The 144,179-nt window shown below is 37.9% G+C and overlaps 1 pseudogene; it reads left to right on the top strand.

The window, feature by feature from the left end:
• Positions 1-30,438: 30,438 nt before the first annotated feature.
• LOC101102199 (BRISC complex subunit Abraxas 2-like) lies at positions 30,439-80,932 on the top strand (annotated as a pseudogene).
• Positions 80,933-144,179: the final 63,247 nt, after the last annotated feature.

Genomic DNA, 144,179 nt, shown 5'->3' with positions numbered 1-144,179 from the left:
ATGGCACTGTTAGAGTTAAATTTGCCATTTTTTCCAGAATAATATGTTTACAGCTTAATATAATTGCTTAATATAATCACAAAATGTCAGACACGACTGAGCAACTGAACTGAACCGAACTGACAATTGCTTTTAAAGAACTGGTTGTTTTTTGTGGGTATAGCCCATGGACAGGGAAGCATGGTGTGCTGCAGTCCATGGGGTTGCAAAGAGTAAGACAGGAATGAACGAATGAACTGATAGCACGTAGGCCTTAGTTCTTGCAGATAAATTTATTTCAAAAAATCACTTGTTTGCTTGTCTTTTCCTCCATATTTCAAAAAGCAAGGAATGTCACTTGTTATCTCTACTTCGGGTAACTGAAGCAATTTCTGGCCCATGAATATGCTCAGATAACATTGTGTGATGGTACCAAACAAAGATATTTCCAATAGCGGTTTTATCAACAGCAAGAACATTTAGAAAAACAAAAGGAACAAAAAATTGGAGACTAAAGTTTTAAGAGAATTTGGTTATCAGGAAAAACAAAGCCTGACAACTCCATTTTTAATTAAACTGGAAATGTAAAATAAAGTAACAGTGACAGAGGGTAACACGGCAATTCTTTTGTTTTCTTTATACAGCAGTGAGTAGTTTTTGAAGATCCACTCAAGTATGATATAGGCTTCATTTTGGATTAATTATTTGAGCAGCTTCTGCCAAATTTGCATATATATTTAAACTCTAGGAAATCATTTTTCCATGTGTCAAAACTTTCTAAACTTGAGAGGACAGTAATAATAGAAATAAATTCAAACCATTGAGGAGAACTCTTTTATAAGAAAAAATGTAGTCAAGAGTGGGAAGTTGATGATACTATATATGAGAAGGTGTCTTCAACATAATTATTCAAATGGAAAAAGAGTTTATTAAATTTTTGTTGAAAATTTTCACTTGAAGATCTCAGTGGTAAGTATTGTCGGGATGATGTTTTAATCTATTAGGCTGTGCATGATGCTAAGTTGCTTCAGTCATGCCAGATTCTTCATGACCCTTTGGACTCTAGCTGGCCAGACTCCTCTGCCCAAGGGATTATCCTGGCAAGAATACTGGAGTGGGTTGACAGTTCCTCCTCCAGGGGATCTTCCTGACCCAGGGATCGAACCTGTGTCTCTTATGTCTCCTGCATTGGCAGGCAGGTTTTTACCACCAGCGCCACCTGGGAAGCCCCAGTCTATTATTAGGCTGCAATTCAATTCAATGATCAAAGTATATTTGCATCTCTAAATTGGAACAGGTAATTTTCACTTTCAGATTTTTATCTGTAGTATATATATAAAGATGTAACATGGAACATCTGAAAGGTAAATATATTTTGAGGGAGTGGTGACATATTTTTTCTACAAAAAACTTTGCCATTTTACAAAACAGTTGACTCTTTTAGAAGGTATTTGTATGTTCATGAAGGCATCATTGCCTATTATGTAATTGTATTATAAATATTTCAGATGAGAAACATGCAGAAAGAATATATTGCTCAAGTTCACAAGAGTAGTAAATGGCAAAGATTTGAATTGTGGCATCTGGCTTACACCCAAAATACCTTTTTTTCCTGTTAAAAACACTCTGAATATTATTTACATTAAAAAAAAAGAAAAACTAAAATTCAGTTTGATGACCAGCATACCAACCCCAGTCTACCTTTCCTTGATTCTCCTCAAAGGTTACAACTTTTCAGTTGGATGCATATTCTTCCAGGTCTTTTGCTTTGCATTTGCATATATACATATGTACTCCTAGGAATACATAGTCTCTTATACTTTATAACTTTAATATGTAAGTGAGGTAACACTGTTTTGTCCTTTTGAAACAATTTTTAACTCAACCATATGTCTAAGAGACACTTCCATGTTAACATATTTAGTTCTACCTCTTCCTTCCAAAATGATACATACCATCGTGCAATATGACCATATATCTTCTTTTATTTTAATCGTTTCTTTCTTAATCCACAATAAGATTATTTTCATTTGGGGAAGGAAGGATGCATATGTAACAACTTGATTTCCATTATATTTCTCTATGATGTTAGAGTGCCACCACAAAAATTTGAATCATAGCTATATTTGAGCTAGAAAGCTGATCTTGTGGAAAAACTCAGGGCAAATTGTTAGAACTAGGTTTTCTTCTTTTGAAGCAATATATTTATAACACTGTGTCTCAATGTTCTTATCTGTAACTGGGTACTGATAGTACCTGCTTGGCTGTTTGTCTATATCTATAGTTTTATTTTCAAAAGTATAAACTATTTTATAAATAATAAGTGATAATATTATTAAATCAGTTCAACATGCACTTATTGATATTTGTTGTGTTAGAGATACTGATATAGACATTCTAGAAAGTAAAATAAATGCCTTTTTAAAGAGCATGTGATATAGCAAAAGTAAAAGGTGCAAATATAAAAATTATGAAAAGGAGTATGTGATCTGAGTTGTAGGAAAGAGGCCAAGTTCAACTGAATGATAAGAGGAAAAGCACTTCAAGTAAAGGGTCTGTGAGATGCTTCTTGAGAGGGATAAAATACATAGTAGAAATCTGAGAGACACATTAGTTGGAGTATAGGAGGAAGAGAGGAACAAATTGTCCCCAATTCCCTCTTATGTAAAATGGGACTTTGATGCTTTGTTCAGATTGGTGTTCTAGAGCTAGTGAGTGTTTTAGTTATGAGACATTTTCAAGAGCATTATTAAGATATCTAAAAGCCCTTGCTTAGTGTCAGAATTGTATTGGAAAATCAAACATGCAATCATAATAAAGTGTCACTTTAAGGAATATTCAGATAAACAAAAGTCAGTTCTGATTCAGAGCTCCAGTAATGTGAGGCATGCCAAAATGCACAATATAGAAATTCTGGAAGATGGATGAGAGCCAGGGCCTGCAAAGACCAGAATTCTGCATTAGGTGTCTCTTTATAGGATGTTTAGATATCACCATAAAAGGAGGAATTTTAAGAGGAATGAGAACATATCAAGCAAAAGCTGTGAATTGGAAAAAATTCAGATATTGTCCTTAGGCAGGGAGCATGATTTGGGATGTGTTTTGGGGTGATGGATGATGGAGAAAGACAGAAGATGGTACAGAGGGTGAAGACATTAGCAATGTTGATTAGAGCACATTATGACTTTGAATGCTAAAGTAAGGCTCCAATTTTAATGACATATGGTGAAGCATTAAAGCTGTTATTCCAAGGAGTAACACATCCTTAAATCTCTATCTTTAAAAGATAAATCTTGCAGGACTGTGAGTAGATTACAGGAGGGGCAACTGGAGAAATAGTTATGGGAATATCTTAATAAACCCAGAAGCAGTTCTATGGTCTTAGGTAGGAATAGTGGAGTGGAAAAAGAGGACTGGACATATTTGAAAGATACTATAGAAATTGACTTGAGATGATTTTTCAGCTGACTTTATATGAATGTGAGGGAAAGAAAAGAGTTAAAGTCACTAGTAAGATCCATGGTGCTCAGAGGGAGAATCACAACAACAGAGTAGGAGGACATGGATCTCACCTTCCTGCCCACCCCCCCCCCCTCAAACCAGCACTTCAAAATTATATCTACAAGTGGAGTAATTCTCACAGAAAACTACTGGAAACTGGCATAAGAACTCCTACACAGCCTAAGGCTGCAAGAAAGATCCCCATATAATTGGGTAGGATGGAAAGAACAGCATTGGGTTAGGACCTGTGCACCTGGGAGGGGACTAAGAAAAAAGGGAGAGTGCACAGGCAGACACTTGTTCTGGGGAGTGAGTGGGTTGAGCCACAGACTGAGTGTCCCAGTCCTGGGGTCCTTCACAAAGGAGACAGGGTCTCCTTGGCTGCTTGGAGAACTGTGGGGACAACTAGAAAGCCTGGAGAGGCCTAGGCTTCACTTATGAAAAATGTGTGGGTGCTGGCTTGCCATCAGACAGGGCAGAGAGAGGTCTGCTCTAGTGACTGCTGCCTCACTGTGCCCCCAATCTGAGCTGAGCAAACACCCTGGCCCCATTTGCTTTACACCACAGTTTGGCACTGGATCTAATGACCTGGGGGCCTGCAATGTGGTCCAGGAGAAGTGGAGGTGGCCAACGTTGGTGCTTACTCAAAAAAAAGACACAGAAGCAACTCAGACTTATAATGACAGTACAGCCACTTGAACTCATGTGACCAGCACACTGCAACCCCCTAGTCCTGGCCAAACAAATGCTTCATCCCCATTGACCCCATGCCACAATTTTGCACTAGGTTTGGAAGGACAATAACAGTGGAAAGGAGGAGATCTTGAGCCATGGCTGAGCGTAGCCACATAGGCAACAAATTGAACCTATGTAAGGACACAAGCCCAAGGAAAAACACACACTTAAAGAGAACAGAGCCAGCTTGAGCCCAATCTTCATGGCATCCACTCCAGCAACTCGGGATAAGATCCCAAACCCTCACAGGGCAGCGAGTCCCACTAAGCAGAGAGGAACTCCCACTTGCATCTTGTGTAGACTGTAGCTCCTTCAATGTTAGCCACACTCCCTATCAAGGAGATAGTGGCCAGCCCACCCTGAGGAAAAATGTTGTTGGCATCCACATCAAACACAGCCCTCACATGAAAGACACTGGGCACACACAGTCTACATAGGGACTGGTGGTGTTCAGTTGCACGGTCATGTATGACTTTTTGCGATCTCATGGGATGTAGCATGCCAGGCTTCCCTGCCCCTCGCTATCTCCCAAAGTTTACCCAAGTTCATGTCCATTGATGCTCCCACATAAAAACACCCCTTAAATACCACAACAGATAACTGTTTCATCTAAATTCATAGAGAAATAAAAAGTTAAATAAAATGAAATTTTAGGGGATGGTCCTAAGATGGCAGAGGAATAGGACAGGGAGACCACTTTCTCCCCCACAAATTCTTCAAAAGATCGTTTGGATGCTGAGCAACTTCCACAGAAGAACTGAACACTGGCGGAGGACACCAGACACTCAGAAAGGCAGCCCATTCTCTTTGAAAGGAGGTAGGACAAAATATAAAAGACAAAAAGAGAGACAAGAGCTAGGAATGGAGACCCGTCCTGGGGCAGGGGGTGGGGGGGTCATGAAGGAGGATATGTTTCCAAAGAGCAGGAAACCCTCTCACTGATGGGTCTGTGGGGAGTTTAGGAATCCCAGAGGGCAACATAACTGGGAGGGAAAAAAAAAAAAAAACACACAGCAACTCCCAGTGGAGAAATAGCCCAGAAGCTTACATCTGCCACAAGCAAGCAGGGGCTGAACAAGGAGGAACAGGCTGCATTGCTCAGAGTAAGGACTGGACCTGAATGCCCTGAGAACAATCTGAGGGAGCTAATGTGAGATAGCAACCCAAACTGTGGGATAGCCAGAGAGAGAAAAAAAGAGAGAGAGAGAGAGAGAACTTTCCCGTGAAAAGCTCTAAGCTAAGGTGCAGCCTGGCCCACTCACAGAACAAAGGATTGAGCCAACGCCAAAGGAAAGCCAGCCAGCTGGGACTGGCCCCTTCCCCCGCCAGAGGCAGAGAGGCAGGCGGGCGACAGCCACAGCTGGAAGGCAAGGGGCAATCTCGGCCCCAGAGATGTTATCCTCCACCAAACTGTGAGCAGGTTCCCAGTTGCTAACCAAGTCTTCCTGGGATCCTGGATGGTTGACATCTGCCAGGAGGGTTGTAGCCTGAGATCAGCTCACAGAGGAAATGCATGGCACACTTGAGATGGCACTCTCGCAGCACACCTGGGAAACTGAGTGGCTGGGACCAGGGAGGTGATTAAGATGCATGGTCCATCTGGGACAGTGTGCTCGCCAAGCACCTGGTCACCTGAGCAGCTTAGACCTGGGAAGTGCACAAAATGCAAGGCCTGCTTTCAACACCACCCCTGCAGAGCAATCTGGAGCCTGAGCAGTATAGAGTGGGAAAGCACATGCTGCCAGGAGCTGGGGCAATCCCAGTATGGTCCATACACTGCAAGCACTCCCCACACAAGCCAGTGATATTTGTTTGCAGTGTTCCTCCGTCCCCATAACACAACTGAGCAAGTGGGCCTAAATAACTGGCTACCTTTGCCCCTTTGTGTCAGGGCAGAAATTAGACACTGAAGAGACTTGCAAACAGAGTAAGCTAAAATAAACAAGGAAGAGGGTACTGTTCTGGAAGTGACAGGTACAACAGATTAAAACCCTATAGTTAACATTGACTAAGCATTGCAGATGGTGATTGCAGCCATGAAATTAAAAGATGTTTACTCCTTGGAAGGAAACTTATGACCAACCTAGATAGCATATTCAAAAGCAGAGACATTACTTTGTCAACAAAGGTCCGTCTAGTCAAGGCTATGGTTTTCCAGTGGTCATGTATGGATGTGAGAGTTGGACTGTGAAGAAAGCTGAGCACCGAAGAACTGATGCTTTTGAACTGTGGTGTTGAAGAAGACTCTTGAGAGTCCCTTCGACTGTAAAGAGATCCAACTAGTCCATCCTAAAGGAGATCAGTCCTGGGTGTTCATTGGAAGGACTGATGCTGAAGCTGAAACTCCAGTACTTTGGCCACCTCATGTGAAGAGTTGATTCATTGGAAAAGACCCTGATTCTGGGAGGGATTGGGGGCAGGAGGAGAAGGGGATGACAGAGGATGAGATGGTTGGATGGCATCACCAACTCGATGCACATGAGTTTGGGTGAACTCCGGGAGTTGGTGATGGACAGGGAGGCCTGGCATGCTGCGATTTATGCGTTCGCAAAGAGTCGGACATGACTGAGTGACTGAACTGAACTGAAGCATTGGAAGGGGCCTGTAGACCTTGAGAAGAAGTATAAGCTGGAACAAGGAACTATCTGAAACTGAACTGATCCCACATTGCCCTCAACAGCTTCAGATAAATTTCTAGATAAACTTTTACTATTATCATTTTAATTAAAAAAATTTTAAGTTCTTTATTACTCCTTTAATTTTCACTTTTATAACCTACTATTACCTTGAAAAAAAGAGACACTATTTTTAAAGCAAATTTCATATACATATATTTTATAATTTTTGTGATTGATTTTGATTTGTATTTTTAATACTGTAGTTTTGGGAGTTTAACTTCTACATTAGATTTTTAATCTTTGCTTTGTGGCATTTATTATCCACTTTGTACCTTTAAGAATCTAATCTTTAGTACCCATTTTTACTTAGGGGTGCAATTACTGACTCGATTGCTGTCTCCCCTTTTGACTTTACCTTTTCTCCCCCAAGTATCTCCATCTCCTTCCTCCCCCTTCTCCTCTCTACTTACCTCTGTGAATCTCTCTGGGTGTTCTGGGCTGTGGAGAACATTTAGGGAACTGATTACTGGCTAGATTGGTCTCTCCCTTTTTGATTCCCCCTCTTTTCCTCCTAGTCACCTCTATCTCCCTCCTCCCTCTTCTCTTCTCTATATAACTCCGTGAACCTCTCTGGATGTTCCAGATTGCAGAGAGCACTTAGGGAATTGATTACTGGCTAGATTTCCCCCCTTCCCCTTTTGAGTCCCTCTCTTCTCCTCTTGATCCCCTCTACCTCCCTCCTCCTTCTTCTCTTATCCATGTAACTCTGTGAAACTCCCTGAGTGCCCCTCATTGTGGATAATCATTTCACCATCAACCTAGATGTTTTATCATTGGTGCTGTATGGATGGAGAAGTCTTGAGGCTACTGAAAGCCAGAGGCAGGAGGCTTAAAGTCGAAGCGAGAACATCAGAAAACTCCTGACTGCAGGAACATTAATCAACAAGAGCTCATCCAAAAGCCTCACTACCTATACTGAAACCAAGCTCCACCCAAGAGCCAACAAGTTCCAGAGCAAGAAAACCCACACTAATTCTCCAGCAATGCAGAAACACGGTCCTGAGCATTAAAATACAGGCTGCCCAAAGTCACACCAAACCCACAGACACCCCAAAACTCACTATTGCACACTTCATTGCACTCCAGAGAGAAGAGATCCAGCTCCACCCAACAGGACACAGACACAAGCTTCTCTAACCAGGAAACCTTGACAAGCCACCTATCCAACCCCACCCACAAGTAGCAACCTCCATAATAAAGAGGAACCACAAACTTCCAACCTACAGAAAGGGCACCCCAAAACACAGCAATCTAAAAAAAATGAAAAGGCAGAGTAATATTCAGCAGGTAAAAGAGCATGATAAACGGCCACCAAACCAAGCAAAAGAGGAGGAGATATAGAGTTTACCTGAAAAAGAATTTAGAATAATGATAGTAAAGATGATCCAAAATCTTGAAAACAAAATGGAGTCACAGATAAATAGACTAGAGATAATGATTGAAAAGATGTAAGAAATGTTTAACAAGGACCTAGAAGAAATAAAGAAGAGTCAATCAATAATGAATAATGCAATAACTGGAGTCAAAAGCACTCTGGAGGGAACCAACAGTAGAATAACTGAGGCAGAAGACAGGATAAGTGAGGTGGAAGATAGAATGGTGGAAATAAATGAAGCAGAAAGGAAAAAAGAAAAAAAGAATGAAAAGAAATGAGGACAATCTCAGAGATCTCTGGGACAATGTTAAACACCCCAACATTTGAATCATAGGAGTCCCAGAAGAAGACAAAAAGAAAAAGCATGAGAAAATACTTAAGGAGATAATAGCTGAAAATGGGGAAGGAAATAGTCATCCAAGTCCAAGAAACCCAGAGAGTCCTAAACAGGATAAACTCAAGGCAAAACACCCCAAGACACATATTAATCAAATTAATGAAGATCAAACACAAAGAGCAAATATAAAACCTGCAAGAGAAAAGCAACAAATAACATACAAGGGGATTCCCATAAGGATAACAACTGATCTCTTCAGGCCAGAAGGGTATGGCAGGACATACTAAAAGTGATAAAACTGAAAAACTTACAACCCAGATTACTGTACCCAGCAAGAATCTCATTCAAATATGAAGGAGAAATCAAAGCTTTACAAACAAGCAAAAGCTGACAGAATTCAGAACCACCAAACCAGCTCTTCAACAAATGCTTGAGGATCTTCTCTAGAAAAGAAACACAGAAAATGTTTATAAACTCAAACCCAAAACAACAAAGTAAATGGTAATGGGAATGGGATCATACTTATCAATACTTACATTAAATGTAAATGAGTTGAATGCCTCAACCAAAAGAAAAAGTCTGGCTGAATGGATATAAAAACAAGATCCTTATATATGTTGTCTACAAGAGACCCACCTAAAAACAAGGGACAAATGCAGACTGAAAGTGAAGGGCTGGAAAAGATATTTCATGCAAATGGAGAGCAAAAGAAAGCAGGAGTAGCAATACTCATGTCAGATAAAACAGACTTTGAAATAAAGGCCATGAAAAGAAGGACACTACATAATGATCAGAGGATCAATTCAAGAAGAAGATATAACAATTATAGATATATATGCACCCAACCTAGGAGCACCACAATTTGTAAGGCAAATGCTAACAAGTATGAAAGGGGAAATTAACAGTAACACATTAATAGTGGGAGACTTTAATACCCCACTCACAGCTATGGATAGATCAACCAAACAGAAAATTAGCAAGAAAACACAAACTTTAAATGATACAATGGATCAGTTAGACCTGGTTGATATCTATAGGACATTTCATTCCAAAACAATGCATTTCACCTTTTCCTCAAAGGTACACGGAACATTCTCCAGGATAGATCACATCCTGGGCCATAAATACAGCCTTGGTAAATTCAAAAAAGTCAAAATCATTTCAAGCATGTTTTCTGATCACAATGCCATTAAGATTAGACATAAACTACAGGGAAAAAAAGCTATTAAAAATACAAACATATAGAAGCTAAACAAGACGCTTCTGAGTAACCAACAAATCACAGAAGAAATCAAAATATGGATTGTAACACATGAAAATGGAAATACAACAACCCAAAGCCTATGAGATTCAGTAAAAGCAGCGCTAAGGGGAAGGTTCATAGCAATGCAAGTTTACCTCAAGAAACAAGAGAAAAATCAAATAAATAACATAACTTTACACTTAGCAACTAGAAAAAGAAGAAATTAAGAACCCCAGCGTTAGTAGAAGGAAAGAAATCATAAAAATTAGGGCAGAAATAAATGAAAAAGGAACAAAGGAGACAATAGTAAAAATCAACAAAGCTAAACAATGAATCTTTAAGAAGATATATAAAAGAGACAAATCATTGGCCAGACTCATCAAGAAGAAGAGAGAGAAGAATCAAATCAACAAAATCAGAAGTGAAAATGGGAAAATCACAACAGACAACACAGAAATACAAAGAAATAATAAGAGACTACTATCAGCATCTATATGACAATAAATGGACAACTTGGAAGAAATGGACGAATTCTTAGAAAAGTTTAACCTTCCAAAACTGAACAGGGAAGAAATAGATCTTGATGGACCTATCACATGCACAAAATTGAAACTGTAATAAAAAATTTTTCAACAAAGAAAATTCCAAGACCAGATGGCTTCACACGTGAATCCTACCAAAAATTTAGAGAAGAGCTAACACCTATTCTATTCAAACTCTTCCAGAAATTTGCACAGGAAGGTAAACTTCCAAACTCATTCTATGAGGCCACCATCACCCTAATACCAAAACCAGACAAAGATGCCACAAAAAAGAAAACTACAGGCCAATATCACTGATGAACATAGATGGAAAAATCCTTAACAAAATTCTAGCAAACAGAATCCATCACATATTAAAATGATCATAGGGATTCAAGGATTCTTCAATATTTGCAAATCAAGTGTGATACCCCACATTAACAAATTGAAAGATAAAAACCATATGATTATCTCAATAGATGCAGAGAAAGCCTTTGAAAAAATTCAACATCCATTTATGATAAAAACCCTCCAGAAAGCAGGCATAGAAGGAACATACCTCAACATAATAAAAGCCATATATGATAAACCCACAGCAAACATTATCCTCAATGGTGAAAAATTGAAAACATTTCCCTAAAGTCAGGAAAAAGACAATGGTGCCTACTCTCACCACTACTGTTCAACACAATTTTGGAAGTTTTAGACATAGCAATCAGAGAAGTAAAAGGAATAAAAGGAATCCAGGTTAGAAAAGAAGTAAAACTCTCACTGTTTGCAGATGACATGATCCTCTACATAGGAAGCCCTAAAGACACCACCAGAAAATTACTAGAGCTAGTCAATGAATACAGTAAAGTTGCAGGATATAAAATTAACATACAGAAATCCCTTGCATTCCTATATACTAACAATGAGAAAACAGAAAGAGAAGTTAAGGAAAAAATTACATTCACCATTGCAACGAGAAGAATAAAATACTTAGGAATAAATCTACCTAAAGAAACGCTGGAAGGAAGAAACACAAGCTGGAATCAAGATTGCCAGTAGAAATATCAATACCTCAGATATGCAGATGACACCACCCTTATGGCAGAAGTGAAGAGGAGCTAAAAAGCCTCTTGGTGAAAGTCAAAGAGGAGAGCGAAAAAGTTGGCCTAAAGCTCAACGTTCAGAAAACGAAGATCATGGCATCCGGTCCCATCACTTCATGGGAAATAGATGGGGAAAGAGTGGAAACAGTGTCAGACTTTATTTTGGGGGGCTCCAAAATCACTGCAGATGGTGACTGCAGCCATGAAATTAAAAGACACTTACTCCTTGGAAGAAAAGTTATGACCAACCTAGATAGCATATTCAAAAGCAGAGACATTACTTCGCCAACTAAGGTCCGTCTAGTCAAGGCTATGGTTTTTCCAGTGGTCATGTATGGATGTGAGAGTTGGACTGTGAGGAAGGCTGAGTGCTAAAGAATTGATGGTTTTGAACTGTGGTGTTGGAGAAGACTCTTGAGAGTTCCTTGGACTGCAAGGAGATCCAACCAGTCCATTCTGAAGGAGATCAACCCTTGATTTCTTTGGAATGAATGTTGCTAAAGCTGAAACTCCAGTACTTTGGCCACATCATGTGAAGAGTTGACTCATTGGAAAAAAACTCTGATGCTGGGAAGGATTGGGGGCAGGAGGAGAAGGGAACAACAGAGGATGAGATGGATGGATGGCATCGCTGACTCGATGGACGTGAGTCTGAGTGAACTCCAGGAGATGGTGATGAACAGGGAGGCCTGGCGTGCTGTGATTCATGGGGTCGCAGGGAGTCAGACACGACAGAGTGACTGAACTAAACTGAACTGAACTGAGAACAAATAATTTCACAGTTTGTATGAAAATATAAAAAACCTTGACTAGCCAATGCAATCTTGAGACAGAAGAGTGGAACTGGAAAAATCAACCTGCCTGATTTCAGACTATACTACAAAGCTACAGTAATCAAGACAGTATGATACTGACACAAAGACAGAAATGTAGATCAATGGAACAAAATAGAAAGCCCACAGATAAATCTACACACCTGTGGACACTTTATCTTTGACAAAGGAGGCAAAAATATACAATGGAGAAAAGACAATCTCTTAAACAAGTGGTGCTGGGAAAACTGGTTAACCACTTGTTAAAGAATGAAACTAGATCACTTTCTAACACCATACACAAAAATAAACTCAAAATGGATTAAAGACCTAAAGGTAAGACCAGAAACTATAAAACTACTAGAGGAAAACATAGGCAAAACACTCTCTGACATAAATCACAGCAGGATCCTTTTTGACCCTCCTCCCAGAGTAATGGAAATTAAAGCAAAAAAAAAAAAAAAAAAAAAGAGAGAGAGAGAGAGAGCTAATTAAACTTAAAAGCTTTTGCACAACAAATGAAACTATAAACTATAAACTATAAGCAAGGTGAAAAGACAGCCTTCAGAACTGGAGAAAATAATAGAAAATGTATCAACTGACAAAGAATTAATCTCAAAAATATACAAGCAGCTCATGCAGCTCAATTCCAGAAAAATAAGTGATGCAATCAAAAAATGGGCCAAAGAACTAAACAAACATTTCTCCAAAGAAGACATATGGGTGGCTAACAAACACATGAAAAGATGTTCAACATCACTCATTATCAGAGAAATGCAAATCAAACCACAATGAGGTACCATCTCACACCCGTCAGAATGGCTGCTATCAAAAAGTCCGCTGTTGCTGCTGCTGCTGCTGCTGCTGCTGCTGCTGCTGCTGCTGCTGCTGCTGCTAAGTCACTTCAGTTGTGTCTGCCTCTGTGCGACCCCACAGATGGCAGCCCATCAGGCTCCACCATCCCTGGGATTCTCCAGGCAAAAACACTGGAGTGGGTTTCCATTTCCTTCTCCAATGCATGAAAGTGAAAAGCGAAAGTGAAGTTGCTCAGTAGTGTCTGACCCTCAGCGACCCCATGGACTGCAGCCCACCAGATCCCTCCATCCATGGGATTTGCCAGGCAAGAGTACTGGAGTGGGGTGCCACTGCCTCCTCCATCAAAAAGTCTACAAACAGTAAATGCTGGAGAGGGTGCAGATGAAAGGCAACCCTCTTACACTGTTGGTAGGAATGCAAACTAGTACAGCCACTATGGAGAACAGTGTGGAGATTCCTTAAAAAACTGGAAATAGAACTGCCATATGACCCAGAAATCCCACTTCTGGGCATACACACCAAGGAAACCATAATTGAAAGAGGCATGTGTACCTCAATGTTCATCGCAGCACTGTTTACAATAGCTAGGACATGGAAGCAACCTAGATGTCCATCAGCAGATGAATCGATAAGAAAGCTGTGGTACATATACACAGTGAAATATTACTCAGCTATTAAAAAAGAATGCATTTGAATCAGTTCTAAGGCGGTGGATGAGACTGGAGCCTCTTATACAGAGTGAAGTAAGCCAGAAAGAAAAACACCAATACAGCATACTAATGCATATATATGCTTCTAGAAATATGATAACGATGACCCTATATGTGAAACAGTAAAAGAGACACAGAGGTAAAGAACAGACTTTTGGATTCTGTGGGAGAATGTGAGGGTGGGATGATTTGAGAGAAGAGCATTGAATCATGTATATTTCATATGTGAAATAGATCACCAGTCCAAGTTTGATACATGAGACAGGGCACTCAGGGCTGGTGCACTGGGATGACCCTGAGGGATGGGATGGGAAGGGAGGTGGAAAGGGGGTTCAGCATGGTGGACACATGTACACACAAGGCTGATTTGTGTCGATGTATAACGAAAGTCACTACAATATTGTAAAGTAATTAGCCTCAAATTAAAATAATTAATTAAAAAAAAAGGTAGAAGAATTACAGCCAATTGAAAGACCAAGAGAAGACGTTGTGGGGGGGGGGGGGAAGCAATGAAACAGAGATAATTAGTCTATGTGACAATGAATTTAAAAAGCTGGTAATAAAAAATTCTAACTGAACTAATAAAGAGAATTGAACTAAGCATGGATCATTTTAATAAGGAACTAGAAACTATTAAAAAAAAGACCTAATTAAAAATAGACTATTTCTGAGATAAAAGCACTCTAGGAACAAGGAAAGCAGATTAAATGACAAAGAGGAATGCATAAGTGATCCTGAAGATAGAATTTTTTTAAAAAAATCACCCAGTCAGAACAGCAAAAAGAAAGACAAATGAAAAGAAAAAAATCAAAAGCAACATATGAGATCTCCAGGATATATTCAGCGTTTCAACATCCACAATATATGGTTTCCAGCAGGAGAAGAGAGAAGGGGGTTGAAAATGTATTTGAACACATTATGGCTAAAAAATTCCCAAACCAAAAGAATGAAACAGATATCCGGGAATAGGAAACATAGAAGCTCCCAAACAAGAAGAACTCAAATAGATCCATACCAGATATATAATTAAATTTAAGAAGATAATGGTTAAAAAAAAAAAAGAATTCTAAAACCAAGAAGAGATAGACAAAGAGTCAAATACAAGGGAACCACTATAAGGCTATAAGCTGATTTCTCTGAAGAAATATTACAAGCCGGAAAAGAGTGGCATGATATATTCAAAGTCCTGAAAGGGAAAACCTTGCAATTTAGGATACTCTCCCCAACAGGATCATCATTCAGAACAGAAAGAGAGATAAAGAATTTCTCAAACAAGTAAATTAAAATAATTCAGCAGTCCTAAACTTATCCTAAAAGACATGTTGAAAGGTCTTCTCTAAATGGAAAAGAAGAATTTATAGGAAAGGAAAAATCTCAACAGAAAAGGCAAATATATACTAAGAATTGAAGGTCATTTGAATAAGCCAATAAGTAGAATAAAAACAAACAAAAAATTATAAAATCACCTACCTATAGCATATTAAAAAACAGAGACATCACTTTGCTGACAAAGGTCCATATAGTCAAAGCTATGGTTTTTCCAGTAGTCATGTATGGATGTGAGAGTTGGATCATGAAGAAAGCTGAGTGCTAAAGAATTGATGCTTTTGAACTGTGGTGTTGGAGAAGACTCTTAACTGTCCCTTGGACTACAAGGAGATCAAAACAATCAATCCTAAGGGAAATTAACCCTGAATATTCATTGAAAGGACTGATGCTGAAGCTGCAACTCTAACCCTTTGGCCACCTGATGCAAAGAACCAACTCTTTGGAAAAGACCCTGATGCTGGGAAAAGGCCCTGAGGCCAGGAGGAGAAGGAGGCAACAGAGGATGAGATGATTGGATGGCATCACTGACTCAGTGGACATGAGTTTGAGCAAACTTTGGGAGATAGTTAAGGACAGGGAAATTTGGCATGCTGCAGTCCATGGGGCAGCAAAGACCTGAACACAATTGAGTGACTGAACAGCAACAACAAATAACTATGATAAACAGTAAAGTGATAAGTATGAGGATGTAAAGTAAGTATAATATCAAAAACACAAAATGTGGATGAAGAGAGTAAAAACATAGAGTTTTCAGACTGTGTTTAAACTTAAATGGTTATCATCTATTTAAAGCAAGTGGATATGATTCTGGGTCAATATATATGAATGCCATGGTAATCACAAGCCAAAAACAGTTTGATAGATACACAAAAACCAAAAAGAAAGGAGCTCAACAATACTACAAAGAAACTCATCAAACCACAGTGGTAGAAACAAAGAGAAGAAATAAAGAAATAAGAACTACAAAAACAACAGGAAAATTAGGAATAAAATGGCAATAAGCAATACTTATTAATAATTTAAATGTCAATGGGCTAAATGTTATAATCAAAAGACCTAGAGTGGCTGATTAAATTAAAAAAAAAAAAGACCTCTCAATATACTGCCTATAAGAGACTGACTCATTTTGAGGCAAGAAACATGCACAGACTAAAATCAGAAGGGTGAAAATAGATATTTCACATGGACAAAATCAATAAAGCAAGGGTAGAAATATTCATATCATACAAAATAGACTTTAAAACAAAAGTTATCATGAAAAATAGGGAAGCACATTATATAATGATAAAAACATCAATACATGAAAAGTATATTACATTTATTGACGTATATACACTCCATGGAGGAGCCGCTAAATATATAAAACAAGTATTAACAGGCATAAAGGAAGAAACTGATAATGCTACAGTCATAGTAGGAGAGTTTAATACTCCACTGACATCAAAGAAGATATCATCTGGACAGAAAATCAATAAAGAAACAGGTTTTAAATGACACAATACATTGCTGGACTTAATTGAACAATATACCAGTTGGACTTAATTGCTGACCTCTTAGAGAAAAAGCCAAATGAACTTTTGGGTCAACCCGATATCTACTGGACATTACATCTAAGAAAAGGAGAGTCCCCTGGGCTTCCCAGGTGGCTCAGTGGTAAAGAATTTCCCTGCTAATGTAGGGGATGCAGGAGAGGCAGGTTCAGTCTCCTGGATTAGGAAGATCCTCTGGAGGAGAAAATGGCAACCCACTCCAGTATTCTTGCCTGGAAAATCACATGGACAGAGGAGCCCATCAGGCTACAGTCCATAGGGTTGCAAAGAGTTGTACATGACTTAGCAACTGAGCCTGCAGAGTAAGTCTCTTACATACAAACCTTCAAACTGTGAACTTTCGAAGAGGTGACTATGCATTTGCATGTGGAATCATATTAGCCCACATGTCTGGTATACTTTGTCACATGTGTGCATCCTCTACAGGTGGCTGTGCTTTTGTGTACTTTACTGTAGTATTTTTCTGTACAATATGAAGAGCTTACTCATGAAGACCTGATGGGATTGGAGGCCCAGAGAAAGGATGAAGAGAGACAAAAGGAAGAAGAAGAAACAGAAGAACTAAGAGATTCATGATGCAGGAAATGGCAAGGGAATTTCCTTTATTTGAAGAGCACTGTTAGTTTTGAGTCCCAGGACCTGAATGCAGTATGGTACACAAAGGTTGCAGCAGCCGTTCAGAATACTACCAAGACATCACTGGATCATTTTTTTTTGAAGAGGGTAGGTAGAATTGAATTCAGCAAAGGGCTGGAACCAGTGCCGTCAACATCAGGCATAAGTGAAATTGCAGCTTGCTCTCTATCTCCTATTGCCAATGATCCTTCAGCTCTGCCATCTCCCTCTTCCTCTCCCTCCTCCAACTAGTAACTCTTCTTGCCTGTTCACTCAGGGCCAACCTGTACGCCAGCTGTTGTGTTGTGCTACTGTACTTTTCAAGTTACTGTATTATAACATTTAACATGTATACTCTTGCTTGTTTTTGCGTTTTATTTGTGTGAAAGTATTATACAGTGTAATACTTATATAGCTGATTGAACAAATTATACTCACAAACGTGCTCTTGGAACAGAACTTGTTCATATGTAGGGGACGTACTGTACATTCTTTTCAAGTTTATATGGAATGTTCTCCACCACATAATAGGTCATAAAGCAAGCCTCAACAAATTTAAAAGGATAATGATATCAAGCATCTTTTTCAACCACAGTTGTATGAAACTAGAAACAAAACAGGAAGAGAACAAACACATGGAGATTGAACAACATGCTATTAAAAACATGATCATCAAAGGGTCAATGATTGACTCAAAGAGGAAATCAGAAACTACCTTGACACAAATGAAAATGGAAACACAGCTTCCCCAAATTTATGGGATGTAGCAAAAGCAGTCCTAGAAGGAAGTTCAAAGGGAAAAAAGCCTTCTTCGAGAAACAAGAAAAACTTCAAATAAGTAACCTAATCTACCACATAAAAAGGAGACGACAGGAATACAGAGAACTATACAAAAAGTTCTTCATGACCCAGATAACCATTGTGAAGTAGTCACTCATCTAAAGCCTGATATCCTGGTGTCTGAAGTCAAATGGGCCCAGGAAGTATCACTACGAACAAGGCTAGAGGAGGTGATGGAATTCCAGTTGAGCTATTTCAAATCTTGAAAAATGATGTTGTTAAAGTGCTGCATTCAATATGTCAGCAAATTTGCAAAACTCAGAAATGGCCACAGGACTGGGAAAAGTCAATTTTCATTACAATCCCAAAGAAAGCCTGTATCAAAGAATTTACAAACTACCTTGCAGTGTTCATTTCTCATAATAGAAAGGTTATGTTAAAAATCCTTCAAGGTTTGCTTCAGCATTATGTGAACCTAGAACTTCTAGATGTACAAGTTGGATTTAGAAAAAGTAGAGGAACCAGAGATCAAATTGCCAACATTTATTGGATCCTAGAGGAAGCAAGGGAATTCCAGAAAAACATCTGCTTCATTGACTACACTAAGGCCTTTGACAGTGTGGATCACAACAAACTGTAGAAAATTCTTAAAAAGATGGGAATACCAGATCATCTTACCTGTCTCCTGAGAAATCTGTATGCGGGTTAAAAATTGACAGTTAAAACCTTACATGAAACAGCTGACTGGTTCAAAATTGGGAAAAGAGTACAACAAGGCTGTATATTGTCACCCTGTGTATTTAACTTATATGCAGACTACATCATGTGAAAAGCTGGGCTCAATGAATCAGAAGCTGAAATTAAGATTTCCAGGAGAAATATCAACAACTTCAGATATGCAGATGATACCACTTTAATGGCAAAAAACTAAAAGGAAATAAAAAGCCTCTTGATGAAGATGAAAGAGGTGAGTGAAAAAACGCTTAAAACTCAACATTCAAAAAAACTAAGATCACGGGATCTGGTCCCATCACTTCATGGTAAATAAAAGGGGAAAAACTGGAAACAATGATAGGTTTTATTTTCTTGGGCATCAAAATCACTGTGGATGGTGACTGCAGCCATGAAATTAAAAGATGCTTGCATCTTGGAAGGAAAGCTATGACAAACCTAGACAGCATGTTAAAAAACAGACATCACTTTGCTGACAAAGATCCATCTAGTCAAAGCTGTGGTTTTTGCAGTAATCATGTATGGATGTGAGAGTTGGACCATAAAGAAGGCTGAGTGCCAAAGAACTGATGTTTTCAAACTCTGATGCTGGAGAAGACTCTTGAGAGTCTCTTGGACTGCAAGGAGATAAGTCAGTCTTAAAGGAAATCAATCCTGAATATTCATTGGAGGAACTGATGGTGAAGCTGAAGTTTCAATATTTTGACCACCTGATGTGAAGAGCTGACTCACTGGAAAAGACCCTGATGCTGGAAAAGATTGAAGGCAAAAGGAGAAGAGAGCAGCAGAGGATGAGATGGTTAGATGGCATCATGGACTCAATGGACATGAATCTCAGCAAACTCAGGGAGATAGTGAAGGACAGTGAAGCCTGGTGTGCTACAGTCAATCAGGTTGCAAAGAGTTGGACAGGACTTAACAACTGAACAACAAAAGAATTAGGAAACAAAACAAAACAACAAAGTGCAAAGTTATCAGGAAGAAAGAAATAACAACTATAGTGCAACTACTAATTAGCTATGCGTAAGGCACTGTGCCTACACACACACACACACACACACATAATTTAGTTCTTACAAAAAAACAACACTTCACATCTGTTTTAGCCAGAAGGAAACTGACACACAGAGAAATTATGGTCAAATTCCTAGGCTCATGTTCTTTGGTTTGTTTGTTTGGTTTTTATTGTTGATTTACAATATTGTGTTAGTTTCTGGTATACAGCAAAATGATTTATTATGTTTTTTCAGATTATTTTCCATTATATGTTATTATAAGTTATTGAACACAGTTCCCTATACTAGATAGTAGGACCTTATTGTTTATTTTATATACAGTAGTTTGTATCTGCTAATCCCAAACTCCTAAGTTTTACTACCTTCCTCCCCTTGCTCTCTGGTAAACATAAGTTTATTTTCTGTGTCTATGTTTCTGCTTTGTAAATAAGCTATTTTGTATCGTATTTTCTTAACCATGATTTAATCAGTGCCTTCTAAAGACATAAGTTAATGCTGAACCTTTATTCAGGAAGGAATTAAATGTTTGTGGAATATTTTCATATACAATTATTTAAACAGACTTTTCTTTCAAGACTTCGGTACTAGAGCCAGATGAATATGCACACATATTCATGTATGTGTATGTAATATACATGAATGAAACTTTTATATCTATGCATATTCTTATGTCTCAACATGTTTTCCAAGTATCATAGTCATTAAAGTTTCATGAATATGATAAAATATATCTTAAAATCAATGAAGTACTAAAAAGAGACTAACTGACAATCTTTCTAGTTTATTGTTCCCTTTATGCATGAAACACTTTATGTCAGCTTTTTCAAAGAAAGGAAAAACTAACAATAATGTAATTTCCTAAATTCTCTTCAGTATTTGAAAATGAAAACCCAGTTCCAGATAATGAATTTGAGCATGGTGAGATTTAAATTCTATCCAAATAAGTTACATTAACTCACAGTTATTTATTCTAATAAAGGAGAGGGGTCCCTGGATAATTGAAATCCATAGATAATTGCTAAAACTGCATTTAGCAATATTTCTCAACCTCAACCCATACCAAATTTTTTGTTGGCCTTATAATCATGTAACAAAACTTTCTCATTTAAATTTCACTTCCTTTCTCTTTTCTTCTCACTTCAGTGGGAATAGAAATGCCTAAACTTAATAAAGAGCAGAAGGCAAAAGGCACCTGTCTTCTCTCTAGGGGCAGGTCAGAGAATGGATGCCAAGAACATTTCTGGTATTTAAAACAGTGGTTAAACCAAAACCTTTTAAATGTAGTTAGTGGAGTAATTTTGAAAATTTTATGGAAAAAAAAAAGAAATTTACCTTTAACTGGTTTTGTATTATCATTAGAGGCTAATCTTTATAAAACTTGAATCTTGAAAAAAATAGTTTCATACTGGTCTAACATAGGTTTTTATCAGGCAAAATGGTCCTGTGAACAGAATAGCATGTACATCAACTGTCATCGATTATTCAGTAAATTTCTTAACATACTAACATCTCAATGTAGGTCTAAGAGGGTAATGAAACCTGTGGCAAATTGGCAAATGGATATTATGCTTTGTTCAGCCATTTAAGAGTTGCAAGATATGTTGCAATACTGTCTGTTTGGCATTGTGTTATCGTCACATCAAGATTTAATTAAATCATGCAATAAATATTTATTCAAGTACCTATTCTGTTCCCAGAAGTAGACTGATGAATGAGAAAGTTCTTGCCTACCTCTTCCCAGCTTGATGTATGTTTGACCCTATGTCAAACAGATAACTAAAGGATACTAATACTTGAGGTCAAAGTGGACTTCCTGAGAAATGATCTCTAAAGTCAATCAGGAAATACTTTGCTTAAAATCAATTTGTGTTGATATCAACACAAATGTGTTATTACTCAAAATTGCTTATATCCATTTTGTTTGTCTATTTTTTGGCCACACTGAGTTTCTTTAAATGAAAACTTAGACATCTTAACAGTACAAAATCAGAGAGTAGTGATCTCCTTTTATTGAAATATGGTGGGTGGAGAGGGAATACTGGGTCCTTTCCTCTTCAGCTTTTCATCCTTCTTTGTGTACATTTCTCCCTAGTAGATGTGTAGGTTGGCGGTAAAACAGTCCTAAGGTAAACACCTACTTGATCATCAGAACTAGGCCAGGTAGGATTTGCCTCTAATTTTGTTTTATTTCCATTTCATGTGTTTTGTTACTCATTTTAATCTCCTAAGTTTTGGTGAATTTATAATAAATCCATGGATGCCTGATGCTCCAATTCTGTTGACACTACCATCTGGGCAAGGAGTTGATCTCTGTGTCTAGTGGGATGCTGTATTAATTAATTGATTCATTCATTCAACTAATCAGCATTATTGAACATGTATATATGTCCCAGGCATTATGCAAAATATAGGGATTATAGAGACAAATAAGACAATCATATTTTAATGACTTCTATAAAGTATAATTTTAATACTGAATATCATCTCATTTTAAGTGTACAATTCAGTGACTTTTAGTAAATTTACAGAGAATTCAATTTGAGAACATTTTTATCACCCCAAAAGGTCCCTTGTGTGTATTTGCAATCTCCTTTCCCTCCCTTGACCTCAGGCAGACATTAATTTCTTTGTATCTAAAGATTTGCCTTCTCTGAACATCTCATAAAAATAAATCAGGTAATGTATAGTATTTTGTATTTGATTTCTTTCATTTACCATAATGTTTTTGAGGTTCATCCACCTTGAATCATGGATCAACAGTTTTTTCCTATTTATTGCCGAATAGTATTTTATCATATGACTATGACACATTGTGTTTATCCATTAGAAAATTCTTATTTTGTTGCACAAAATAAGCTAGAGATTTTAATATATTGTCTATAATAGAATTTACTGCATATTTTCTTATGATAGAAAGTTACTAAAAGTCATATTTTCCGTTTACATCAGGCTTTGGAGAGGTTGAGACTCTTGTTCTTCTGGGAAAATTTGAGAGAAAAGAAAGCTCTGAAGCTGCAGGCGCCAGCACTGAACTCTTACAAGACCCTGTGATTGACTTGGTTAAAAAAAAAAAAAAAAAGCATGCATGATTAGAAGATCTCGTTACTACTGATGATAGCTTTGCACAGCTGGCTCAAATATTAACAATACTGACAGGCATTCCACTTTATGATTGGCAGCAGGAGGAGCTCCATGGACCTGCTCCATACTGAAAGGTCATGAAATAGATGGATACATATATACATACATATGTACATATATAAGCAGAATGATTTATCTGTTCTGTACATATACATGTACATAAGTATTTAAAGACTCTGTATTTCCATACAAATCTTGAAATTATTTGTTCTAGTTCTGTGAAAAATGTGGCTGGTAGCTTGATAGGGATTGCATTGAATTTGTAAATTGCTTTGGGTAGTATACTCATTTTCACTATATTGATTCTTCCAATCCATGAACATGGTATATTTCTCCATCTATTAGTGTCCTCTTTGATTTCTTTCATCAGTGTTTTATAGTTTTCTATATATAGGTCTTTAGTTTCTTTAGGTAGATATATTCCTAAGTATTTTATTCTTTTCGTTGCAATGGTGAATGGAATTGTTTCCTTTATTTCTTTTTCTACTTTCTCATTATTCGTGTATAGGAATGCAAGGGATTTCTGTGTGTTGATTTTATATCCTGCAACTTTACTATATTCATTGATTAGTTCTAGTAATTTTCTGGTGGAGTCTTTAGGGTTTTCCATGTAGAGGATCATGTCATCTGCAAACAGTGAGAGTTTTACTTCTTCTTTTCCAATTTGGATTCCTTTTATTTCTTTTTCTGCTCTGATTGCTGTGGCCAAAACTTCCAGAACTATGTTGAATAGTAGCGGTGAAAGTGGACACCCTTGTCTTGTTCCTGACTTTAGGGGAAATGCTTTCAATTTTTCACCATTGAGGATAATGTTTGCTGTGGGTTTGTCATAGATAGCTTTTATTATGTTGAGATATGTTCCTTCTATTCCTGCTTTCTGGAGAGTTTTTATCATAAATGGATGTTGAATTTTGTCAACTAATCTCAAAAATATACAAGCAACTTCTGCAGCTCAACTCCAGAAAAATAAACGACCCAATCAAAAAATGGGCCAAAGAACTAAATAGACATTTCTCCAAAGAAGACATACGGATGGCTAACAAACACATGAAAAGATGCTCAACATCACTCATTATTAGAGAAATGCAAATCAAAACCACAATGAGGTACCACTTCACACCAGTCAGAATGGCTGTGATCCAAAAATCTGCAAGCAATAAATGCTGGAGAGGGTGTGGAGAAAAGGGAACCCTCCTACACTGTTGGTGGGAATGCAAACTAGTACAGCCACTATGGAGAACAGTGTGGAGATTCCTTAAAAAATTGCAAATAGAACTACCTTATGACCCAGCAATCCCACTTCTGGGCATACACACCGAGGAAACCAGAATTGAAAGAGACACATGTACCCCAATGTTCATCGCAGCACTGTTTATAATAGCCAGGACATGGAAACAACCTAGATGTCCATCAGCAGATGAATGGATAAGAAAGCTTTGGTACATATACACAATGGAGTATTACTCAGCAGTCAAAAAGAATTCATTTGAATCAGTTCTGATGAGATGGATGAAACTGGAGCCGATTATACAGAGTGAAGTAAGCCAGAAAGAAAAACACCAATACAGTCTACTAACACATATATATGGAATTTAGGAAGATGGCAATGACGACCCTGTATGCAAGACAGGGAAAGAGACACAGATGTGTATAAAGGACTTTTGGACTCAGAGGGAGAGGGAGAGGGTGGGATGATTTGGGAGAATGACATTCTAACATGTATACTATCATGTGAATTGAAAAAAAAAAAAAAAAAAGAAGTATATCTGAAAAAAAAAAAAATAAAGACTCTGGAAATGGTCCTAAGATTTTACAGCAAATAAATAAAGAAACATTTATTTAAGAAAATACTTAAAATTTGATAAATACACTGAGACTGTGTAAGTGAGTCACATCTCATGTCCCTCTTCTGCCCTCATTCACTTACTCCCCACCATCAGCTCAGCTCGACAGAAGCTCCAATTGGGGTAGATGAGACCAAGAAGACAGCACTTCTCTCTTCTAAGCTTTCAATCAAGGGAAACTGTATCTCCTAGGAAGAGTAGCCTATCAGCATTTTCAATTCCCTTCAACTCTGAGTTGGAGAGTCTAAATTATTGGTGAGTGCAATTGAGGAGTCAGAGACTCCACTCATAGGGCAGAAGCTCCACATAGGTATGGCAAGCCCAGGATGTTAGGGCTTTTATCACCTTTACTCTAGCTCACTCAGCAAATGTTCAAAGCTGGGAGAAGCAAGCTGAGAAGAGCAGAGGCTACTGCCACCTCCCATTGTCCAGAGCAGTTGCTCAGGGACAGTCCAGAAAAACAGCACTCCAAAGCTTTCACCAAAGGAATTAATTCAGTAGAAAGTGTGAATAATTTTAATACTAAAAACACTCTCAAAACAATGGAAATTTAGGTGATAAATAATTAAGAGTTTGTTAGCTCTTTGGGATCACCAAACTAAACCATTGGCCAGCTAGTTTACCAGAGACAAGGAGGGATGAGAAAAGCCCTCCTAGAGTCAGAAGAAACTTGGCCTTAAAACTACACCTGCCCATATTTAATTGAGTCAGGCTGTGGAATAGTTTATGTCTGAGGATACTGTCAAAAACAATAGAGAAATCAGTCCATAACTAGCAGAGTCTAAGAGCTGGATGTGGTAACAGTAGAGACAGGCAGCTTGAAATTAGGGAAAGACAGATAACAAGGCCCTGTTAAAACAACCCTGATCTCACAGTGATGTGCATTTACCCAGGGCCATACCTTAGGACCCTGGAGAAGGAAATTACAATCCACTCTAGTGTTCTTGCCTGGAAAATCACATGGAGAGAGGAGCCTGGTGGGCTACAGTCCATGGGGTCGCAAAGAGTCAGACAGGACTGAGTGACTTCACTTATACCTTAGGAGGAGCAATTCGGAGATTTCACACAATGGTATTAATACATTTCATAGAAATATTCTAACCTAGTCACCAAACAAAATAGCCAATAATAATGAAAGCTAGCACTGGAGAGGGGGTTGGAAAGCAAAAGCTAGAGTTGCTGCAATATACTACCTAACATGTCCAGTTGTCAATGACAAAAAAAAAAGATATATGCAAAGAGCAAACAGATATGACCCATACATAGGAAAGAAAGCACACAACAGAAATTTCATGTGAGAGGGGCCAGATATCATATTTAGACAAACAAAGATCCTTCTGGAAAGAATCAGATTCAATCTGGCTGGAATGGAAAGGCTTTCCAGCAGTTCAAGTCTACACATTCCTGTCCAAAGACTTCTGGAAAAGCACTGGAATGACAGTGATGGAAAGACTGGTGTCTGGGGTAGTGAGTAACTACAATGTGTTCTGTGACAGTTAATATTTAAAAATTAAAAAAATATGTATATTTTGTCTTTCAGATATTAACATGTATATACTGGCTCAGATGGTAAAATATCTGCCTGCAATGCAAGAGACCAGTGTTCGATCCCTGTAGAAGGAAATGGCAACCCACTCCAGTAATCTTGCCAGCAGAAGTTCACGGACAGAGGAGCCTGGTGGTCTCTAGTCCATGGGATTGTAAACAGTTGGACACAACTGAGCAACTAACACACATTTTTAATACAGAGCTTCCCAAGTTGCACTAGTGGCAAAGAACCCGCCTGCCAATGCAGGACACAAAAGAGACATGGTTTGATCCCTGAGTTGGGAAGATCCCCTGGGCTAGAAATGGTAACCCACTCCAGTATTCTTGCCTGGAGAATCTCATGGACAATGCAGACTGGCAGACTACACTCCGCACAGTAGCAGAGTCAGACATGACTGAAGCAACTTAGCACACACACAACACACACATTTATATTATAAAAGTATAAAAATAACAAAACAATAAAGCATATTTATGTATAAAAAGTCCATTTAGGTCCAAACTTCAAAAGGCGCTTGCATGCGTGCTCAGTCAACTCCAGTCGTGTCTGACTCTCTGCAACCCTGTGGACTGTAGCCCGCCAGGCTCCTCTGTCCATGGGATTCTCCAGACAAGAATACTGAAGTGGGCTGCCATTCCCTTCCCCACTGGATCTTCCTGATCCAGGAATCCAACCCAAGTCTAATGCATTGCAGGCAAATTCTTTACCATCTGAGCCACCAAAAAAGTGGTGGCTCCAAAAGGAGCCTACTTTATCCTAAATGCTCAATGAAATAATAAATAGAAATATTGTGGGTTGGATTAAATTTCATGATTCAAGAAAATATATTATCTTAAATTCTTGTCTTTATTATTACATATTGAATCCCAGATATGCTTTTCTAATTATATCAAGAATATAAAGCACATTTTGTGTTAATTTCTCACTTAAAACTTTTTTCCTTCCTATCATATTGTTCAAATTAATTTTTCTCAGAACACTACATTAGATATTTACAGAGATACCTGTCATCTTGTGCATTTGACAGATTTTCTGTAAGATACTAATTGTGTGAAGAGACTATTTAATCAAAGAAAAATGTGATGTTCTATATGGTGTCCATTGCTTCATAAAAGCCTCTAGTACTTGAGCTGCCCCTAAGTTTGACTGAGAATACCAGATGTCAACAAATAAACTGATACAAAAGTTTCAAGAACACAAATTAAAAAATAGTTATCAAGTTTTCCACAAGTGAGCAATTCAAAAATTAACTAGAACTATGAAGGCCATTCATTTGGGAATGGAATCATTGTATTCTCAGAGGATCCCATGTGTTGCTGCCAAAGAGACATGTCTTTATGACATTTGCACACAAATAAATGTTTCCGCTATACACCCAGGTTTGATAAAACAGAAGCATAGACAATCTGAAAAACACAACTGGATATTCTTCTGTAGCAAAATTACGTTTATAAAATACAATTGTGCTTTATCTGTTTTTTTCTTTTTTAAATCATGGAGATCTATACCACAAAGGTTAAAGATTTTAAATATTTAGCAAAATGTGCCTTTTAACCTTCTATTTCTCAGAAGGCAATCCAATATATTCAATTCATTAAATTAATCCTTGGTGGCCACAGCAGAGTAAAGTTTCAATTCTTTAGCATGCAAATTATGCTATTAATATGTGGAAATATACAGCACAAAAGTCATTTACTTAACTAAGTGAATTTTGTTCTGAAACCTGCAATGTATTTCATATACAAGCAATAAAGATTAAAAGAAATTTTAAATTTAGTCTAACAGAAAATGCATGACATTAGTTTTGACTTTATGGATAAAAAATTTTAAAAACTGTTTTGGAAATGTTTTGGCGCTTGTCTTTTGGCATAAAATTGGCTTAGACTATGTACTTAGAGCATTTTGTAGATTTAATGGATTTCAAACCTGAGTATAAGACCTTTAAATGATATTTGGGATGTGTTTTTGTTTTCTGTCCATAGATATTTCAAATCATAAACATATATGTAGCTCTAGAGAGTATATTGTTTTTTTTTAAAATAACCTTTTTATTTTAGAATAGTTTTAGGTTCGGAGAATTACTATAAAAAGACTAAAGAGTGTCCTCATATACCGAATCCATAATTTTCCCTATTACTAACAACTTGGATTACTAGATATATTTGTCACTATTTATAAACTGATATTGATATATCATCATCATAATGATTTCATCAATATTATTATTACTACTAACTTAAGTCCATATTTTAGTTAGAATTTTTTTTTTGCTCAAATTATTCCAGCTTTAATCATTGGGAGCTCTTTTAGTTGGCTGTGGGGCTCCTTTTATACAACCCCATCACAATTTTCAACAGTATGTGAACCGTGAACTTCCAGATGTTCAAGCTGGATATAGAAAAGGCAGAGGAACCAGAGATCAAATTGCCAACATCCCTTGGATCATCAAAAAAGCATGAGAATTCCAGAGAAACATCTACTTCTGCTTTATTGACTATGTCAAAGCCTTTGACTGTGTGGATCACAGCAAACTGCGAAAAATTCTTCAAGAGATAGAAATACCAGACCACCTGAACTGCCTCCTGAGAATTCTGTATGCAGGTCAAGAAGCAACAGTTAGAACTGGACACAGAAAAACACACTGATTCCAAATCGGGAAAGGAGGACATCAAGGCTATATATTTCCACCTTGCTTATTTAACTTATATGCAGAGTACATCATGTGAAATGTCAGGCTGGATGAAGCACAAGCTGAAATCAGGATTGCTGGGAGAAAGATCAATCACCTCAGATGTGCAGATGACACCAGCCTTATGGCAGAAAGCGAAGAACTAAAGAGCCTCTTAATGAAAGTGAAAGAGGAGAGTGAAAATGTTGGCTTAAAACTCACATTCAGAAAACTAAGGTCATGACGTCTGGTCCCATCACTTCATGTCAAATAGATGGGGAAACAATGGAAACAGTGAGAGACTTTATTTTTAGGGGCTCCAAAATCACTGCAGATGGTGACTTCAGCCATGAAATTAAAAGATGCTTGCTCCTTGGAAGGAAAGCTATGACCAACCTAGATAGCATATTAAAAATCAGAGACATTACTTTGCCAACAAAGTTCCATCTAGTCAAGGCTATGGTTTTTCCAGTAGTCATGTATGGATGTGAGAGTTGGACTATAAAGAAAGCTGAGTGCCAAAGAGTTGATGCTTTTGAACCATGGTGTCAGAGAAGACTTTCGGTAGTCCCTTGGACTGCAAGGAGATCCAACCAGTTTATCCTAAAGGAAATCAGTCCTGAATGTTCATTGGAAGGACTGAGGCTGAGGCTGAAACTCCAATATTTTGGCCACCTGATGTGAAGAACTGACTCATTGGAAAAGACCCTGATGCTGGGAAAGATTCAAGGCTGGAGGAGAAGGGGATGACAGAGGATGAGATGGTTGGATGGCATTACCAACTTGATGGACATGAGTTTGAGTAAGCTCTAGGAGTTGGTGAAGGATAGGGAGGCCTGGCATGCTGCAGTCCATGGGGTTGCAGTGTCAGACACAACTGAGTGACTGAACTGAACTGATCATTATTTTCTTTTGAGTGCTTGTTTTCTGGCACTAAAGATGCTCTAGGTTCATCTTAAATATTTCCTACCCCATTTCTAGAATCAATGCTTTTTAATGGAGCTCTGATTCTTCTTATAGGAAAATGGTATAAGAAACCAAGATTTGTACATTGAGTGTTTTTATTACTACTGAGTTCTTGTTATTTTTAGGCCCTCTAACCTGACATGGATGTATGTACCTATACTAGCTCTTTTATACATACACATCTACAAATATTTCTCTGTAAATACCTACCTGTGTCTGTATTAACCTAAACATGAATTCATTAGAGTCTCCGACTCTAATCTCTTACCACAAGGATCATTCTAACCTCCTCCCTTTGCTTATCCTCCCACTTAATAGTGAATAAAATTCCTAATGCTTTACCTACAAAAGAAGTAAACATCAAATTCTGTTGTATGGCATTCAAGGTATTCTATAATACGCCATCAACCTATTATTTCAGAAACATTTGCCTCTGCATTTTTCAAAATGAACGTTAAACATATAGCAACTGACTGTGTGAACAAGCCAACATCTCTAACTCAACTTGGAAAGTTCTCTATGGAGCTGGAACTCATCCTTCAAGATGTAAGTAATTTACATATTAACTTACCTAAAAGCTAAAAGGTCATTTGTCAGCTCAGAGCTCTGTGGATCGGCTTTAGGAAATACTGTGATGAACACTTAATTCCACTTATAAATTCACAGTTTAGTGGGATAAGCAGAGAAGGAAACAGTTGCAATGGATAAATATTTCATCAGAGGTTAATATAAAATCTTCCCTTGTCCCTATGATTGAAATAATTTCATCATTCCCCTTTGCTTATACTAATTTAATTTATTTTAATTTATTTTGCAGTATGATGTACTATTTTCATAATGTATCAATATGATACATTAGTTTCAGTGTTATAACATTTATGAATACAGATAAAAAACTTATTTACCTCTTTATTTCTAGCATAATGTTTTGACCAGGTAACACCTCAAAGATTTACAAAATAAAACTTTAGAATTTTACTAGTATATAATGGTGCTTCTTGAAATAATCTTTCTATTACAAAGAATGTGAAAAATTTTTGAAGCTTTTACATTTAAGACTATTTGGTATAGCTTGTAAGTAGGTGTTTTATGTCTTGTGTTTCATAACTCCTTTTAATTAAAGATTATGTGTTATTATGGCAGCATCATTAAACTTTCTTTAAAGGAAAATATGAAATTATATGGAATAATAGCTCAAAAGTAAACTGCTTCTAAAGGATAATTATAAAATCTAAATATACTTGGTAAATATTTATCATTCTTCAACATTTTAGTATACCTAAAAACAATAAAAGGTATAATTTGATATGAATACAAAAGAAACTAAGAAAAAAAAGTCCTTTGGTTAGAAGTGAGGAGATATTATTTATATAAATTATGGTAATGGTTGAATATTTAAAGAGTTATTTAAAAGCACATTGAATTACTGATTTTAAGATACCATTAACATGGCTAGATACAGACCAATGAAGACTACAAAACGGTTTACTAGGTATGCTTCATTTGCTTCAGTTTTCTTCTCAAAAGAGTAAAACCCAGTTGTCTGCTTTGTATTGATTAAGGAGAGTAAATTTCCTGTCAAATGTTAAATATGTCTATATAAATTAACTCTTCCTATAAGATAATATTTAGAAAAGTTTACAAGGAACCAAACTTCTATCTTCAGAATGACAGTGAGCGAGGCAGTTTCTTGACTGAAAATGTTTATAATCTAAACATCAAATGCATGTGATATTTTTATAGAATGAGAAGAGTAGCTTTTTCATTCATTTATTTACTCAGCATATCTATTATATATAAGGCATGCTGTTTTGTGAGAATAAGTATATAAAGATGGTACCTCATCCTTCTCTTTCTCTCTCCTTTGCTCTCTTCGCTTCATTTGTTCAGAAAACACACAATGTAATATTTGTTCCAGAATTTTATCTGGATATTTTCTTCATCTTTCCATTTTTATTTTGATGGTTGAAAGAACCTTGTGTAATACCTGTCTGTTTCACCTAGAATATTCTCTCCGGAGTGAAGGAGCTTACAGCTAAGGCTGCCAAGATGCTTGCAGATGCATTCCTTCCATTTCCCCAGTTAAAGGTGTGCCCCTTCCTGTGAAGCAGCCTGCATCCAGCATCTGTTTGTTGTGGGCACAACAAGTCCTAGACCCTGTGCTTCAATATGGGAAAACTGAAGTGCCACCTCAGCTCCTGAGGTCTCCATGGAATTGTCTGAGGGCCTCTGGTGGGTTTGGAACTGGACCAGACCATCTATCCAGTGTACTTCCTCTTAAAGATTAGAGGTTGGTATCTGAATCATTTTCTTCTCAGCTGGGCCTTCATGTCTTATGCTAATTTTCTTACATTATACCCAGAAAATTAAATTCTATATTCCAAGAAATTTGGGGTTAATTAACCTCTGTTTAAAACAAAGACAAAAATGAATAACACATGCAAAAGCTTTCTCCAAAGCCATGGGCACTCACTGTCTTGTATCTGTTATTCAAGAAGTCACATGAATTATTCTTGCCAAAGCAAAAATGGTAATATCAAGGAGACTTATGTCTGTGTTAGGTCTAGAGGGTTTGATCTCTTTAAATACCAGACTTTTGCTAACAGCACTAACAAAATGTTAGATGGCCACCTAAGCAGACAGTCTTTAACACATGTATTAACTTTTATCAGTGAGAAAGGAAAGACAAAATAAATATGTGTTCAAAGGTAGATTAATCATTATTTGTTGTGATGTCAGATTAATCCATTCAAAAAGATAATCCATACTAATAACTTGTTTCATTTAGTTTTTTAATTATTTAATATATTTTCAGTTTCATTTTCACCCCATGTTTATTACAAACTCTCTTATATCTTGATTATACTAATATATGCATATACACATGCCTATATTAAACATATATTCTTTTCCTTAAGCAGGATATGATAAAGACAAAGTAAATGGTGGTGAGTTTGTGGTAGAAATAAAAATGTTAGAACATTAGAACACTGGCTATATATGATGGATATAATGATGGCTAGGAAGTGAAGTCAGAGTTTAAATATTTTCCCATGAAATACACAGATTGGTTGTCTGCATTTGATAAATATATTTTTATAATTGCTCAAATCATATTTCAAACTGCCTCTATGAATACAGCCTCCCTGGAATATTTTAAATCTTTCAGTGTGTTTATTAGGTGCATATATTATAAAGTGTGAAATGATTATTTAATGAACTTTCTCTTCTGCTTCAGCTCCTACAATGACACACCCACCCACAAAACTATATTGAAATGAGAGCAATGTGTCATAAATAGAACGTTCCAAAAGACTATGATACAGTATAATTTTAAAACTTTAAATTGCTAGCAGATGATGAATGAGGTTCTAGATCTAAAAAAAAGACTTTAGCTGCTGTTTTCTTGGATTTCAATGTGTAGACTGTCTGATAGAGAATGTGGTGTTTCAGAAGTCCAGAGCTGCTGCATATAGCAGTGAGAATAAGATGGGAGGTGGTAGGAGATTCATAACCGCTGCATGGAGGGAGGTGAATTTCATTTACAAAATGGAAGTTTCTGACAAAAGGACAGGAACTATAAAATCTAATCACTACAGTGAAACTCAAAAGTTGCTGTTTGAGATATGCTAAAATCAAAGATCCAGTAAGGAAAGGCAGAGAGGTATACCACTGTGTGAAAGAGAGAGATGCCACTTACTAATAGCTACTAGTAGCTAGAGTTTGGCAGAATGTATTAGAAGAAGAAAAATCTCAATAATGCAGTCAAAGGTCACTGATTATTGTCTCTACCTCTATCCTCTAAATTTTTTACAGAAGTGGGGATTTCAAGGGATAAAAAGAAATGTATAGGTGTTGGGACTTCCCTGGTTGTCCAGTGGTTGAAGGTTGGCCTTGCTATTGATGAGGGTTCAATTCCTGGTCAGGAAACTAGGATTCCATTCACCATGGAGCATCTAAGCCTGCCTGCCACCACTGGAGAGTTGTGTGCCACAATGAAAGATCCTGCATGATTCAACAAAGATTCCAAGTGCTGCAACTGAGACCGAATGCAGTCAAATAAATAAATAAATAGAAGAAAAGAACATATCAGTTAAAAAACAGAAATATATGGAGATAATTCTGAAGGTAGCCACTGGAGTGCACCTGAAGGCTGCACTCAGGTGTTTAAATGGCCTATTGGTAGGAAGAGAATGTTGAATAGAAGGCATCTTGCCTGTGCTTTGTTAATGACAGGGCTGCTGATTGTCTTTAAATGGTCCACTCCCTGTTCTTTGTTGCTTTCGCAGAAAGATTAATTATCACCAAAGAATAAGGGGTGAGTTTGAGGATGGAAGGTGCATATAAAATGGATAATCTACTTAATTCTATTAAATCTCTTATACTCTGTGTTTTGTTTGTTCCCCAAGCAAAACAAAACCAAATTCTCCAGGATAAAGAAGATATGATATGCATATACACAATGGGATACTACCAAATCATAAAAAATAGTTAAATTTTGCTATTTGCAGCAACATGGATACTCTTGGAGGGCATTATTCTAAGTGAAATAAGTCGGAGAAAGACAAATACTCTATGCTATCTCTTATAACTGGAATCTAAGCAATACAACAAACTAGTAAATATAACAAAAATGAAACAGAATCACATATATTCAGAGGAAATTGGGGGTTATCAGTGGGGGAGGAGGAGCAACGTAGAGGTGCGGGAGTAAGAGGTACAAACTATTGAGTATAAGGTTACAGGGATGTATAGTACAAATGGGGTATATAATCACTATTTTATAATAACTGTAAAGGGAGCAAACCCTTAAAAATTGTATAACAATATATATAGAGGAGAAATAAGTAAATAAAGATAAATGAAAGAAAAGCCAAATATTTCAAGTTTACATAATAGTGTCCAAAGCCAAACAATGACCAAGACCTATTTTAGTTCAGAATAGTTAATGAGTTGAGTTTTCACCCTAGCTACTTTTGGCTTCCTCTAGAAAATAATTTTTTTAAAAAACATTAAGGATATAAAACTGAAGATATAAATTCAGACTGGAATCGTTCTCACTAATAAATTTCTTCGATTAGATTGTGTCCTTGCTGACTTTCTTACTGGACTTGGAGAATTGGATGTAGAGTAGAAAGAAAATTGCTATTGAAATAAAACTGCAAATTTCTGTTATAACAACATGAAGTATACTGTAGTCCAGAATTATCTTTTAATTGTCTTTTGACAAACAAATATTGTACATTTGTTACCTGCCAAGCAATGTGTTAGTTGCTCAGGATTAAAATGTAAATACGACACTACTTCCTGCCTTCAATCTGCTTATAACAGAGCTGTCAAGTCAAGCACCTGTACAACAGCTCAGTAAATAAGGTCTAGGGTCCCTGTTACACTGGTAATATTGTGAACCTGACTGCAAAGATGAGCCAAAGAAACCTATAATTTTTTTCAAGCCATGGCTCTTGAAAATGATGAATATATATTCTGGGAAGGGAAGGATGCTGTCCATTAGAAGCTTGAAGATCAGGCAGAAATAGACAAGATGAATAAGATAGGGACTTTCAATTTGACAGTATAATTTCATTATTTGAATGGGAGTGAATTCCAAGATTATTGGAAATACCTATATACTATACTACCAAACAAAATAATAAACTTTTTTTTTGAATTATATGATATTTGGTGCTATTCATACTTAATGCTCCTCTCCACTAAAATAAAGACTGCATGTTGAGTACTAGAAGACTTGCTTTCCATTTCCCTTCTGTCAGTGTGATTAAAAGGTGAACACATATTATTTAGCCCCAGGCAACATCTTGCGCAGGATCTCTGGCATTCAGTAGGGAATTACTTTGCAGTTAATAAACCACTGAAAACATTTCTAGCCAAGCCAAATATTTTATCAAATTCATTTTCTTCTTTTAAAATATATGCTTATTACTTTTGGCACATGAGGGAAATGCCAATTTTAAAAAAGTCATTTAAAGTTAAAAATGGTTTGTAATCAAATATGGTTGGAGGGTGGAGGGATGGTAAAGAGCAAAGCATTAAAACAGCCCTATCCTGAGCAGACTCATGAGCAAAACTTCTCACTGCTAAGTCCTCCCATGAGAGCCGGAATAAGCAGATGGCTTTGAATTTTACTTAGAAAGTTTGAGTATGTATTTTTAAGAAATGGAACACTGATAATACTGATTGCAGAGAGTAATCAGAAATAGAGTAACTTGCTATTTTCTTTTTCCCAATGTGAATATTTTTGTTGTTTTCCATTGTAGAGGTACCTCATGCTAATTGCAAAAATCCAAACAAGTATGAAAAGAAAACTAGCTCCAGGCATTCAACTATGAACATTTGGATATGATTTACTCTACTGTGGCCACCTTGACCTCCTGATCCTCCCAGAACACTCCACAAACTGCCAAACCTCAGGCTTTTTCATTTGAAATTCCTTCTGCGTAGGATTCTATTCCCTGGAAATCTAATTTTTCTCTTGAGACCATAACCACTCTAACTGATCTACCATCTTTCTCTATTCTTCTTATGCACTTTTCTTCATAGCATTCATTCCCACTGAGAGATCTTGCATGATTTGCCAAAGTCCGTAGGGCAGGCAAGCAGCAGATTTGGGATTCCTTTAGGCTACCTGGCTGCAGGGAGGGTACTTATAACCACTATATAGTGCTGGCGTCTCTATTAGATGCTCAATAAATATGTCTGGAGGAAATTTAATATATTTCCAGACACACTTCTATAGACATATAGTTTCATTAATGGGAGCACAGGAAATATCTTACATTCTCACCTCTTAAAATATGTAAAAGTTAACAAATTTCTATGCCTATGTGTGAATATCTCTCTGTATATCTAGATCTTTATCTATCTATATACATCACAATTACTTTAACCAGTCCATTATTGTTGGATACTCAAGTGGTCTTCACAATTTCACAAGACTGTTTTAAATACTCATCTGATTATTTTCTTAGTGTTAATTTCTATATATGAGATCGCTGAATTAAAAGGTAGTCATATTTTGAAGGTATTTTAATTACTTTATAGATTTATGTCCAGGAATTCTGAACTGACTTAAACATTTACCAATAGGGCCTGAGAGAGCTTGTTGTGTCCTGACTCTTGGCTTTGACTTGCCCCTATAGCCAGCACTTGCTAGTTATAAGTGGGCAGCAGGGTAGTCAGGCCTTGAGCCCTTCAGTGATACTGCTTGAGTAAAATTCCAGTCTTATCATATCTTTGTTTTCTTAGCTATATAATTTTGGACAAGCTATTTAAACTCTTTATTCTACTTAAAACTTTTAAATATTATACATATGTATATATGTATGCATTTATCTAGTACCTTTATTATGCATGATATATGCTTCTGTTTCTTCAATTTCTTATGATATTTGTTTTCCATATACTTTTCCTTTTCTTTTTCTTTAGTGGTAGGAGCTGTTTTGTATTTTAGTTTTTCTAATGATCAAATTTATCAAATGTCATGATTTCTGCCTAAGTATGAAAATTGTAACTCATAAGGATATTGGCTTTTTATTATTGTATTTTTCCCACCATTTTTGGACTATCCATATTTCTTGGAAATCTAGCCTTTGCTCATAAATATATTCTAGTATAACTTTAAAAAATAATGCTGGAGAAGTGTTCGCTATTTATGAGAAAATCAAGGGTTAAACAAATATGTGAAAGAAAGAGTGGACGATATCTCCCTTTACCAATGCTAAGATTAATTGCTATTAATGACTTTTTGTGTATCCTTTGCACTTATCTGCATATGCAAATTATATCCATTGTTCTGCAACTTGCTCCTTACTTAATGTATAGAATCCTTCCTCATAGCACATTGAGATATCACTTTTTCTTTTAACTGCTTATATAGATTTCTATAATATGAAAATATTAAAGTGTATTTAACTACTCTTGGGCGAGAAAACCCTAGGTGGACTCTAGTTTTTGCTACACACTGCCACAATTTTTTACATATGTCCTTGCACATGTGTGCCGATATTCGCAGAAGATAGCTACTAGAATAATCATCTCATCACTCTAAGGATATGCACTTTTAACAGTTTTGTAAAATGTGTCAAATTGCCCCCAATTTGCACTCTATCCATAGTTAAAATCAAGTTCATTGTTTACTCTTAAGTAAATGTTAGTTACTTATGGTTTGATTTTCAATCTAACATAGATAGCTTATTTTTCTTATTTTGAATATGATAGAAATTTCTTTTTATCCTTTGACATCCCAGATTACATGAAGGTTTGTCCTAGATATGTCTCTAAGGGAAAGTTTTCTATGTTAACTATTTGATATTTTATCTTCTTCCATTATTTCTATTCTTTGTTTGTAGAATACTTACATTGCTTGTGAAATTTCTATTATTACAGATATTGAACCTTTCAGATCTACCCTCTATGTGTTTAAATTTTCTGTATAGTTTAATGTTAGTTTTATTTTGTACTATATTGTGGAAACAAATGGGCTTCCCAGGTGGCTCAGTGGTAAAGAATCCATCTGCCCGTGTAGTAGACACAGGAAATGGGGGTTCAAACCCTGGGTCACAAAGATCTTCTAGAGGAAGAAATGACAATCCACTCCAGTATTCTTCCCCAGAAAATCCCATGAACAGAGGAGCCTGGCAGGCTATAGTCCATAGTGTAAGAGTCTGACATGATTGAGTAACTGAGCATGCATGTAGAAAAAAGTAAATATTTCTTCTAGATTACTAATTCCATTTTAAGTATTATTTGTTCTTCAAGAAGCCATTCTTTATGTAGAGATCTGAAATTATTTTAGTAATCAAGTTTTTAACTTTCAAAACCTAAAATCACATCTCTCTGTGTATCGGTTGCTGTTAGTTTTCTGCCATTCCATCCTCTCTGCCAGCAAAATATGGGATGGAAATATGGTCAGCTTAGAACAATAATAAAAAGAAAAGTTTTTATCTTCCAGTCTCCCTTGCAGCTATGTGGTGTTCTGTTAAATGTTTAATGATCAGCTCTGTGAAAGTAAAAAGAGCTTTTTTGTAACCTTTGCTTATTCCATGGTAAAATTACCCAAGGAATCCCACTAATTCTCTGGCTGCAAAACCTATCCTTGAGCTTTATCAAGAAATATGTTCTACATTATTTCAAGAGTTAATTTCACAGCATTTGCTGAGAACAAACATCACAGCCAAGCATCTGGAAGATGGTGCTTGACTTGGATGAACAACCTGCTGACTACTCTTCGGCTTACTCGCACTCCATCCTGTAGTGGGGGATCTAGACCTTGGGTTCAGGTTTTCTAAAGGCAATTTTATTTTTTGTATTTGCTTGATGAAATTTTTCTTTCTTGCTTGCTTTCTTTTTTTGGTGCTCTAAGGTTTTGTTATAAACCCAATGCAGTTTCCTAAAATTTTCACAGTTTTTCTCAGAGCTGCTTAGAAAAAGGCCCCTTTGTTTTCCATTGAGACTATGGATTATTTAATACTTATATTTTTTCTATCATTAAAATTTGTCTTTTTGTAGAGAAGAGGGATATATTTCCTATACGGAACTAGAATCAGGAGAATTTTAAGAGTCAGACAGTGACATTTTAAAAAAAGTAAAATGCTGAATGGAATTTCATGAATGAAGTATTCAAGGAAAAAGACAGTAAAGTTATAAGTTTACTGTGAGACTACTTTGTAAGCTTTTTAGTACTTAAAAAAACTTAAGATTATATACTTGGTGAACACTTTACATGCCATTAATATTTGAGAATACCCTGTATTTCATAATATTTTAAACTGCTTGCCCATTTTGGAATTTGGGGCTGTTTATATTTCTGTTAATTGTTGTTTTATTTTTAAACAATATTATAATAAATATCGTTTTAACTAAAACTTTATTTGCATATAAGGCTAATACCTTAGTATAATCTTGAAGAAAGGAAATCAGACCATGAAATTCTACATGTCAAATAAATACTGGTTTAAATAACTAAATTAATTAGGTAGTAGTATTTCAGATAGAGATGCTAAATGAAAAAGAATTGAATAAACTCTAAGAATCATCTAGGAGTTTACAGATGTGGTTTTAATTTTAGCTCCACTGTTTACTAGTTGTGTGAACTTGGGGATACCATCTAAACTGTGCATACCTCAATTACCATTTGTGTAAAATGGAGGGTGTAATGTCTTGCTCATGGGATTGCTGTTAAACGAAATGTTGTATGCAAATCACTCTGTGCTTGGCAAATAGTGATTCATCATTCACATTCAGGTATACAAACTACACACTGAGGTTGTATGGTACACACCTATGTTGTCATATATGTGAACTCTGGCCAAAACTAAATGCTTGCTCTTTTTACTGATATGTTGTCAATATGGATACCAAAGGTTTTTAAAATTATTTTTATTGGTATCTGAGTTAAAACATGCAGTCAATTATCTCAGTCTTTAAGCTACAGTTCAAATTAATTTATAAATTTATAAATCAAATTAATTTATAAATTTATAAATCAAGTTAATTTATAATTTGATTGAAATTTATCTTTAATTTTTTAAGAACAATCTTTGTTTTATGGTAACTGACCTTGTGCATGCTTGCTCAGCATTTTTTCAATGGAAATTTTGTATCTTCAGAAAAGTTATTGTAATTGTTTCCCCCACTCTTCCAGGCTTCTCCAGATTGTTTAAGAGGGTGAGGTTAACTTTGTAGGTAATTATGCATTTTATGGAGATTATGTGAAAAAATGTACTTTTTTGGGAAAAAAACATTAATGTGTGGTAACACTTGAGATGGACAAGGGCATTTATACCAACACAAATTCATATTATTATAGTGATAGAATAGAAAAAGTAATGAAGCTATCACCTAGTTCTGAGGCAAACATTGACTACCTACCATATAGCAAGGTTTACTCTAGGGGCTGGTAAACATCCAATCCCTAATCTTCTGGATCTTACATCTAAGAAAAGGGATAACAAGAGTAACCGAAAAACTTTCCAGACCCAAATGACTCCATTTCTTATTGAAGTCATGTGTGAAAATTAAATTCTTCTACTCATCAATTGGCTTCCCAGGTGGCTCAGTGGTAAAGAATCTGCCTGCCAATGAAGGAGACTTGGGTTTGATTCCTGGGTTCGAAAGATTCCCTGAGAAAGGAAATGGCAACCCACTCCAGTATTCTTGCTGTCCTATGGACAGAGTAGCCTGGCAGACTACAGTCCACAGAGTTGCAAAAAGTCAGACAAAATTTAGCAACTGAACAACAACTCGTCAATTAGAAGGCAATCAAATTAATGGCATGTTTAAACACTTACAAAAAGAAACCGGATAGTAAATATTCTTGCCCATTATCTACATGTGAGAAATAAATCACAAGCTTCTCCTTCTTTATATATTAATATATATTTCAGTGCTTAAAGGAACAGGCTTTATTTATTAGAACAGCACTGCTACTGTATTGCTTTCTACTGAAGTCTTTAGCATTCCTTAATCTGCAAAATGACTGAACTAGAATTCTTACTTTTCCCTGAATATTATCCATATCACAGGGGAAAATCACTGTTTTCTGGCAATGGAGCAGAATATTTGAAATGTTTCACATTTATAAATAAATAAAATTTATATTATATATTAAGTATAATGAATATTATGTATTAATATATAAAAATAAATTTGTATGTTTCCATACTCTGTGATCATGCTGCTGCTGCTGCTGATAATTCACTTCAGTCATGTCTGACTCTGTGCGACCCCATAGATGGCAGCCCACCAGGCTCTCCCATCCCTGGGATTCTCCAGGCAAGAACATTGGAGTGGGTTGCCATTTCCTTCTCCAATGCATGAAAGTGAAAAGTGAAAGTGAAGTCACTCAGTCGTGCCCGACTCTTAGCGACCCCATGGACTACAGCCTACCAGGCTCCTCCATCCATGGCATTTGCCAGGCAAAAGTACTGGAGTGAGTTGCCATTGATAACCCATTAAAATCTCTTTAGCTATCTTACATTTTAGGCCTCAACTCCCTATTAAAATTTTTGTCATATCATTTAAAGCTCAAAGATTGATCTCAGTGAGAGAAAACATCTGCCAAGTCATTTAATTCTAGTACGATCTTACCATAAAGGTGCATGGACATGGTAGTCTTTGAGTACAGCCTAAAATCGAATTGACCTTTCACGCAAATTAATTTCACTATTGGCACATATTGAACTTGCCGTAAGTTAAAGCCTTTCAGAGTTTCTTCACATGTGTTGCTATCAAGTCAAGTCTCTGTAATGATCTACCCGGCTCCTGTCCCCATCATATGCCAGTCTTGAGGACCTGAGTGAGAGCCACTAGTAAACTTTAAGAATGCTATAATTGGGGCTTGGCAATTTAGCATTTAACAATCCGTGGTTTTGTTGGCTGATATTGTCACTAGTTTTTTGTTGTTGTTGTTGTTGCTTGATTGTTTTGCTTTGCTCTTTAAAGTTTGTCCCAGAGGGATTAATATTAACAGCTGGCATCATCTCTTGTTGCTCCAAGTCCTGAGACCTCCATCTTCATTCCTTGTCTCAGGTCTTGCTCTTAAAACCCCATTTGTGTCTAATCAATAAAGTCCTGTTTCTTCCCTCTACCTCCTCAGCTGTCTGATCTTCTCCACAGAGATATCAATCTTGACATGTAAGCATACATCTCAGACATGTTGTTAACACATTTAGGTTTACTTTGGTCTCCTTACCTTAGTTGCCCTTAAATATACACTTCACTTTAATCCTATTTCTAATGCCTTTTTTTTTTTCAAAGGGCAAGCTTATTGGGGTATAATTTGTGCAGTGGACAGGCTGTAACTTGGTACTCAGTGATCTACTTCCAGATATTCATGTTTTTGTGTAATCTTCCCTCACTTGTGAGCTAGATGTAGCAACTTGCTTCTAATGAATAGAATATGGTATAAGTAGGTGGCTCAGACGGTAAGGAATCTGCTTGCACTGCAGGAGACCCAGGTTCGAACCCTGGTTCAGGAAGATCCCCTGGAGAAGGGAAGGATAACCCACTCCAGTATTCTTGCTTGGAGAATTTCATGGACAGAGGCTACAGTCCTTGGGGTCACATAGAGTCAGCCATTATTGAGTGACTAACACTTTCACTTCAACAGGAAGTCATTACCAAGGTTAGACTGAAAAACACTGTGGCTTCTGTCTTGTCTTGAACTGATCTCTCCGTCTCTTGTGTACTCACGTTATGGAACCAGCTTTCATGCTGTGAGCTACTCTATGGAGAAACCCCCTTACAAGGAACTGAGGGAGGCTTCTAGTCAATAAGCAGTGAGGAATGGGATACTGCCAACAGCTATCTGAGTGGGCTTGGAAGTGGATCCTATCTCTACCTTGAGAACCTTGAGATGACTGTACCAGCTCAGAAGTTATCATGCAACATTGTGAGAGAGACTCTGAGCTGGAGTTACCTGAGTTTGCATTTCGGACCCACAGAAATTGTGAGATAATGTTTTTGTTTTAAGCCACTAAGTTCTAGGATGCTTTGTTAGAGAGTAATAGATGACTGGTATAGTTTTTTTACAGTATAGCCCATTCACCTTTTTAGGTATACAGTTCTTTGAGTTTTGGCAAATGTGTACAGCTTTGTGCCCTCAGCACAATCAAGACACAGAACATTTCCATCAACCTCACCCTGAATAGTTCTCTCTTGATACTTTCTAATCGATCCTTTCCTTTCCCTCACCCCTGGCAAACACGGATCTGTTTCCAGTCCCTCTGATTTTGCCTTTTCCAGAATGTCATATAAATGGAATCATGTAGTATGTAGCCTTTTGTATCTGCTTTCTTACACTTCATATATAATGTATTTGAGATTCATCCAAGTTGTTGAATGCAGCAGTAAATTCCTTTTAATCATTGAGTATTTTCCATTTTAGGGCTTCCCCAGGTAAAGAATCCATCTAAAATGCAGGAGCTGCAGGAGACGCAGGTTTGACCCCTGGGTCAGGAAGATCTCCTGGAGAAGGGAATGGCAACTAACTCCAGTATTCTTGCCTGGAGAATCTCACGGACAGAGAAGGCTGGTGGGCTACAGTCCATAGGGTTGCAAAGAGTTGGACACAACTGAAGTGACAACATGCACGTGTGCATTCCATTCTATGTATAGCACACACACATGCATTCCATTCTATGTATAGCACACACACATGCATTCCATTCTATGTATATGCCACAAAAGTGTGCATGCTGTCTTGCCCCACTCTTTGTGACTTCATGGACTTGGCCCACCGGGCTCCTCGCTCCGTGGGATTTCCCAGGCAAAAATACTGGATTGGGTTGGTATTCCTTTCTCCAGATCTTCTTGACCCAGGAATTGAACCCACATCTCCTTTGTTGACAAGTGCAGTTATTTATCTATTATCAGAAGATGAGCATTTGGGATACTTATGTGATTATAATAAAGCCACTCTAAATGTTTATAAACTTTTTTTGGGGGTGGGCTTATACTTTTCCTATTTGGTTAAACACCAAAGGTGGAATTTATATGGTTTCATGGTAAGTATAGGTTTAACTGTATAAGAAACTAGCAAACTGTTGTGAAAAGTGGCTGCATTTTTTGTCCTTATCATTAATGTGTTAAGAGTTCCAGCTGATTTGCAGCTTCAATCGAGACTTGTTGTTAGCAGGGTTGTTTGTTTGTTTGTTTGTTTGTTTGTTTGTTTTTTGCCATTTTATTATATTTGTAGAGGTATTTCATTGTGATTTTAATTTTCATTCTAATGATTTATGATATTGAGCATATTTTCATGGGTTAATTTTTCATCCATATGTCCTCTTTCGTGAAGTGTTTTTATGAATGCTTTGCTCAATTTTTATAAGTTGAAATGAGAGATCAAAGAAAATATCCTTGACTTGTCCCTGGTCTTAGTGAGAAACATGTTTACTTTAATGATAATTATGACAATAGCTGTTAAGTTTTTTTTGTACATGCTATTAATCAGCTTAAGGAAGTTCCCTTTAATTTTTAGATAACTAAAATCTTTTCCATATAATTAGTGAATGCTGAATATCATTAACTGGTTTTCTGCATCCTTTGAAATGATCATATGCTTTTTCTTCTTTAGTCTGCTATTAATAATATGGTGATTTAAACTGATTTTCAAATGCTGACCCAAACGTGGATTCTTGGAATGAACCCCACATGGTCATGGTGGATTTGATGGATTCAGTTTGCTAATAATTTGGGGGGGGGTACTATTGAATTTATGTTTATGAAGGATACTGATCTATAGTTTTTTTTAAATATTTTTGTCCACTTTTCATATTAGTTTAAACTGATGAGTTGAAACTCACAAAATGAGTTGGAAAGTATTCTTCCCTCTTCTGTTTTCTAAAAGAATTTGTGTAGAATTGGTATTGTTCTTATGAGTATAGATATTGTCAGCGATACATGAAGACTTTTTCTGATATTCTGCTTTCAGTCAAATGAGTCTTTGAGAAGTTATTTTTTCCTCTATAAATGCTATTTCTTTCTTTTTGCTCCGTTCCTAGTATATATTAAAAAAATGTAGCCTCTCTCTGACTTCTCTGTAAGAAATCGTCAGTGTACTATCCTAACAATCCTCTAACCACAAGGATTTAACCTTAGATTTGTGATACACACATGAACACCCACAAACTTCTTGTTAAGTATTGCCATTCCCCTTTCTATAAAACATATTTACTTGAAGCATCTCCTTCTAGTAACATGTTTGTTGTCAACTCCATAGCACCAAACTATGTTACCATGTAAAAACTATATTTGCATACTTGTGTTAAAAAGTTAAGCCCCCGAATTTTTACTTACTCTTTGTGCAATGACATAAATATAGTTTAGGCTTAGTTAGAGTTAACTTATTGAGTCAGAACTCTGTGCCAGGCATTGTGCTAGGTGATGAAGATAAGACAATAATGATAGCCATATTTTCTGCTCTTATGGAACTACAGGCAAGTGGGAAAAAAATGGAGTTAAGTAATTCCAATTTGGCTTAGATAATCTCTACATTTTTTTAAATACTAAGAATATTGGAAACTTTCTTTATTTTGATTCTCTCTCTCATCAGTTTTCTTATTTAAATTTAATTTGCTTACAGGTGAAAAAATGGATGCTTTTCTTCCTCCTCTTTGAATTTCAATTAAATTTTTTGATTGGTCATTGAAAATTCATCAAATACATTCCATCTCATTTAGGATCCATGATGTTGTTGGCAAATGTGGCATAGAAGTAAAGCCGTCTTTTTTAGTGGCTTCTACATTGTTGAATCTTAAAAGTCTCAGACACAGTTCATTTTCACATTTAGGGAAGCATATGTACCTTTTGCTTATGCCAGCAGCTCTAAACAGCAGCATTTTATCTCTCTTTCAGTCATTATGTCCTTTCTTTCATTTATTGGCGCAAACATGAGTTTTCGTGTTCTAAATGAGAGGATCTGAATTCTTCTTTCTTGAGCAATATTACTTAGCATTGCTTTAACTTGAAAAAGTGCACAATTCCTTTTCAAAGATTTTATTGAAATATAGTCGATTTACAATACTGTGTTAATTTGTTAACTTCTGCTGTACAGCAGAGAAACTCAATTATGCCTATTTATTCTTTTTCATTTTCTTTTCCATTATGGTTTATCACAAGATATCAAATGTAGTTCCCTGTGTTATACAGTGGGACCTTATGCTTATCCATCCTATACACAATAGTTTGCATCTGCTAATCTCAAACTCTGGATCCTTCCCTGCCCCATCCCTGCTTGGCAACAACAAGCCTGTTGTCTATATCTGTGATCTATTTCTGTTTCACACATAGGTTCATTTGTGTCCTATTTTAGTTTCTGCATATTAATGATATCATATATTTCTCTTTCTCTTTCTCACTTCCTCCACTTTAAGCTCTAAGTCCATCCATGTAGCTGCAAATATCATTGTTTCATTCTTTTTAATGGCTGAGTAATATTTCACATGATTCTTTTTGACATTTTACACAATCCAACTCATGCTCCTTGGTTTCTTAAAACTGGACTTTATTTCATTACAAACATTGACAATTTTGTTTTAAAAATGTTTAGTGCTTTTATTATAAACTAATACCCATAATGTAAGATAGATGGCAGAAAACTTTATGCAGTTGAAAAATAGTCCTTTCTCACAACTACTTTTTAGTGGAGTACTTATAGAAATTAAAAATGTTTAACAAAAAAGAAAACAACATATATACATGGATATACACACATACATGTATACCTACACACAGACACATAATCAAGTTTTCAGACTTTCAGTAATAGATATCATAGGGCAGTGATCACTGAAGAAGGGAAGTAAATGAGATTATACAATTGCCCTAGCAAACTGACTAGAGCATTTCCAGGCCTCAGCCTGGGAAGGAGACCATATTCAGAGACCGGTGGTCATCCTGAGTGAGGAGATATTGCTGAGAATTCAAGGAGGAAAAGGCAGGCAACATGTGCAGGGAAGATAATAGAGAGAAGAGAACCTTCCAGAGAAAATTTAGGAAAACCTGATAGTTTTCCCATGAGTCTGCTTCTGAGTACTTAGAGCACAAGAGTGAGAAAAGAGCCCCAGGAAAAGAACTGGACACAGAATGCCTAGGGCTAACATGAGACTAGACCCATCAGTCATTCATCACATGACCCAACAGTCAGTGGCAAACTGCATAGTACACGGGCCTGAGGAGTACTTAGGTGGTGCTGTTTCATTAGCGAGATAAGACTAAAGACTACTTTAGTCCAACCTAACAAATCTTGAAAGCTAGCTTTGAAAGGACCAACCTATTTCAAAATAACTGTATCTTAGAACACAGCTCAAGTATGTATCAGTTTAGTTCAGTTCAGTCGCTCAGTCATGTCCGACTCTTTGCGACCCCATGAATCGCAGCACGCCAGGCCTCCCTGTCCATCACCAACTCCCGGAGTTCACTCAGACTTACGTCCATCGAGTCCATGATGCCATCCAGCCATCTCATCCTCGGTCATCCCCTTCTCCTCCTGCCCCCAATCTCTCCCAGCATCAGAGTCTTTTCCAATGAGTCAACTCTTCTCATGAGGTGGCCAAAGTACTGGAGCTTCAGCTTTAGCATCATTCCTTCCAAAGAAATCTCAGGGTTGATCTCCTTCAGAATGGACTGGTTGGATCTCCTTGCAGTCCAAGGGACTCTCAAGAGTCTTCTCCAACACCACAGTTCAAAAGCATCAATTCTTCGGCGCTCAGCCTTCTTCACAGTCCAACTCTCACATCCATACATGACCACAGGAAAAACCATAGCCTTGACTAGGTGGACCTTAGTCAGCAAAGTAATGTCTCTGCTTTTGAATATACTATCTAGGTTGGTCATAACTTTTCTTCCAAGGAGTAAGCGTCTTTTAATTTCATGGCTGCAGTCACCATCTGCAGTGATTTTGGAGCCCCCCAAAATAAGTCTGATGCTGTTTCCACTGTTTCCCCATCTATTTCCCATGAAGTATGTATACAGGAATACATTTTTTTTCTTGAGTATAGAATTCCACTTCTAAAGCTTGATAGAAAAGGGGCCCAGAACAAAGGGATGAATTATAATTGGTTTAAATAAATCGTAGAAATTCAGTTTCCAATTTCCAAGCCTTCTTGTGTCTAAGGTTGGCAATTAAACTAATTCTAGCTAATAATGTATAAGGGGAAGTGGACTGTGAAAAAGGCAGTTTTTCCCTGATAAAAGTTTTTTCTCTTTTTGTTCTCTGATAAAAGACAAGATTTGAATCATAAGTTTTTTCAAAATTGTTTCCTGACTTTGAATATTCTAATGATATCTGACACTATGGTAGCTATGTTGAAACCATGAACTGATGAAAACACTCCCAACTTTTGAAAATTTATTTATTCAATAATATTTGGTCTATGGAAAAGAGGAAAATTGAGTTGTCATTCATTGCAATGGGAATCCTATAAATGAACATATTTTCAATGGTAGGTGAAGAGTTTAGTTTTAGACAGTTTAAACATGTCTAGTGAAGCAGTGGGAAATATTAGACCTGGTGAGAGAGCCACTCATTTGAGAAGAATGTAAAAAGTATGAAATAAATACTTATCTAAGAATATGAGAGTTTGAAAAGGTTAGGGAAATTCAGGATTATTTGAAAACACTAAGAGGCATTTGACCTTGGGGGTCATGAATTTACATGAATATGATTATAATGAATGGTAATGGTTAAGGTTAAGGTTAATGAAGATGGAAGTCGGAAACTGAAGAAAATGGATGGTCATTGAAAAAGTAGATTCAAAGCTTTAAATTCCCATGGAAGTGAGACACTAAGATAGAGTAATAAGAGATTATTTTCAGTGGAGTAAATGCCTGAAATTGAGTTTATGAATGGGATGTGATTATTAGTAATATACAAATCTAAGGAATAAACCATGGGATCAAGTGGCTGAAGTAGGATAGAAGATGAAATTTTTGAAGCATAGGAGGTCAAGGAACTGAAAGGCCAAGAGACTGGAAGAATTATGTGAATGGAGAATTAAATTACTAAGAATTATGATGAATGACAGGAGGCAGTGACAAAACCATCCCAAAGAAAAAGAAATGCAAGAAGGCAAAATGGTTGTCTGAGGAGGCTTTACAAATAGCTGAGGAAAGAAGAGAAGTGAGAGGTAAAGGCGAAAGGGAAAGATATACCCAACTGAATGCAGAGTTCCAGAGAACAGCAAGGAGAGATAAGAAGGCCTTTTTAAATGAACAATGCAAGTAAACAAAGGAAAACAATAGAATGGGAAAGACTAGAGATCTCTTCAAGAAAACTTTAGATGCCAAAGGAACATTTCATGCAAGGATGGGCATGATGAAGGACAGAAATAGTAAGGGTCTAACAGAAGCAGAGGAGATTAAGAAGAGATGGCAAGAATACACAGAAGAACTGCACAAGAAAGGTCTTAATGACCCAGATAACCACAGTGGTGTGGTCACTCACCTAGAGCTAGTCAAGTGGGCCTTAAGAAGCATTAATACAGACAAAATTAATGGAGGTGATGGAATTTCAACTGAGCTGTTTAAAATCCTGAAAGATGATACTGTTAAAGAACTGCACTGAATATGTCAGCAAATTAGGAAAACTCAGCAGTGGCCACAGGGCTGGAAAATGTGTTTTCATTCTAATCCCAAAAAAGGGCAATGCCAAGGAATGTTCAAACTACTGTATAATTGTGCTCATTTCACATGCTAGCAAGGTTATGCTCAAAATCCTCCAAGTTAGGCTTTATCAGGACATGAACTGAGAACTTCCAGATGTACAAGTTGGGTTTCAAAGAGGCAAAGGAATCAGAGATCAAATTGCCAACATTTGTTTGACCATGGAGAAAGCAAGAGAGTTCTAGAAAAATATCTACTGCTTTTTTAACCACATGAAAGCCTTTGACTGTTTGGATCAAACAAACTCGAAAATTCTTAAAGAGATGAGAATACCAGATCACCTTACCTTTCCCCTGAGAAACCTGTATGTGGGTAAAGAAACAACAATTAGAACCAGACATGGAACAATTGATTGGTTCAAATGGAAAAGAAGTATAACAAGGCAGTTTACTGTCATCCTGCTTATTTAACTTCTATGCAGAGTGAGTGCATGCTAAGTTGCTTTAGTCATGTCTGACTCTTTGCAACCCTATGGACTGTAGCCTTCCAGGCTCCTCTGTCCATGGGATTCTTCAGGCAAGAATATTGGAGTGGGTTGCCAGGCCTTCTTACAGGGGATTTTTCCCACCCAGGGATTGAACACAGGTCTCTTGCATTTTCTGCATTGCAGGCAGATTCTTTACCACTGAACCACTGGGAAGCCCCTCTATGTAGAGTACATTTTGTGAAATGCTGGGCTGGATGAATTACAAGCTGGAACCAAGATTGCCAGGAAAAATATCAGCAACCTCAGATAAGCAGATGATACCACTCTAATGGCAGGAAATGAAAAGAAACTAAAGAGTCTCTTGATGAGGGTGAAAGAGGAGAGTGAAAAGGCTGGCTTAAAACTCAACATTCAAAAAACTAAGATCATGGCATCTAGTCCCATCACTTCATGACAAATACAAGGAGAAAAAGAAGAAACAGTAACAGATTTGATTATCTTGGGCTCCAAAATCAATTCAGATGGTGAATGCAGCCATGAAATTAACAGACTCTTGCTCCTTGGACTTCCAATGGACTTCCCCTCGTGGCTCAGACAGTAAAGTATCTGCCTATAATGCAGGAGACCCGGGTTCAATCCCTGAGTTGGGAAGATCTCCTGGAGAAGAAAATGACAACTCACTCCAGTATTCATGTTTGGAAAATCCCATGGACAGAGGAACCTGATAGGCTATAGTCCATGGGGGTCACAAAGAGTTGGACACGACTGAGTGACTTCACTTTCACTTTGCTCCTTGGAAGGAAAGTTGTGACAAACCTAGACAGCATATCAAAAAGCAGAGACATCACTTTACCAACAAAGATCCATAATCAAAGCTATGTTTTTTTCCAGTAGGCATGTACAGATTGAGAGCTGGACCATAAAGAAGGCTGAGTGCCAAAGAATTGATGATTTCAGACTGTGATGTTAGAGAAGACTCTTGAGAGTCACTTGGACTGCAAGATCAAACTAGTCAATCTTAAAGGAAATCAACCCTTAATACTCTTTGGAAGGATTGTTGCTGAAGCTGAACCTCCAATACTTTGGCTGCCTGATGGGAAGAGCTGGCTCATTGGAAAAGACCCTGATGCTGAGAAACACTGAAGGCAAGAGGAGAAGGAGGTGGCAGAGGATGAAATGGTTGCATAGCATCACTGACTCAATGAACATGAATTTGAGCAAGCTCAAGGACATAGTGGAGAACAGAGGAGCCTGGCATGCCACAGTCCATGGAGTCTCAAAGAGTTGGACAGCACTCAGCAAGTGAACAACAGCATGATGAATGACATTGGAGAGAGTGATCATGATTCAGGACCTGTGGATGATGGCAATCTGGAGAGGATGCTAGTGGTGTAGTTTAATGGCATATGCTTTAAAGCTGGGAGATTTAAAGAAGAAGGAAGGCAATGGTCATGATTCACTAATGAACAGCAGGGAGGGCATCTGACACTCAGGTTCAAAGTGTGAGGAGCATGGGAGAAATGGAATCAGTACTAACAAGTGAGTGCAAAGAAAGCAGTCTTCCAAGGAGAGCAGATAAGGATTCAAACAACCAAAGGAAGGAAACGTTTTAAGGAGTTAAAGTAATTTAAGGATTTTGATGATAATGATTTGATGATTTTGAAATGCACAAAGCAGAGTGCAAGGATAAGTAGAGAAGGGATAGGAAATGAAAAGTGAAAGTGAAGTCGTTCAGTCGTGTCTGACTCTTTGAGACTCCATGGACTGTAGCCTACCCGGTCCCTAGGATTTTCCAAGCGATAGGAAATAGTGTTGTATTAATCTGAAAATGGAGGAGTAGATTCATGGATTTAAAGCAGCCAGTCACTGCTGAGTTGTTGACCTATGTGCCTCTAGTCCCCATTTGAAGTGACATTATTTGTTTAAGCCTCTGATATTTGGATTTTTTGTTTCTTTTAAGCAAACTGATCCTAATATGGCACATATTGGTTGTTTTTTTTTTTTTTTTTTTTTTTAGCAGGAGTTTGATTTAATCCAATATACTTTTTAAAAGAACATTCTTGTGCTCACTGGAGAATGGAATACATGATGGCCAAGATGGAGGCAAAATTACAAATGGCCAATATTTCATAAAAAAGATGCTTAAACTGACTTTTCATTTTTATTGACTGCTTGTGCTGTTTTTTTTTTTAAATGTCATTTGCTTGGTGTGTTACTTTCCTAGGGTTGCTGTAACAAATTACCAACTCTTCGTAGCTTAAAACAACAAATTTATTCTCACACAGCTCTGGAGGCCAGAAACCTGAAATAAAGTGCTGGCAGAGTCATGGTCCCTCTGCAACTTCTGAATCCTTTCCTGTCTCTTCTAGCTTCTGTTATCTCTGGAATGGTTTGTGACAACACTAACTATAATCTCTGCTCCTTCTTTAATGCCCTTCTAATCTGTGCATCTGTGAGTCCCATGGTTCCTTGTTTTCTGAAAACACTAGATATTGGATTAGGCCCCAAGTCAACTTATACTTCTTCATTATATTCTTTATTATTTTTACTGGACTAATTATCTTTCTTACTATTGTTTTATATATTCTTTAAAAATGTACATGTGCTACAAATGTTTTTTAAAGTAGTCTTTATACCCTGCTTAAAAAAATAGCCACTGGAAATTGTTAATTTTTAATAAGTAATGGTCTTTCTTTTTAAAATTTATAGCAGTGAGTTACATATAAAAATGTTTATCGTTCCAAGATTATCTTTCAACCCACCCATTTTAATCAATCATCTTTTTAAAAAATATTTAAAGAATTGATTTGTTATTATTTCAGAATTTGATTGGGATCTTAATTACATTGTCTTCCTTCATGCCCTTTATTAGCAAAGAAATCAACTTGCGTTTTCTATCCAGTAATCAATGCCTGCTTCAGGCCAGAAAGATGCAGAATCAGGGCCTTTCATCACCTGCTCTGGGCCCCTAATGTTCTTTCTTTCTGGTTATCAGGAAGAGCTAAGTTATTTATGATATATTCTCAAGAGCGTCTGAATAAGTAGACTGGGAAATTTCTAGCTTATTCCTTCCAGTCTGAATCAGAGGCTTCTCCTGGGAGATTCAGCTCTTGCAAATTTAACTTTTCCAAGTGTGTATGGAGACAGTCATGAAATAGGTGCACTCTTGAGGGATTTAGAGGAGGAAATAGCCTTGAGCGGAGGGGCAGGGCATGGAGTATAGAGCAGAAGAAACCCCAAGTCTCAATGCTCAGGAGAAAAGTGTTAGTGAATAGAGCATTCTTGAACCAATATGAATCAAGGAGTTGTTACTGTTTGCTCATAGATTTTTTTTTTTTAAGAAAGGACTTTCAGTGTTATGGTTGGTAGCAAGCTTCCTTTAGTGGTCATAAATCTCTCCCAAATGCTAAGAACCTGTTCAAATTTGGCCAGCCTGCTGAGTAAAAAGGTCATCTTCTTGCCTAACAGCAGATTCTGTAGTTTTTACCACACAATTCCCTTTATGGTCATAATTGTCCCTTGCAAAAATATAGTGCTACAGCCGAACTCATAAAACTGCCGCCTCTGGAATAAACAGGAAAGGGCACATTCTCATTTCAAAACAACAAATGAACCAATAGAGTTTAGCTTCCATTTAAAATGGAAAGCAGTACTCCACTAACAATGCAATAGTTTTGATAGACTGCCCATTTGACCTTTTAGTGCATAGATGAATCTGTTTGCTTTTGTTTGGTTGGGTGTATCTTTTAGATTATAGAATCAGATGTGATTCTCATATATATTTACATTTCCTGTAGGGCAGCAATGCTGTATTTTTGGTTAATCCAGGACTCAACACAGTTTTAAGTGTAAGGAGGAGCTTAATAATACATGTGTTTTCAGCATTTTCTGTACTGAAAAGAAGCAAAAAAAAAAAGAAAAATAAACAGTGACTGGTGAAGAATGGGTGCAACCTCAGCCTAAAAGAGAATTTAAAGTGACCTTCATGCTTTGAAGTTAGCAAGAACATGATGTGTGGAAAAAGAAAGGAGAAACAGCAAAAATCCACATATGTAAAACTACTTCTAAATCAGACAGAGCTTTAGTGGGGTATTAAGCAGAAAAATTGACCAGAGCCCTCTTTTTTGATGGGCAAGTGGTAGCTTTTACATTGTGGGTTATGCAAAAGGAAATAAAAATTTTGAGAGGCAGGTTAACTGGGCAAATAGCCTTCCTTCCAACGGAACCTGATCTCTAGGGGAAAGAGCATATCATAGGTATGTTACTACAGGGAGAGAGGCCATTTATTGTTGTTTAGTCACTGAGTCATGTTTGACTCTTTGCAACCCCACGGACTGTGGCTCACCAGGCTCTTGTGTCCATGGGATTTCCCAGGCAAGAATACTGGAGTTGGGCTGCCATTTCCTTTTCCAGCGATTCTGCCTGACCCAGGGATTGAACCTGAGTCTCCTGTATGAACTACCTGGGTAGCTACCTCACTGAGAAATTAGATCACATGAAAAATATAAGATGCTATTTAGCTTTTGAGTTTTAAACCCTGTGGCCCAGCTGTACTTTGTTTTTTAACTGGCTCTGATGTGTAGGTGTTGAGAGCTCTTGAGTCTGGATTCAAAACAATATCCTTAAATCTATTCATGTGAACCAGTTACTTGTTATCTCTTGTTAGTTACTCATTTTTGGATGGCGGGGGTAGGGGGTGGTGGTAGTGGGGGGCACTTCCCTAGCGGCTTAGCTGTTAAGAATCCACCTGCCAAGACTCTGTCTTAAAAAGCCTTTCATAATCTGTCATTTGTGTCCTAATCTGGGCTTTTCTCAGCCTGCATCTTCAGCTGTTCTAGAATCTCCTTGCTATTTTCTACCTCCTTTCAACTCACTCACACTTACTCACACTAGTTTCTCTTTCCCTGATACACTCTCCTGATCTTCTCATGGCTGGTTCCTTTCTGTCATTCTGATTTCAGACAGACCACACATCAAAAGCAGCTTCCTGTTCACTTCTATAATATAAAGCTATTGTAATTTTAAATTTTAAGACTTCATGCTACTTGACATTTTCTTGTTAGTTTGTTTACTTGAATGTATTTATCATTTATTTTCCCACTCCATTTTGGTAGAAAGTAAAATATCCTAAAAGCTAGACTGAAGTTTGTCTTGTTGTTGGTTACCTCTTCCCTCCCCAGATCTCTTGTAATCACAAGCTTTCAGTAGATAACTTTTGAATGAATGAATAAGAGCATAGCAAGTAGCTTGAAGTGACTGTGGATTGGCAGGGCAGGCAATAATTGAACTTAAGCTCAAATCTAACAGAATAAATATTTGAAGGTAGTTGGCTAGAGTTCAAAATGCATTAATGATAGCAGGATGTAAAGCAGGATATTTTGATAGGGCCATTTTGATGCTCTAGTTTTTGGAGGTTTTTTTTTTTTTTTTTTTTTTTTGATGTGTTTGCATCAAAATGGTTCTGGCAAAATAGATGGAACAATGACAACTATATCAAATGACAAATATCCAGAGGCTTTTCTTCTGTTACGGCTGCAAGAAACGTGCCTGGATTTTCTCTTTTTCCTTTCTCTATTTTGTTGTGGTGATCAGATAATGATAATTATCTCCCATTAGAGACATATTGCCAACATCTCTATTTCCAGTAGAGAGGAATTGGAGGACAGGAGAAGTGTGATTGATTTATGTAAAAAACAAGAACATTTATTCCAAGGGCAAGGAGTCAGAGAAAGTGGGCTGGTGATCTGAGAGAGAAAGGAGGTTTAAGGAGTAGCAGCTGTCTGACAAAGAGGATTTGGGGGGCATCAGATGGGTAAACAGTACAGATTAGGATTTGAAGGGTTTTGTGTGATATGCCTCACCTCCTTCACTGCCTCTATTGGAGTTAGATTTGTTTCTTTAGATGTGACAAGGCCAAGATGAGCCTCTAATCTGTTTTAAAACACAGACTCATTTGGGCTACATAAGTTGTTTGTTTTTATTAGTTCGTCAAGCTGCAACACATATCTCTGATCCTGACTTCTTTTTTAACCTCCATTTCTGACACTCAATGAGCATTACTTTTTTACAACAAGAAGACAACCAATACGAGGAAAGTAGTTTAGGAGTTTAACATCTGATATTCTTGTTATTATAAAAACATTTAACAAAATGCGATATATGAAGGCCGTTATTATTAAGAGAAATAATAGAAACATCACTGAGAATTTTCTGTGCAATTTGATGCAGAGATAAGTGATCATATTATGACCCAACTCTCTGTCTTATTTCCCCATTAATCACCTTTCTCAAATAAATATTTTCAATGAAATAGCATTGGCCTGTTGCCTGAAAAAAATGCACAACCTAAAAGTTGAGAGTTATGTTTTATTTGGGGGACAACACTGAGGACTTAAGCCTGGGACACAGCACCTCAGATAACTCTGAGAGGCTGCTCCAAGGAGGCAAGTGGGAGACCCAAGATGTATAGGAGATTTGCAACAATAACCAGGTAGTCGGAACAGTGATTATTGTCACTTAAGGAAAACCAGATATCTCAACTTAGTGAATGAAGTGTTTTGCTATGTATTGGAAGATACAAGAGTCTGGGCTCACTGAAATCATTCCTTTGATCTGCACCTCATCTATTTGGGGGCAGTATCCTGTGTTTTCTCATCTTGAGTCTCCTTAAGGGTACACTCTCAGGGTGACTGCAGCAGCTGACTGCTAAATGGAGGGAATATCCTGCCTCCATGCTGTGGTCCCTCAGGGCTCACTAGGTCCCTCACTGGGCAGCTATAATGTGATGGCTTGATGGTTGTAGCATCATTGTTTACTTGTACGGCAGGCAATAGTTTTCATTGACAGGCCAAATCAGGAAGCTTACCAAAAACAATTTCCTGTATGTAGAGGAAAAGTATCATTATTAAGCTGGCTATTTATTCTGTTTCCATTATGAAGTGCTGTTTTTAAGTGAGAAATCAAAGGCTAAGAGATAGTCCATATAAGGTATATATTACTATGGAGAGAATAAGCAAACAGTTTATTTTGATTTATGGTTTTCCTGAGGGGGGAGAAATATAGTGACATGACTCCTGACTATATGTAGTTTGTCTGCTAAGTGTTTCTTGCAAATCATTTCATTCTTCAGCCCATTTCCTTCCACACCCACCCTGGCCTCTGCATTATTCCATTCTCATACTCATACCTTGCGTTGACCATAAAGTGGTGAGATGGACTGAGGCTGAAGGATAAGGTAAAAAAATAAATGTTTTCCAGAATCAAATAGTTGAATGTTGGTATTTTCACTTATTTATCTCTAAATAACTCCCATCAAAACACTCAGTTAAAATGGTCTTGTTGGAAAAACTTTGATATGAATAAATAGCTGTAACATAGTAGTCTCTCAAAAATACCGTGTTCCCAGGGGAACGGCTTGGAAAGGTTAGTAAAGAATCAGGATTAGATTTTAAAGATACATTTGTGTTAGACTCTGGAGGGTTGAGTGGAAAATTTGTGCATTTGGCCTTGATTTAGTAAAGCATAGGAAACTAGAAAAATTTCCTTTCAATTCAAGAGTGATAGGAATAAGGTGGCCTTTTAATTGCTGTATTTAGTGGATTGAAGTCCAAAGTCAGTTTCTCGGGTATTGAAAACCTTACTTCAAAAAGTGAGAATAAATAATACAGCATTTCTGTAGTCACATAAATTTGGGAAATGCTGAGTTAAATGAAGAGAAGAATATATCTAAGCTACAGGGCTTCCAGAGCCTTCAGAGACAGTTGATATTCCACATAAATATCCCAGACGAGGAGGTAGACAGTGTTTCTTTGACTTGAAGAATCAGAGATGTGAGCACACACTACAGAATGCAAATGATTTTGAGGGTAAACAGACTGGAAGCAGAGGGAATGGTAAATGGGTTATTCAGATACTCCAGGGGGGAGCTGATCATACTGTACCTTAAACACGGGAGAGTGATAGATTAGGAAAGAAATCTTCAATGCTGTGGTCTATAAGAAGTATTCCAAAAAGTTGGTATAAAAAAGACATTGTTCAGATATCAATTATTCTTATCTTGATACAAGTCTACATGTCTACATTCTTATTTTTTATTAACCAATATTTCTACCAATTGAACATATTTCTCCTGGTGGCTCAGATGGTAAAGCGTCTGCCTCCAATGTGGGAGACCCGGGTTCGATCCCCTGGAGAAGGAAATGGCAATCCACTCCAGGACTATTGCCTGGAAAATCCCATGGACAGAGGAGCCTGGTGGGCTACAGCCCATGGGGTCGCAAAGAGTCGGACACGACTGAGCAACTTCACTTCACCTCATTTATAATTAAAGTGGTATGTGCTTTAATGGATTACAGCTTGCTCTGCCTACTCTCTGACTATATGATTGATCTATTTCATGCCTCAGTCTCTCAAGTTCTAACATACCAGCTTCATTTTTGAATTCTCCTTTTCATCACCTGAAAATACTGAAAACCTTTAGGGAAAGAGAGGGTGAGAAGAATAGAAAGAGCAGCATGGAAACATACACATTCAGTTCAGTTCAGTCGCTCAGTCGTGTCCGACTCTTTGCGACTCCATGAATCGCAGCACGCCAGGCCTCCCTGTTCATCACCAACTCCCGGAGTTCACTCAGACTCACGTCCATCGAGTCCGTGATGCCATCCAGCCATCTCATCCTCGGTCGTCCCCTTCTCCTCCTGCCCCCAATCCCTCCCAGCATCAGAGTCTTTTCCAATGAGTCAACTCTTCACATGAGGTGGCCAAAGTACTGAAGCTTCAGCTTTAGCATCAAGCCTTCCAAAGAAATTCCAGGGTTGATCTCCTTCAGAATGGACTGGTTGGATCTCCTTGCAGTCCAAGGAACTCTCAAGAGTCTTCTCCAACACCACAGTTCAAAAGCATCAATTCTTCGGTGCTCAGCCTTCTTCACAGTCCAACTCTCACATCCATACCTGACCTCAGGAAATACCATAGCCTTGACTAGATGGACCTTAGTCAGCAAAGTAATGTCTCTGCTTTTGAATATACTGTCTAGGTTGGTCCTAACTTTTCTTCCAAGGAGTAAGCATCTTTTAATTTCATGGCTGCAGTCACCATCTGCAGTGATTTTGGAGCCCCCAAAAATAAAGTCTGACACTGTTTCCACTCTTTCCCCATTTATTTCCCATGAAGTGATGGGACCAGATGCCATGATCATTTTCTGAATGTTGAGCTTTAAGCCAACATTTTTGCTCTCCTCTTTGACTTTAATCAAGAGGCTTTTAGTTCCTCTTCACTTTCTGCCATAAGGGTGGTGTCATCTGCATATCTGAGGTTATTGCTATTTCTCCCTGCAATCTTGATTCCAGCTTGTGTTTCTTCCAGCCCAGCATTTCTCATGATGTACTCTGCAGATAAGTTAAATAAGGAGGGTGACAATATACAGCCTTGACGTACTCCTTTTCCTATTTGGAACCAGTCTGTTGTTCCATGTCCATTCTAACTCTTGCTTCCTGACCTGCATACAGATTTCTCAAGAGGCAGGTTAGGTGGTCTGGCATTCCCATCTCTTTCAGAATTTTCTACAGTTTATTGTGATCCACACAGTCAAAGGCTTTGGCATAGTCAATCAAGCAGAAATAGATGTTTTTCTGGAACTCTCTTGCTTTTTTGATGATCCAGCAGATGTTGGCAATTTGATCTCTGGTTCCTCTGCCTTTTCTAAAACCACCTTGAACATCTGGAAGGTCACGGTTCATGTATTGCTGAAGCCTGGCTTGGAGAATTTTGAGCATTACTTTACTAGCGTGTGAGATGAGTGCAACTAGGCAGTAGTTTGAGCATTCTCTGGCACTGCCTTTCTTTGGGATTGGAATGAAAACTGACCTTTTCCAGTCCTGTGGCCACTGCTCAGTTTTCCAAATTTGCTGGTATATTGAGTGCAGCACTTTCACAGCATCATCTTTCAGGATTTGAAACAGCTCAACTGGAATTCCATCACCTCCACTAGCTTTGTTCATAGTGATGCTTTCTAAGGCCCACTTGACTTCACGTTCCAGGATGTCTGGCTCTAGATGAGTGATCACATCATCATGATTATCTGGGTCGTGAAGATATTTTTTGTACATCACCTTATGTAAAATAGATAGCTAGTGGGAATTTGTTGTATGATGCAGGGAGCTCAAATTGGTCTTCTGTGGCAACCTAGAGGGGTGGGATAGAGTGGGAGGTGAAAGGAAAGTTCAAGAAGGAGGAGACATATGTCTACCTGTGGCTGATTCATGTTGATGTATGGCAGAAACCAGCACAATATTGTAAAGCAATTATCCTCCAATTAAAAATGAATTAATAAAAACCTCTCCCTATTACCTTAATTGCTGCTAATCTCTGTCAACTCTTCATCTCTTCTGACTTCCATTCAAATTCTATTTCCAAAGTTATTTTCGTAAAGAAAGTTTAATAGCATCACCTCTATTCTGTGCTTGGAAATACTGATCTTCCCTGTTGCCTAAAGGATAGAGCCAGTGTCTAAGTGGGGGTTATTTGGTCCAGACCAAACTCCACTCTTGCCATTCCTTCCTTACTGGGCTGAGGCTGTTCCCTGATACAATACAAGCATTAAATCTCTGTATCCTTGAAACATCTTGTCTCCTGCGCCTGAACTGTCCTCTCTCTTCTCTATTTGCCAAAAGCTCACTCATTCTTTAAAGTTTTTGCAACCTCTTTGAAATCAGTTTTGAAGATATATATATATACACACACACACATATATGTATATATCTGTCCTGTCACTATTCCTCACATACTTCAATGTCACCATTTATACAGATAAAGAAAAACAGTTTAGGCTTACCTTTGTTTCCTCTATTGAAGTCAGGTTTCTCTTCATGAGTAAGCATTTCCCCTAATTTTCTAGTGAATTTGTTGGTCTGGAGATGTCCCAAGACTTTCTAAAGGTTGAAATAAAAGATTCCCATTGGTTCCTCCTTTGTCCTCTTATTTGTCAAAATACACACACCACTTAGTTAAATTTAATTCCATTTTTGGCCTATTTTACCTCTCTATAAAACAACTAAAAACTGCTTATTTCATGATGAATATTTACCACATAATTTACTAATTTTCAACTCTGTAGCAGCAAACCGGTTCCAAGGTCACTTTCCAAGTCTTTTCAAAACCTGAGATGGCGATGTGCCAATGGATTGGTACACTGTCCAATCCTAATGAAAGATTAAACATTTCAGCCAGCAATTCCAGTGTCCTCTGACTGCTTTGAAAACATTTGGTTGGATGCCATCTGTTCTTGGTGATTTATTTATGTCTTGTTTGTCAATTTTTTCTAAAGCATCCTCTTGACTTATTTACTTATTGATCCATTCCTCTGGCCTATGCACTATGAAAGTCAATACGAACGTAAAACAGCTAACCTGTGCCCAGCACAGTGCTGGGTAATGTGAGAAATACAAAACATTGGAGAAATACAAAACCTCTGAGGGGTGCCCCTGTCTCTAGGAGCTTGTCTCTTGCTGGGGTATTAATAAAAAGCAGAAACCACCACCACCACGACAAAATGGAGAATGTGCAACTCACATGACCCAGGTGCTATTAGTTGTGGGTACCGAATACATTAAGCTCCAGATTTTAATGTCTGTCTAGTTCCTTCTAGCGGCCCTCTTCAGTTCTCTACCGAGCTCTTCCATTGCTCTGGAATTTCTGAAACTTTTCTTAAGAAAAGTCTACTACTCATATTCTTTTCTGTTAGAATTCTCTTGAGTATTTATCACCCGAAAATGTTCTGAAAGAGATTTCACCATTGCCACTGCTGTCAGTAGTACTGAAATTTTTGCCTCTCTGTCAGGCATAGCCGACACTACTGATACTTTTTGTCTGCTCTACACTCTGGCTTGACGCTGCCACTTTGGTAGAAAAATGGGAAGGATTTTGCCCTTCCTGAATCTCTGTTCCCTAAGCCCTGATGTGGCTAATTGAGCATCTGGTTTTTCACTGTTGTGCTAAGTCACTCAGCCGGGTCCAACTCTTTGCGACTCCATGGACCATAGGTATGCAGCTACAGGGAGGAGAGGCCGATTTTGTTGTTGTTTAGTCGCTCAGTCATGTCTGACTCTTTGCAACCCCATGGACTGTAGCTCCCCAGGTTCCTTTGTCCACGGGATTCTCCAGGCAAGAATACTGGAATAGGTTCCCATACCCTCCTCCAGGGGATCTTCCCAACCCAAGGATCGAACCTGCTTTTCTTACCTCTCCTGCATTGTCAGGTAGGTTGTTTACCACTAGTGGCACACTGCGCTTTGTCAAAATAACCCCTTGTCTTCTGCCTCGCACCTATTTTTTTAGACCTTGAGGTGGCTGGATAATTGACTTCTTTTTCTATTTTCTCTACTTGGTATCATCTGCCTCTGGTCACCCTCTTTCTTCCTCTTGCAACCCCGAAATAAAATTTGTCATTTGTATAGATTTATGCAAAGAAATGCTGGGAGCTATCATTGGTCCTACACATCCCATCTTTATTTGCTACCAACCAAATAAATCCATGGTGCGTCTTAATTAATTCTCACAGCAACCCTACAGGGTGGGCACTATTATTTATATTTTACAGCAGAGTGTACTAAAGTTTAAAGAAAACTAGCTCAAGGGTATACAACTAGTAAGATTCCATTACCCGAAAATGTTGGCAGCCTATTCCATGAGTGGGAAACTGCAGCAGTTTGATTACTTTGATTTGCATTCCTCTTTTACATACATAAAAAAGTAATATCTTGATTACTAGGAGACCAAAAAAGTGGATTTAAGATATGATAGAACTTTAAGTTAAATTCACGTTGATCAATTGGTCTCTCCTCCGAAATCTTTTTTTTTTTTTTAATCTATAATATAACCCTCTAAGTCAAATTTGAAATAATAAACAATAAGGCTGCTGCTCAAATCAGGCACTACATGTTTCAGAACTTGTCATGTCTCAGTTTCTGATTGGCAATCGAATCGCAGCCAAGTACTTATTAGACTGTTAGGCTCCCTTCCAGCACAGTCTTCAATTATTTTTGTTATTGTACAGCAAAGTACATTTGTTTGATGAAGTAGGGCTGATTTGCTTATTGTATGTCTCTGCATTGCCATTAATCTCTCCAATTCTGCAATTCGTGTTGGTTTTGTAGTTATTAGTGTGAATTCATGAGAGCGTGCTTTATTATTAGTGCAATCTCCTAGCAGTACCTAACCCTTTGGAATAACGCAGAAAACATGACAAACTCCCTGTCTTGCCCTGAGGTCTTTACAGGCTGGGTATGTATGGCTACATTGCAGCACATAGACAGCATGGGTGCTAACGCTTTAACTTATGGAGCTAAAGAGCAAATAGAAATGTATGAACTTTCTTAGTCATTGAAACCATCATCTCTTCCTTCTTTTCATCCCTGTGGCTTAAATGGGGTTTACAAATGTATATTTATGTGTTTATGGATTCTCAATTCTTCGTTTTAGTCCTTTGGCATTTTGGTAGTGTATTTATTCCATGATGACAGTGGATGCAGGCTCAGTTTTACTGTAAGACTTTAATTGAAGAGCCTCTTGAGTCTTTTATCAAAATGATCCCTGTTAGGTGACTCACATGAACTCTCCAGCTTATAATTAAATACTGATTAAAAAAGGTTATGATGTCTCTTTGGAAGATCCTAAGTTCAGAAGTTTTTATTCTTTGACTTTGGGAATAACCCGTCTTTTCCATTCACTGGACTTCCCTAGGCAGCTTCACATAGTACTTGATTTAGGGCAGATCTGACCTTTCTTGACTACTACTTAAATAAAAAAGGAAGCAAGGAATTACAAAGGTTTTCTATTGAATTTTTCTTCTTCTTAGTAGTACACTATTTCCATAGGACAGTAGAACTCTTGCTTCCATAGGACAGTAGAACTCATTTACTCTTGAAAATGTAAATTTAACACAGGATACAAGGATTCACACACGGTGTATAAAATTGTAGCATGTGAACAATATTAAAGTGGCAAGATCATTGGAAATAATTTTTTGGACAGAATTGAAGCATTTTCTAAAGAATGGATTTTAAAAAGAGGAATAATGAGGGAAATGAAATGCTCTTCAAAGGAAGATAGTAGTAATCAAATTATTAGTGTTTTTGTACATGGAAGTGCCTTCATATTTAATCTTTCTGAAAAGTTTGGCTCCATTCTTTTCAGATAAATATCTTGAAGTAAGGGAAACATATTTTTGGTTAATATCTCTTGTCCTTTATTGACTGATCATTTATGATCATGTGTATTTTTGGTATTGACTATTAAAACCTTTTCAGATGCCAGTGGGAATGACCATTTCTCCATTTTTTGATTCAGGATTCTCATAGTCAATATTGTGCAGAGATGCCCTGGGAGGTGAAGTATATGAATAATGATGTTTTATGACTGCAATTATTCCCAGGTTGATTATTCATTACTCATAGTGAGAAATCTGAGTGAAATTTAAATTCTCTTCCTATAGTTAAATGTTACTGTCAATTTAGTATTATAAATTTCTGCCAGATATAAAGTAATCATGCTTCATTTCCAATATTGAATTGTCTTTGAATGAGTGATCATATTTCTTTACCAAGCCTTTTGTGTTAATTACTAATATTTTCAGTCTTGTAGAGTACCATAAATCTTACTTGTTAAGTGAAAATCATGGTTAGTTCTGAATCATTAAATGAAAACTGATGACTGAATCTTACTCAACTTATGATAGTATCTTTCTAAATTCCATGTTTGCTCCAGTCTGCATTAAACCAGATGTATTTATACACTTGCTTCACATTTGTGTTTTAGCTTTTATCCTGGTTTATTTTTCCCTAATAGTTCTGTGTTTGTACCTTGAACTCTTCCAAAAGGTTTTAAAGCAGCTTCCTATTGGGTTCACTATGGCTTGGATAGCTCCGATTACGTTTCAAATCTTTATTCATAGGAAAATCCCAATACCTTGATTTTTATTTTCTTCTCAAAACACCTTTAATAGTTTTTTATTTTGTTTGTTTTCTATAACAAATCATGTTCACATGTTTGGCCAAAAACATTAAACAGTGGTTATATAAGACATTCATTGCAAACACAAGGGAACGTTTTAGTTGCATGTACCCTTTTTCTTGATTTTTTTTTCTATTATAAGTAAATAAGGCTCTGATGTTTATCCTTATACATATTTTGGAGTATATTTCTGCTTATTTCCCTGAGATAAATATTTAGAGGCTATATCACCAGGGAAACATTCTTACTTGGGCAAATTTTTATCTTTGCCTAACTGTGATTTGTTATTCTATATATGTGTATGTGTGTGTGTGTGTGTGTGTGTATGTTTCCATATGTTGACTGAACACTGATGTTTCTTCAACTATGAATTGCCTGTTTATTAATTTCCTTTGCCTATATGTCAATTGGAGTTTTAATATTATTGATTGGTAAGAGACATTAATAAATTTGTGATGTTAGTCCCTTGAAATATTCTTATATACACATCTTATTTGCTCAACTCTAATAATCTTTCTTTGTAATTCATTTCTTTTCAACCAATTAATTAATTAGTACTGTCAAATTAATATGTATCCATAATTTCTTTTAGTTTTTTCGCTTTTCCCTATTTACTGCTTTAATAAATTTGTAATTTGTTTCTCAAGAAATTGATCTATTGCACCCACACTCTTGCTTTCACCATTGGTCTCTTACTTAGTATGCAATTAGAGTTATCTTTTAGAAAGTTTGATTAATGTATCCTCTTGCTTATAATGCTCATTTTCCTCTTTCTCCATCACTTGCAGCTTTTCTGCTCTGACTCCAGCTGGTCCCCCACACAAATCAGAGGTGCCACAGTGTAATATATAGAATGATGGCCTACAGAAGATGCCCATGCCCTAGGCTCTGAAACATGTGAATAGGTTACACTACTTGGCAAAAAGGACTTGGAAGATGAAATTAAGGTCATGGCCTTAAGGTAAGGAGACTACTTTGAATTATCTATGTGGATCTGATTACATGGGCCCTTAAAAGTAAAAGAGGAAAGCAAAGGAGTCAGAGAAATGTGATTGAAAGAATAGGCAGGAGACATTTGAGGTATGAGAGGGACTTTGCTCTGTGAAGTTCAATTTGACATTGAAGGAGGGATATCATGAGACAGAGACTTGTTGATCTTTAGAAGCTGGAAATAGTTAGCTGACAACCAGCAAGGAAATGGAAACCTCAGTCTGGCAACCACAAGGAACTGAGTTCTGCCAGCAACATGAATGAGCAAGGAAATGGGTTCTCCCCTAAATACAAACGAACATAAGCTTGCCAAACTTTAATTTTAGCTCAGTGAGACCCATGCTAGACAATAAGTTTTTGGTGATTTGTTATAGAAGCAATAAGAAATTAATAAGCAAGGCCTTATAGACTTTGATATTGGGCATATCTGATTCAAATCCTGACTCAATCCCTTAATAAGCTGAGTAACTGCAGAGCTATGTTTACCACCTACTTCATGAGGTTGTTGTGAACCAGAAGGTAGGTCAGATAATGATTAAGTTCAATTCAGTCACTCAGTTGTGTCTGACTCTTTGCGACTCCATGGACTGCAGCACTTCAGGCCTTGCTGTCTATCACCAACTCCCGGAGTTTACTCAAACTCATGTCCATTGAGTCAGTGATGCCATCCTACCATCTCATCCTCTGTTATCCCCTTCTCCTTCCACCTTCAATCTTTCCCAGCATCAGGGCCTTTTCAAATGAGTCAGCTCTTCTAGAAGTAATAATGATGACAATAATATGAATAATACTTTAATAATATAATACTATAGATACATATACATATTTTAAAAATAATGATTGTAGGCAACATTTATTGAATGTTTACTATGAGCCAGATAATTTTCTAAGCACTTAATAGGTATTATTTTTTTTAATCCTTAAAATGTATCAGTTATATGATATTATTATAATCCACCAACATTTTTTTCTTTCTTTTTTTTTTTTTTTTAGCTTTTCATTTGGATTGGTCTATAGCCAATTAACAATGTTGTGATCGTTTCAGGTGAACAGTGAAGGGACTCAGCCATACATATACACGTATCCATTCTCCCCCAAACTCCCCCCCCCCATCCAGGCTCACACAATATTGAGCAGAGTTCCATGTGTTACACAATAGGTCCTTCCTTGTTGGTTATCCATTTTAAATAAAGAAGCGTGTACATGCCCATCCCCAAATCCATAACTATTCTTTCCCCCCATCTTTCCGCTCAGTAACCATAACAGAACTTTTTTCTTACACATGAATGACAGTTATTTAGAAAAAGAGAAACAGACAGAAAGTCAGAGAGAATAACTAACTTGCCTGAGCTCACACATCGTGTTAGAGTCTTGGAGCCATTACACTAAACCTAGAAACATGAACCGGAACCTGCCTATTTAATCATCTTGCTGCTGCTCTTGTCTAGTCACTAAGTTGTGTCCCACTCTTTGCGACTATAGTCCACCAGACTCCTCTGTCCATGGGATTTCCCAGGCAAGAATACTGGAGTGGGTTGTTATTTCCTTATTGTTATTGTTGTTTCTATATTAACCATTATGTGACAACTGCTCAATTATCATTGTTTTTGTTCTTACTACTATATTATTATTATTATCATTCCAACATCAATCACAAGTCCACAGATAATACAAAATAGTAATGGGAAGACTTACACATGGAGTTTTGACTTTGAACAAAGATTATCTTTCAGTCTGCTTTACAGTTTGATCAAAGGGCCAGTTCAGCTAACCAGAGCCTGTAGACCTTGTGTGAATGTATGCTAAATTGCTTCAGTTGTGTTCAACTCTATGTAACTCCATGAACTGTAGCCTGCCAGGCTTCTCTGTCCTTGGGATTCTCTAGGCAAGAACACTGGAGTGAGTGGCCATTTCCTTCTCCAGGGTTAGACCTGGTGTGGGTGTTGGCAATTCATCCTGGAGTCATGTGTTCTGCTGTTATGTATCAGCAGTTATTACATTTATCTGTGAGTTCTGAATAGTTTATTTAATTTCCACATTCTGGTTGCATAACTGATCTATCTAATAATATACTCCTTTTAAAGTCACAAATTAAGTTAGGTCAATAATTATTATAACTATAAAAATATGAGATAGATCATTCAAATGTGAGGCTTTATATCAACATAAACTTTTTTTTAAGAGCCCATTAGGAAAAGGACAGATAAATGAATTGTTGGATTTTTCACTTATATCCAGAGGCTCTATGTGTTTTGTTCATCAGCGTAGTTGCTTTTATAACACGCTTTTATAGCAGGTTTTCACAGCCTTTGACCATGGGACTATGGCTGACAAAGCAGAAGTGTGTGAGAAGGGAGACAGTGAGATACAATGACCAGCTGTTCAATATTATGACACCACTGAAATGAATAAATCCACCCTCCTGTGGGAGACAAAAAATACCTTGCTCTACAGCAGGGATGTGTGCAGAGAAGAAATAGTCTGAGTGCTATGAATGTGATGACAAAGAGAGGGCTGAAAGCCACAAATGAATTCTCAGCCAGAGAAGACCCTTGCCCCCAACTAAGTAAATGCTGTATCAGCCTGGCCTTCAGCATCCCACAGATGGGGCCTGCATTTCACTTACTGAAAGGGGAGCAATCACACTTCTCCCCCTGACAAAAAGGAGAATTGGGAGGCCTGGAGGGGTGAGGGCAAGGAAGATTGTTCCAGTCAATCCTGGAAGTTCAGTTAATCTAAGCCAAAGGAAGTCACTTTAATCACTTCTATGATCTTCCTCACCTTACTCAGTACACTTCCGGCTTTTCAATTAGTATTTCATTTCTTTGGCAAATGACTCACTATACTTTTGCTGTTCTGTGAACCCATGTCCTTCTCCTCCAGTTGATCTTCCCGCATCTCCCTAGTCTCCTGTATTGCAATTAGCGTTTCATTTCTCTGGCAAATAATTCATTATGCTTATGATTTGCTTTTACGGTAGTCACTTATTATCAGTCTTGGGTCATGGTAACTCAGCAGAAATTCCAGCTGAGAGATTCCAGCATGCTCCTAATCAGCCTCCTGGCTTAACTTTACCAACTCATTCTTCACCCAGATACCAGTGAGATGGCTCACAAGAGCAAGTCTGACTGTAATCATATTGCTTGTCCGCAAGTCAAAATTCAACTCAGAATCAAAGTCTCCTAATATTTACTGTGAGGAGAAATTTCACATTCTTCAACACATCCTCAGAAGTCTTTATGCCCAGGGTACCTCTTTCTTAGGGCTTCCCAGGTGGCTCACTGGTAAAGAATTCACCTGCCAATGCAGGAGGCACACGTTCAATCCTTGGGTTGGGAAGATCCACTGGAAAAGGAAATGACAACCCACTCTGGTATTATTGCTTGAAAAATCCAATGGACAGAGGAACCTGGCAGGCTACAGTCCATAGGGTCATGAGGAGTTGGACATAACTGAGTGGCTAAGTAATAACAACAGAATGGATTTAAATGACTTAGACCGTGTTTTTGTAATGCCTTAAACCTTCCTCGTTTAATATTCAGCAATGATGAATAGCATCTGGCTATTTTCTGTCTCCCTTGGTAGACCGCTAGTTCTCTGAGAATATGGACCATCTCTTGTGCCCATCACAGTGCCTGGCACACTGGACAATGAGCATCTCTTTGTGTTAAATATTTCTGTTAACCTGGTACACTCTCACCACCCAATGTTGGTAAAGCATTTGGGTTGACCAGTTAAATTAAATCCACAAGATAAAAATTCCAAAGTTATACTCTATGAGGTTCCAAATTGCCTTGGTACTGTATATCAAATAATTAGAATAATTAAAAAATCATTTTTTTTCTGCAGTTCATTTTCCAATTTATCATCTATATGTCTACATGAGCAGGAGCTGCAAAACTATGCAGGCTGGTAGAAATTGTTGCCATCATGTCACATAATTACTTTTTCATAAGCTAAAAGTGTATCTTTCCTTAATAAGCTGAATGATAATTCTTATATGGGTATATGCATCTATCTATCTGTGTTGATGGTGATTTCATATGCATTGTGTTATATATTCCTCATAATACCACCTTGAGGTAAATACTACAATTTTTATTATCTCTATTTTATAGATGACACAGCAGCACTCAATGTACTTAATGTTTAGCCTGAGTCACCAGACAGTGAGTGACAAACCGGAACCATCCGGTTCACAAAGTGGAGTCTAGTTTATTTTCAATTCTGAGTTACTTTGAGACTCCTTGAGTTCAAAATGTAAACCAATTCATACTGTAAACTTCATATGAGGGCTTCCCTGATAGCTTAGTGGTAAAGAATCTGCCTGCCAATGCAAGAGACACAGGTTTGATACTTGGGTCGGGAAGATCACCTGGAGAAGAGAATGGCAACCCCCTCAAGTATTCTTGCCTGGAGAATTCCAGGGACAGAGGAGCCTGGCAAGCTGCAGTTCATGGGGTCACAAGAGTAAGACATGACTTAGTGACTAAACAACAAAACCCCATACAAACAAAACCCATATATGTTTTCTTCACAACTGTGTTGCCCATCACTGGGCTCGACAGAGAGCAGGTACTTAATAATTATTTGTTAAGTGAATGAATGAACCTATAATGGGAATTCTTTTCATTACCTTTTCATTGCCTTTCAAGGATTTTGTATTTGCACATGGCAAATAGAGAAGAGATGACAGCTTCTAAAGCAGCTGATATGAAAAGGGATGAAGGATATTGAAGTGACTAGACAGACTAGGCGATGAATCTTGACTCTGCTATTTATTAGTTGTGTATTTTGGATCATTATTTGAATTATAAATCCCATTCCTATCATCAGGGTTTTCCATCATCTGGCCTGAACATAAAGACAGCATTACTTGCTTCATAGGGTTTTTATGGGAGGTAAATGAAATAATGTATAAAAAGCATCTACCACAGAGTCTAGCATTTAGTAGATGCTAGATAAATATTAGTAGCTCTCTTTCTGCTGTGAAGGAACCATGTTAATTCATAGCCATTTAGGTCAGCAAGGGAGTCAATCATTTAAGATTTTTTTATCCCTAAATAGTCATTACATATTTATAATTCCAGACTGCTTGATTTACATGTACCCCTCTTAGCTGTTTCTAAGCAGTTTCAAGCTTTTGAATACCCTCGGAGTTTATCTCATTCTGCTATATAGGTTGAAGATAAATTTTGAAATCAAACCAATATAACTCAGCAATCTTTCAGGCTAGTGGATTTAGTTGTGAGGTTTAGCCAGGAAAAATAACAACCATAGTAAAATGTTTTGTAAATCCATACCTGATTGGAGAGAGGATATTAGACGTTAAGCTCTTGATTTTAATATATCTAAGCATTAAGCTACCTTTTGTATTTTGCTTGGTATGCTAATCCACAGAGAAAGCATTACAGAAATTATTTCACGAAGTCCTCTCTAAATAATTCTTTTAACCTTATGAGTGCTGAAATGTACAGTCTTGCCATACATTCTAGCTACTTAAGGATTCAGAAAACAACATTAGTTTTGCTTTTAGACAAAAATTATTCTAGGCATGACTTGTGTCTAGGGAGTTAAGAAAACAGTGATACCGTTTTTTGATTCCTTTACATTGATATATTGTTAGTGAAATTAACTTACAGTTCATTTGTTCCTTTTCTTAAAATACATTAAAAAAATAAGTTGAAAAAAATATCTTCTTAGCCATTTCTACAGCTGATTATTGCTGCTTGTTAAGTTTGGGCAACTCCTTTTCCAGTGAAAATGTGTGTGGATTTCTGAAGCAATGCACAATCTACATCAACTGTTTTTGTAACTTTTTGCATGAGACTGACCTTGGTTTGTATAGTAGCTCTAATTCATTAGCTAAGTGATTTTAACCAATGAATCTCAATTTTTCCACTAGTCAAAAGCAGTTATTACTGTTTATCTAACCAGTTTGTTGTGTGGATGAAATAATATAGGTAGATCTCTTTATATGGAACAGAAACTCTATAAACATTAATCCCTTAAGTATTCTTTAACCATTTTCATGCCACTGATGGTTTCATGTCTAGTGATAATACCACTTTGCATATGTATCACTTTCCAATTTTGCCAAGCACTCTCTCACCCAATCCTTTTATCCTCGTAACACATCTGAGAGACCCCTTCTGTTTGGAAGATGAAAACATTTATTAAATTTTCAACTTCTTAGATGTAAAGGATGATGTCTTCTGCTCTTTTCTTTGCTCTTCAAGCTTAGCCCAGAACTTGGCATACTTTTGGGGCTGTATAAATATTTGTTGCACAGAACTGATTGATGTGAAGAATAGTAATTTGTCCAAGGTCACACTCAAGGTTTTGATGGCAGGATAAGGACAGGGTTCCTTTGACTTTTGGATTTTTCCATTAGACAAGTGGTGAGCAACGCTTGGATTTTTTTTTTCCAACAGGGTCAATTCAGGGAAAATCAAAATATTTATGTGTCACAAATTTCCAATTAAAATGAAAATAGCTTTATTGAGTCTCAAGGAAAAATATATTCCTTCTACTTAGATTACTCACTTTGCAGTACAAAAGTGCCAATGAGAAATATTAGCACTCCTTTTTCACCACTAAAATGTTAATATCTGGGCATATTTGAGAAGGAGCCACCCAGAGGCTGCTTTCCAATCTTTTATCCTTTTTATTTGCAGAGCACTTTAGAGTTCCCAAAGTGCTTTCATAGGCATTATCTAATTACATTTTTGAAACAATCCCAGAAAGAGGTATTATTACCAACCACACTCTACAAGGGTGCAATAAAGTTGTGAGGAGGGGGAATGACTTGCCTAAGGTCATAGAGTAACTGTATAAACAAGGTATTGCCTCCCATACCCTTTATCCTGAGGACTTGCCCCCTTTGCCTATACTGGGTACTAGGAGTTGAGACAAGATAGATTCCCCAACCTAAAACAAAACAAAGCATAAAACACAAAAATCTGGGCATGTCTGTCTCAGTTCTGCTCATGAGGCTTTTTTATTAATCTAGCTCAGTACAGGAGCCTAAGAATGAACCAATCAAAAAAAAAATTATTGACATGAAAGTTTTCTGCTCTAAAATCTTTGCTTTGTATGGGCAGAAAGGCTACAGTGAGAATTATACTATGAGCGACAAACTGAAGTGTGGTCTGTAAGCTGCTCTGCATGACCTAGTTGGATGATTGATGCCACCAGGTCAGAGTTCTGTTCTGGTTTATGGAATGCCAGTGATCTGGTACTGTCTTGACTTAAAATATCTAGAAATGATCAATTTTGTTATAATCTGCACATATGATGAGGCTTTAGAAATTTCTTTTACTTAATATGCATGTACTGATCTTTCCTTCCCACATTTATAAATCTTATTTTTTCATATACTCCTCATTGGATTTTACTTACTTTCAAGTGGAGATTGCAGTAAAGCAAGCTTCTTTAACCAGGTTGTCCACTGTGGGTAAGTGAACAGAGGTTTTTTACCCCCACAATTCCTCTTCAAGGAGTTTTCCAATCAGTTACATATTTGTATGAAGTGCCAAGCCAGGAAAGTATGAGGCAAGAGTGGGAATGGGGTGGGAGAGGAGGTGGCATGGCTTTCTGATGCGGTTCCTGTCTCTCTTCATTCAGTCTTACCCCCACTGGTCTCCTCTATTTACTTTCTATGGTTTCTTATTTGTCACTATCACCTCTACATGAGCTAAGAATAAATTTGGAGATTTTTTTTTAAGTTATTTTTCCTCTTTTGAGTCTACATCTGCTTCCTTTCTCATTTATATTTCACAGTTCAGTGTTGTAAGTGACATCATTTTCCAAATTCATTAAAAATGACAGGGATGTCTGCAGTTGTGATACTGATAAGATCTTTTGCAAGGAGAAGCAACATTTGCAGAAAGTTTTGTTGACCTCAGACAATTTGCCATTCTTGAAGAAATCCAGAGCTGCTACATATTTGATTTTCTGCTTTCTGACCCAATAGAAATAATCATTGACTTGTTTTAGACTTGGTTGTGTTTGCTAGCTGATTGATGAAGTCCACATTTAGTAGACTTGCTGAGTTTCTCTGTTTTTTCTTTGAATAATCCTGCTGAAAGTGAAATTAGACCCTCTACAACAGATACTGTCTCAGTGGATGAGTGGGTACATTTAATCCATGGTAGGGAAGTCACCTTCAGTCCAGTTCAGTTCAGTTCAGTCACTCAGTCGTGTCCGACTCTTTGTGACACCGTGAACTGTAGCATGCCAGGCCTCCCTGTCCATCACCAGCTCCCGGAGTTTACCCAAACTCATGTCCATTGAGTTGGTGATGCCATCCAACCATCTCATCCTCTGTCATCCCCTTCTCCTGTCCTCAATCTTTCCAAGCATTAGGGTCTTTTCAAATGAGTCAGCTCTTCACATCAGGTGTCCAAAGTATTGGAGTTTCAGCTTCAACATCAGTCCTTCCAATGAACACTCAAGACTGATCTCCTTTAGGATGGACTGATTGGATCTCCTTGCAGTCCAAGGGACTCTCAAGAGTCTTCTCCAACATCACAGTACAAAAGCATCAGTCTTCAATACTCAGCTTGCTTTATAGTCCAACCCTCACATCCATGACTACTGGAAAAGCCATAGCTTTGACTGGACGGACCTTTGTTGACAAAGTAATGTCTCCACTTGGGTATATGCAATTTTTTCTTCTTATATTTTCTTACATCTGCATTTGCAGAATATTGTTTTACACTTTTTAAATAAAGAAAAAAGAACAAGTGCAAAGATAAATCAATGAGTTCACTGAGTTGGAAGTCTTTATAATGTGTAATTTGCAATTGCTTTGTCACTTTTTTGATGTTTATTAGTTTCCATATTTCCAACACACTAATGACCATATAAACAAAAGTTTGTTCAATGTGTTTTTGTTTAATGAGAATCAAAATTTCAAAAACCCATGCTCATGGTCAGAATTTTCCCAAAAGATAATTTGTATGAATAATGAGAAAAGCTTGTGCTTTCTTTCCTCCGTATGGTAATTCAGTTTATTGTCAAAGACAGCATTCAGTCTAATGTTGTTCACGTTTAGCAAATATTTAAAAATCACCTAACTGCTCAAGGCACAATACCCTTAACTCTTAAGATATGATCCTTGTAGTTTTATAGTAGTTCCTTAACTGATTTCCTTTCTCTTTGTCTCTCGATGCTCCTAATCAATCCTCTACATTGACAATTCCTGTATGAAGCCATTTCTGTTTTCTCATGAAAATTATTTCAGCCTCTCTTCATTCATTTATGGCATAACACTTTTTCTTGGTTAATGGCATATGATGCCTGCTATCGTTAGACAATGTATCTGTTACAGACAATGCAGACAATTACTCATGTATGGCAGATACAGACGCAATCTGTTACCCCTATATTCCACACATTTTTAAGATAAGCTATTGAGTATAACAAGCACACAAACAACTGCATAAATCACATATGCAGTTGCATAAATTACATTTCTCAATAAATTTTCACATACTGAACATGTTCATATAACACCTTTCCAGAGCAATAAAAAAAAACCTTCCCAATTCCCAAGTGGGGCCTTTGCTCCCTCCCAGTCACAAGTTCCCTCACTGAAGGTAACACTAGCCCACTTCTCTTCACCATAGATGAGCTTTGGTTTTGTGGCTGGATTCTTTCACTCAGTACCATGTGTGTGAGTACTGGCACTGTTAGCAGTTTATTCATTAGCACTGTTGTTTAACATCACATTTCGTGGATATACTACAATTTATCTATTCATTTTGTTGTTCCTGAAAATTTGCTTTTGCTACTTGTTTGGTTTACTAGCTTGAGCTGTTAGAAAGAGTGCTGCTAACTATATTCTAACATATGGCTTGCAGTAACCATTTATATAAGTACATTTTTGTTCATTCATTTATCCCTACTTTGGGATGTTAAATTGCCAACAGGAAATCAAGAGTTGTGTTGTTGTTGTTTTTTTAAGAAAAATGGGTTTCTGAAAATATTTGAGTTTTGAAGGCAAGTAGAGGGAACTTCTTAAGCTGGTCCACTTTCCAGTTACAAACATTGGGACTTTTATGTCTGTTTCAAGTTCTGTATCCCAGAAGATTAATAGAGAGTATTAATAATTAATAGATAGTATTAATTTTTAAAATTCAGTTCTCACTTTAAAACAAATAAGCAAACAAAATATCCTATAACATCAAAGAAAAATAAAAATCACAAAATTTAAAGGTAATATGAATTCTTAAAGAGAGTCTTTCATATGAATTCCTAGAAAGTTTTATAAAAACAACTCATATCAATGGCTAGTAAACTGAAGCTGGATCTTAACAATGATTCAAGAAAGATGGAAATAATTTCTGTATAAAAATAAAACAGCATTGAGAACATTTAACATAGTGTCATAGAATTAGCCTGAAATAGAAAACAGATTGGAGCAATTTTATTCCACTAGGAAATAGAGAATAAAAATATACTGTGTAAGTAAGAGAAGTCCACAGAGAAAAACACAGAACAAAGAAGGATTAGTAAATAAGCAAAGATGTAATAAATAAAATTTAAAAACCTAGAGCTAGAAGAAATGAATTTTCAATATTGGGAACTAAGAGAAATTTTAAAAAGACCTTGTATGTTCAAAGCAAAATGTACAAATATAAGCTACTACTGAAAGATGTTAACAATTTTAACTTTAATTTTCAATGCTAAACACAATGAAATAACATAACAAACAAATATGGATTTCACAATTTATTTAAATATCCTCTCCTGAATAAAACACTGGGAGATGTAATCTACACTTTTAAATGTGGAATTCCACACTTTGAGCTCAACAATAATGTCTGTTTTCTTTTATATATTTTTTTTAGCATTTTGTTCACTTAAATTCTTGTTTTATTTAAATTGATCATCCTTCAGTCTTATATATAAAAACATACTGTATAGGGTATTCCTAAATATGTCTCCAGAAATTCAAAGACTCATGGAATCACTGATGAAGATGAAGAGTTAAATGATTGATTTTTCAAAGTTATAGGTACTGTTTTGTACCAATAATGGAATATCCACTAAGTGTTGCTATTGTTTTTGAGAAGAAACAATTAGGCTTAATTATACCACATCATCAAGATAGGAGAAAGACTAATAAGAATAAATTAGAATACAGAACATCAAAATTAAAAAAGAACTAGTACTAAAATCTTAACTGGTATAACTGCTGGATCAGAGTAGGATACAAAAGAAAAACAAGTGACAATTAATGGACATTAACTCCAAGATAAAATACAGATATGTTGGAAGAGTCAGAAGGTAAGGGAGAAGCAAGCAGCTATAAAAATGTTCAACTCTTCTTTTTTTGAAGGCTAAATGGAAAAAGAATATCCTAATATTTCAAAACTTGTAATATATTACAAAACAAGTAATTAGGTAATTAAGAAGAAAAGTAAAGTAAGAGCATAAAATAGGATTATAGAAGATAACATCTAAATAACAATTAGAATAACAAATTTGATTGGTTTAAAACCTCTATAAAAATCTGAAGGATCTTAAATTGAGTTGATAACATACACTGAAAATATAAAATGGATTTTTCTGAACTCTACATATAAACACCCTTGGGGACTGCTCCAAGCTCCACATTGAGGTCCCTAGGTCAGTGCCTTCTCTGAGGTCTGCCTTCATCATAAGCTGGGGCCCCAAGCACCAGTCTAGGCTAGGCAGACTCTCATTTGCTTCCTGTTGTCCTTTCTTTCCATAATCAAATTGATCTCCATCATGGACATGACAGCATAAGTAGGATTTGTTAGGAACCATTAAAGGGAGGTCACTATTTCTGGAAATGGACCATTCAAGGAAGGTATAGATCACTCGCCAGACATCCTGATATGTGAAGTTAAGTGGGCCTTAACAAGTATCACTATGAACAAAGCTAGTAGAGGTGATGGAATTCCAGTTGAGCTATTTCAAATCCTAAAAGATGAGGCTGTGAAAGTGCTGCACTCAATATGTCAGCAAATTTGGAAAACTCAGCAGTGGCCACAGGACTGGAAAAGGTCAGTTTTCATTCCAATCCCAAAGAAAAGAAATGCCAAACTAGTTCGCAATTCAAACTACTGCACAATTGCACTCATCTCACATGCCAGCAAACTAATGCTCAAAATTCTCCAAGCCAGGCTTCAACGGTATGTGAACTGTGAAATTCTAAATGTTCAAGCTGGATTTAGAAAAGGTAGAGGAACCAGAGATCAAATTGCCAACATCCGTTGGATAATCGAAAGAGCAGGAGAGTTCCAGAAAAGCATCTACTTCTGCTTTATTGACTATGCCAAAGCCTTTGATTGTGTGAATCACAACAAACTGTGGAAAATCATTCAAGAGATGGGAACACCAGACCATCTTACCTGCCTCCTGAGAAATCTGTATGCAGGTCAAGAAGCAACAGTTAGAACTGAGGACATGGAACAACAGACTGATTCCAAATAGGAAATGGAGTACGTCAAGGCTGTATATTGTCACACTGCTTATTTAACTTATATGCAGAGTACATCATGCAAAATGCTGGGTTGCATGAAGCACAAGCTGGAATCAACATTGCCAGGAGAAATATCAATAACCTCAGGTATGCAGATAACACCACCCTTATGGCAGAAAGCGAAGAAGAACTAAAGAACCACTTGATGAAAGTGAAAGAGGAGAGTGAAAAAGTTGGCTTAAAACTCAACATTCAAAAACTAAGATCATGGCACCCAGTCTCATCACTTCATGACAAATAAATGGGGAAACAATGGAAACAGTGACAGACTTCATTTTGCGGGGCTCCAAAATCACTGTAGATGGTGACTGCAGCCATGAAATTAAAAGATGCTTGCTCCTTGGAAGCAAAGCTATGACCAACCTAGACAGCATATTAAAAAGCTGAGATATTACTTTGCCTATAGAGGTCCATGTAGCCATGTATAGATGTAAGAGTTGGACTATAAAGAAAGCTGAGTGCTGAATAATTGATGCTTTAGAACTGTGGTGTTGGAGAAGACTCTTGAAAGTCCCTTGGACAGCAAGGAGTTCCAACCTGTCAATCCTAAAGGAAATCAGCCCTGATTATTCTTTGGAAGGACTGAAGCTGAAGCTGAAATTCCAATGCTTTGTCCACCTGATGCAAAAAACTGACTTATTGGAAAACACCCTGATGCTGGGAAAGATTGAAGGTGGAGGGAGAATGGGATGACAGAGGATGAGATGGTTGGATGGCATCACTGACTCAATGGGCACGAGTTTGAACAAGCTCTGGGAATTGGTGATGGGCAGGGAAGTCTGGCGTGCTGTAGTCCATGGGGTCACAAAGAGTCAGAGATGACTGAGGGACTGAACTGAACTGATTCAAGAAAGGATTTTTGCTGGACCAGGAAAGACAAGATGAAAGCATTAGCATTGATAACTTACAGATCAACAATACAGAATTTCCGCAAGTAATTGAAACCATTAGCCTGCTTCAGAACTTTTTGGTTTTTATCACTAGGCAAGAGCAAAGTTAATGAAGACAGTTTGCATGATATCCTTAAATATCAGATGAAGAAATTTACTGATGGGTACAGATTCTGGCAGAACATGCAGCAGAAACACTCAGAGAGGAGTTTTTCCACAAGCTGCTCCCCAGCTTTCTCCCCAAGACCAATCTTCTTTTCAGTCTCTTCAGTTTCATCCCCACAGCCATCAATGCCTCTTATGCTTTAAAACAGTTTCTTTACAGACTAAATGAAAAATATAATCAAAGGAAATCCTTTGCTATTCCCAATCTAGGCAGTGTTAGCCAGCATGAGTACAAAGTGCCTTGAGTGACAAATATTAAGTCATGCCAGTTGCTAAAGAACATGGCACTGACTGTGACTTTTTCAACAATGATGGAGTAATGAAAGACATCAGGGTTATCTTAGGTTTATATCACCCTTCACACAGGCAGTGTGTGCAGATGTGGAAAAGAGTGAGTGAGTTGTTGAATTTTATCAGGCAGAAGTGAACAAATTAAGAAAACAAATCACTCAGATGAAATACAAACAAAAGAACAAGAAAGAAGATTGCAGCAGGTGATGCTAAGGAGACAGATGGCATCTGAAAGTTTGGACACCGTGTTTGGTCCTCAGATGCCCAGAATTTGTAGCTGAAGGCAGATGTACGCTAGCAGATACAGAGGCTTGTGATCCTCCTCCCTCTTACTTTGATTTTCACCCATTCAGTCAAACCACGTCCAACCCTTCTCACAGGGAAAGTGTATTTATGCCTTGATCTCAAGCTGTGGGCCCTGCCAATTATGCTTTCACTAATGCCAGACTGAAGTATCCTGGAAGTGGAGCAGGATGAAACTTTGATTAACTCCCACTGGCTCCCCCACACATATAAGGGAATACTCAACATTCGAGGAATTTGCCAATACTGACATGTACCCATGGGGGCTCCAGGAACACTCAGACCTCCCAGATTCAACTAAAGAAGATGAACTCTTCACTCAGCACTGTTTGTTTTTAATTACTTATTCAGAGAATATTTTAAAACATATCCTGGAGGAGAATTGCTTTCTCGGAGCCCTGAACGCTCCCAAGGGGAGAGTCCTTATGCTTAGAACTTGTTGGAACTTCATGTATGTGGGTCCTCAGCTTTCATTCCAGTGTGCAAATGTCAAGGCGCAACCATGAATCAAACTGTCTAATTCTGATGTGGTTCAAGGGTATGTGGCTAACTTTAAACAAAGTAAATTATAAACATAGTTTTTGTTCTTTAAAATAAGTTTGGAATTAGAGAGGAAGCACAAGAAGTCTATAAATGTTCTATAATTATTAATGAAAAACTTACCTTGCACTATGGTACCTTGAAATTTACTTTTTTTTTTTTCAAAAGAAAATGAGTTAAGCAGCAGATTTCAAAGAACTTTCTTTCCATAATAAGTCAAATTCATCTTTACCAGAAGAAAAGTTTTGATAATTCTAAGACTGATTGGGACAAATCAGATGTGCCTTCTCTTGTCTTTATTGGATGTGACTTTGTGACAAAAGAAAGGGCTTTGTTTCAACTTTTTTCCACTAGCCTAGTATTTATTGGCACTTAAAATGAATGCCTTGTAAATAAGGTTGACATGCTAATTACCAGTAAGTAATCATCCAAATAAGGATGTCATCAAATAAATTACTCTACTTTTGGAGGATTACAGTGATTGCTGTGTTGCATTAGCCACTTCATGGTCTCTGTTCTAGAGTCCTAAAGGGAGGACAGACAGCAGTAACTGATGACAGAAAGGAGTTATGTAGCAGACTCAGATTTTACAATGAACAGATTTCAAACACAGTGGATTTACTACACATTTAACTCATTTAGCTTTTCTGAGAAATCTTAGTGTTAATTTTAGTTGTGGAGGAAAGATATTTAATAAACTGTTTGAAAATCTTAATGAATAAAGACTCGTTTTAAATCCGGGAAAAAAATAAACCTATGGCATACAGGTAAAAAAAAGTACTCAGGATCTATATTTTTAACTTCTTAATCCCCCCTCCCCCCAATACAGAGATTGAATCAACATTTTTCATATTGGAGGGAAATAACATAACTTTTAATCTGGGTTATACCTCAACTTAAATTTAGGGAATATTAAACTAAACGCAACTTTCTACCTTGAGTTCATAAAATTAAGAGTGAAAAAAATAAGAAAAAAACTGAATGCTTCACTGAAAATCATAGAAAAGTAAGGATAAACATAAAAGGAAGCAAATTGTTAACAGATATTGTCAGGATATTAGTCAAAGTGAACAAATTTGCATGTAAATATTGATCATATTACCTGAAAAATTGCCTTTACATTACTTTGTAAAGTACAGCTGTGATAACATTGGACAATGTCAGTGTTCATTCTTATGTAGACTTCCAGAATACTTATGGATCTTGTAACTCAGGAGATTTTAGTGGCACAGTAGAAGAAGGGGATGACAGAGGATGAGATGGCTGGATGGCATCACTGACTCAATGGACGTGAGTCTGAGTGAACTCCGGGAGTTGGTGATGGACAGGGAGGCCTGGCGTGCTGCAGTTCATGGGGTCACAAAGAGTTGGACACAACTGAGTGACTGAACTGAACTGAACTGAACTGAGGTCAAATGTATGGCATGAGTTAAAGGTACTGATTTTCTTATAACGTTGAGTGTTTAAACTTACTAATATAGTAGATAATGTTTTCAGAGAAGACTGGTGATGCTCATAGTTGCTATGAATGAAGATTACCAGCATAAGGTTTATACTAGCAAGATTCTATACATTTTATATTATCATATTAATTTTACAAATGTATTTTGAACATAAGAAATCCAACATGAAGTAGAGTCTTCCAAAAGCTGTGTTTTTCTTAGTTTGTGGCAATTGCAGAAATTCTAGGAATATTCATGAAAATGAATATAATAATATAGGAAACACACTAGTAAGAAATTAATTTTATGCATCAAGTTCGTAAGTTATTTTTTGAATGATCGTCATGCTCAGTTTCATCAAGTTCAGAGCATAATTTAGGTATTGGAAGCATCACTTCATATCATCATTTGGTGTTAACATCTACCCTGAGTATTTCACAGGTAACAACTATATTTGACACTGTCATATATACATTTTTTTTGCCTAATTGCATATTGACCTGCCATTCCTCCAGTGCTTTGTTTTAATATGCTCAGATTATATATAAGTCATATCACTCTACCTAAACCACACTGAACTATAGAATTCCAAAATATAAGCTATAAAATTTAATACAATATTTTAAAGTGATGATATGCTTTTAGCTGTCACCTAGGAGGTTGGTTTGACAGGCCATTTGTCATAGAAAGTTTGAAAGCATAGGTACTTTATTCCATTTATGTTTGATTATGTTCTTTACAGTCAAAATATCAAGTTAATTATTTTTGATATGTGTTTTGTTATGTATTTTTTATATCTGTTACTTAAATAATATTTTAACTCCATCTCTGCTAGTAAACATATATTTAGAGTCACTGTTAACTTTTTCCAATATGTTTAAAAACATTTCATGCACTATGTAATCTAGTGAATTAGATTTAACTTTGAATGCCTTTGTCTTAACATTTTTTCATTAAGGCTGATCAAGGTATATTTGGACAAGTAAACCGTATTTTAAGAGGGTAAATATAATCCTATAAATGTAGTAGGATGCAATGAATTTATAGAAAAAAAGTAGGAAAAAATGTTGCCTTTTGAGAATTAAACTAGTAAGATACACATATAAAGAATGTAGTCAGAGGCTTATTGCTGATATTAAGATGGAGAATACTTGAATATTTGCATGAATAAGGAAATAATTTGGATATGTGTTGGGAGGGGAGATATTAGAGTGAATAACTGGTAGCCAAGACCCCCTGGGAAAGGAGCCAGCTATATGTATTTTTAACAAACTTCTCATGCAATTCTTTAGTAAACTTAAATTTTATATGGAATTTGAGTCTGATATTTATATTTTGCTTATTTTTTAATTGTTTTCTTGAATCTTTAGAAAATGTCTTGGAAATGTCTTAGGAAACTTGTCTTCACAGAATTAGCTAGCTAATGTCACTGAGCTTTTTCTTCTACCTGTGTGTTTATGTCTAGTATTAACAAAATTATATATATATTGTAGCTTCTTTTCTTGGATGCTTTGGCTCCTTCAGCTTTCCTGTGGATGCTTTCCTTTTCTTACTTCTCCTTAATGTGGATTTGTATTGTAGAAGGGAGCTCTCATGGGTGAGGTTGAGAGTTCATAGGGTACAAGCTGCTTCAACCCCTCCAATGATCTCACCAGGTACCCCTGGAGTTTACTCACCTGCTATTGTGGAGGAAGCTGCCCCATTTTTAGCTGTTGTTCTCAAATTGTCCTGCTGCATGTTCCAAAGAATATCTATTGGCCATTCGGTGTTCTCTCATTTTCAGGTCAAACACCCCTTTGCTTCTATCAGATGTCACGTCAGTAATATATGTTTCTGTGGTTGTTGTCAATTTGTGTTCCCCTGTGAATATATAGGGCTTCCCCCATAGCTCAGTTGGTAAAGAATCTGCCTGCAATGCGGGAGACCCTGGTTCAATTCCTGGGTCACGAAGATCCACTGGAGAAAGGATGGGCTATCCACTCCAGTATTCTTGGGCTTCCCTTGTGGCTCAGCTGGTAAAGAATATATTGGGGTTTCTAGGGAAAACTAGTAAAGCAGTTTTGTCTTATATGTTCTCTGTGTGGTTTTGATTTTACATTTAGTTTGTCCTTTTGTGTGTGGGAATTCAAGATACAAAACTATGCGTGATATCCTAAATTTACCTTTGTAAAGAGTTCTGCAAGAGATTCTTGTATACCACTACTTCACATTGGAGTATTTTAGCCTAGTACCCACCATCAACTAACCTCAGCCTGTGTTTCTCTTGGTTTCAACATATAGGAGTGAAAATTTGAGTAATTATTAGTGGTAATGGTTTGCTTGTTCTCAAGTCCAATCATGGTCTAATTAGCAATGGTTGGTGACAGGAGCTGATACACATTTTTGTGTAAGACTGAATTTTGAGATCAGTAGAGGAAAAGGAAATGGCTGTTTAACATTTATTATAACTTGCATTCACAGTTTTCTCTGAAATATTAAAACATGTGAATAAAAATATAAGGAATACTTTTTCTCTCATGCTGTCATCTTTGCCTTAACTCATCCTGTGCTCTATCCCTTTGCTGACTGATGCAAGCTTTGTCTTCACATGTCAATCCTGATCTCTCCTAGGAAATTTCCTTGACATCTTCCTTCCCCTCAATCATGAGTGTTTTCTCATTCACCCATCACATTTCACTTTTTTTGTCTTTCTTCAAATAAGACACAAAATTCCTTAGTATAGGAATTGTAATTTCCCTCTCTGTATCTCTATTATCAATACAGTATTTTCCATGTAGAAGGAATGAAGAATAATGAATGAGTAATTTGGAAAAGACCCTGATTCCGGGAAAGATTGAGGGCAGGAGGAAAAAGGAGTGGGAGAGGTTGAGATGGTTAGATAGCATCACGGACTCAATGGATATGAGTTTGAATAAACTCTGGAGATAGTGAAGGACAGGGAAGCCTGGCTTGCTGCAGCTAATGGGGTTGCAAAGAGTCAGACATGACTTAGTGACTGAACAGCAATAACTTATGAATGAATGAATATAAATCATAAATAATTTTACCACTTAATATTTATCATCTGTGATTTAATGGTAGGCTAAATAACATCCCCTCAAAGGTAGCTACTGCCTAATCTCTAGAATCTGCAAATATGTTACCTAGTATGGCAAAAGTGACTTTGGAGATATGATTAAGGATTCTGAGATGGGAAGATGATCCCGGATGATCTGGGTGGGTCCTAAACATAACCACAATGGTCCTTTAAAAAGAAGATGATGGTAAGTAGGAGATGTGATGACAGAAGGAAAAAGTCGGAGTAACATGAGGAAGGAGCCACAACCGAAGGGAAAAGATTTATTTCTGAAGTCTTCAGGAGAAACATAGAAACAGCCCAGATGACTAATTGATTTTAGACTTTGGACCTTCAGGACTGTAAAAAAATAAGTTTCTATTGTTTTATGCCACAGTGGTTTGTGGTGATTCATTACAGAAGCAAGGAGAGACCAATACACTATTATATTTCTCCTGTTGTTTCTGATCAATAACATATATACTTCTAGTTTACTGAATTAAATGATAATTGTTTGGGCTTCCATGATGGCTCAGGAGGTAAAGAATCCACCTGCAATGCAGGAAACACAGGTTAGATTCCTGGGTTGAGACGATCTGTGCAGGAGGGCATGGCAATCACTCCAGTATTTTCGCCTGGAGAATCCCATGGATTGAGTAGCCAGGTGGGCTACTCTCCAAAGGGTTGCAGAGTCAGACATGACTGCATGACTAAGCACGCATGCACAATTGTTTCATATCATGTGAAGAATATATTCTCATTTTACCTATGAGTTTTGGTAAGGTTCATAAAGATAGATTCTAGTCCCATACATATGATAGTCACTACCAGATTTTTTTTTCCTTTGAAATGTTTTTGCCGCAAGCAAGCTTTTATCTTCTTCCTCACTGTTACTTTGTATTTTTAACCTCTGACCTTCAGAGACCCAGGCATCTCCCAGTATACATTAGACCACATAAGGGCACTTAATCATGTAAACAGTGAAATAAATCTCACTGCTAATCTTTTATCTAATGGCAGATTTCTTAGCTGTGAGTTCTTTGATGGTGATGAAAGGAAATACTTTTTATTATTCTGCAAGACACATTCCAACTTGAGAATCTCAATCTGCATTGGTTGTAATTGTAATTAAAAAAAAAAACCTTGTCTTTTTTTATTTTTTTCTGTTTTGATTGCAGATACAGTCTCATTACTTTGGAATACAATGCCACTCCAATTTCACCTTTCTCTTTGGCATACATAATATAAGAAAGAAAATGATGCATCTAATAATATTTTGTCCATGAAAAGGACACTAGTTTTTCCTTTTTGCTTTTGTTATGTTATAAGCTATGTTGGACATAATGGATTACAGTGAAGCCATCTTCACTGTGATTCATCATTCTTGAGGGGTGGGGGCAACATCCACTCTGCTCTTAGTGACTTGTTTCTAAATGACATGACCTTTTGTGACATGTAAAAGGAAGTTTGTTTCCAAGGCTTGAGAATTACATTTACCAAGAAGGCAGAAAATGTACTTGTTGTCAGTGAGTAAATTAAGATGACAAAAAAGAGATGTGGGATTGTTTAGGTTTCATCTCCTTTGTGGGGCTCCCCTGGTGGATCATCAGTAAAGAAACTGCCTGCCAGTGCAGGAGACGTGAGTTTGAGATCTTCCCTGGGTTGGGAAGATTCTCTAGAGGAGGGCATGGCAACGTGATCTAGTATTCTTGCCTGGAAAATCCTATGGACAGAGGAGCCTGGCGGGCTACAGCCCATGGGATCACAAAGAGTTGGATATGGCCGAGTAACTCAACACATACACATGCACACATGCACACACACACACACACACACACACACACACACATGCATCTTTTTTGGAGAAATGGGGAGTTGAATGATTTCTCACATGGTTACATATCCCCAACCCTTTTACCTGTGGAATTACTAAATATCAAAAGCACCTTTGTGGTTTAGAAGATTTCACATTTACAAGAGCAGCCAAATAGAACTGTTTGATTTAAGCCACTAATTCTAGATCCCTGACTTAACTCTGAAAAAAAAGGTTTAGATACAAATCTGGTTTATAAATTATCCAGTTTAAATAATTGATAATTGGCAAGGCAATTAAAACAGCTGGATTAGCTCTTATTTTAATATGTTAATCCTCCAAAATTTAAAATGTTTTGATCATTATACATGATAGACTCAGTCAGGCCCTAATGCCATCAATTGCTGTTATTTTAGCAAGCTTTAAAATTCTTTATATTATTCATTTTTCAATTCTATTAAAGAGTCTTCTTATTAGCTCCATTTTCCTTTTCACACTTTTTGCAAAGTTTAAAATATCAGCAGCTATAAGTTATATACTTAGGACCCCAAAGTGAGTCATTTGCAAGTGAGTCTTTTCACCATAGAGCTCCAAGTTCAGTTCAGTTCAGTGGCTCAGTCGTGTCTGACTCTTTGTGACCCCATGAAACACAGCACGTCAGGGCTCCCTGTCCATCACCAACACCCAGAGTCCACCCAAACCCATGTTCATCGAGTCAATAATGCCATCCAACCATCTCATCCTCTGTCATCCCCTTCTCTTCCTGCCCTCAATCTTTCCCAGCATCAGGGTCTTTTCAAATGAGTCAGCTCTTCATGTCAGGTGGCCAAAGTATTGGAGTTTCCGCCTCAACATTGGTCCTTCCAATGAACACCCAGAACTGATCTCCTTTAGCATGGACTGATTGGATTTCCTTGCAGTCCAAGGAACTCTCAAGAGTCTTCTCCAACACCACTGTTCAAAAGTATCAATTCTTCATTGCTCAGCTTTCTTTACAGCCCAACTCTCACATCCATACATGACTACTGGAAAAACCAAAGCCTTGACTAGACGGACCTTTGCTGGCAAAGTAACGTCTCTGCTTTTAATATGCTATCTAAGTTGGTCGTAACTTTCCTTCCAAGGAGTAAGTGTCTTTTAATTTCATGGCTGCAATTGCCATCTGCAGTGATTTTGGAGCCCCCAAAAATAAAGTTTGACACTGTTTCCACTATTTCCCCATCTATCTGCAATGAAGTGATGGGACTGGATGCCATGATAGTTTTCTGAATGTTGAGCTTTAAGCCAACATTTTCACTCTCTTCTTTCACTTTCATCAACAGGCTCTTTAGCTCTAAAAAGATATCTAAAGTTTAGATTCTGGAAGATTAAGGTTCAGTGATTTTCTTCAAGACAATGAATTGATTCTTCCTATAACTGCACCCCATCTTTGGATAATTTCTCACTGCTTTGTTTTCTGTTAGATTATATTCCTGTTGTCAAAGCAATGCCAACAGTCTTGTGCCTCCAGCTCGCTATTTCATAGAAGGACCAGGAAAGGGGAAAATTAAATAGCTGGGAAGAACTGACTACAATTTACTGAAAAGCTACCTATTCACTCACATATCTTTTGGTATCTGACCTCATTTTTGTAACCCCTTGGGTTTCAACAAAATTTCTTATTAATAGAAACATTGAGATGATTATTATGTTAATCAATTATTATTTTTAAAGAAGAAGTCTGTTCCCCTTAAGATTTCTAGTATACTCCTCTGAATAGATAAAGTATAATTATGCAGTATTTCTGATAAGAGAAATATTTGAGATAGAAACCATGGCCATCCTGATGAGGCTTCCTACAGTTCTACCAAGTTGACCCCTTTATCAGCCCTGTTAGATGTATTTGAGAAAGTACGCATTCAGCTCATTATTTACTCTTTAGGATGTCTTATTATACCCCCAAATTAGACCCACCAGTAGCAGGTGAATTTAACAGATTTAACAAGTTTCTAAATCAGTTTGCATTTATACAAATTGAGTCAAAGCAACCCAAATCCTTTCAAGAAAAACTAAAAATAAAGGAAGCTTTACTTCCTCCACACTCCCAAAAAAAGGGCATGCAAGATTAGAGGAGAAACAAATCTTTTTACTTAAGCTCATTTACATTGGGGCACTGAAAGTGAGGGATTTTATCTCTGGATGGTTAATGATCAAATTATTTTTTTTCATGTGACTATTCTCTCAGCCTTTCTTAATATAGAAAGCTGGATGGTAGAGCTGTTAAGGACTTTGGCTTTGGTACTAAACTCTGCCTGATCCAGGCTCCATCATTGCAATTTGGGCAAACTCCCTCATCTCTGATCCTTTCTGTTTAAAAAAAAAAATGTACCTCATTTGTTTATTGTGAGGATCAAATGACATAGTCCTTATAAAACACCTGGTTCAATGGCAAAAAGCAAGCCCTCAGTATATTAGATATATTTATTATTCATGATATCACAATTCAAGGTCATACACTGGCATTCCAAATCTGTTATCAGAATGTACAGTTTGGTTCAGTCACTCAGTCATGTCCAACTCTTTATGACTCCATGGACTGCAGCACGCCAGGCTTCCCTGTCCATCACCAACTCCCAGAGTTTACTCAAACTCAGTCCATTGAGTCAGTGATGTCATCCAACCATCTCATCCTCTGTTATCCCTTTCTCCTCCTGCCCTCAATCTTTCCGAGCATCAGGGTCTTTTCCAATGAGTCAGTTCTTTGTATCAGGTGGCCAAAGTATTGGAATTTCAGCTTCAACATCAGTTCTTCCAATGAACACTCAGGACTGATTTCCTTTAGGATGGACTGGTTGGATCTCTTTGCAGTCCAAGGGACTCTCAAGAGTCTTTTTTAATGTCATGGCTCCAGTCACCATTTGCAGTGATTTTGGAGCCCAAGAAAATGAAGTCCATCACTGTTTACATTGTTTCCCCATCTATTTGCCATGAGGTGTTGGGCCTGGATGCCATGATCTTAGTTTCCTGAATATTCAGAACAAAAATCCTAATTAGCTAACTCCTGATTCTGTTCTGAGGAGATACAAATTCATGAAATAGGGAAGAGGGAAAAACCACTGAATTTTGGCATTATGAAGACAGGTTGAACTAAGGATTCCTTTGAATCATTAGTCCTTCCCACAATTTTAACATATGACTCAATTTACAAAACTCCAACTTAGAAGAAAACTTTTATGGAGTTAAACTGCTGTGTGGAAGCAGTACACCTCCTTTGAGAATATGTTGATATTACTTTTTTCTCTTGTTTTGACGATGATTGTTGTACCAAGCTGTGGGCAAATCTCCATGAAGAATTCAAGTGGTTTATTGTCATATTTCTGACTCCCATTTTGTCTGTCTTTAAAACAGAATTAACTTTTTGTTCATTCTTCCTTTAAAATGAGAAGGCTGATGGTTTGGAAGAAAATTAACAGAGCAGATTTTCTGAATCAAATGCTATATTTCTTTCAGTGTGAACACTCAGATGTGTGTAGGTAACCAGCTGGGTTGCACAATGTCTCTTAATTTTCCCTGCATCATTCCTTGTGTTTTTAATATAAACATTAATAAAAAGTTCTCACTGATTAAGTCATATTTTCTTAAAAATAAGTATCATATTTTGATGGTTTTTCCCTTTGGAAAAATGTTAATAATATCTGGGTAAGAGGGTCTGAAGATTACATAGTTCCAAGAAATGCATTTAATGTAGTTTATAAAATAAAAGAACAAAGAAAGAAATATAAAATTCTTTTGGAGCTAAATTTTTGAAGAAACTTGAATTGCTTTGTGAATTACTCTGATTAACATAATTTCATAAAGTAAAAGATTTGTGCTTTTTCACCATCTGCTTGCAGCAGGACTTGAAACTGATGTTTTTGACTCTCATTTAAGAATCTTTCCATGGTCTAGTGAAATATACCAAGTCATACATATATACACATTCTGAAAAATTCTCAGAGCTCATGAATTTAATGTTTTACACCTAAATTTCACTTCCTTCTACATTTTCTATGTTCTTGATATTACTACCATTTTGACTATTATTTACTTTTTCCTTATTTAATCCTCACAGTAAAATTTGTGCTAGACATTATTCTCATTTAGAAGATGAGATCAATAAAATTCCAACTGGTAGATAATTTGCCTATGCCAAAGAATGCTCAAACTACCACACAATCATACTCATCTCACACGCTAGTAAAGTAATGCTCAAAATTCTCCAAGCCAGGCTTCAGCAATACGTGAACCATGAACTTCCTGATGTTCAAGCTGGTTTTATTTTTTATTTACTTTTTAAAATGTACATTTATTTATTTTAATTGGAGGTTAATTACTTTACAATATTGTATTGGTTTTGCCATACATCAATATGCATCCACCACAGGTATACACATGTTCCCCATCCTGAACCCCTCTCCCTCCTCCCTCCCTGTACCATCCCTCTGGGTCGTCTCAGTGCACCAGCCCCAAGCATCCAGTATCATGCATTGAACCAGGACTGGCGATCCGTTTCATATATGATATTATGCATGTTTCAATGTCATTCTCCCAAATCATCCCACCCTCGCCCTCTCCCACAGAGTCCAAAATACTGTTCTATACATCTGTGTCTCTTTTGCTGCCTTGCATACAGGGTTATTATTACCATCTTTCTAAATTTCATAAATATGCGTTAGTATACTGTATTGGTGTTTTTCTTTCTGGCTTACTTCACTCTGTATAATTGGCCACCTCATTAGAACGGATTCAAATGTATTCTTTTTAATGGCTGAGTAATACTCCATTGTGTATATGTACCACAGCTTTCTTATCCATTCATCTGCTGATGGACATCTAGGTTGCTTCCATGTCCTGGCTATTATAAACAGTGCTGCGATGAACATTGGGGTACACGTGTCTCTTTCAATGTTGTGTATGCCCAGTGTGTATGCCCAGTAGTGGGATTGCTGGGTCATCAGGCAGTTCTATTTGCAATTTTTTAAGGAATCTCCACACTGTTCTCCATAGTGGCTGTATTAGTTTGCATTCCCACCAACAGTGTAAGAGGGTTCCCTTTTCTCCGCACCCTCTCCAGCATTTATTGCTTGTAGACTTTTGGATCACAGCCATTCTGACTGGTGTGAAATGGTACCTCACTGTGGTTTTGATTTGCATTTCTCTGATAATGAGTGATGTTGAGCATCTTTTCATGTGTTTGTTAGCCATCTGTATGTCTTCTTTGGAGAAATGTCTATTTAGTTCTTTGGCCCATTTTTTGATTGGGTCATTTATTTTTCTGGAATTGAGCTGCAGGAGTTGCTTGTATATTTTTGAGATTAGTTGTTTGTCAGTTGCTTCATTTGCTATTATTTTCTCCCATTCTGAAGGCTGTCTTTTCACCTTGCTTATAGTTTCCTTTGTTGTGCAGAAGCTTTTAAGTTTAATTCGGTCCAAGCTGGTTTTAGAAAAGGCAGAGGAACCAGAGATCAAATTGCCAACATCTGCTGGATCATGGAAAAAGCAAGAGAGTTCCAGAAAAACATCTATTTCTGCTTTATTGACTATGCCAAAGCCTTTGACTGTGTGGATCACAATCAACTGTGGAAAATTCTGAAAGAGATGGGCATACCAGACTACCTGACCTGCCTCCCGAGAAACCTGTATGCAGATCAGGAAGCAACAGTTAGAACTCGACATGGAACAACAGACTGGTTCCAAATAGGGAAAGGGAGTATGTCAAGGCTGTATACTGTCACCCTGCTTATTTAACTTCTGTGCAGAGTACATCGTGAGAAACACTGGGCTGGAAGAAGCACAAGCTGGAATCAAGATTGCCAGGGGAAATATCAATAAGCTCAGATATGCAAATGACACCACCCTTATGGCAGAAAGTGAAGAGGAACTAAAAAGCTTCTTGATGAAAGTGAAAGAGGAGAGTGAAAAAGATGAGCTTAAAGTTGTTGAGCTTAAAGCTCAACATTCAGAAAAAGAAGATCATGTCATCTGGCCCCATCACTTCATGGGAAATAGATGGGGAAACAGTGGAAACAGTGTCAGACTTTATTTTGGGGGGCTCCAAAATCACTGCAGATGGTGACTGCAGCTATGAAATTAAAAGATGCTTATTCCTTGGGAGGAAAGTTATGACCAACCTAGATAGCATGTTGAAAAGCAGAGACATTACTTTGCCAACAAAGGTCTGTCTAGTCAAGGCTATGGTTTTTCCAGTGGTCATGTATGGATGTGATAGTTGGACTGTGAAGAAAGCTGAGCACTGAAAAATTGATGCTTTTGAACTGTGGTGTTGGAGAAGACTCTTGAGTGTCCCTTGGACTGCAAGGAGATCCAACCAGTCCATTCTGAAGAAGATCAGCCCTGGGTGTTCTTTGGAAGGAATGATGCTACAGCTGAAACTCCGGTTCTTTGGCCACCTCATGCGAAGAGTTGACTCATTGGAAAAGACTCTGATGCTGGGAGGGATTGGGGGCAGGAGGAGAAGGGGACGACAGAGGATGAGACGGCTGGATGGCATCACTGACTCGATGGACGTGAGTCTGAGTGAACTTCGGGAGATGGTGATGAACAGGGAGGCCCGGCATATTGCGATTTATGGGGTCGCAAAGAGTCAGACTCGACTGAGGGACTGAAATGAACTGAACTGATATAGCTACTAACTGATGGAGCCAGGCTTCAAACCTTCTAATTATAGTGCAACTTGGTTGCACTGAGTGATACTTAGTTTTGCGACATTTAGTTCATATTGATATCTATGGTTCTGTATGTTGAGAAAACTATTAGTCATGGAAGAGAAAGACAAGACATATAGAACTTTTATCCTCTTGATCTAAAGTATGATGTAGATGAGGTAAGAGAGATCTCAGAGAGTTTTCATGGAGACATTCAAAACATTTTCATATAGGAGATGGCAACTGGGATGAGTCTTGACAAATGATTGTTTACCAGTAACTTGATAGTTTCAGAAAAATTGTCCAAGGCATGAAAAAGTAATGTCCATCATGCTTTCAATGAGTACCACTATGATTTTTAAAAATGTGTGAAGTTCATAAGTTCAGTTCAGTTCAGTCACTCAGTCGTGTCCGACTCTTTGTGACCCCGTGAATCGCGGCACGCCAGGCCTCCTTGTCCATCACCAACTCCCAGAGTTCACTCAGACTCATGCCCATCGAGTCAATGATGCCATCCAGCCCTCTCATCCTCTCTCGTCCCCTTCTCCCCCTGCCCCCAATGCCTCCCAGCATCAGAGTCTTGTACATATTAAATGCTCAATTAATGTTTAGTTATTATTTTCACTTTGAAGTAACATGTGGTTGTAGCCACCAAAAAACAAATAGATGTTTGAAACGCTCAGTTTTCTGTTTCATACAGCCTAACCATCTTAACAGTGATTCTGAAAATAATTTAAAAACAATAACAAGAAACAGTAAGATACATATATGAATACAGTTTTGAAGGATTCTAAGCATTTACATAAAAATTCATTGCCAAAATACAACTACTTTCTGGCATAGTCATCTTGAGTTACTACACATTTTTTATTTTTTTATTACCAAACTGATTGGAATTAATTTTGTTTGCTCTTTTTTCAGTTCTCAGGCATCAACATAATTGATACTGTGTTTCTGCTTCAGTTGATTAGTTTTTCTGTTTATATGCAATTTGGGGTTTGAAGGGAAGCAATGATAAGCAGATTGAATGTCAGTAAGTTTATCAACATACAACTTTCCTGTCTAAATTGAATGTGGAATGTAAAAAATCATTAAAACTCACCTTTGAAACCTACAAATAAACAGTTCAGAAAAAATGTCTAATGAGACAGCAGCAGAATTCTCTAAATACAACTTTAACCACTACAGTCTTTGTTAAAATAAACAAGCCAACTGACACATTTTTCTTTGAAACTATTCAAGTAAAGATAGGTATACTACACCTGCAAAATCCTGATCACAAGAAGTATGTGGAATTCTTGTTTCCTAGTGAGGTGTTTTGTTTTGTTATCTCTCACTCTTTTAATTCTTTGTTGTATAACCTTCCCCAATCTTTTCTTCTATTTTTAACACTCATCCCCAAAACTCTTGAAGCACATAGCATGCCCATATATTCATCTTCTACGTGGTTATTTTTGATGACTTCAAAAATCCACATTGCTGACTATTCAAAATTTTTTCCACTCATTTACTTATCTCCTAAACTCTAATGAAATTTTTAAGCGTTTCATATCTGCAACCCACTATCTTTAAGCTCGTTGTCAAACGACAAATCAAAACAAAGAAAACCCAAACCCAGACCTACCACTTTCAAGATTTGAACCCTGAGTTTTCTTTCTAAGGAATTCAACATGGTGATTATATTAATACTTGCCTTTATATTCCTTATTTCCCTTTATTTTTAAAATATTGTACAGTCATAGGTGTTGAGTGATGCTATAAAAAACTGATTTAAATATGTTAAAAGACTTCACTATGGGAAAAGGGAATAATGGAAATCTCTGTATCATCCACTCAACTTTGCTATGAACCCTATGAAAACTTCCCTAAAAAAACAAGGATCACTTTATATGGTCTAATGTTATACAAGCTCTTTAAAAATGGCTCAGCAATCCCTGTGTACACACACCTATAGCCTCTTAACAGTCTGTTACAGTTTTTTTTTTTTCAAATTATCTCAAGACCCTAAGCTATTTCATTAATTCATAGAAAACATTGTGTATTGTGTCACTGAAAGTTTTAAGACCAGCTGGCAATGTTTCTTCAAACCTCACTTTTCTCCATCTTTCTATGCTTCTTTCTTCCTCCTCTTTCCCTTCTTGTTATTCTTTAGTTGCTAAGTTGTGTTTGATTCTTTGAAACCCCAAGGACTGTAGCCTACCAGGTTCCTATGTCCATGGGATTTCCCTGGCAAGAATATTGGAGTGAGTTGCCATTTCCTCCTTCAGGGAATCTTCGTGACCCAGGGATCAAACCTGCATCTCCTGCATTAGCAGATGGATTCTTTATCGCTGAGCCACTAGGAAAGTCCATTCTTTTCCTTAGTGATCTCAGTAATTCGTGCAGTTTTAGTCTCCCTCATAACAAAATGATCAACATGTTTATATCTCAAACTGTCTTGTCCTCTAGGACATCTGAGATCTAAAGTAAACTCAGTTGGATAGATCACCTCAAACTTTACATTATATATATATATATATATATATATATATATATATATATTTGATATGGGCCACTTCTAAAGTCTTTATCAAATTTGTAAGCAATATTGCCTCTGTTTGTTTTATTTTTTTATTGCAAGGCATGTGGAATCTTAAAGTTCCCCAACCAGGGATCAAACCTGCACCCCTGCATAGGAAGGTGAAGAGTTACCCACTAGACTGCCAGGAAAGTCCCAAACTTTTCAGTTTTTAAGTGCCTCTATCACCATCCTCCCCAACCCTGCTCCTTCTCCTGCCTTGTTTACCTCACCTAATGAAAGGACACAATATGCTCCAAGGCAAGGATCTTCCAGGTCATTTTTGCCTTTTCAGTGTGTCCTAAGTGCTATGTATAGCATCTCACCAAGATGCTATGAGTTTTATGTGAGGAAAACAATGTGGCTTTCTTTAAAAAGCTTTGAAAATTTTTTTTTCCTCAGTCGAGTCATAATATAGATATTCTAGAATAGGATCTAGAAAGTAATCTTAAAATAACCTTTATTTCCAGGTTTTATTAAGGTGCTAAAATATTTCAAGGAAACAACAGCAAAACATTATGTCAATCTTGGTGATGGCTCAGCAATGAAAGGCAGAAGAATGAGACATAACAGTTTTCAGTGCCCTCCGTTGAAAATAGCACCCAGCTCTGAACCTGGATAATCGCCAGTCTATGTCTGACGCAGGATACAGCATGCTTGGGGCTAGTGCATGGGGATGACCCAGAGAGATGTTATGGGGAGGGAGGTGGGAGGGGGGTTCATGTTTGGGAACGCATGTAAGAATTAAAGATTTTAAAATTAAAAAAATAAAAAACTAAAAAAAAAAAAAAAAAGACTTACGTCTCTAGTGAGAACGAGTGAATTATGCTCTCAGGGCTCAATTACACCAGTAATCAATTTCATTTTAATAATGTTATTTGTTCTGATGCCATTTTCAGCCAGCCAACTTCTGATTGTATTTTGGGTTCTTATGTGGTTTCACCTGCGGATTCAGTTAAGACAATTTTTCAGTCTAAAATAATACTTGCATTTTTCACTATAAACTAAAACATTGGCCTTCTGGCTTTATATTATAAGCTTGGTGAATGTTGATACTTTTCAGCAAAATTGGTCATTTTGTTTTTATTGGAATAATATATCTACATAAAATTATTGTATGGCTCCATGAGTTTAGACACTGACAATAACCAGTAACCAGAATTCTGATGAAGAAAAAGAAGTGGTTAGCACCCTAAACCCCACCTAGCCCAAGTAAGGCTATGAACTGCTTACCTGGGTCATTGAAATAGACCTCAAGTAATTTTCATTTCTCTTCATTGCTGCTTTCTAAACTATAATCAAGGAATTTCTCTGCTTAAAGAAACTGTGCTTCCCAATTGCCCAATTTCTAAGGCTCTAGGAAGCCCTTAGAGTAATAAAAGTAAATACTTATCCAGTTCCAAATCCCACTACATCTCTGTCCAAAATAGAAATTGTCTAGGCCTAGAAGTTCATCAGAAAAGCAAAGCAATGGGGATTGGATCAGGATAGACAAACAGGAACTGCCACAAGACCAGCAATGCACTTTGGAATAATCAGAGATGCTTATGTGTGTGTGTGTGTGTGAATATGTATGTATGTATATATATACACACACACACACACACACACACACACACATATCTGGCCCAATTTATATTTTTGAGTGCTTTCTTCCACATCTGACAGCCCATATGCCAGAAAATTATGTCGAGCTCTACTTTCAAAATAGATCCAGAATACAAACACCCCCCAAAGTCTCCACAGTTATCACCTCAGCTACTATCATATCTCACATGGATATTGCAGTAGTCTCCACTCTTCTGTCTTTTAACACCATAGTCAGAGTGATCCTTAAAATTGTGTGAGTCAAATTTCACCTCATTTCTGTTCTAAAAATCTTCCAGTAGCTTTCCATCTCATAGTAAAATCCAAGGCCCTTAAAATAGCTCTCAAGTTGCTAATCAGCAATGTCCAGCACAGTCACCTCCACATGTGGCTACTGAACACTCCAGATGTGGAGTCTAAACTGAGATGTGCTATAAGTAAAAAATATATGCCAGATTCCAAAGACCTACCTGCTACAAAAAAATATAAAATATGTCAATATTTGTAATTGATTGAAGTTAAAATGACAACAGTTTTCATATATTGGATTAAGTAGCATTTTATTAAAATATTAATTTCACATATTCCATTTTTCACTGTACTAAGTAGCTACTGAAAAATTTTTAATTACTTCTGTGACTTATGATATCCATTAGACAGTGCTGCTCAAAACAATCTATGCTTCATTATCTTTCTGACTTGCTACTTCTTTACCTTTCTTACCAAACTGTCTTCCTTGCTTGTCTCCAAACTCATCTCACAAGCTCTTGATAGAAGGCCTTTGTGCTTTAGTTTTCCTTCAGTCTAAAAGGTTCTTTTCCTAACATTTCATGATATCTTCTTCGTTTCCTCTATGTCTTTTCTTTATTACTATCTTTTCAGTGAAAACTTCTGTAACTACTTGATTTAAAACTGAAGTCCGAGGAACTTTGTGTTTCTCTTCTCTGCCTTACTTTCCCCCCAACAGATTTTGTCTTTAACGAACACAGATTTGTCTGATAGAGCAAACCAAGTATTTGAGAATCTTTTAACTCTAGCAAAATTTAGTTTCTGTAGGCCAAAGCACACAAACCAAAGTTTGCAGCAAACTTTACTCAAAGTTAAGACAAATAGAGTTTTGCCAAGAAAATGCACTGGTCATAGCAAACACCCTCTTCCAACAACACGAGAGACTACACATGGACATCACCAGATGGTCAACACCAAAATCAGACTGATTATATTCTTTACAGCCAAAGATGGAGAAGCTCTATACAGTCAACAAAAACGAGACCAGGAGCTGACTGTGGCTCAGATCATGAACTCCTTATTACCAGATTCAGACTCAAATTGAAGAAAATAGGGAAAACCACTAGACCATTCAGGTATGACCTAAATCAAATCCCTTATGATTATATAGTGTAAGTGAGAAATAGATTTAAGGGCATAGATCTGATAGATAGAGCACCTGATGAACTATGGAATGAAGTTCGTGACATTGTACAGGAGACAGGGATCAAGACCATCCCCATGGAAAAGAAATGCAAAAAAGCAAAATGGCTGTCTGGGAAGGCCTTACAAATAGCTGTGAAAAGAAGAGAGGCAAAAAGCAAAGGAGAAAATGAAAGATATAAGCATCTGAATGCAGAGTTCCAAAGAATAGCAAGAAGAGATAAGAAAGCCTTCTTCAGCGATCAATGCAAAGAAATAGAGGAAAACAACAGAATGGGAAAGACTAGAGATCTCTTTAAGAAAATTAGAGATACCAAGGGAACATTTCATGCAAAGATGGGCTCGATAAAGGACAGAAATGGTCTGGACCTAACAGAAGCAGAAGATATTAAGAAGAGGTGGCAAGAATACATGGAAGAACTGTAGAAAAAAGATCTTCACGACCCAGATAGTCATGATGATGTGATTACTAACCTAGAGCCAGACATCTTGGAATGTGAAGTTAAGTGAGCCTTAGAAAGCATCACTACGAACAAAGCTAGTGGAGGTGATGGAATTCCAGTTGAGCTGTTTCAAATCCTGAAAGATGATGCTGTGAAAGTGCTGCCCTCAATATGCCAGCAAATTTGGAAAACTCAGCGGTGGCCACAAGACTGGAAAAGGTCAGTTGTCATTCCAATCCCAAAGAAAGGCAATGCCAAAGAATACTCAAACTACTGCACAGTTGCACTCATCTCACATGCTAGTAAAATAATGCTCAAAATTCTCCAAGCCAGGCTTCAGCAATACGTGAACCATGAACTCCCTGATGTTCTGGCTGGTTTTAGAAAAGGCAGAGGAACCAGATATCAAATTGCCAACATCCGCTGGATCATGGAAAAAGCAAGAGAGTTCCAGAAAAACATCCATTTCTGCTTGATTGACTATGCCAAAGCCTTTGACTGTGTGGATCACAATAAACTGTGGAAAATTCTGAAAGAGATGGGAGTACCAGGCCTCCTGACCTGCCTCTTGAGAAATCTGTATGCAGGTCAGGAAGCAAGAGTTAGAACTGGACATGGAACAACAGACTGGTCCCAAATAGGAAAAGGACTCCGTCAAGGCTGTATATTGTCACCCTCCTTATTTAACTTGTATGCAGAGTACATCATGAGAAATACTGGACTGGAAGAAGCACAAGGTGGAATCAAGATTGCTGGGAGAAATATCAATAACCTCAGATATGCAGATGACACCACCCTTATGGCAGAAAGTGAAGAAGAGCTAAAAGCCTCTTGATGAAATTAAAGAGGAGTGTGAAAAAGTTGGCCTAAAGCTCAACATTCAGAAAACGAAGATCATGGCATCCAGTCCCATCACTTCATGGGAAATAGATGGGAAACAGTGGAAACTGTGTCAGACTTTAATTTTTTGGGCTCCAAAATCACTGCAGATGGTGACTGCAGCCATGAAATTAAAAGACGCTTACTCCTTGGAAGAAAAGTTATGACCAACCTAGACAGCATATTCAAAAGCAGAGACATTACTTTGCCGACTAAGGTCCACCTAGTCAAGGCTATGGTTTTTCCTGTGGTCATGTATGGATGTGAGAGTTGGACTGTGAAGAAGGCTGAGAGCCAAAGAATTGATGCTTTTGAACTGTGGTGTTGGAGAAGACTCTTGAGAGTCCCTTGGACTGCAAGGAGATCCAACCAGTCCATTCTGAAGGAGATCAGCCCTGGGATTTCTTTGGAAGGAATGATGCTAAAGCTGAACCTCCAGTACTTTGGCCACCTCATGCGAAGAGTTGACTCATTGGAAAAGACTCTGATGCTGGGAGGGATTGAGGGCAGGAGGAGAAGGGGACAACCGAGGATGAGATGTTTGGATGGTATCACCGACTCAATGGACATGAGTCTGAGTGAACTCTGGGAGATGGTAATGGACAGGGAGGCCTGGCGTGCTGCGATTCATGGGGTCGCAACGGGTCGGACACGACTGAGCGACTGAAATGAACTGAACTGAACTGAACTGAACTGAACTGAAGACAAATAAACAAATAACAGGGGCTTTAAAATAAGGAGAAGTTCTTTCCAGGACTTCAGAGCATCTGAGTAGAAATGCAGGTGTGACCTGATACTCAGCAGTCAACATGACTGTGCCTTTATATGGAGGAGGAATGATTATGAATAAGAGAAGCCCAGAACTTCATCTCCTGAGAAGGACAACTGCAGGAATGCCATGGTTACACCATCTAAGAGATATCAAACAGGGACACTTACAATGGAGACTGAAATTGAATTCAACCTGGTTTGTTACCAATGGACATGATGAATAGTGGATTACCAAGAGTGAGAAGCATTATCTGACAGAATGGGTTGATTTAGAATGTTAACAATACTAGAGATTTCTGCTCAGTGATCTTGACCTCTCAACACCAGTATGATGATTACTAAGAGACGTAAGGAAGAGAGCATGTCTACCCACTCCAGTATTCTTGTCTGGAGGACTCCATGGACAGAGGAGGCTGGCCGGCTACACTTCCATGGTGTCTCAAAGAGTCAGACACCACTGAAGTGACTTAGCATGCACACACAGGGACCTATGGGGACCATTGTTCTATGATGTATACTTTAATGATTATTATTTTCTTGCCTGTCCAGCATATTACAGGCCAACTGATAATCTGCAGTTTCACCTTATCTCTTAGGTCACTGCATGTGCCCCAGTACAATAGCTGGCTCACCAAATGTCTCGTAGTGGGAGCAGTGGTGACTACTTCTCCACCTTTATTGAAGACTAGAAGGAATTTGCTGCTCTTAGTCATTGTGTCCAAAATCACTCTTTTTATCAGAAAATACGTTTCATGTTTCCCTTGAAAGGGTGGTGTTGGTGACATTGCCCCCAAAGCAGAGCTGGACAGATAAGCCTGGCAGGCTACAGTCCATGGGGTCACAAAGAGTCAGACGTGACTTGACAAATAAACATACAAAAACAGCCGAGAAAGAAAAATCGCTCATCTCTGGTTTAACCATGTGTTCGTGTGATTTCTGTCCACTGCATACAAGCTTCACAAACCAGCAGATGTGGTCATGCTAGCAGTGGGAAGAATAAAGCAGGGGTCTTCCAGATCTATGTAGGGTCATTTTATTGTAAACATTAACAATAGCGCTTTACTAAAAAATGATAAACACAGAGCAGTTGCTAAATCAGGGCATATGCTTACTGTATCCAATTAGTCATTCTCTATAAATACACCCGTGCTACATAACAAAAATGGAGGACACAAAAAATTCCAAATCTAAATAATAATAATCATCAACAGAGACTTTAAAGCACTTTAAGATAAGATAAAATGACCAAACTAATGGGATTGCTCATTATATCCACTGATTACTTTTGTTCCTTCTGGCCCGTATTCAAGAACAAATAAGAGACTCTGGGTCAATCCCTGGGTCAGGAAGATCCCCTGGAGGAGCACATGGTGACCCACACCAATGTTCTTGCCTGGAGAATCCCATGGACAGAGGAGCCTGGGGGCTATGGTTCATATGGTAGCAAAGAGTCAGACATGACTGACGTGACTTAGCACTGGTGCATGCAGGGACAGATAGCTCCAGTCCATATTTGATACTCTCCATATCCAACATGTGCAATGTTATATCTGTTTTCATAGCATCCCTGCCTCCAAGGAATTTGCAATCCAATCATACAAGTAATTTTTACACATGTGAAACAACTTAATGTCAATACAAAGGGCTTTATTTCTCTCTACTGTCAAAAAAATTATCTTTGTCAAAAATGTGCTAAACATGTTTTAATTGATTTATCATATTTTCTCACCTAGATTTTTCTATTTCCTAGATAACTTCTCTTATTCTTTAGAGCACCACACTTTTAAAAAAGAAAAACCACAAACCAAAAATATTTTGTGCATCTAAAGAAAAACTATGATGTGTTAAATATTGCTTTATAGTCTAGAAATGGACAGAAAGATGGAAGCAGAAAGACAAACACAAAATAAAATATAAAGTGCTAAGATGTTGTTAGCTATGTTAAAATCTGGGAGTCACTAGCCTGGAAAAGTATGGGTGGAGTAAGAAGTGACGGTGGACAGCTTACTTAATACTTCTGACTCAGTTTCCACAGGGATATAGTATATGTATATCAAGCTGTTGCTATGAGAATAAAATAATATGATCTACGACTGAACTCGAGCACGTGGAACACCATCTGATCTCTAGGAACCATTCTGTCAATGTACATTTTTATTATTGTACTTATCGCTCATCCATTGGATGGGATTCTTCCCTGATTCTTCACCCTTTTTAACGCATACATTGAACCACTAACTTTTTTCCTTGCTAATATTGTGACCATTAGAAATGATGCTACAGTGTCATAATGAAGGAGAAATTGCTCTTCACAGAGTTTCTGTTTACACAGAATCCCTGCCTCCAAGGAATCTGCAATCCAATCATACAAGTAATATTTACACATGTGAAACAGCTTTATGTCAACACAAAGGGCTTCTATGTACTTACCACAGATGGAATACATGAGAAGAGTGATTTTTTTTTTTCAAGTAGCAATGTTAAGAAGTAGCAAGAGAAGAAGAAAAAGAATATCCTTTACTGAGCATTTGAATGCATGCATGCCAAGTCCCATCAGTTGTGTCTGACTCTTTCCAACCCCCTGGATTATAGCCTACCAGGCTCCTCTATCCATGGAATTCTCCAAGCAGGAATACTGGAGTGGGTTGCCATATCCTCCTCCAGGGGATCTTTCCAACTCAGGGATCAAACCCATGTCTATTGCAGCTCTGCCTTGCAGGTGGATTCTATACTTCTGAGCTACTAGGGAAGCCCTACTGAGCTAAAAGGGAAGCCCTATGTGGCAAACAAAACAAAACAAAACAAAACAAAAACCTCACTTCCCTGGTGGCTTAGACAGGAAAGCATCTGCCTACAATGCGGGAGACCTGGGTTCAATCTCTGGGTTGGGAAGATCTCCTGGAGAAGGAAATGGCAACGCACTCCAGTATTCTTGCCTGGAAAATCCCATAGACGGAGGAGCCTGGTAGGCTACAGTCCATGGGGTTGCAAAGTGTCCAACATGACTGAGCGATTTCACTTCACTTCACTTCACTTCACTTCACTTCACTTCATGTGGCAAAAAAGTGCTAAGTTTTAAAAATGGGTTGACCACTGATAGCACACTGCATAAGAAAGCACTCTGATTTCTCCCATTTTATATATATAGAAACTGAAACTGGAAGGGGTAAAATACCTCACAGTCACACACTGTGAAAAAAAAAAAAAGTGAGCTCAGTTCTGACACCAGACTCCACTTTGCTGTCCGTGATTATACACAGGAGACCTAGCATGATGCTTAGAACACAGAGTATCAAAAAGCTTTTTGGCAGAAGAATGAATGAATGGATGAATACAATGAGAAGTACCAGTTACAAATGCTTTAAGAATTCCAAGACTGGAGAAATTATTTCACTTAATGATGTACTTAACATAGATTTATCAAGCATTTGCTAAAAACCAAGCATAGTAATAAAACCTTGGAATACAAGAGATGAGACATGTTTTCTGTCTTTCATAAATTATACTCAATAAATAAATACTTTGATAAGTGCCATCACAGAAGAATACTGCAAATAATGTGGGAACATAAGTTGGAGAGATTTCTCTTGGCTCTGTTGTGGTGGATAGAGAATGTCTTAGGTGATCAGAAGATGTTCCCCAAGTAGAAGAAAAAAAAAGAAAAATCCTACACAAAGAGAAAGAACTCTCAAAAACTAGGAATTGTGATGAGTGTAAGTACTTCAGGACAATAATCAGCTCTGAGTGATTGGTATGTGAGTAGAGCAGGAAAATGAGAGGCTAAGGTTAACCAGATGTGAAATTGGTCCCCTATAGCTGCAGCCCAGAGGAAACAGGAGTCTTAAGCATAGAAGGGCTGCTTGGAAAGGGAAAGTCAATAAATGGAAAAAGACATAAGGTGTGTGTATTCTAGTTGACTACTTAGTAGATAGAACGAGATTTCATTACCTCTTGCTACTCTAAGTGTGAGCCTTGGCCAGGTGCTGACTCTTTCTAGAGGAAACACTGCTGCCGCTGCTGCTGCTAAGTTGCTCAGTCATGTCCAACTCTGTGTGACCCCAGAGACAGCAGCCCACCAGGCTCCCTGGTCCCTGGGATTCTCTAGGCAAGAACACTGGAGTGGGTTGCCATTTCCTTCTCCAAAGTATGAAAGCAAAATTGAAAGTGAAGTCGCTTAGTCGTGTCCGACTCTTAGTGAGCCCATGGACAGCAATGCACCAGGCTCCTCCATCCATGGGGTTTTCCAGGCAAGAGTACTGGAGTGGGGTGCCACTGCCTTCTCCAAGAGGAAGCACTAGTGTTTCCTTTAACTTAAGATAACAAGTCCCACAGTACAAGGGCCAGGACCCCTCTCCTTGTCAACACGTCCTGCCAAGTCCCTTTGTGCTTCCTCAGAGCTATGGACAATGGGAGAACTGTGGACTCCCCAGTGAACACTCTTTCAGGTGAGATAAATATACTATCTGCATGTGTGCCCTCAAGTCATCAATAGCTGATGAAGTTAGAATGGCAGGTTGGTCATTTAATGACAGATGTTAACTTGGACATTAACATTAATACCAGTGGGAGGTGGAGGGGAGGTTCAAGAGGAAGGAAACATATGCATACCTATGGCTGACTCATGATGTATGGCAGAAACCAACACAACATTGTAAAGCACTTATCCCCCAATTAAAAATAAATAAAATAAAATTAATGGTGGTGGTAGATTTAAAAACAAAAAACACTGATACCAATAACATGGACAGAATTGTGTCCCCCCAAAATGTGTATGTTGAAGCCCTACCCCCAATATGACTGTATCTGGTGAAAAGGTCTTTGAAATATCAAAGAAACTAAAGAGCCAAAGAGTGAAGAGGAACTAAAAAGCCTCTTGATGAAAGTGAAAGAGGAGAGTGAAAAAGTTGGCTTAAAGCTCAACATTCAGAAAACTAAGATTATGGCATCCTGTCCCATCACTTCATGGCTAATAGATGGGGAAACAGTGGAAACAGTGGCTGACTTTATATTTCTGGGCTCCAAAATTACTGCAGATCGTGATTGCAACCATGAAATTAAAAGACACTTACTCCTGGGAAGGAAAGTTATGACCAATCTAGACAGCATGTTAAGAAGCAGAGATATTACTTTATCAACAAAGGTCAGTCTAGTCAAGGCTATGGTTTTTCTAGTAGTCATGTATGGACTTGAGAATTGGACTATAAAGAAAGCTGAGTGCTGAAGAATTAATGCTTTTGAACTGTGGTGTTGGAGAAGACTCTTGAGAGTCCCTTGGACTGCAAGGAGATTCAACCAATCTATCTTGGGTGTTCATTGGAAGGACTGATGTTCAAGCTGAAACTCCAATACTTGATGCAAAGAGTTGACTCATTTGAAAAGACCCTGATGCTGGGAAAGATTAAGGGCGGGAGGAGAAGGGGATGACAGAGGATGAGATGATTGGATGGCATCACTGACTCAATGGACATGAGTTTGGGTGGACTCCCAGTGTTGGTGATGGGCAGGGAGGCCTGGCATGCTGTGGTTCATGGGTCACAGAGTTAGACATGACTGAGTGACTGAACTGAACTGAACTGAGCATGTTCTCTTCTTAAATTTAACTATGTATTCACAACAGTACTGGGCATGGAATTTAAGTATTTGGGTAAACCTTAAAAGATTACTTAGCTTCTTTAATTTTCCTTATTTGTAACATGGATTTATAATAATAATAATCTCACAGAGAAAATGAGGTAAAGATAAAAGTAGATTAGGATAGTGCTTGTTAGCCTATATTATTAATTTTACTATTATTTTACAACCCAGAGTTCAATTAAATAATCATTTCCATCCCATCCCACCCCACTTCCTAAATCCACCTTCTGTTTCTCTGAGTCTATATCTCTGTATATAGTGGAAAAAGTAGTGAAAGTGTTAGTCACACAGTTGTGTCTGACTCTGCAACCCTGTGGACTATTGCTGACCAGGCTCCTCTGTCCATGAAAAAATTTTCCTCTGTCCAACAATATTGAAGTAGGCAGCCATTTAATAGTGGTATCATTTATATAGTTTTTCAAGTCAATGACTAGGGAATCATTCTGAATTTCTCCTTCTCCATTACCTTCTCCATCTTGCTGATCACTAGTCTTGCTGACATTTCTGGAATCCATCCTATATCCATTCTCATAGCCATTGCCTTGATGCAATCGGTTGTCATTTCTCCCTGGGGAAGAAATATATTTTAGTTTACTTCTAAACTAAGTCTTTAGACTTAATTTGATTGAATCTCTTCTCCACATTGCTTTCAGAGTTCTCTTTCTAAAATACCATTGAATTCACTTTCTCTGCTCTAGGTGAATTATTTTTTGACTCATTCCAATGTTGTGGATAGAGTCCCGGCTTGATATACCAGATAAGACCCTCCAGAACCTAATCCTAGCCAATGTTTCTTACCTTCTCTCCAGTAAAATGCCAGTTCTTTATTCTTTTTGACATAATGCTTCTTCTTTCTAAAGTGTCAATTAATCTTCGCCTGGCTAAATACTGTTCTCCCCCTCAATGTCTCTCTAACCATCTGAACTGAGAACATGGACTGTGGCCTGCCAGGCTCCTCTGTCCCTGGGATTCTCCAGGCAAGAATACTGGCGTGGGTTGCCATTTCCTTCTCCAGGAGATCTTCCCCACCCAAAAGTTGAACCCATGTCTCCTATACTGTAGGCAGATTCTTTACTGACTGAGCCACCAGGGAAACCCTTTTGGATATAAAAGAGTCAGTCTGTCAGTTTTGGAGAATCTGGGGCAGATTCCCCAGTTCATTAATATTGATAAAATTCCTTCCAAATAAATTGAGTCCCTAGCCACTCAGAAGATCATTACACAAGATAGAGGATATTAAAGGAGAGTTATGTATAATTCTTTCTTTTCTTTTGACAAAGGAAAAAATATGTTAAAGTGACTGTCATATTATTTACAATATGGCATCTGGCGTAAGAATATTTAATTTTTAATTTAAAATATCCCTTGGAAATATATAATAGCCTCTTACAAGTTTTTAAATAGTTCATGGTGGTAGACTTCAAAATTGTTTGCCAGAATATTAATCTGCTTTCTTTCTTTTGTAGTTTTCTTTCAACTGAATAATATAAAGCATTTAACATACATTGGTTTATTATAAAATCAATTTTGCTTTAAAATAAAAATGTTGTACTGTTTGGTACTAATTGGGATTTTTGACAGTCTCTAAAGACTGGCTTAAAAAAAAAATCACTTCAGAACTTCATCTAAAGGTCCTTCTGTATCAGAGGTCCTGAACCCCCAGGGCATAGACTGCTACCAGGTACATGGTAGTTAGGAACAGGGCTTCACAGCAGGAGGCAGGCAGAAGGCAAACTGTATTTACAGCTGCTCCCCATTGCTCCCATTACTACCTGATCTCCATCTCCTGTCAGATCAGTGGCAGCATTAGATTCTCATAGGAGCTTGAACCCTAACCCTTAAGTCAAGGCGGAATACTCTGAGATTGCCACAAAGTAGAAATAAAGTGTACAATAAATGTAATGTGCTCAAATCATCCACTTCACTTTCACTTTTCACTTTCATGCACTGGAGAAGGAAATGGCAACCCACTCCAGTGTTCTTGCCTGGAGAATCCGAGGGATGGCGGAGCCTGGTGGGCTGCCGTCTATGGGGTCGCACAGAGTCAGACACGACTGAAGCGACTTAGCAGCAGCAGCAGCAAATCATGCCCAAACCATTCTTCCTCTCACCATTCCCTCTGTGCATGGAAAAATTGTCTTCCAGGAAACTGCCCTGATGCTAAAAATGTTGGAGACTGCTGCTCTATATAATTCACTTTGAGAACATGGAGACAGTATTCCTTTTCAAAAAAGTTTAGCCTAGTGTTATCTCTTTATCGGAGAAGAGCTGGGGCAATGAAGGGTCTTGTGACCACCAATAATCTTCTGCTCTTATTTATTGTCCTATAAGGATAAGGATGAACCATCCTATAAGGATGATTAAAATGCATTAAAAATTTCCCCCTTGAACAGTATCATAGTCTATGATTAGTCTTCTTCAGAAGTCCCCTGTGTGAATTAAGTAAAACAAAACCAAAAGCAAAACATGCAAAGTCTGTGAACTGTATACAGTCTGTACACAGAGAGAAGAGGTCATTATCTCTATGCTAATGCAATGGGAATTGCAGATCTTTCAAAGCAGGCTTTGTGATATGGTTTCTTATATAAAAATATGAGCTGATGTTATGTGCTGATGTGATTCTGAATACAAGTCAAGGACCCCACCTTTCTATGAGCCTTTGACCCTGAGGGTTTGTCCCTCCTTGAGGCTTTTGAGAACTCTTAACTTGAAGACATACTTAAAAGGAATAGAAGAGGCAATGGAAAGTTACGTCCACCCTCTGCTTCGTTTCTGGTTTAGATTTATTGTAAAAAGTATTAACTGCTCTGGGAGTAAACCATAGTAAATGCAACCTTGAACTGGGTCTGTCCTTTGAACTGGGGTCAGAGTTTTTGATTAATCAATCAAAAGTAACCAAATCTGCAGTATTTGGAGAATAAGATTTAAAGACTAAATACTGATACATTATTCTAGTTATAAAACCTATTGTTTCAGATCCTTTTCCACTATACACGACCAAATGCCAGAGGAAAAAAGATCCTGGGAGTTTCTCACAAGTTTCCCTTTTATGCTAATTGTACATACACACAAAAATAGAAAATTAATTTGACTCTTTTTCCATAAAAGAGATATATATTAAAAAAGCTATTCAGGACAAAAACCTTGGAACAAAGTTATCATATAACAAACAAAAAATTCAGTTCAGTTCAGTTGCTCAGGCGTGTCCGACTCTTTGCGACCCTATGGACTGCAGCACGCATACTGCCGCACGTATACTGCAGCAAGTCAGGCATACTATAATTAAGTTCATTTGGAAACCAAAGATAGCCTTAATAATTTTAATTTAGAATTATAGCTATGTCATTTCGTTAATGTTTTTAGAGACTATTTCTTAACATATGCCCCCTTGCTTTTCAAGAAAAGGACAAATGTAGGTTAAGGTTCTGGATCAATCACATTTATGAGTAATTTTGCTATTTGTTCAAATGTTTTTAATTGGAAAGTAGTAATTAGCTTACCTTTACTCATGATAAATGCTCATTGTTAGATCTCTAAATGTTCTTTGGTATGATCACATATATAGCTCATAGCTTCTTGGGGAGAAATTACTATAGTTATTCTGAACAATGCCCACTGTCTGTATGCGTGTGTGTGTGTGTGTGTGTGTGTGTGTTTGATTAAATAATGGAGGCTATATATACAGATGGTTTTTGTTTTTGAAAACTCAACTCTCATGAAGTTAACCTGTTTGTGAGAAGGGTATTAAGAAGCTCAGCTCTCTGTGTGGCAGCTGTTAGTCTCACTGCACATTCAGGAGACAGAAGTATTTCCAGCTCACACTAAACATTGCTCTGGCTGAAACAATTTATTGCAAGAAACCTGATCATTCCATTTCTTTTTATTGAATAAGTACAGGATGGTTTTAGACTCCTATGAGGAGAAAGGAATTGGGCTTGTGATTCATATTATTTCTAAATTAAATATTGTATTAGCTTTTGTTTCTACTCAGGCAGAAATCTTAACCTGGTAATCAAAATGTCACTATCATACATAGCTGGGGAAATAGATACTTTTATCTTTGTCAATCATATCAAATGTCTGTACAAGCACTGCTTTGTGGAGAGGCTGGAAAGAGAAGCTAGGTATGGAAGAATCAGAGAGAAGCAAAGTGAGAAAACAGAGAGTGAGCGAGGCAGGATTCTGGGTGCTGGCTAGGATATCTAAAATCTTCTCTTGGCTCAAAAAATAATTTTAACTCACTTGGCATTAGTTTCTTCACCTGTAAAATTGGATTAATTTCAAAGCTCATTCCAGATTTCATTATTTTTTTAATCATTAACATTCATATGTGCTTTTAATCACAGCCTTTTATTTGTAATCCAATCGTCCACTTCAGGAGCTCTTAGTAAATCAATGTGATAATTAATTAAGAGATTTATTCAACAAGCACTTATTGAATGTTTACTATGTGCTGAGCAGTACAGAAGATACAAGGTGTAATAAATGAATCACACCTGCCAGTCCATAAAACTTACTTAAAAAGCCAAAGAGACATGGTTATTACTGAGAAAAGTACTATCTTGGAGACATGAGAATAGTGCTTAGGGTTTCTTTTTGAAGTAAGGATGAGATTGTCTCAGGTGAGGACACATAAGTGCCACAGAGGAAATGACGTTTAAGGTGCATCTGGAAGGATGGGAAGGGGGTGGACGATTCAGGGACTAAGAAGAGTGTGAGAGCAGCATGAGCAAACACATGAGAACAGTCAGGCATGTGCCAGGAAACCACAAAGTCTCCTATTACTTTCATTTCAGTTCAAAGAGCAGCCATGGCTTGCCCTGCATGCGCCGAGAATATACTCAGCCTTGAAAACAGAAAAATGTACCTCTTGGACCTGTAGTCCACTGGGGAGCTGTCTAAACAGATCATTTCTGTGGCAGGTGTTGACTACTATGATGGAGAAGAGTGTGAGATGTTATAAGAGCACAGATATGGAACATCCTACCCAAATCTAGACGAGACAACTTTTGAGCTCTGCCTTTTTGGATGGGTAAAAATTAGCCTTTCAAAGGTGGGACATTTATCTCACAAAAAGGGGACTAGAAGGAACTAAATAAGGAATAGCAATTAGGAAGAGGACTGCCAGGAATTTATTATTGTCACAAACTTAAATTTAGAGCATATAAGACATGAGGCTGAAGAGAAAGAGAAGCCTCACATGTGATAAAATCACATATGGACTTTACACTGTAGGTTGTAACAAAGCTATTGGGAGACTTTAAACTGGAGAATGACTCAGTAGGCTCTTTATCTTAGGGGTGTTGAAGATGACTATGGAGGGCTCAGACCTGAGGTGGAAAGCTCAGTTAGGTGGCTCCTGTAATCAACAAGAGGCAAAGTGAAAGTGAAAGCCGCTCAGTTGTGTCTGACACTTTGTGACCACATGGATTATACAGTCCATGGAATTTTCCAGGCCAGAATACTGGAGTGGGTGGCCTTTCCCTTCTCCAGGAAATCTTCCCAACCCAGGGATGGAACCCAGGTCTCCCACATTGCAGATGGATTCTTTACCAACTGAACCACTAGGGAAGCCCAAGAATACTGGAGTAGGTAGCCTGTCCCTTCTCCAGCAGATCTTCCTGACCCAGGATGTGAACCAGGGTCTCCTGCATTGTAGGCAGATTCTCTACCAGCTGAGCTACCAGGGAAGCCCAATAAGAGGTAATGAAGGCTGCAAATACTAGGTGGAGGAAGATGGGGGAAAAGGGGTAGTTTAACTAGCTAAATGTTTAAAAATAACATCAGGAGATCTTTTTTCAACCAACTGCTTGTGGAATTGTGAGAAAAAGAGCCCCTCCCCACACACATCTTTCCTCTTCTGGGTTGATTGCATCCAGTCTTGTATCTCTTGTCTTTAAATACTACCAATCTGGTGCTGTCCAATAGAATTTTCTGAGCTGATGCAAATTTTCTACACAGATGTCTAATATAATAGCCACTAGGCACATGTGCCAACAGCCCACCAAACACTTGACATGTGGTTAGTGGGATTCATTGAATTTCTTATTTTTTTATAATTCATTTACATTTATTAAGAAATAGCCATATGCGCCTAGTGATTACCATATTGGGCAGCAAAAATGACAATTCCTAAATTTCTGTCTTTAGCTTAGGTATTTCCTTTAAACACAAGGCAATCTCCAACTACCTACTCAGTATCCCCACTTAGATTTCTAATGGACATTAGTTAGCAGTTTAAATCCAACTTCTGCACGGAGAACGGACATGTGGGCTTGGGGTGGGGAGGGGAAGGTGAAACGAATTGGGACAGTAAGACTGACATATATACACTACAATTAGAAAATGGATAATGTATAAGCTGCTTTATAGTGCAAAGAGAGCTCAGCTCTGTGTTTTGTGAGGACCTAGAGGGATGAGATAGGAGGGAAGTGGAGGGAGGTCCAAGAGGGAGTGGATATATGTATATACTTCTAGCTCATTCATGTTGTTTAACAGCAGAAACTGACACAATGTTGTAAAGCAATCATATTCCAATTTAAAAAAAAACTAAATAAAATAAAATAAAATCCAACTTTTGGACTTTCCCCTGAATCCTGCTTCTCCTAACATCTTTTCAAAATCAATAAATGACAACTTGATTTTTGAGTTCTCCTTGGGTTCGTTCATACTCTAATACCCCACATCTTATCAGTGAACCAATCAAAACTTCATCCAGAATCTAACTGATTCTTCCCACCTGCATGACTGTCACGTAGTACACAATAATAATGCCTCTTGTCAGGTTATTGCAATAGCCTCCTGACTAGCCTTCGATCTTTGCATTTTGTGGAAGTATGGGTCATATTGTATTATTCTTTTACTCAGAATTCTTGCTTTATGGTCCCTGAAGTCTGGTCCTACATTTCCTGTCACTTCATCTTCTACTTCTTCCCACCACCACCATGCTCACTCTGCTCTGGTCTCATTGTGTTTCCTTGCAGTTCCCAGGATACCCCAGATTCTGAACATGTTCCCACTGCTAAGCTTTGAACTCACATTCTCTGAGTCTGGGATGCTCCTCTCTAGGATATCTGCATGGCTTGCTTCTTCATCTACTTCATCAGTTCAGTTCAGCCACTCAGTCGTGTCTGACTCTTTGAGACCACAGGAACCACAGCACACCAGGCCTCCCTGTCCATCACCAACTCCCGGAGTTCACCCAAACTCATGTCCATTGAGTCGGTGATACCATCCAACCATCTCATCCTCTGTCATCTCCTTCTCCTCCTGCCCTCAATCTTTCCCAGCATCAGGAACTTTTCCAATGAGTCAGCACTACACATCAGGTGGCCAAAGTATTGGAGTTTCAGTTTCAACATAGGTCCTTCAAAGAATACCCAGGACTGATCTCCTTTAGGATGGACTGGTTGGATCTCCTTGCAGTCCAGGGGACTCTCAAATATCTTCTCCAACACCACACTTCCAAAGCATCAATTCTTCGGCACTCAGCTTTCTTTATAGTCCAACTTTCACATCCATACATGACCACTGGAAAAACCATAGCCTTGATGAGACGGACCTTTGTTGGCAAAGTAATATCTCTGCTTTTCAATATGCTATCTAGGTTGGTCATAACTTTCCTTCCAAGGAGTAAGCATCTTTTAACTTCATGCCTGCAATCACCATCTGCAGTGATTTTGGAGCCCCCCCAAATAAAGTCAGCCACTGTTTCCACTGTTTCCCCATCTATTTTCCACGAAGTGATGAGACCAGATGCCATGATCTTCGTTTTCTGCATGTTGAGCTTTAAGCCAAAGTTTTCACTCTCCTCTTTCACTTTCATCAAGAGTCTCTTTAGTCCTTCTTCACTTTCTGCCATAAGGGTGGTGTCATCTGCATATCTGAGCTTATTGATATTTCTCCCAGCAATCTTGATTCCAGCTTGGGCTTCTTCCAACCCAGCATTTCTCATGATGTACTCTGCATATAAGTTAAATAAGCAGGGTGACAATATACAGCCTTGACATACTCCTTTTCCTATTTGAAACCAGTCTGTTGTTCCATGTCCAGTTCTAACTGTTGCTGCCTGACCTGCTTATAGGTTTATCAAGAGGCAGGTTAGGTGGTCTGGTATGCCCATCTCTTGAAGAATTTTCCACAGTTTATTGTGATCCACACAGTCAAAGGTTTTTGTATAGTCAATCAAGCAGAAATAGATGTTTTTCTGGAACTCTCTTGCTTTTTCCATGATCCAGCAGATGTTGGCAATTTGATCTCTGGTTCCTCTGCCTTTTCTAAAACGAGCTTCTTCATGATCTTGCTTAAATACAGCTTGGCAGTAATGTCTTACCTGACAATTGCATTTAAAATTTCATTTCCTGACACTCTTAATCTACCCCATTCCCTCCCCCACTTCATTGTTCTCCACAGGACTTAGAGTAATCTGGCACAACAAATATTTGGCTTATTTTTCTTCTTGACTTTGGTCCCCCTACCTAGACTGAAAGTCCCCTGAAAAGGTACTTTAATTTATTTTGTTCATTACCACATTCCCAGCACTTAAAATATTGCCAGAAACAGAGTAGGTGCTCAGTATATTTATCAGTTACATAACTAAGTAATTTTCATATTTCAAATTCCTATTGAGTGGGTGTATCACTAGAATAGAGGAAATAGGAGGAACAGACATGGCACATAGTAGGCACTCAATGAATAGTTGTTGACTAGGATTTTTAAATGAGTTAATGACAGTGGCATGATAAGATGAATTCCGTGTGTCAAAAAATAGAATAAGTGTGCTAGAGATCACTCTGAGAATGGGAGGTTTAGAACATCAAAAATAAGGTGAAACTTAATTCTTTAGAGAGCAGAACCATTAAGGATTATTTTGAGTTGCTGGATGATACCTGTGGATTCTGGCCAAGCAATAAACTGTGTTTGTATTCCCTCTGTGACATCCAAATTAATCTCCACTACTGCTGGTCCAGTTCAGGCCCTCATCCTTTTTTATCAGCTGTAATCTCACAACTGATCACTATGTATCCAATTTTTATTCTTCAAATCCATCCTTAGTCTTTCCACATACTGATGTTATAAAATATACATTGGTTCCTGTATCATTGACTTTTTGCCCTACTGACATTCCACGTTTACATATAAACGTGTAGTCCATTGCCTCTGATTCTCTACAGGTAAATAACAGGATATACTGAGAGAAGTTGTTAACATGGAATAAAGACTAGACCCTCATATAAAGAGAGGGACTTCTCTTTTACTTACTAATTTATATGAAAATGGATATTTATTTGTAAGGTTCATTATCTCCAAAAATATGCTAACCTGATTTACTATTCACTAGAAATTCTTCAAGTGTAGGCACTTGTCAAAAGTCACCCATATTCTCTAATGATTTCACTTCATGATGACAAATGCTTGGCATTTGTAGCTGGGCTTTGGGGGATAGGTACAAGGTGTACCATTAGTGCATGTATAATGGGTACCTTTGCCAGCTTCAGTGTCAAGGTGTTTCTAACACAGACCTGTAATTAATGGGAATGCACTTTTGGGGGTGTGTGTCAGTAATTTGGCAATGACAGAAATGTATACCTTGTTTGATGAACCTGAAAGTAAGAGGAGATGGGAGAAAACTTGCTAGAAAACTTATTTCAGTTGACAGTCTACCCTGGGTGACATTAATGAGGCTTTAATATGCTAATATAAATCAAGATACAGCCAGAAGCAAGGCCAGGGCAGGCTGAGAAAACTGGAATAGGCTATATTGGTGTCCCTGGGGCAGAGGATTGGACTGTGAAGAAGGCTGAGCGCCGAAGAATTGATGCTTTTGAACTGTGGTGTTGGAGAAGACTCTTGAGAGTCCCTTGGACTGCAACGAGATCCAACCAGTCCATCCTAAAGGAGATCAACCCTGGGATTTCTTTGGAAGGAATGATGCTAAAGCTGAAGCTCCAGTACTTTGGCCACCTCATGTGAAGAGTTAACTTATTGGAAAAGAGTCTGATGCTGGGAGGGATTGGGGGCAGGAGGAGAAGGGGACGACCGAGGATGAGATGGCTGGATGGCATCACGGACTTGATGGACGTGCGTCTGAGTGAACTCTGGGAGATGGTGATGGACAGGGAGGCCTGGCCTGCTGCGATTAATGGGGTCGCAAAGAGTCGGACACGACTGAGCGACTGAGCTGAACTGAACTGAACTGGGGCAGAGGAAGCAATGATGTTGCTTTCAGCACAGAGAAAATTGCCAACCCCCTTAGACAGTCAGCTAATGAAAAGGGGGAAATCCAGCATCTGCCATCATCACCTAACAAAGCAGACATCTGGGACATAGTGAGGGGAATTCACTAGTGAAACCCCTAGTGGCCTAAGTGAGAAAGCCAGGAGCCATCCTCCTTCTCTCCCTCCCAACATCTAATCATTACTATACTCTGTAACTTTTTGCTTTCAATATTTTTCAAATCTGACCCTCCTCCATTTCTCCTCCAAATGTGTGCTCTTGGCATACGTGAAATGATCTTCTAACTGGTCATTTTGTTTTCAACATTTTCCCCATTGAATCTAACCACTAAAAGGATACCAGATGGACTTAGCTTAAAAATTACTCAGGGGTAACACATTGACTTCAGCATAAAATTAATGGCTAATGTTTAGTATGTGCTTATGTTCCAGGCAAATAATGAGTCTATAAGGTAGGATTACTATCTCCAATTATAGATAAGGAAAATGAGTCACAGAGCAATTAGGTAAATTATCCATAATCTCAAATCTCTTAAAAGAAGTGCTTGGAATTGACTACAGGTAGTTTGTCTCCAGATTCCCTGTTTCTACACACTACGTGACAATCCTGTCAAGGACAGAAAATAGGCCTCTCGTGATCAGGCTTCTGTCTGCCGTTCCTCTTGCTGTGCTAAGTCGCTTCAGTCGTGTCTGACTCTGTGAGACCCCATTAGACGGCAGCCCGCCAGGCTCCCCCGTCCCTGGGATTCATGGCTGCATATCTCCATGTAGGCATTCTAAGTGCCTTCGTGTCGGACTCTTTGTGACCCCATGGAATGTAGCCCACCATGCTTGGCGCATGGGATTCTCCAGGCAGGAATACTGGAGTGGGTTGTCATGCCCTCCTCCAGGGTATCTTCCCAACCCAGGGATGGAACTGGTGTCTCTTATGTCTCCTACATTGGCAGTCACGTTCTTTACCACTTGTGCCACCTAGGAAGCTCCGCATGTCTCCATACCCACCCTAAATCCCCTCTGCCTTCACTGTAATTCCTGGGGCATACAGTGTGTGCCTAACCTACATGTTTTCATGTAAACTGTGATATTGACCTAGGCTCTCTTCTTCCTTTTCCCTTTTCTATCTGATTTATATCTTATGAAGTGTTACTTCTTTGAAGAAGTCTTCATTTTTACATCTCCCTAAAACTGAATTCATAGTAATGTGCGATGTTACTTAAAGTCCTAAATGCCCCCAATCAGACTCAATCAGATAATTGCTTTCTTGAAAAATGTATTTCCGAGCTTCTCTTAGATCCCTAGAGAAAAATCTCTAGAATCCTCACTTTAAACAAACTCTGCAGCTGATGCTTATTCACATTAATGTTTGTGAGAACTATTAGTAGTGATTTTATATTTGACTCTAGAATTAGGCATATGTAAGTCCAACTCTCAGTTTGGTCACTTACTGTAAGACCAGGCATTTGTTATCTAAACTCTGTAAACCAAATTTGTTCAGCTCTAAAACAGAGCTGGGAACAGTGGAGAGCAAAGTGATAAAATGCATGCAAAGTGCTTTGCAAGAGGTTGTGGTACCCAGCAAATTTCAGTAACACTGTGACTTTACTTTCACTTTTCATTTTAATGCATTGGAGAAGGAAATGGCAACCCACTCCAGTGTTCTTGCCTGGAGAATCCAAGGGACGGGGGAGCCTGGTGGGCTGCCGCACAGAGTCGGACACGACTGAAGCAACTCAGCAGCAGCAGCAGCAGCAGCAGCAGCTTGTTGCTACTCTTGTGGTTCTTTGTTCACTTTGCTAGTCTGTCTATGATGGAATCCTTTGCGCTTTTATGCAATATCGTGGAACTTGTGTGTCTCCCACATTTGGACTGAAGAGAAGAGAAAAGTGAATCTCTTTTCTCTCTGTATTCCTCAATACCCAGTGCAGTAATCCACTTGCTGGAAGTTTAATATGTTATTTCAATGCATGAGTAAATAATTTTTGAATGTCCTACTTCTGTTTAAAAACAAAAGAACTTTCTAATCAAAATTTAAAATATAACCATGGGACAGAAGGCATCCAATTCTCTACAAATTAATAAGCCATGCATTTTAGAACATGTTATATTTAATTTAATGACAGCTTTGATATAAGATATATTCACTGATGAAAACTTAGAACTCTATGAAAATATTTGTTCACTTAAAATATATTTAAGGAAAGCCTACTAGGTGCTGAGTAATCTTTATGGTGATGAAGATACAGTAGTTTTATTTATTTTAATATAAATTTATTTATTTTATTTGGAGGTTAATTACTTTACAATATTGTATTGGTTTTGCCATACATCAACATGAATCACCACAGGTATACACATGTTCCCCATCCTGAACCCCCCTCCTACCTTCCTCCCCATACCATCCCTCTGGGTCATCTCAGTGCACCAGCCCCAAGCATCCAGTATCATGCATCGAACCTGGACTGGCGAATCGTTTCATATGTGATATTATGCATGTTTCAATGCCATTCTCCCAAATCATCCCATCATCTCCCTCTCCCACAGAGTCCAAAATACTGTTCTATACATCTGTGTCTCTTTTGCTGTCTCGCATACAGGGTTATCATTACCATCTTTCTAAATTTCATATATATGTGTTAATATACTGTATTGGTGTTTTTCTTTCTGACTTACTTCACTCTGTATAATCGGCTCCAGTTTCATCCACCTCATTAGAACGGATTCAAATGTATTCTTTTTAATGGCTGAGTAATATTCCATTGTGTATATGTACCACAGCTTTCTTATCCATTCATCTGCTGATGGACATCTAGGTTGCTTCCATGTCCTGGCTATTATAAACAGTGCTGTGATGAACATTGGGGTACACATTTTAAAAATATGCAAAAAAAAATCCTGTTCTTATAATGCTTATAGGCTAAAAAAAGTGTTGGGAGGGAGAGAGGGGCAGACAATATCTGTAAAGATATATAGATGAATAAATCACATAGTGTGTTAGTTTTCAATTGCTATGTAACAAATTACTACAAACTTAGTTAGCAACAACACGTACTTATTATCTTGCAGTGTCCATGGGCAGGAGTCTGGGCCTCGCTTAGCTGGGTCCTTTGCAGGGTTACAGTCAAGGTGTTGGCTGCGTTGCATTCCTGTTTAGAGCTTGGGATTCTCTTCTAGGTCCACATGGTTGTTGGCAGAAGACTGTTGCTTGAAGCTGTAGGACTGAAGTCCCTACATCCTTGTTACCTGTCAACAAAAGACCATTCTATGCCCCTAGAGGCTCTTACCATTCCTTAACGTGTGGTCCCTTCACAGCCTCTCACAAACTGGTAGCTTCCTTCTTCAAGGCCATCAGGAGAATTCCTTGTTCCTGTCTGCTGAGGAGTCCTAAATAACATAAGCTACTCAAGGAAGTAACATTCCTTCACCTGTGTATTTTCTATCCACTAGAAGCAAGTCACAGGTCCTGCCTGGATTCAAGGGGTTTAAGGACTTCCCTCGTGGTCTAGTGGTTAAGAATCTGCTTGCCAATGCAGGGACACAGCTTCAATTCCTGTTCCTGCAAGATCCCACACGCCACAGGGCAACTAGGGTCCTATGCCAGAAGTACTGAGCCCACGTGCCTAGAGCCTGTGCTCTGCCACAGCAGAAGCAACCACAGTGAGAAGCCCGAGCACAACTAGAGAGCAGACCACACTTGTCACAGTTAGAGGAAGCTGGCAAGGAGCAACGAGTACCAAGTGCAGCCAAAAATAAGCAAATAGCAAAATTCAAAAAGAAAAAAAGAAACATAAAGAAAAAGAGTAGGGATTTATTCTGGGAATCCTAGGTTCAGTTCAGCTCAGTCGCTCAGTCGTGTCCACCTCTTTGCGACTCCATGAATCACAGCATGCCAGGCCTCCCTGTCCATCACCAACTCCCAGAGTTCACTCAGACTCATGTCCATCCAGTCGGTGATGCCATCCAGCCATCTCATCCTCTGTTGTCCCCTTCTCCTGCCCCCAATCCCTCCCAGCATCAGAGTCTTTTCCAATGAGTCAACTCTTCGCATGAGGTGGCCAAAGTACTGGAGTTTCAGCTTTAGCCTCAGTCCTTCCAATGAACACCCAGGACTGATCTCCTTTAGGATGGACTGGTTAGATCTCCTTGCAGTCCAAGGGACTTAGAGTCTTCTCTAACATCACAGTTCAAAAGCATCAATTCTTCGGTGCTCAGCTTTCTTCACAGTCCAACTCTCACATCCATACATGACCACTGGAAAAACCATAGCCTTGACTAGATGGACCTTTGTTGGCAAAGTAATGTCTCTGCTTTTCAATATGCTATCTAGGTTAGTCATAAATTTCCTTCCAAGGAGTAAGCTTCTTTTAATTTTATGGCTGCAATCACCATCTTCAGTGATTTTGGAGCCCCCCAAAATAAAGTCAGCCACTGTTTCCACTGTTTCCCCATCTATTTCCCATGACGTGATGGGACCGGATGCCATATCTTTGTTTTCTGAATGTTGAGCTTTAAGCCAACTTTTTCACTCTCTTTCCCTTTCATCAAGAGGCTTTTTAGTTCCTCTTCAGTTTGTGCCTTAAGGGTGGTGTCATCTGCATATCTGAGGTTATTGATATTTCTCCTGGCAATCTTGATTCCAGCTTGTGCTTCTTCCAGACCAGCGTTTCTCATGATGTACTCTGCATAGAAGTTAAATCAGCAGGGTGACAATATGCAGCCTCGACGTACTCCTTTTCCTATTTGGAACCAGTCTGTTGTTCCATGTCCAGTTCTAACTCTTGCTTCCTGACCTAGCACTAGTGATAAAGAACCTGCCTGCCAGTGCAGGAGATGTAAGAGATGTGGGTTTGATCCCTGGGTCAGGAAGATACCCTGGAGGAGGATGTAATGTTCTACATGCTATCTAGAGTTAGTACTGCTGTATAATATATCAAAAAGTTGTTAAGAGAGTAGATCCTAAGAGTTCTCATCACATGAGAATTTTTTTCTTTTTATTGTATCCAAATGAGGTGATGGGTATTAGCTAACTTATTGTGGTAATAATTTTACAATACAATCAGACCATCATGCTATACACCTTAAACATATACAGTGTTAATTATGTCTCAATAAAATTAGAAAATAAATGCATAGCACTTTTTATAAAGGGCAGCAATGTATACTTGAATGTGATTCACTGGGGGTCATCTTAGAACTATGCTTACCCACTGCAAAAGCTTCCCTTGTGGCTAAGCTGATAAAGAATCTGCCTGCAATGTGGGAGACCTGGGTTCGATCCCTGGGTTGGGAAGATCCCCTGGAGAAGAGAAGGGCTACCAGTTCCAGTATTCTGACCTGGAGAATTCCATGGATTGTATAGTCCATAGGGTCAAAAGGGTCGGACGTGACTGAACAACTTTCACTCTCATACTGCCCACTACATGTCATGTCATTTGATGATAAATGTTATGGAGAAAAATAAAATGAGGGAGACAAGATCTGTCAAGCTGATTGTGGGGAGCAGGTGTTGCCATGTGAATGAGAGTGGGCTGAGGAGGAAAATTTCTCTTGGTTATTTTGGTGAGTGTATATTTTATGCATCTTTGTAATAGCTTCTAACATGAATGATCAATTAAATGATGTACAGAACTGATTAAATATTGTAGCACTAAGTAAAGCTGAGTTAAAATAATTAGAGTAGTTATATGACAGTCTTCTCAGTCCAGACAAATCTGAGAGCAGAAAAGTAGTGGCTCACACAATAAAATTAATGTTTTAGAAATCAGCCTCACGCAAAAGGAGAAAAGTACAAATGAGAGCTTTTCTCTGTAGGGATTGCCATTCATCAGTTAAGAATGTGGCTTTCTTCTTTTATTACTTGTAATTCATCTCAAAAAGTTCTTTATTCCCAGGAGGAGCCCTGCTTTACTCATTCCTCCTCACTGTGGGATTGGGTCCTTATGAGGTAGTTATTTTTAGTCCACAATTTATACTCCTAATTTCTTTCCTAAGTATTATCTATCATTGGTTAAACCACCAATCTTCACAAAATTTATTTATATCCCAATCAAATGAGAATCTCAAAATTAGCATTAAAAGAGTGAACTTGTCTTCAGAGCAAATTTTCTTTCTAATTGAGACAGGTGAAACCTAGATGTGATAAGAAATGTCTGAGCTGTATGTTTCATGCTAAAAATATCAAAAATGGCCAAAAAGCAGTAATGACACACACGGAAGACTTCCATCTTTGTGTGTGTGTGTGTGTGTGTGTGTGTGTGTGTGTGTGTGTGTGCGTGTGTGTGAGTCTTCCCTGGTGGCTCAGATGGTAAAGTGTCTGCCTGCAATGCAGGAGACCTGGGTTCAATCCCTGGGTTGGGAAGATCCCCTGGAGAAGAAAATGGCAACCCACCCCAGTACTCTTGCCTGGAAAATCCCACAGACAGAGGAGCCTGGTAGGCTACAGTCCATGGGGTCGCAAAGAGTCGGGCATGACTGAGCGACTTCACTTTCACAATGACTATTCTTTCCACTCTTGATATATTTTGTCTTAGACTGTTCAGGCTACTTTACCCAAAATACCATAAATCAGGTGGCTTGGAAACAACATAAATTGATTTATCACTCTTCTGGAGACTAAGGATCTTATATCAAGACACCACCAGACTCACCACCAGTCTTATGAGGACCCACATTCTCATAGAAGGTTGTCTCCTAGTAGAACTTCACAAGGAAGTGGGAGAGCTTTCTTGGGTCTCTCTTATAAGGGCACCAGTTCCATTCATGATCTAATCCCCTTCCAAAGACCTCATCTGCTAATTGGGCTTTAGGTTTTTAGTATATGAATTTGAAGGTATTACAAACATTTAAACCACAGCAGTTTTCTTGTTCTTGGGTCAGGTAGTTGGAGAAGGAAATGGCACCCCAATCCAGTACTCTTGCCTGGAGATTCCCATGGAGGGAGGAACCTGCTAAGCTACAGTCCATGGGGTTGCAAAGAGTCGGACATGACTGAGCGACAAATTACTAACTACTACTGGGTCAGGTAGTACAGATATTTTGATCTCTGTAGGAGGACCCTCCTGGGGATGAAAATGTGGATAAAAGAAGGTGAAACTAAAGCCAGTTAATTTTGCTACCAATTGTCAGTACCAATCAATGGCTAGATCAGGATAAAGACAATCCTAAAAAGGAATTTTTATTTTTATTTTCAAGTTTTAGTTATCTATTGTCTGTTCACATTATAAAAGTTAAATGAAGGGAATATTAATTGTTTTGTACAAATTCTGCGGTATTGCAGTACTCCCATTTCCAATTCAGGAAGCAGTTACAGTGTATGAATTTACACCTTTTCTTCTAAAATGCAACTTGGAAGGGGCATGTTTGATTTAATGGTTAATGTCTGCTTAAGCATGAATTTCTTTGAGGCCTTACGTTTATGTTAAAATTGACATGACTTTTCACATAAATATACTTTCACAAACCAATGCCATTATAAATGATGCACATCTCTATGGAAAAATATTTGCTGACATATTGAGTGGAGCACTTTCATAGCATCATCTTTTAGGATTTGAAATAGCTCAGCTGGAATTCTATCATGTCCACTAGCTTTGCTCATAGTGATGTTTCCTAAGGCCCACTTGACTTCATATTCCACAATGTCTAGAAAAGGTCAGTTTTCATTTCAATCCCAAAGAAAGGCATTGCCAAAGAATGCTCAAACTACTGCACAACTGCACTCATCTCACATGGTAGCAAAGTAATGCTCAAAATTCTCCAAGCCAGGCTTCAACAATACATCAACTGTGAACTTCCAGATGTTCAAGCTGGTTTTAGAAAAGGCAGAGGAATCAGAGATCAAATTGCCAACATCTGCTGGATCATTGAAAAAGCAAAGAATTCCAGAAAAACTTCTATTTCTGCATTATTGACTATGCCAAAGCCTTTGACTGTGTGGATCACAATAAACTGTGGAAAATTCAGAAAGAGATGGGAATACCAGAGAACCTAACCTGCCTCTTGAGAAACTTGTATGCAGGTCAGGAAGCAACAGTTAGAACTGGACATGGAACAACAGACTGGTTCCAAATAGGAAAAGGAGTACGTCAAGGCTGTATATTGTCACCCTGCTTATTTAACTTATATGCAGAGTACATCATGAGAAATGCTGGGCTGGAAGAAGCCCAAGCTGGAATCAAGATTGCCAGGAGAAATAACAATAACCTCAGATATGCAGATGACATCACCCTTATAGCAGAAAGTGAAGAGGAACTAAAAAGCCTCTTGATAAAAGTAAAAGAGGTGAGTGAAAAAGTTGGCTTAAAGCTCAGCATTCAGAAAACTAAGATCATAGCATGTGGTCCCATAACTTCATGACAAATAGATGGGGAAACAGTGATAACAGTGGCTGACTTTATTTGGGAGGGCTCCAAAATCACTGCAGATGGTGATTGCAGAGATGAAATTAAAAGACGCTTACTCCTTGGAAGGAAAGTTATGACCAACCTAGACAGCATATTAAAAAGCAGAGACATTACTTTGCCCACTAAGGTCAGCCTAGTCAAGGCTATGGTTTTTTCAGTAGTCATGTATGGATGTGAGAGTTGGACTGTGAAGAAGGCTGAGCGCTGAAGAATTGATGCTTTTGAACTGTGGTGTTGGAGAAGACTCTTGAGAGTCCCTTGGACTGCAAGGAGATCCAACCAGTCCATCCTAAAGGAGATCAGTCCTGGGTGTTCATTGGAAAGACTGATGTTGAAGCTCTAACTCCAATACTTTGGCTACCTGAGGGGAAGAGCTGACTCATTTGAAAAGACCTTGAAGGATGGTATGGGGAGGGAAGAGGGAGGGGGCTCAGGATGTGGAACATGTGTATACCCGTGGCGGAATCATGTTGATGTGTGGCAAAACAAATACAATATTGTAAAGTAACTCACCTCCAATTAAAATAAATAAATTTATATTTTTAAAAAGAAAGAAAAGAAAAGACCCTGCTGCTGGGAAAGATTGAGGGCAGGAGGAGAAGGAGATGACAGAGGATGAGATGGCTGGATGGCATCACAGACTCAGTGGACATGAGTTTGGTAAACTCTGGGAGTTGGTGATGAACAGGGAGGCCTGGCGTGCTGTGGTTCATGGGGTCACAAAGAGTCGGACATGACTGAGGGACTGAACTGAACTATGGAAAAAAATATTCCTGTGTGTCTAGTCTCCTCTCAGTTCTGTGCTCCAATTCTGGCACTACTGATCAACAAATGTGTGATGTTTTTCCCTACAAAAACAATTCTTAGATTCTTAGGATACCAGCTGAGCGTCCTAAAATTTAACTAAATTCCAAGGCTATCTGCCTAGATATAGTATCAGATCCCACAGGTTAAGGGCTCAGTTCCCCAAGACTACCCCTTCTCTTCAGATGTTAATTCCAAGTCCAGGTCGTCACTTGTGAGTTAGAAATCACAGGTTTCCATGACTCCTTCCAGAGCTTCCATTAATTTGCTAGGGCAGCTCACAGTGGTCAGGAAAATTATTTCCTAGATTACTCATTTATTTTAAAAGGCTATAAGTCGGGAATATCCAGATGGAAGAGATGCATGGAGCAAGGTATGGAGGAAAGGGCACAGGGCTAGGGTTTCCACGGTCTCTGGGAACCACTCTCCCCAAAACCCTATGTGTTCACCAACCCAGAATCTCTCTGAACCCTGTCCATTTAGTTTGTATGGAGGGCTCATTACACAGGTAATTTGATTACATTATTGACCATAGGTGATTTAATTCAATCTCTAGCTTCTCTCTCCACCCTTGAAAATCAGGGGATAAAGCTAAAAATCACAATACTCTAATTTTGATTGGTTCCTCTAGCAACCAGCCCCCATCCTTAACTAGCCTAAGGGCTTTCCAAAAGTCACCTTATTAACATAAATTCAGGTATGGTTGAAAGTGGCTTAGTATGAAGAGCAAAAGACATCTTCATCTCTTTCATCATTTTAGAAATTCAGGAGCTCCATTCCAGACACGGGGACAAAAACCAGATACAAATTTTTTACTGTAAATCACAATGGCACACACATATACACACAAATCAGTAGCTCTAGCAAAGATACTACAGCATAAAGTACAACCAACAGAACAAGTAATGCAGCCTTAGAAGAGCAAGAGTCTTCCCAGGTACCACTTTAATGATCAAATTTTGATAGCAAGTAGACAAACTTAGGTATTTTGGACTAACCTTCTACCTGCCGTTAGTTTTTTATGGGAGTATTTATGTGGTAATGTATTATTATCACTGTGTGTAGACTTAAAAATAAATGTACCAATCATTTGTATGCAGCATGAAAAATTAGATGTGTGAAAGCCTTTACGAGCAGAATTTGTTCAGGTTGTTAATTCTTTCTTTCCCAAGGAGTGAGTTAAAATCTATGAACACAGGTGATTTAGATGGTCGCTGGGTCTACTTTACTCTCTTTCCTTCCCCATTGTCCCCCACCCTTCTTTTCTCTGCTCATCACCTATATCTCACAATATGATCATCACCCTTTGGTTTTATCCCATGAGTTGTATTACCATTTTAATAAATTTTGCTTCTCCAGTTTCTGTTTTGTTCAAACTTTTATTTCATTCATTGGATTCTTCTATTTGCATTTGTCCCGTTTATATCATCACTGAATTGAATTATGTCCTCAGTTATTTCTCTTTACTTCCTCAGTTTTCTTTTCTTCTTTAGTTATTTCTGCTCTGGTTATTTGTTCCAAAAGGAAATTCTGCATTTGGTATTTACTAGTTTCTTACTTTTTTGAGGAAAATATCTTGACACCTTCATGTATTGAGACAGACTCTTACTTAACAAATTGAATTGCAGTTTACAAATCACTTGTCTCTTTTCCTTTCTCATATAAATTTTATGCATTAAAAAAATTCAATATGTGGTAGAGATCTATTAGGAAACTTTACTAAACCTTCTGGATAGATGTGGTATTCATCCATCTACTTAACAAATGTACTATCATGTGCTTTGCTGGATTCATGGAGTTCTGCTGTGAAAAAAATCATAAATAGCCATTTGTTTCATGGAGCTTACAGACTAGTGGAAAAAATAAATATTGGCCAAATCATTGAACAAATAATTATTTGAATACAAATTTATCAAGTGTTTTAGGGAATAAGCCACAACCCTCCTGGACTACTTTGCTCCTCATTCTAAACAGGAAAAAAACTAGCCTAAACCCTCTTTTTTTCTGGCTTTTTTTTTTTTCAAGACATTGTAGCATCTTATAGGTCTTTTTCTTTAACACTTACTACAAATATAATTCAGCCACTAATTGTGCAATTAGTTGAGTAATGGCTCTCTCTCCCCAAAACATAATTTCCAAGGCTGCAGGAACAGCAACAATCATATTCATTAATGACTCCCTAGTGTTTAACAATAAGGCCTTGCACTGAGTAGGTATAATATAGATGTTTGCTGAAGAAATGAATATCATATTCTTTCTCTAAAGCAATCCTGTGGGATATGACTTCAGATTGGCCTTTACTCTCTTGCCTTTTTTGGAACACATTTTGATGTCTGGACACACTGCTTCCTAATGGTATAGCTGAATCTGGGAGGCAGGGTGTTAAATGATACAATTTACGTATTGAGCAAGTATTGTCTACTTATGGAGCTCAAAGCTGGTCTTAGAAGTTATGGTGAATACAAATAAATATAAAACAAAGGATCTTTTTGAAAGTCTCAGCTTGTAGGCTTTGGTTGATTATTCTGTGTTAGGATAGGTTGGAGGTTAAACATTCTGCCCCCTTGCATTTTGGAAATTAAAAAGACATTGATACTGGTTTAAAAGAACATCTTTTGAATTTTCAGACTCAAGATTCCTTTACATTCTTAAAAATTCTTGAGAATATGAAAAGTGTTTTTGCTATACATGTTATATTTATAGACATTTTCTCTGTTAGAAATTAAAACAGAATTGAAATATTAACTCATTAGAAAAACTGAAATAAGTCCATTACATATTAATGGAAATAGTATATTTTTATGAACAATAATTACATTTTCCAAAACAAAATGAAAAGGTGGCATTGTTTAATCTTATTTGCATATCACTTTACTATCTGCTTATCAGTAGACAGTTGAATACTCCTAGAAAAATTAAGAATGAAAACTTTCAGTTTAAGTAAATTAATTTAGAAATGCATGCTGATTAGTTGTTGAGTTTCTTCTCTTATCTAGTGATGCCCAGTTGTCAAACAAAAAGTTGCTGTGATCACTGGACAACTGAAAGGAGCAGGGATGAAGTGAGAAAGTTACATGTTTCACAGTCATATAAATCTACCTCCAAATTTCAGTTTTATGAATTCACTGGCAATATTTACTCAGTTGTTTTACCTCTGAGCCTTAGCTTCCTCATTTGTAAGAGGTTCAGTAATGCTTACATGAAATGTAATTTGATAGAATTAAATGAAATAAAGTATATGGAGTGGCTGGCACATTGTCTGCTTTCAGACTATAGTTAGTTCTTTTTCCTCTTTCTCTCCCCAATCCCCGAATCGTTAAATAATTTAACAGAATTGAAGCATAATAGACATTGTATTTGTAAGTATGGTTAATCATTCTGTGCATTAGACATGTTATTGACATTTATAAAATATTTTGTGTAGTTTCATAATATAAATATTATCAACTAATGTCTGTGAATCTTTGGGAAATGTCAAGGACGCTACTGTGATTACTCTCAAGATGCCTGATATCCAGTTGAAAAGATAAGACTCACAGACTGGAAAACTTAGGAACCTACAAACCTATAAGTACGTGGGAGTACATAGGACAAAGTACAGAGCTTATATCAGAGCTGAGGGATTATGAAACAAGGTGATTTAAACCAAAGGTCAGCCTCCAGAGATTCCATGGAGAATGACCTGAGTATATTAAATGTACATGCCCAGTCCAATATATGCATATTTGATGGGATTTTAGTGGTCTGAATATGGCAGAACATCAGATGAGAACAATTCTGATTTTAATTTCTAGTACTTCCTTTAGGAGTCATGTGACTTTCAGTAATTATGAGTTTAGAGCTTCATTTACTTACCTAATGGAATTATAATAAAAGTTATTATATGCAAAATAGTAATAATAATAATACATGTCTATCAGGTTACTACACAAGATTGCATATTATAGTGAATGAAAGACCTCAGCACTGTGGTAGGCACATAGTAAATACTCAATAAATATTAGATATCATCAGTATTATGTTGTGAGTATATATTCATCTTGGTAAGTGTAGAATGGTAGCCATGTTTCTTGAATCATTCATGGCAATCCTAATTTTGTTTTTAACATTTGTCAGATGATAGTCCAGATATCCCAGTTTTTTGAAACCACTCACTACAATAAGATAGCTGAGAAAATTTCATATCAAATAATGGAGCCACATGATGAATATATTATTTTAATTATCTGAGAAGTTGGTTCTATTTTTTCATTCTGCACTAAGAGGCTTCTGCTGCTGCTCCTAACCCTTGCTTCCTTGGCTGGATGACACTTGCCAGCCAGGAAGGGCATTTACACATTATGCATGAGGGACTGAGTGAGGCCTTTAAGCTCTAGTGTTAATTGCTGCCAACATCTGTCCTTCATCGCCCTGTATTTCTAGCTCTGAAACAAGTCCCAATTTCTGTACATTTTCCTTGATCTTATCCTCCCCTTGAATTTGGCACAGAGCTTCACACCCAAGTAGATATCTTAGCTATTGATCCTACGTATTGCAACATTATTGACTGTCTTAACAGCTGTGTATTTACCTTTGCTTTCTTTTGACCAATCTTCACTTAGACTTCTCTCCTTCCTGAAAGTGAAAAGTGAAAGTGAAGTCGCTCAGTCGTGTCCGACTCTTTGCGACCCCATGGACTATAGCCTACCAGGCTCCTCCATCCGTGGGATTCTCCAGGCAAGAATACTGGAGTGGGTTGCCATTTCCTTTTCCAGGAGACCTTCCCAACACAGGGATCGAACCCAGGTCTCCCGCCTTGCAGGCAGACACTTTACCATCTGAGCCACCAGGGAAGCTCTCATCTTGGCCCACAAGCCTGAGAAAGCACTCAAAGTGGAACCTGTTCCTTATTAGGTCTCCCGGGAACCAGCAAGACACTTCTCCTGTCGTAACCTATTGTCATTTCTTCTTGCTTGTCTGAATTCCTTTGCTAAGATTCTTTTCATTTTTGCTTACCACTCCTTACCTCATGGGGGCTTCCCTGGTGGCTCAGATGGTAAAGAATCTATCTGCCTGCAATGTGGGAGATCCAGGTTGAGTCCCTTGGTCTGGAAGATCCCCTAGAGAAGGGACTGTCTATCCATTCCACTGGAGAATTCCATGGACAGAGGAGTCTGGTAAGCTACAGTCCATGGGCTACAAAGAGTCAGACATGACTGAGAGTAACACACCTTATGTTATAAAAGAACAGTTTTTCTTTGTTGATTTTGAGATGTTTGCAGATTTTTGAGATTGGAATTTAGTCCCTAGAGCAATAGCCTTTCTTCTCAATAAAGGTTCTTCCTGTCTAGGTAGGATTGTCTTTATTTTGGCAAAATCATAGTTCTGCTCTCCTGGGAAATTCCTCAATATTTTGGCTGATTCTTGACAAAAATACCCAGCAACATTTTCTCACAAGTCCTGTTGTCTTGGCCTAACTGGATAAAAGTGAAGTTAATTGGATAAAAGTGACTGGTCGCTCAGTTGTGTCTGACTCTTTGTGACCCCATGGACCCCAGAGGCCTTTCGGGGTCCTCTGTCTCTGGGATTCTCCAAGCAGGAATACTGGAGTGTGTTGCCATTTCCTTCTCCAAGCGACCTTTACCTACCAGAGATCAAACCCAGGTCCCCCTCATTGCAGGCAGACGCTTTACCATGTGAGCCACCAGGGAAATTCCCCATTTTTCCTTGCAGTTCCTAGTTTTGGCTGATTCTTGACAAAAATACCCAGCAACACTTTCTCACAAGTTCTATTGTCTTGGCCCTAACTGGATGGATAAGGGTTATTAGATACAACAATTGTGTTAAATTTGGAACATATTTCCTTTCAGACAAATGAAGATCACCATCCTATGTTAAGCAAAAGTCTAAAAATCTTCCCAAGTTTAAGGGAAAGTATTGTGTGATTCAATATAAAGAACAACTGGTTGAGTATCAGGTGACCTGCAGGAGGAAAAGAAATAACTATTTGGTCAACTCATCATTTCATTTACTCTGCTTAAATGACAATTATGTCAATTGAGTTAAGGCAGGGTTTTGTAGATTAGTTTCCATACTGAATCTAATTAATATGTTGGTTCAAAAGCTTGATATATAGGAATTACTGCTTTGTTTTTCCAGACCTATTGAGGTTATTCAGTTCAGCTCAGTTCAGTTCATTTCACTCAGTCATGACCGACTCTTTGAGACGCCATGGACTGCAGCACCCTAGGCTTCCCTGTTTATCACTAACTCCTGGAGCTTGCTCAAACTCATGTCCATGGAATTGGTGATGCCATCCAACCATGTCATCCTCTGTTGTGCCCTTCTTCTCCCATCTTCCACCTTTCCCAGCATCAGGGTCTTTTCCAATGAGTTGGTTCTTTGCATCAGGTGGCCAGAGTATTAGAGTTTCAGCTTCAACATCAGTCTCTCCAATGAATATTCAGGACTGATTTCCTTTAGGATTGATTGATTGGGTTTCCTTGCAGTCCAAGGGATTCTCGAGAGTCTTCTCCAATACTACAGTTAAAAAGCATCAATTCTTCAGTGCTCAGCTTTCTTCACAGTCCAACTCTCACATCCATACTTGACTACTGGAAAAACCATAGCCTTGACTAGATGGACATCTGTTAGCAAAGAAATGTCTCTACTTTTTAATATGCTGTCTAGGTTAGTCATAACTTTTCTTCCAGGAGCAGGAGTCTTTTAATTTCATGGCTGCAGTCATCATCTGCAGTGATTTTGGAGCCCAAGAAAATAAAGTCTCTCACTGTTGGTTAAGCCATCTATTTGCCATGAAGTGAGGGGACCGGATGACATGATCTTAGTTTTCTGAATGTTGAGTTTTAAGACAATGTTTTTACTCTCCTCTTTCACTTTCATCAAGAGGCTCTTTACTTCCTCTTCACTTTCTGCCATAAGGGTGATGCCATCTGCTTATCTGAGGTTATTGATATTTCTCCCAGCAATCTTGAGTCCAGCTTGTGCTTCATCCAACATGGCATTTTTCATCATGTACTCTTCATATAAGTTAAATAGGTAGGGTGAAAATACACAGTCTTGACTTACTCCCTTCCTGGTTAGGAAGCAGTCCATTGTTCCATGTCTGATTCTAGCTGTTGCTTCTTGCCTGCATACAGATTTCTCAGGAGGCAGGTAAGTTGGTCTGGTATTCACATCTCTTAAAGAATTTTCCACAGTTTGTTGTGATCCACACAGTCAAAGACTTTGGCATAGTCAATAAAGAAGAAGTAGATATTTTTTCTGGAATTCTCCTGCTTTTTCTATGATCCAATGGATATAGGCACTTTTATCTCTTTTTCCTCAACCTTTTCTAAATCTAGCTTGAACATTTGGAAGTTCATGGTTCACATATTGCTTAAGCCTGACTTGGAGAATTTTGAGCATTACTTTGCTAGCATGCGAGATGAGTGCAATTGTGTGGTAGTTTGAATAATCTTTGGCATTGCCTTTCTTTGGGATTGGAATGAAAACTGACGTTTTCCAGTCCTGTGGCCACTGCTGAATTTTCCAAATTTGCCGGCATATTGAGTGCAGCACTTTCATAGCATCGTCTTTTAGGATTTGAAACAGCTCAACTGGAATTCCATCACCTCCTCTAGCATTGTTCATCATGATGCTGCCTAAGGCCCACTTGACTTCGCATTCCAAGATGTCTGTCTCTAGGTGAGTGATCACACCATTGTGGTTATCTGGGTCATGAAGATCTTTTTTTGCTTCTCTTAGGTCCATAACAATTCTGTCCTTTATTGTGTCCATCTTTGCATGAAATATTCCCTTGATATCTCTAATTTTCTTGAGGAGATCACTAGTCTTTCCCCTTCTATTGTTTTCCTCTATTTCTTCGCATTGATTATTTAGAAAGGCTTTCTTATTTCTCCTTGCTATTCTTTGGAACTCTGCATTCAAATGGATATATCTTTCCTTTTCTCATTTGCCTTTTGCTTCTCTTCTTTTCTCAGCTATTTGTAAGGCCTCCTCAGACAACTATTTTGCCTTTCTGCATTTCTTTTTCTTGCGGATGGTCTTGATCACTACCTCCTGTACAATGCCAAGAACCTCTGTCCATAGTTCTTCAGGCACTCTGTCTATCAGATCTAATCCCTTAAGTCTATTTGTCACTTCCACTGTATAATTTTAAGGTATTTGATTTAGGTCATACCTGAATGGTCTAGTGGTTTTCCCTACTTTCTTGAAGTCTGAATTTGACAATAAGGAGTTCATGATCTGAACCACAGTCAGCTCCCAGTCTTGTTCTTGCTGAATGTATAGAGCTTCTCCATCTTTGGCCTCAAAGAATATAATAAATCTGATTTTGATATTGACCATCTGGTGATGTCCATGTAGAAAGTTGTCTCTTGTGTTGTTGGAAGAGGGTATTTGCTATGACCAGAGCACACTCTTGTCAAAACTCTGTTAGCCTTTGACTGGCTTTCTTTTGTACTCCAAGGCCAAACCTGCCTCTTACTCCAGGAATCCCTTGACCTACTTTTGCATTCCAGTCCCCTAAAATGAAAAGGACATTTATTTTAGGTGTTAGTTCTAGAAGGCCTTGTAGGTCTTCAGAGAATCATTTAGTTTCTTTGGCATTAGTGGTTCAGGCATAGATGTGGATTAGTGTAATAGTGAATGGTTTGCTTTGTAAACAAACAGAGATCATTCTGTCCTTTTTGAGACTGCACCCAAGTACTGCATTTCAGACTCTTTTGTTGACTATGATGGCTACTCCATTTCTTCTAAGGGATTCTTGCCCACAGTAGTAGATATAATGGTCATTTGAGTTCAATTCACCCATTTCCATCCATTTTAGTTCAGTGATTCCTAAAATGTTGATGTTCAATCTTGCCATCTCCTGTTTGACCACTTCCAATTTGCAAGATTCATGGACCTAACATCCCAGGTTCCTATCCAATATTGTTCTTCACAGCATTCTACTTTACTTCCATCACCAATCACATCCACAGTTGGGTGTTGTTTTCACTTTGGCTCTGTCTCTTCATTCTTTCTGGAGTTATTTCTCCACTGATCTCCAGTAGCATATTGGGCACCTACCTACCTGGGGAGTCATATTTTAGTGTCCTATCTTTTTGCCTTTTCATACTGTTCATGGGGTTCTCAAGGCAGGGATACTGAAGTGGTTTGCCATTGCCTTCTCCAGTGGACCACATTTTGTCAGAAAGCTCCACCATGACACGTCCATCTTGGGTGGCCGTACAAGGCATGGCTCATAGTTTCATTGAGTTAGACATGGCATGGAGAAGGCAATGACACCCCACTCCAGTACTCTTGCCTGGAAAATCCCATGGACGGAGGAGACTGGTAGGCTGCAGTCCATGGGGTTGCTAAGAGTCTGACACTACTGAGTGACTTCCCTTTCACTTTTCACTTTCATGCATTGGAGAAGGAAATGGCAACCCACTCCAGCGTCCTTGCCTGGAGAATCCCAGGGACGAGGGAGCCTGGTGGGCTGCTGTCTATGGGGTTACACAGAGTCAGACACGACTGAAGTGACTTAGCAGTAGCAGTGGTCCATGTGATCAGTTTGTTTAATTTTCTGTGATTGTGATTTTCATTCTCTCTGTCTTCTGATGGATAAGGATAAGAGGCTTATGGAGGCTTCCTGATGGGAGAGACTGACTGGGTCTTGTTCTGATGGATGGGACATTGCTCAGTAAATCTTTAATCCAATTTTCTGTTGATGGGCGGGGCTGTGTTCCCTCCCTGTATTTGGCCTGAGGACAAACTGTGGTAAGGGCACTGAAGATCAGTCAGTTCAGTTCAGCCACTCAGTTGTGTCTGACTCTGTGACCCCATGGACTGCAGCACACCAGGCCTCCCTGTCCATCACCAATTTCTGGAATTTACTCAACTTCATGTCCATTGAGTCAGTGCTATCATCTCATCCTCTGTCATCCCCTTCTTCTGCCTTCAATCTTTCCAAGCATCAGGGTCTTTTCAAAGGAGTCAGCTCTTTGCATCAGGTGGCCAGAGTATTGGAATTTCAGCTTCAACATCAGTCCTTCCAATGAACATTCAGGACTGATTTCCTTTAGGATTGATGGGTTGGATCTCCTTGTAGTCCAAGGGACTCTCAAGAATCTTCTCCAACACCACAGTTCAAAAGCATCAATTCCTTGTCACTCAGCTTTCTTTATAGTCCAACTCTCACATCCACACATGACTTGGAAAAACCATAGCCTTAACTAGATAGACCTTTGTTGGTAAAGTAATGTCTCTGCTTTTTAACATGCTTTGTAGGTTGATCATAAATTTTCTGCCAAGGAGTAAACATCTTTTTATTTCATGGTTGCAGTCACCATCTGCAGTGATTTTGGAGTCCAAAAAAATAAAGCCTGCCACTGTTTCCACAGTTTCTCCATCTATTTGCCATGAAGTGATGGGACTGTATGCCATGATCTTAGTTTTCTGAATGTTGAGCTTTAAGACAACATTTTCAATCTCCTCTTTCACTTTCATGAAGAGGCTCTATTGTGTCATCTGCATATCTGAGGTTATTGATATATCTCCAGCTTGTGCTTCTTCCAGCACAGCATTTCTCATGATGTACTCTGCATATAAGTTAAATAAGCAGGGTGACAATATACAGCCTTGATGTACTTCTTTCCCTATTTGGAACCAGTCTATTGTTCCATATCCAGTTCTAACTGTTGCTTCCTGACCTGCATACAGATTTCTCAAGAGGCAGGTCAGGTGGTCTGTATTCCCATCTCTTTCAGAATTTTCTGCAGTTTATTGTGATCCACACAGTCAAAGGCTTTGGCATAGTCAATAAAGCAGAAATAGATGTTTTCTGGAACTCTCTTGCTTTTTCCATGATCCAGCAGATGCTGGTAATTTGATCTCTGGTTCCTCTACCTTTTCTAAAACCAACTTGAAGATCTGAAAGTTCACTGTTCATGTATTGTTGAAACCTGGCTTTGAGCATTACTTTACTAGCATGTGAGATGAGTGCAGTTGTGTGGTAATTTGAGCATTCTTTGGCTCTACCTTTCTTTGGGATTGGAATGAAAACTGACCTTTTCCAGTCCTGTGGCCACTGCTGAGTTTTCCAAATTTGCTGACATATTGAGTGCAGCACTTTCACAGCATCATCTTTTAGGATTTGAAAGAGCTCAACTGGAATTGAATCACCTCCACTAGCTTTGTTTGTAGTGATGTTTCCTAAGGCCCACTTGACTTCATACTCCAGGATGTCTGTCTCTAGGCGAGTGATCACACCATCATGATTATCTGGGTCGTGAAGATCTTTTTTGTACAGTTCTTCTGTGTATTCTTGCCACCTTCTCTTTTTTTTACTTTATTTTGCTTTACAATACTGTATTGGTTTTGCCATACATTGACATGAATCAACCTTTTCTTAATATCTTCTGCTTCTGTTCAGATGGTCAACACCAAAATCATATACATTACATTCTTTGCAGTCAAAGATGGAGAAGCTCTATACAGTCAGCAAAAACAAGACTGGGAGCTGACCGTGGCTCAGGCAATAAATTGCTTATTGCCAAATTCAGACTTAAGATGAAGAAAGTAGGGAAAACCTCTAAACCATTCAGGTATGACCTAAATCAAATCCCTAACAATTATACAGTGGAAATGAGAAACAGATTTAAGGGACTAGATATGATAGACAGAGTGCCTGATAAACTATGAAGTTCATGACATTGTACAGGAGATAGGGGGCAAAACTTTACCAAAGAAAAAGAAATGCAGAAAAGCAAAATGGCTGTCTGAGGAAGCCTTGCAATTAGCTGTGAAAAGAAGAGAAGCAAAAAGAAATGGAGAGAAGGAAAGATATACCCATTTGAAAGCAGAGTTCCAAAGAACAGCAAGGAGAGACCAGAAACCATTCCTCAGTCATCAGTGCAAAGAAATGGAGGAAAACAATAGAATGGGAAAGACTAGAGATCTCTTCACGAAAATTAAAGGTACTGAAGATAAAGAACTTTAAAAGGACTTGTGCAGGCACCGTTGTATTCAGTGCCCCTGACCCTGAAGCAGGCCACTGTTGACCCATGGCTCTGCTGGAGACTCATGGACACTCACAGGTAAGTCTGGTTCAGTCTCTTTTGTGAATCCTTTCTCCTGGATCCTGGTGCACACAAAGTTTTGTTTCTTCCACCCAAGAGTCTATTTCTGCAGACCTGTGGAAGTTCTGTAATCAAATCCCACTGGCCTCCAAAGTCAGATTCCCCGGGGGTTCTCAGTCCCTTTGCCAGATCCCCAGGTTGGGAAATCTCTTGCGGGTTCAGGAACTTTCTTAACAGTGTGAGAATTTCTTTGGTATAATTGTTCTGTGGTTTGTGGGTTGTCTGCTCAGCAGCTCTATGGTGGGGCTAAAGGCAACCTCCTCCAAGAAAGCTTATGCCACATGCTGCGTGATACATGTCTGCTGCAGTCTGTGCCCCTTCCCCCATGTCAGGCCACCCAAGCCTCCACAGGAGACCCTCAAACTCTCAAAAGCAGGTCCGACTCAGTTTCTGTGGCGTCTCTGGTTCCTGGTGCACACAAGGTTTTGTTTGAGCAATCTGAGTATCTCTGGTGGGTATGGGTTTTGATTCTAAATGTGATTTTGCCCCTCCCACCGTCTTGCTGGGGTATCTCCTTTTTTTTTTTTTTGGTGAGATCCAGCATTCTTCTAACCATGACTGTTCATCAGCGAGTTGCAATTTTGGAGCGCTTGCAGAACATGAGCACTCATCCTTCTACTCCACCATCTTGTTTATTTTACAAAGTGTAATTTTATAAGTTGTGTTTTACTATCCAACTAATTAGATTATAAGGAAATAATTGACAGTCAAGCTTTGACTCCAATTCTATTAGCAATATTTCCCCAAAATTACATTATCATTTTATATTAGTAAGTTAGATAAAAAAATATTGTCCATTATCTTCACCTCATTACACAGTTAAAGTGAGAGACAAAATAAATTTCTAGAAGAAATAAGCCAGAATACTAATTATAACAATATATGATTTTCATAGTTTTATATCATTGCTTATTAGTATTTAGCTTTCATAGGTCATTAAGATACTCTTTGGATAATTTCAACTTTATGCTTAGAGTCCTTCTTTTTTTTTTTTTTTTGGTATTACCTCCAGAAGGTATTGTTTCATTACCCTTATATCCAGAGCCTTCTGCAAAAGGGACAAAAAACTTGTCCTTTTTGTGCTATCCAATAGCGTAGACCACACAGAAGACTATTAAATTTAAAGCTAAAATTATTAAAATTGAGTAAAATTAAACATTTTATTTCTCCAGGGCCCCAGGCACACTTCAATAGCTCAATAGTCTAGGTAGCCTGTGATTACTGTATTAATGCCAGATAGAAGATACTCATCACAGAAAGTTCTTTCTAACAGTCCAGCTCCACATTCCTTCCAGGCTTGTTATTTTCCATTCTCACCCAGAAAATTCTGTTCTTGCCCAATTAGACCCCTTTCTATCTTCTGACAGGCTGCACCTTGTTTGTTTTTATCCATTTTGATCAATGTAGCAGTATGACATGAAGTACTTCTACTACTCCAAGAATTCCTGTACTTATTCATATAAAAAATATGAAGTTTTGTTTTATTCCAAGAAGCCTGTTAGGTATTAGAGAAATAAAAACAAGAAACATAGTCCTTGCCATACAAGGTCACAGTGTAATAGGGGAGAGTGACAGGTAGGTGAGTGAGTATAGATGCTAAGACAGAAGCAGGCAGTGAGTTTCATGGGAGAACACGAACACTTCTATCAGAAGTTAGAAGAGAGTCAGGCAATGCTCCTGAAAAGATGGTGTATGATCTGAACTTAGAAGCATAGAAGAAGTTAGGAAAATGAAATGAAGCAGAATGGAGGAGAGTAGAGGGCTCTGAGGAGTGTGAGTGAGCTGGGAATTTTACACTGCTTTCAGTAGCTAGATTTCAGCATGCCGGGAGCTCACCACATTAGAGCAGGCCACTTGGATCAGGCCAGAGCTCAAATGCCGTGTTGAGAATGTGGGCTCTATTTGCAAACCAAAAAAGCCACTGACGGATTGAATGCAGGCCTGTGATAGGATCAGATCTGTGCTTTTGCCAAGATCACCCTAGAAACCAAGAGCAAAGAAGTTGAGTAGAAGCCATTTAGAAGACCTCTTCATAATCTAGGTGACAAGTAATAAGGGCCTAAATTAGTGTAGTGACTGTTGCATAGAGGGAGTTTTGAGAGATTAAAATGTATAATGGTAACAGTTGTTCGGTACTGGAATGAAGGCCCACTTTCAAACCTCTAGCAATTCTGAAAAGTCCAAATGCCATCTTCAGATTTATTTCCCATCTGGGAATCTTTGCTTTTAAATTCCTATAGCATTTATTTACTTATATTTAGTAATAATTTCCACTCAGTTCTTTGATACCAAAGACTATATATAGTTTGCTTCCTAGTATCCCTTATAGTGAATAATCCAGTTCTTTGCTTTATTTTATACTTGATATATATTTGATCTCTCATAGATTGACTCCAATAATACATTTAAATTAAATAAATAATTAAATTTGAATTAAATATTTAAATAACTTAATTAAAACAATAATTTAAATTAAAAGTAATCAGATAAGTAAATGTATAATTGTTTATTGAACCTTGATTTTTCCCATTAAGTTATATAAATTCTACTATTGGAAGAATCATATTTGTCTTGTTTACTGTTAGAAAACAAGTAACCATTCCTGAAATGGTTTTTGTATCATAATTGGGGCTTAATAAATATTTGGGGAATGAATCTATAGTTTATAGCTGGGAAGAAAGAAAATTATCCTTTATGGATCATTATTATTTGCCTGGCATTATCCTACTATGTAGTTTTATAAATACTGTACATTTTATTTTTCAAAATATTGTAAGTATTAGTAACACCAGGAAAATAAGTATAGTAATTCCTTTTTAAATTGACAAAACCCTAGCTCAGAGAACCTAGATGACTTACAGTATAGGAAATGAAAAGCAGACCTGGAAATTGAGGGCAATTTTTTCTGTGTTCAAAGTCTATAGTTGTTTGCTATAGTAACTTGCCCTTTATCTTCTAAGCATGAAAATATCATTTGGGAAAGTATATTTGTGTTGCATAAGTATCATTGAGCATTAAATCTGCATAGTGGACTTAACAATCACTTACTCAGAGCTTTTAAGCAGGCAGGCATGGCTTGGGACCCAAAAAATCAAAAATAAATGGTCTTTGTCCTAAAGAGCACACACTAGTGATGCAGACAAATGCTTAAGCAAATAATTTTGGTTACACACACACACACAGAAATGTGTACAGGCACACATGGGCACTCATATTCAAATTTCTATGGCTGTCCATAACATTTTATGCTCAATTAATGTAAAGCTTCTGAGAACACTGTTGTTTTTTATTATTTTTTTAAGAAATAGGATATTAATTTAAACCTTGAAGAATAAGAATTATACAGTAAGGAATGGGTAAGTGAGCGATAGAAATATCTCAATAAAGCAATATATGTATTCAACAAAAACTAGTCCAGTAGCTCAATATTCACCGCATTTTGATAAATATGCAAGAAGTGAGATTAAGTGAAACTAAGGAAAGGTGATTTAGTTTTTCTTCCCCAACTACAATACTTGGTAGACAACTAGAAATAGCCACTTTACGCAGAGTATTGAAATAGTTCAATTTTATCCAGTGGGGCTGGATGCAATTTGAAGAAAGGACGCAAAGAATGGTAAAATTTGAGAAAGGAGGTTTATCTAGGTAAGTATCCATACTAAAATAATAGGCAATAATAAAGGTGGAGAGGAGGAGCTAGATTCAAGAAACAGGAGAGAAGTCTATTTATAAATTTTGATGGAATATGAGAGAGAAAAAGGAGGGTAGAAAAGTTTCCACATCCTAGTCATGAGGGATGGAGTTGAGAGTGGTACCTTAACAGAAATCTGGAACAAACAAGAGACAGTTTCATCTGTCTTAAAAATAAAATTAAACAAATATAACAAACAAAAGTTACAAATACTCTCCTGATCTCATTTCTTCTTCTAGTTGCCACTTCATTTTGCTACTGCCCCTGACTGCAAAACTTCTTGAAAGTGCTATGTAGAGCTACTGACTCCACTGCCTCTCACCTTGTCCTCTCAGTTCCTCTAGTAGGGTCCCTGCCCTCACTGACTAACTGAGACTGTCCCTGCGTAGGTCACAAATAACTTCCACTGTGCCAAAATTGAATATTTTCTTCACTTATCTGACCCAAAGCAACAGTAAACCTGTTCATTCTCTCTTTAAAATACATTTTCTCTTAACTGTTGTAATACTCTACTGCTCTACTTCCTGCTTAATCTCTGCTCCTAGTTCATTCTCTTGTAATGACTAAACCTTGGCATGAACTTCTGCTGGATCCTCCCCTCCTTCTATATCAACATAAGCTCCCTAATAGACCTGCTTTGTCCCAGCTAAGTCCTCTGCAGCAACTTCTAAATTTATATCACATACATTATGTTTTCCTTCAAATTCCAGACTAGATTTTTCCAAATTCTTGGCACTTCCATTGGCATATCAATAATAATATCACACATTGTCAAGTCAGATACTTGTTTCTCTGCCATTGTAACTACTCACCCGTCCCTCGTCTTAATGAATTGTATCATCTGTCACACATTGATCAATCCAATGCTTTGATTCATCCCCTTCAATCACTCCTTATTCTTAGTTTACCAGCAATTTCTGCCACTACCTCTGGATGTATCCCCAAATGTCCACTGCCGCCACCTCTCTTGGTACCATTCTAGTCTAGGAAATTATTGTTATATCTTAACCAGTCCACTACAAAAGCCACCTAACTGGTGTTCTTATTGCCTCTCCTCCCTGGTTGCAATTTGTTGTCCTCAAACAACTTGAATCTATAAAGATATAAACTCCAGCATATCACTCCACAGATTTTCACTAAACCCTCCTCACTCTGGCTTTCAAGCCTGTAGTGATCAAGCACACTCTGACTACAATGGGCCTCATTATCCACTGGACTTGCAATCCCATACAATCTCTGTCCTCAAATGTGCTGAGGTCATTTACAACTTGGAACTAGTCATTCTTTCTGCTTGAACTGCTCTTCCAGGCAACTTCACATGGCTGCCTT

This window comes from Ovis aries, chromosome 1 (genome assembly GCF_016772045.2).
Source record: "Ovis aries strain OAR_USU_Benz2616 breed Rambouillet chromosome 1, ARS-UI_Ramb_v3.0, whole genome shotgun sequence".
In the NCBI taxonomy this organism is placed as follows: Eukaryota; Metazoa; Chordata; class Mammalia; order Artiodactyla; family Bovidae; genus Ovis; species Ovis aries.
The sequence above is the reverse complement of the archived record's forward strand: the minus strand, read 5'-3'. Positions and strand labels throughout refer to the sequence as shown.